Here is a 144,179-nt window from a genome sequence, read left to right as displayed (position 1 = left end):
CCCAAGGTTGCTCGTGGTCATTAGGAGGGGGTTTTTAACTACAAAAGGTAGTGTCCAACTTATTTATGAAAGCATTGTGTGTATGTAAATCTCTCATGGAAGGTGTATCCAACCAGAGCGGAGTTCGCTACAGAAATCTAAAATTATAAAGATAACCACCAAACAGCGTGAGATTGATGAGCCGAAGCGCAAGTTGGAGAACACGAGGATCAAGTTCCTCATTGATATCAAGGTATCAATTTTACTTTAGCAAATACTTTACTTACTGAAATGTGATCTGAATGACACACAATCCTCATCACATGACAGAAGCCAGAAGTCTGCAGGCATCATATAGTAAAGCTGAACTCCAAGCAATGTATGTATAAACTAGTTTCATATTCAGTTAAAATACAATTTAAAAAACACAGCTTTTTCTAATCTTTTATTTTATAATCTGGTACTCCCCTTTACAACACTCAGAGGGAGGATCTACATTTTAAGACAATTGGGGCTCTGTTGCTTTGTACAGTGCTGTCAGTCTAGAATTGTGAACATACTTGCAGGAGAGCAATAAGCAAAAGAATGACCTCATGCATGCTGCTTCTCCACCATCCACTCGGTGGGGCCGTCCGCGATAAGGCTATATTACTTAATTACAGTGGAGGATAGAGACCAGGCTTTTATACCCAAACCAATGTAAAAAAAGCTAATAACCAATACCCTAATAAATCATCAAAAAAACCTTTTGTGTGCCCCCCCTAATACTTACCTGAGCCCCATCTCGATCCAGCGATGTGCACGAGTGCCTCGGCTGCCTGGGACTCTCCCTCTTGATCGGCTGAGACACAGCAGCGGGGTCATTGGCTCTCGCTGCTGTCAAAGTCAGTAAGCCATGAGGAGAGGGGGCGGGGCCAGGCTGCGGCTCCATGTCTGAATGGACACACAAAGCAGCTGTTCAGCTCGGGTGCCCCCCATAGCAAGCTGCTTGCTCTGGGAGCAGTAGGGAGGGCCCAGGAGCGCTGGCGGGGGGCCCAAAAAGAGGAGGATATGGGCTTCTCTGTGCAAAACCACTGCACAGAGCAGGTAAGTATAACATATTTGTTATTTTTAAACAAAAAAAAAAAAGCTGAGGCTTTAAAGTGATTGTTATAAAAAAAAACAAAAAAAAACCAAAGCTTTACAAACATGTCATACTTCCCTCCACTGTGCAGTTCGTTTTGCACTGAGTGTCCCCGATCTTTCCCGCGAATGGCCGTCATTGTACGTCGGCTCTTTTAAGAGGCATAGCAGGCGCGCGCATGCCCGCTGCATGATCGCAGGCGTCGAGAACGGGGATGTGTGTGTGAACACACAAATCCCCATTCTGTCAGGAGAGGTAGTAAGTAGGAGCAGCGATCTGGCTCCTCCTGTAGTAAATGACATCCCATACGCAGTTAGAATCACCTAGCAGGGAACACATTTAACCCCTTGATCACCCCCTAGTGTTAACCCCTTCCCTGCCAGTGTCATTTACACAGTAATCAGTGCATTTTGATAGCTCTGATCGCTGTATAAATGTCAATGGTCCCAAAAATGTGTCAAAAGTCTGTCCGCCACAATCCCGATAAAAATCGCCGATCACCGCCATTACTAGTAAAAAATGAATAAAAATGCCATAAATCTATTCCCTATTTTGTGGATGCTATAACTTTTGCGCAAACCAATCAATATAAGCTTATTGTGATTTTTTTTTTTTTTTTACAAAAAATATAGAAGAATATATACCGGCCTAAACTGGGGAAGAAATTTGTTTTCTTTATATTTTTAGGGGGGATATTTATCATAGCTAAAAGTAAAAAATATTGCTTTTATTTTTCAAAATTGTCGGTCTTTTTTTGTTTATAGTGCAAAAAAAATAAAAACCACAGAGGTGATCAAATACCACCAAAAGAAAGCTCTATTTGTGGGAAAAAAAGGATGTCAATTTTGTTTGGGTACAGCGTCGTGCGACCGCGCAATTATCAGTTAAAGCGACTCAGTGCCGCATCGCAAAAGATGGCCTGGTCATTAAGAGGGCAAATCCTTCCGGTCCTTAAAGTGGTTGTAAACCCACATTTGTAAGTTTTACCTATAGGTAAGCATATAATAAGGCTTACCTATAGGTGGTGGATATACCTCCTAAACGTGCGCCGTTTAAGAGATATTTCCTGTAAACTGCGCCGATGATATAATCGGCGCATGCGCTGTGAAGAAACAGACCTCCGTGCGGTTTCTTCACTTGTATGTGCTGTGACTGACGACTCCCACGCGTATACGCGGGAGTGACGTTACATGGTTCCGACTAGTCACAGAGCCGGACTCTGCGGCCCCGGAAGGAAGAGGACAGGAGATAGATGCGGCCACCAGCGGGGACACCACAGGTTTAGTTTGCAGGTAAGTGACACATAATGGGCTAGTATGCGATGCATACTAGCCCATTATGCTTTTACTTTGCAGGGTTTTCAGGTGACCTAAGAGGAAGTAAAACCCATCAGGGTTTACTTCCTCTTTAAGTAGTTAATGACAAAAATGCTGTGAAAATCAATTGTTTTCATTATTTTATATATTTAATTGAATACATTGGTGTTTTGATTGGATGCACTTTTTCTATAGGTTATTGGTATGAATTATTCGTTTTTAAAAAAATTATTTTTTGGGTAGCCCCGTATGTTGCATATAAAGTTTTTTTATATCATTCAGCTATTTATACAGCAACCTGGGTTGAGGGGGGGGGTTAGGGTGATGTTTGTATTTGCTATCTGACAAAAGAGCCTGAATCACAAGATGCAAATCTGAATTTACTTGTGTATTATTTTGCTTTAAGACATAAATCCCAGTTTCCTTAGTTAAAGTAAAACTATAGGCAAAAACTTTTTCTCATTTTGGATAAAGCAAGGTAAAGGTATGACCCCTGACAGATTTTTTTATTCAACATCCCATTGCAGAGATTTCCCTTCACTTCCCGTCTCATAGCCAAACAGGAAGTGGGCGGAAATCCCTGCAAATTAAGGGAATCCCTTGGGGGGACCCCCAGGTCATCAGAACTAGTGTCCCCATTGGAAGATTTCCCCTCTATTACTTTTCTGAGGACAGCCCAAAATTTAGGATTTTCTTTTACTTTCACTTTCAAACAGGACAAATAGGGTGGGTGATTCTCCCTAAAGTCAACACAGACAGCAATAAAAATTAAATAAAATCCACCTCCACTCTATCCAAAAACTAAAAAAAAAGGTTTTGTCTTTAGTTATACTTTAAGTGATCATTAGTTAGGTTCATGTCACACCGTTGATCCTGCTGTTGGTGAGAACTCTTGTATGTGTCACTTTCTTGCTGCTTGAAGGAGTGGGATGTGTCCTGGATGGCAAGTCCTAGTTGAGAATATTTCCTCCCATTTCCTGTTCTGGAGACGCAACAGGATGTGAACTGCCAGCGTGAGGGGCAATCCCATTTTTGACAGACGTCATCGCCACCGATGTAACAATTAGAGTCACCCACTACTCTTAACAAAAAAAAAAAAACAAAAAAAAAAAAAATATGCTTTTCTTTTTCTGTTTTAGACAAATAAACGAGCATCTTTGGATCTGGATGTGCTAAAAGCTGAATTAGCCCAGATGAAAGCCCAGTCTGGAATAACCAGCCCACCATTGTACTCTATGTGATGTCCCATCCATACAGAGTACATGGACAGTGATAAAGAGATGTACTCTTCTGCTTACTGTACACTTTATTTTCAGTTTTTGAATCAATGCCCTGGAACCAAAACTGACTGTCTATGCAGAAACCTGTTTTTATGTGGACTTGCTTTATATATAGGATAGTTTTTTTTCTTTTGTTTAAATAAAAAATAATTTACAGAAAACAGATATCGTCAATGTGTGAAAAGAACATCTGATAACTCTATAACTTATTCTCACATCATGATGCAAAAATTAATGAGAAATTAGAGGAAGATGAGGGCAGGAGGCGGAGCCTAGCAGAGCAGACATGCATTGTTAGAGCTCCACACTGCTGAGGAGAGAAGAGAAGGACAAAGCGGAGCCTGCAGGCTCAAAAGGTATCCATTTGAACATTTTTGCCCCAGGGAACAAACTGTGAAAGTTTGGGCAGGAAATATGGTACTGGGAGGAAACCGTGGCAGAAATAAAAATCACCTCACAAAGAGCTCACAGGCACTCACTGCAGCTGAAGCAGCTCCAGTCACCTCACAAGATACAGCATCAGGGCGCTCTCACAGACAGAAAATGTCACAGCAAGACTCTCCATTTGAGTCAGATACAGAACAAATCCTCTCACAAACTTCTCCACAAGCCTCCTCAGTATCCCCAGTAATATTATTACAATTTGAAAAGATGCTTCATAAGGCTTTAAAACAAACCTCAGACCAAATAACAAAAAACCTAACCAAAGAAATAAGAGAGCTGGGAAACCGCACCGCAGCCTTAGAAATAAAAATGGATGAAATTAAAATTACAACCCAAGAAAATATAACAGAATTGGAACAATTAAAAAAAGAGAATTTAATACTTCAAACTAAGCTTGAAGATTACGAAAATAGAGCCAGACGTTCAAACTTGCGCATAAGGGGAATACCTGAAACTGTGACAGACCTGCAATCTACTATTACTGCTCTATTACAAGAACTAAAGCCAGATATCCCTATTGAACGTTTAGAACTGGACAGAGTACACAGAGCCCTCACAGCCAAAAAGAAAGATGGACCCCCACGTGATATAATCACAAAATTTCATTATTACAGAACGAAAGAACAAATACTAATTGCTGCAAGAGAAAAAAAAGGAACTTAATTTTCAAGGACACAATTATCAAATTTTTGCTGACCTATCCCAACTTACTATTACTAAAAGACGATCCATGAAACCCCAACTAATGGAACTGCAACGCCACAACATTATGTATCAATGGGGCTTCCCCTTTTCAGTCAGATTTAACTACCAAGGTACAATTTACAGAAGCAGATCAGCAGATGAACTACAACAAACCCTTTTAAAATTAAATCTGACAGAACCCACAAGCAACAACACTCCCACACGCAGAAGAATGGCGTCATCTTCACCTTCAGGCAGCACCCAGAAAATTTCAGAACAAAATGGGAATCATCATTCTCACAAAAGAGGCCGTTATGCCACATCATCCATGGACCAAGAAGATTCAATGGACTGACATCCTAATTCCCGATATCTCTTCATTTATTATACTAAGAGATGGTTCTCTATAAAAAAACCTATATTTATAACTGAATGTAACTGCATTCTGATAGTCACACACTGTGTGGGATCATGTTACATTCCAGTTATATTTCTTATTACTTCTGATTCATATAGCCTTAGAATATATAAGTGAAATAAGGAAATTCTTGTTCAGTTATATATTATCAGGTAATAACAATAGATTTATTACTTTTTAGGACAAATATGTTCAATAATCCAGAAGTAATGGAAGCTTTTTCTTTCTTTTCTTAAAACAAATATATTATTACCTAACTAGTTCCTAGAATTATGTTCTTGTTTATTCTAATCTGAAGCAATACAACCTCAATTTTATGAGTTAACATATCTAAACAGTTACATATGAATAAAATATGTAATTGTTTACTCTAAAAGGGTTAAAATCCCAAAAGAATTCAAACTATCTTCATCAATACCAAAGTTATTAACAGTACCTTTCTAACTGAATTATTTAGCCTAGGGCAAGACTAACCATATACAACCACCCTGGAATAAATAATTTCAACAAAAACTATATTCTGCACTCCAATTAATGAAACATCATTTTGATGTCTTTTGACATAGCACTTCTCTCCTGTAAGCGGAAGATCCGTGTACCCCCATTAGCCCTCCTCATTCTCCCAACCATATTATGTGGGAGTGTGATGAAGGCACTTATTCCCCTGAGAGAGATATTTATTCTCTTTCACGGGTAAATTGTGATTACTTGCAAAAAATAATTTATACAATGTATCATCTAATCTCATATGTTTTTTGTTTACTCTTTACTCCAGAATTCACTGGTTTCTTTTCTATCTATTCATCTCCTCAGTCCACACAGGTTGATCTGCGCAGTCAGCTCTGCATAACAAAAAGTAAGTCAAAACTATTTGATCTATTGCCATGGCACCACTGAATATACTTTCCCTGAATGTTCAGGGAATAAATGTCCCTCAAAAAAGGACCAAAGCCTTCCGTACTTTCCATAACAAGAAGGCTCACATAGTATGCCTCCAAGAAACACACTTCACCAAAGATTCTACTCCAAAATATATTTCTCCTTTTTATCAACAAATTTACACGGCTTCTGCCTGTACCAAGCAAAGGGGAACTCTAATTGCATTTCATCGATCCACACCATTCACCTTATCATCAGAAATTAAAGACCCAGAAGGTAGATACCTGATACTCATGGGTTATATAATGGATACAGCAATCACGGTGATTTCCTACTACGCTCCTAACAAACAACCTACACCATTCCTCTCACATATATTACAAGTGATTAATACACACAAAATAGGAACAGTGATAATGTGTGGGGATTCGAACCAGGTCCTCCTCCCATTTCTAGATAAATCACCTTTTACACCATCCAAAATAACCTCTAGATTACCTTTTTCTCAACTTCTTTCCAAATACAATCTGGTAGATTCATGGAGAGAAAGTAACCCAATGAAAAAGAAATTCACTTATTTCTCACACCCTCATCAAACCTTCACCAGAATAGATCATATTTTTCTAACAATAGGAATGATACCAGAAATTATTGCATCAGATATAATTCCGATTCCGTGGTCTGACCATAATGCAGTATACACTACTATAGCCTCAGCCATACCAAAAGCGCATGACCCAACGTGGTACTTACCGGACATAATGCTCAAACACCCACTACATCAGATGGCCATTGAACAAGCTTTAAAGGAATACATATCAATTAATAATACAACAGACATCTCCCCAATAACACTGTGGGAAGCTCATAAGCCTGTCTTGCGTGGTACGTTTAATGCAGCCTACATATCATTTCAAGATAATCCACTTCAGAGTACAAAATCTCATCTGGAAAAATCTAGATTGGAATACGATCTATTTCTCACTGAGTCAGTTGATAAATCCCTCAAACGCTCCAAACACAATTTCTACATGAATACAAACAAACCAGGTACATATTTGGCTCGGGCATTAAATTCAACTAACAAATCTTTCAAACCAATACGTTTGAAATTATCAAAAAATGTTTACACTTGTAATCCAGTTAAAATAGTCCATAAATTTCACTCACATCTCGCAACTTTATACAAGACAAACAATGAATTTAATCCTACAGAAGCTGAATCCTTCTTCTCAAAAATAACCTTACCTGAGTTATCTCAGAATCAAAAAAGCAGTTTGGATGAGCCTATAACTATAGATGAAGTTGCTAACGCCATAAAAGACCTAAAACTTAACAAAAGACCAGGCCCAGACGGCTACTCGGCTTTATACTATAAAACATTCTCAGAAATACTCTCTCCCATTCTCACTGAAACTTTTAACAAACTTCTAGATGGACATTCTTTTCGGCAAGAAACACTAATGGCAATTGTTTGTATGATCCCAAAACCCCTTTCTGATGATACTTCCTGTGTGAATTATCGGCCTCTCTGTTAAACCTCGATATTAAATTATTAGCAAAAATAATAGCAAAACGCCTCAATAGCATTATAGGAAAATTAATACATAGAGATCAAGTAGGCTTCATGCCAAATAGACAGGCAGGCGATAATATACGCAGGGCAGTGTTATTGGCACATATTGCTAAAAAACGGAAAATCCCTTTATGTTTTCTATCTCTCGATATTAAGAGGGCATTTGACACAGTATCCTGGCAATATATGCAATATTCATTACAAAAATGGGGTTTTGGACCCCACTTTTTAACATGGATTAAAGCATTATATAATAAACCCAAAGCCTATATAAAATATGCTGGATACAAATCTGAAGCCTTTAATATCGAAAGAGGTACCCGACAGGGTTGCCCATTATCTCCCTTATTATTTGCCCTTATACTCGAACCCATGGCCCAATACATCAGAACAAACCAAACTATAACTGGCATTGAAGTAGGAGGTATTACACACAAATTATGTATATTTGCAGACGATATATTACTTTTTCTATCATCACCACAGGTCTCTGGTCCTAACTTAATACCAGCTCTTGATGGATTTGCAGCCCTATCCGGCCTTATGATTAATCCTAAGAAATGCCTAGTGCTTAATATTTCACTCACAAACATGGAATTGATCCCGGCTAGGGCTGCACTCCCATTCACATGGGCAGAAAAATCAATCCCATATCTTGGAATTCATTTAACAGCATCTCATTCTGACTTATTCTCAACCAATTATCCTCCTGTATTAAGACAGATCACAAATCTAATAAAACAATGGTCGCAACTTCCTTTATCCTGGATAGGGAAGATTAATGCAATCAAAATGACTATTCTACCCAAATTGCTTTATCTATTCAGAGTCCTCCCTATTCCAATTCCTTCCTATTTTTTGAGAATAGTACAAAAAAGAGCAACTTCGTTTATATGGGGCTCTTCTAAACCACGTATACCTATACACACACTACATCTTCCCAAAAATAAAGGAGGCCTGGGATACCCTAATTTTACTAACTACTACAGAGCAGCACATTTGGCCAGTCTGTCCAAATACCATGCAAAACAGGAAATCCCATTATGGGTATTTATAGAGGCTTCAGAAAATGACCCTCTATTAATATCAAATTTATTATGGCTTGATCCTAAAGACCGCTTTAAAATTCATAATCCCATAACTAAACACTTCTTATCTCTCTGGGATAAACTAAAAACCAAATATCAGTTACAATCTCCACACAATCCTCTCCTTTCTTTTATCAGAAATCCGGCCTTTTATCCGGCATGGATCTACCCAAATTCTTTTAAAGCTTGGACAACATCAGGCATTCAGACACTAAATGACTTCATAGCATCTAAATCATTCCTTTCATTCCCATCGCTTAGAGAAAAATATGATCTACCAAACTCTGAGATATTTAGATATCTCCAAATCAAAAATTTCTATACACCATTCCTAAAGGGGGATACACCATTATCCCAATTATCCCAATTATCCATTTTTGAATCAATCTGTACAAAAGATCCATTTGCTAAAGGTACAATTTCATCACTTTATAATCAATTATATGGAGTAGCAAATCTTAATAGACCCTCTTACGTTCAGAGGTGGGAGGAGGACCTGGGACGAACTTTAGAAGACACGGACTGGTCTAATATATGGCTCACATCTAAGTCATCTTCACCCAACATCTTGGCACTGGAGACAAATTATAAAGTCCTAACTCGCTGGTACCTTGTACCCGCTAGAGTGGCAAAATATTCACCTAATACCTCAACTCTTTGTTTTCGAGGATGCCCAGAAATAGGCACATATTTACACATATGGTGGACGTGCCCAGTAATCCAAACCTTCTGGAAGGAAGTCTTCGTGATTGCATTTAAAATATTTAAAATAATAATACAACCAGATCCATATTTAACTTTACTTAATCTAAAACCGGAATGGTTAACACTCTCTCAATTCAAACTTATGATCCAACTAATAACGGCTGCAAAACAAACAGTGGCCAAGGCATGGAAATCTCCTACATTGGTACTAGCAGAAACAATTCACAGAATGAATAATACAATGTCCCATGCTAAGATGGTAGCCATCGATCAAAATCAAATTCCAAAATTTGAAAAACTTTGGCATCCTTGGATAAAACAACAGTTCCTGTCAAATTTCAATGACTCTGTCCTGTTGCCATGGTAACAGATTAAATGACTTACAGAGACACCCATTCTAAGGCTTCAAAGAGAACTAAAAAGAATAATAAACTGACGAGCGGGACAACCTTGTGGACCATACCTCTACCTTTCAACCCTTTTTCTTCTTTCTCTTTCCTTTTCTCCACCTTACGATTAAAGCTCATTATCAGAATTTATTTGACCTATATACACTCTACTTGTAAACAATATGTATAATAGGTATAAATCATTTAAATACCTACAAAAGTAACTAAGGAAATGATACATATCTTTAATTTAGGTTTACGTGAACCCAATGTTTAATATTTGAAATTTCATGATATTTACCTATATAAACCCTACTGTAAAACAATGAGCTTACTTTATAGATCCTTGTAAACTTACTTTATGTATCTTTATAACATTGTATACTCAATAAACTTCTTTTGACAAAGAAATTAGAGGAAGATATGATTGAGACAAATTGTCCAAACTGTGGTAACACTCATCTTTCTAGGAAAGCATTTTTGGCTTTGCATGTACAGTTAGTTCCATATCTATTTGGACACAGGCACAATTTTCATACTTTTGGCTCTGTATGCCACCCGAATAAAATTAAAATTTGAAGGGCGGACTTTCAGCTTTAATTCAAGGGGTTTAGCATAAATATCAAGTACAAATTTTAGGAACTGCAACCATTTTTATACTCAGCCCCCCCATTTTCAGGGGCTCAAATGTAATTGGAAAAATCAATATAATCATAAATAAAATGTTAATTTTTAATATTTTGTTGAGAATCCTTTACTGGCAATGACTGCCTGAAGTCTGGAACCCATGGACATTACCAAAGGTTGGGTTTCCTCCTTTCTGATGCTTAGCCAGGCTCTAACTGCAACTGTCTTCAGTTGTTCTTTGTGGATCTTTCTGTCTTTATTTTTGCCTTCAGCAAGTGAAATGCTCAATTGGGTTGAGATCAGGTGATTGACTCGGCCATTGCAGAATATTATACTTCTTTTCCTTCAAAAGCTCCTGGGTTGCTTTTGCAGTGTGTTTTGGATCAATCGTTGTCCATCTGTACTTTGAAGCGCCGTCCAATCACCTTTGCTGCATTTGGCTGAATCCGGGCTAACAGTATATCTCTTCAGAATTCATACGGCTGCTTCTGTCACATCATCAATAAACACCAATGACCCAGTGCCACTGGAAGCCACGCATGTCCATGCCATCACACTGCCTCCATCATGTTTTACAGATGACGTTGTGTGCTTTGGATCATGAGCTGTTCCAAGCCTTCTCCACACTTTTTTCTTCCCATAATTCTGGTACAGATTAATCTTAGTTTCACCCATCCAAAGAATGCTTTTCTAGAACTGGTCTGGATTTTTTAGATGTTTTTTGGTCTAATCTGGCGTTTCTATTCTTCGGGCTTATGAATTGTTAGCTCCTTGTGGTGAACCCTCTGTATTTGCTCTAGTTGAAGTCTTCTCTTGATTGTAGACTTTGACAATGATACGCCCACCTCCTGGAGAGTGTCCTTCACTTGTCTGGATGTTGTGAATGGGTTTTTCTTTAATATAGAGAGGATCCTGCAATCATCCACCACTGTTGTCTTCTGAGGATGTCCAGGTGTTTTTAAGTTGCTGAGCTCACCAATGCGTTTTTTTTTCCTCAGAACGTACCAAACTGTTTATGTGGCCACTCCTAATGTTGCTGCTGTCTCTCTGATGGATTTGTTTAATTTTTGAAGTCTTACAATGGCCTGTTTTACTTGCATGAACAGCTTCTTTGAACGCATGATGTAGGTTCATAGCAATAGATTTCAAATGCAAATACCACACTTAAAGTCAACTCCAGACCTTTTACCTGCTTAATTGATGAAGAAATAATGAAGGAGTAGCCCACACCTGGCCATCAACCAGCTTTTGATTCAATTGTCCAATTACTTTTGGTCCTTTGAAAAAGGGGGGATGGCTATTCTTAAGAACTGTAATTCCTAAACTCTTCTTTCGATTTGGATGTGCATACCCTCAAATAAAACCTGAGAGTGCACTTTCAGTCCATATCCATATAACTATAGCTTGAATATGTTTTGGTAAATACCTGAAAAAATCTAAAATTAAACTAGTGTCCAACTAACTGCATTTTCATTATGATAGTTAGGACTAAGGCCTTGTTGCACACAGGTCATTTGGCCCATGTGCGTCAAATTTTAGATTCTCAACTTCTTGGTGTACTTTAGATAAGTACACAGTTTGAGTTAGTACACAGTTTACATAAAAGTCATTTTCGATGCACCTTCTACATATTACATGCTTGCTGCTCTGTCTACTTATATTTTATACATAGACTATAGATACCCTCTGGTGGCTACCTGGAATATAAGTCAAAACAGTACATGTGTGGGAGTGGTATTGATAATTTATTTAAAACCATTGGAGGGTATCTTCCCTAAAATTAATAACTTGAAGAGAAAGAAAATGTAGCGGGACTATGATTACCCCTCCAATGGTCAAATATATACATAGCCAAAATGATAAAAAGCTTACATATCTTTATTCCATCCATTTTAAAAATGTTGTAATAAAAAAACCCATATGAGGTGGTATCAAAGAATTTAGAGACTAGCTTGGTTTACAAGAAAGTACTTTATCTACATTTAAACACCATCAAAAAAAGTCCCCTTGCACAGCAATACAGCGCTCCCTACGTTCCTGCCATTTCTGGAATGTGTCCTGGAAGTCTTCTTATCGAAGCGTGTCAAGCACCTTCTGCTTTCCGCGCTGTATCTCCGCAATGCTGTCAAAACAGTGATCTTTGAGCTGGACCTTCAACTCATTGCAGCATCGCCGTAAACTTACCGAATCGTGTTAAACATCTCTGTGGCAGAGTTGCCCAGTTTCACACAGAATTTCACGTTTGCTCTTTGTTCTAACTTGCGGTCCATGATGAAATATCAGAAGTGGTAGCGCAAGTGGTCAGAATAGCACCAGTTGCACAGCTCCAGATGTACACAGGATGATGTCTTTTGGCACACTGACTTATGAAGGGTGGTGCAACACATGATACAAATGCTATAACTTGAGTTGCAGTTCAGTGAGTAAAATAAGGAATTTGATCCCCTACCAACCAACAATAATTCCGGCTTCCACAGACTGTGGAGTACAGACAGTATTTGCTCATGTGGTACACAGATTATTCCTGTCAGTTTAGGAAAATGCTCCTAATGACAACTCGTTATGTGTATAAAAACTCCACAGAATCTTTTTCTTCCATTCAAACTCATCATCATGGGCAAGACCAAAGAGTTGTCAAAGGATGTCAGGGACAAGATTGTAGACCTGCCCAAGGCTGGAATGGGCTACAAGACCATCAGCAAGAAGCTTGGTGAGAAAGACAACTGTTGGATCGATTATTCGCAAATAGAAGAAATACAAAATAACAATCGCCCTCGGTCTGGAGCTCCATGCAAGATTTTGCCTCGTGGAGTAAGGATAATCATGAGAAAAGTGAGGGATCAGACCAAAACTACACGGGAGGAGCTTGTGAATGATCTCAAGGCAGTTGGGACCACAGTCACCAAACAAACCATTGGTAAAACAATACGCCACCATGGATTGAAATCCTGTAGCGCCAGCAAAGTCCCCCTCCTCAAGAAGGCACATGTACAGGCCTGTCAGAAGTTTGCCAATGAACATCTAAAGGATTCAGAGAAGGACTGGGAGAAAATACTGTGGTCAGAGGAGACCAAAATTGAGCTCTTTGGCATTAACTCTATTTGCCGTGTTTGAGGGAAGCACAATGCTAACTATGACCCTAGAAACACCATCCTTAAAGTCAAGCACGGAGGTGGAAACATTATGCTTTGAGGTTGCTTCTCTGTTAAAGGTACAGGCCAACTTTGCTACATTGGGGGACCAATGGACAGGGCCATGTATGGTAAAATCTTGGATGAGAACCTTCTTCCCTCAGCCAGAACACTGAAGATGGGTTGTGGATGGGTCTTCCAGCATGGCAATGACTCAACACATACCGCCAAGGCAACAAAGGAGTCGCTCAAGAAGCACATTAAGGTCATGGAATGGCTTAGCCAGTCTCCAGATCTTAATCCTATAGAAAATATATGGAGGGAGCTGAAACTTCGAGTTGCCAAGTGACAGCCAAGAAACCCTAAGGATTTAGAGAAGATCTGTAAAGAAGAGTGGACCAAAATCCCTCCTGAGATGTGTGCAAATCTGGTAACCAACTACAAGAAACTTCTTACCTCTGTGCTTGCCAACAATCGTTTCTCCACCAAGTACCAAGTCATGTTTTGCTTTAGGATCAAATACTAATTTTACTCACTGAATTGCAATTTATAACATTTGTTTTATTATTATTATACAGGATTTATATAGCGCCAACAGTTTACGCAGCGCTTTACAACATTAGTGAGGACAGTACACGTACAATACAATTCAATTGGGAAAGTTTTATGCGTTTTTTCTGGATTTCGTGCTTGATATTCTGTCTCAATCATTTAAAATGCACCTACGACAAAATTTATAGGCTCTTCATTTCTTTGTTAGTGGCAAACTTACAAAATTTGCAGAGGATTAAATAATTATTTTCCCCACTGTATACGCGTTTGTAAGCACATAAATTAAGTCTAAACAAAGGGGGAAAATAAGTTATTATGTACGCATATGGGTCTTTACTTGTTTACAACGCATCTATACGAAAGTATTTTACTAATTGTTATGCAGGAACATTTCTCCTAGAAAACACATTTATAATAATATCAGTAAAATGTTTACGCCCATGTGAATGAAGCCTAAATTCACCAAATCATGGAATTTTAGGGCACCCTGGAGGTGCAGGTGCAGCATCCAGCCCTGCTGCCAGCAACCTGCCCAAATCTATGACAAGCTAAAATACGTGGCACCTAGACACTGTACTGAGCAGTATTCGCGGCCAGAAACGTATGCCCAGAAATCTGGAATTCTGTGCTCTGCACACGTCCCAGAACCCACAGGGTCCCAAACACAAGTACTGATCTGAATAGCATCCAACAGCTTACCATTCCTTAGATAAAATGACTGCATTTGTTTTCTTGTTTTAAGGCTGTTTTTATCCTTATTTTAACTTGGTGATACTGCCAGAAACACACTTGCTGTCCTGGGGTGACAACACTGCTGCTGGCTGCTCTCCCTGTTTGGACTACCAACACCTCCCCTTCTCCTCACCTCCAGTACATAGGAGTTATGTAGTTTACAAATGATCACTTGGACAGCTAATAATATTTTAGAATTCAGTTTGGTATACAGAATATTGCAAGCAAAATGTATTTCTATTAGGATCATTGGCTATTTTTGTATTTTTGGAAAATGTTCTTACCCTGGAAAAAAATAAATAAATAAAAATAATAATAAAGCCATCGGTCTAAGGTCTGGAAAGCTACAATATGGATTACATTTTTTCTTCTTGGGCTTAGATATACTTTTATTGCATCACAGAGGACATATTGTCCCCATTTACCATCTTCCTACAGTTCAATTGAAAAATGTTGACACCTTTTGTCAGTGCAGATATGCAGTCCAGTGCATTTTTATTCTGCATCAAAAACGCATGGTCAGGGTATAACATGGATTCCAATAGTTCTGGTTCACACCAATGCAGAGCATTCCAGTGTAGTCAACATATGTAGAACATGTTGCATTTTTTCTGTATGGAATGTGGGAAGACGCGCCAGAATGCATGTCTTCAATTGAGATGAAGAAAAAAAAAAAAAAAAAAACATGCACGGGAACACATCAAAAATGCATCCAGAATGCAGACACTATGGTGTGAACCAGCCCTGAAAAGTATTCATTTTTAGTCTACTAGTTACTAGAAATAACCAGCTGAAAGATAAAAATAAACCTTATAAAATATTATTTTATTAAAAAAAATTATAGTCAGTGATGTAAACAGTTAATTACTCATTAGCCACCCCCTTTCCTTGTTCTTTTTTTCAGCCCAACTTTGGAAAATCTGAAAGTTCTCCCTTGCAGTGAGGCTGAGACTGCGCAGCAAGGGTTAACGGCTCATTTATTATAGAAAGTAAAAGCACTTTAACTTAGCTGATTCACACTTGGGAGATTAGGAATTGTGGGCAGTGGGAAATCAGCGCAATTCTGCCCAGGATTCCGAACCGTGGCAAAACGCGCAGTGTGTGTCATTCACCCTGAATGGTATTTCCAAAGGCAGTGCGATTTTGCCGTGATTGTTGAACAGCAAAACGCGTGTGTAAAAACTCACCTGGCTCATGGCCAAAATTTGGTCCCCGAGCTTCTGTGGCAAAGCAGTTGCGTATATAGCTGCCCTACGCAGAAACACGCGTGAATCACATTTTTAAAATCACGAGTGGGAACCCGCATTCCTGTTACACAATTTGCTAATGGGGCCTAAGGGAGAATTTCTACGTTTTCCAGAGTTGGGCTTTAAATCACAATAATTTTACACCATTTCGTTTAATTTCCACATTAGCTAATCAAGATGAAGATAATCAGGTTGTGCTTAAAGTATATGTAAACCCTCAACTTATAGAAAAACCCATTCAGTTGAATATATATATATATATATATATATATATATATATATATATATATATATACACACACACACACACACACACACACACACATATATATATATATATATATATATATATATATATATATATATATATATATATATATATATATATACATACATACACACACACACACACACACACACACACATAGAAGCCCATTTATAGGGGCGAAACATGTTAGGAAGTCCATCTTATATTGCTGTTTCACTGATACTATATTGAACTGTACCTACCACAAGTATTTTTTAGTCTCTGTTTTTATTGGATGATTTTCTACTCTACTTTTTTCAAATAAATTAATTTTTTTACATAATTGACAATTTGCTTTAACTGCACCTTTAAAATCCCAATTTCTCCTTACCTATTACCTCTATTTATGGGATGTGGTGCTAATTTAAACTATGGGTATTCGTGTTCAATAATACATCGGATTAAATTCATTATTTTCCTCAAAATTCTACATAGAATACCACATAATGACAACGTGAAAGAAGTTTGTTTGAAAGAGAAGTATTCACAGCCTTTGCCATGACACTCAAAATTGAGCTCAGGTGCATCCTGTTTCCACTGATCATCCTTGAAATGTTTCTACAACTTGATTGGACATCAATTCAGTTGATTGGACATGATTTGGAAAAGCACACAGCTGTCTATATAAAAAGTTCCCACAGTTAACAGTGCATGTCAGAACACAAACCAAGCCATGAAGTCCAAGGAATTGTCTGTAGACCCCCGAGACAGGATTGTATGGAGGCACAGATCTGGGGAAGGGTACAGAAAAATTTCTGAAGCATTGAAGATTCCAATGAGCACAGTGAATCCATGATCTGTAAATAGAAGAAGTTTGGAACCACCAGGACTCGTCCTAGAGTGGGCCGCCACGCCAAACTGAGCTATTGGGGGAGAGGGGCCTTAGTCAGGGAGGCAACCAAGAACCCGATGCTCACACTGACAGGGCTCCAGCATTTCTCTGTGGAGAGAGGAGAACCTTCCAGAAGAACAACCATCTCTGCAGCACTCCAACAATCAGGCCTGTATGGTAGAATTTCCAGACGGAAGCCACTCCTCAGTAAAAAGGACACGACAGCCCGTCTGGAGTGTGCCAAAAGGCACCTGAGGGACTCTCAGACCATGAGAAACAAACTTCTCTGGTCTGATGAAACAAAGATTGAACTATTTGGCCTGAATGGCAAGCATCATGTCTGGAGGAAATTGGGCACCACTCATCACCTGGCCAATACCATCCCTACAGTGAAGCATGGTGGTGGCAACATCATGCTGTGGGGATGTTTTTCAGCGGCAGAAACTGGGAAACAAGTCAGGATCAAGGGAAAGATGAATGCAGCAATGTATGTACAGATATATCCTTGATGACGAGCTCCAGAGCGCTCTGGACCTCAGACTGGGCGAGGGTTCATCTTCCAACAGGACAACAACCCTAAGCACACAGCCAAGATAACACAGGTATGGCTATGGGACAACTCTGTGAAAGTCCTTGAGTGGCCCAGCCAGAGCCCAGACCTGAACCAGTTTGAACATCTCTGGAGAGATCTGAAAATGGCTGTGCACCGACATTCCCCATCCAATCGGATAGAGCTTGAGAGGTCCTGCAAAGAGGAATGGGAGAAACTGCCCAAAAATGTGTGTGCCAAGCTTGCAGCATCATACTCAAAAAGACTTGAGGCTGTAATTGGTGCCAAAGGTGCTTCAACAAAGTACTGAGCAAAGGCTGTGAATACTTATGTGCATGTGATTTTTTTATTTGCAAAGATTTCAAACAAACTTCTTTTACATTGTCATTTTGGGGTATTGTTTGTAGAATTTTGAGGAAAATAATTTAATCTATTTTGGTATAAGGCTGCAACATAACAAAATGTGGAAAACGTGAAGCACTGTGAATACTTTCCGGATGCACTGTACACACACACACACACATCTTTTTTCCCAATTTTTATAAGTGATTATATACTCTCAGTCCCAGCTGCATAAGGAGCTAAGAGAGCTGGGGGAGGAGAAACAGCATCACACTGCTCTTCCCAGTGAATGGCTGTGCAGACAGGCTTGTCAGCACATGTCTGATCATTGGAGGAGAGCAGGTGGAGTTCTCAGCACAGCCAGAAAACTGACTCACGCTGTGCTCCCATGCCTAGTGTGGTCAGTTTTTGCTAGGAAAGCAGAGAGACTGGAAAGAATACCAGAGATTTTACACAAAAGGAAGCGAAACAAAGAACAGGATACTTTTCATACAAGTACATGGTACAGCAGGCACATATCAGGAATATGAAATGTTGGGTTTACATATTCTTTAAGAAACATCTACGATAGAAAACCTAGCAGCAAATCATTCATGTTCCTGGGATACAGGTGACGGGTCATCAGAAGCAGTTATGGTGTTAACGCTTTCCACATTGCCTTGGTTTGTTCCTGGGCTACCGGATCATCAGAATAATCCAGGAGATCTCCGTGCCACATCCCAATCCCTCGGAGACCGAGCTTCTTGACGTAGGTTGCCTTCAGTGTTATACTTTCCGGATCATCATACCACACCTGATGGATTTTCCCCTCTGTGTCCTGGTAAATATTTATATATTTTATATATTGTCTTAGTGATCGTCTTGGAAAGCACTAAAAGCAAAATACAGTAAAACAGACAGACATACAAACCTTGTAATTAAATAAAGCAGCCTTCTGCACATCGTCCCATAACCGACCTGTCAGAGAACTGTTCACCTGATTCATAATTTTCATGTAGGCTACTTGGTTGCCTACTGCTGCATCGCTGTATGGAGCCCACTGGAACAGACATTTTCCCAATTCACACTGGTTACCCTTAGAGAAATGCAAAACGTTAGTCCATTAGGAAGTAGACAAATTTTTTTTCGTATTGCAGTTGATGAGAGATCACATGCACCATTACTTTACAAGTTCTCTACAACTTCCAACAGTTTCAGATTGACAGTTGGCTTTGGGAGTGTACATGTAAGATTGAGTACTGTAGTTCAGAGGGCAATCATTGATTTTGTGAAGATAGATTAAAAAGCGCAATTCTCTGAAAAAAAAAAAAAAAAAAATGGCCCAAAGTTCCCAGCTTTAGTAAGAGCAACTCCAAGGTACTTTAAATGTACCCTGTGACAGAGAGAGGCTCTGTCCCTATAAGTTTATAGGAAAAGGTGACCCAGGATCTCATTAAGGGTTAATGCAAGATTCAGAACTAGCATCTCTCCAGATTCTGTAGTTCTGATTCAGAACATTCAATCCTGCGTCCAGGTTTTTCTAGAGGCCTGCAACCTGGCTCACTACACAGGTGTGCAGAGTCATTATATAGTCAGGTCTGAGAATTGCTCAAGGCTCTCATTTTTGGAGACAGCTTCCAGTTTGGAGACCGCTCCCAGTGTGGGAGATGGAAGATCTCACCCGGGGTCAGGGGGCTCCAGCCAGAAGCCACAAGACAGAGGTCTCACTGAGGGGTCAGAGGGCCCAGCCAGAAGCCACGGGACAGAGGTCTCTACGAGGGGTCAGAGGACCCAGCCACAAGCCAGCAGGTCTCCGGGATTTAAGTCAGTTCCTATCAGGGGTGTCAGGAGAACCCCAATCCTTGGCCAGAGGTGGGCCATGCAGCAGGGCACTAGAGAGCCAAGTGTTCTGAGTGAGAGCTGAATGACAGTCAAAGGTAAGAGGAGCAGCCGTGCTGCCAACACGTAAGCCAAGTGGCTTGGTATTTTCGTTAATTCATGTTATGTGGAAGAAACCTCTGCGTGGGCAACTGATGTATAAGTGAACTTTCCTTCAGTCAATAAAAGTGGGCTGCCACACCCTAAAACTGCAGTTTGGACTGGCGCAGCTCATTTTAAACGCACCTGCTACTTGAGTTTAATTCCTCAATCTCACAACCCATACAGTGAATTCCCCCTGCACTGCAGGGTGTGGTATTGGGGTGATTATATTATACTCATATGGTTGGTGTGGTTTCCAATGAGTTACGCCAGTCCAAACAGTATTTGAGGGCGTGGCAGCCACTTTTATTAAGCATCTCCCTCCCGCCGTATAGACAAATGACGGCGGGGTGCTCTCTTGTTCTGGGATATATGACGTCGCCCAGCCCAGTCTCACTGCGATCTCAGGCACGCTGTGTCCCTGGGACACGGCACGGCCCGATCTCGGTAAAGACCCAATGACGCGGCTCTTTACCTATGTGATCAGCTGTGTTCAATCACAGGAAATGACAGTTATCGGCTCTCCTCACTTCAGTGTGAGGAAAGGAGAGGCGATCAGCGGCATCTCCTCACAGGGGAGATATGTACAGATAATCAGGGCACTGATCATCAGTGCAGCCCCAACAGTGCCCAGCAGTGAAGCCAGTCAGTGCTGCCTTTCAGTGCCGCCTATCACTGCCGTCCATCAGTGCCTCCTATCAGTGCTGCATATTGGTGCAGGAGAAAGATTACTTATTTACAAAATTTTCTGACAAACTTTTTTTGGTTATTTTTCATTTTTATTTTTTTTTAGCAAAAAATAAAAAACCCAGCAGTGATTAAATTCAACCAATTTGTGTGAAAAAAAATGATAAAAATGTCACTTGGGTACAGTGTTGTATGTCCGCGCAATCGTCATTCATAGTGTGACAGCGCTGAAAGCTGAAAATTGGTCTGAGCAGGAACGGGGTGAAGATGTCCAGTATTGAAGTGGTTAAAGAAATCAGAAAGTTCACATAAACATCAGATGCCCACACAGGGGTTCTTCCACGTCAACTGAAACTGCAGAGCCACCTCGTCAGGGGCACCGCTGCTCCTTACCAGTCCCTCACTTCGCTTGCTTAGCCTTTAGACTCAGAGCTCTGCTGCGCGACCTACTCCTGACCTCTGGATAGGGGTTCACCTGACACCGCGATAGAAGCCCCCTTGACTACTAGAATGAGACCTCCCATTTCCTGGCTGGGGCACCTCAGACCCCCTAGGTGAGACCTTCTGTCTTCAACATGGGAGCCGTCTCCAAACTGGGAGCCTTGAGTATATAAAAGACCCTGCACACCGGTGACCCGCCAGAATCGGTGACCCGTCAGAATCGGTGAGCCGTCAGATAAGGTAATGGAAGTGACGTTCCGTCAGCTGCGCATGTGTACACCCGCTACCAGGTTGCCAAATCTGATGGAACACCTGCACTCAGAAGAAGACAGCGGACATCTTACTACACCCAGCTGTGTCTTTAATTTAACAGTCATTTTAGCAATAAAGAGCGTATAAAAATAAATATAGTATATTGACATGTGTGATGCCGTTTGCATGTTTAATTTTTAAAAGGCTAAAGGTTTATGGTTGAATAGATTTTTATTAACAGGTTGCAAAAGATTACAAAGATAAATCCATCTAAGTGAATGCAATAAAATATCCATGAAAACAGACAGGTAAATACGATGCACTGAAATGATTCACATAAAAGTTATTCTTCCCTGAGTGGGTAGCTGCATCAGTATAGGCTCAATTTTAACTACTTCCCACAAACTGCCGTCGTTGTACGTCAGTACTTTGACATAGCTGCCAAAACCCTGGTATTTTCTTCAATGGCGGGCAGTCCGCTTTCAGATAAAAGTGGTCTCGGTCGCGGACTCCCCGCGAGATCACTCTTATCGGCAGCGGTAGAGGTGCCCCCCACGCTCCAGTCGGGAAAGATGGCCCCCACTCGGCTCCATAACATTAGATAATGGAAGCAACGTCAAACATCACTTCCGTCCATTGCATTTAAGGCCCCTTTCACACTGGGGCGGAAGGTGCGTCGGCGGTATTTTTAGCGGTGCTTTACCGTCGTTTTAGCGGTGGTATTCGTCCGCTAGCGGGGGGTGTTTTATCCCCTGCTAGCGAACGAGAAAGGGCTCAAAACCACCACAAAGCACCTCTGTAGAGGCGCTTTGCTGGCAGTATAGCCGCGGTGCCCCATTGATTTCAATGGGCAGGAGCGCTATACATACCGCTCCAAAAATGCTGCTAGCAGGACTTTTTTTCCTGTCCTGCTAGCGCACCGCTCCACCGCTCGGGGCTTTCACATTGGAGACAAAGCACTTTCAGGGTGCTTTGCAGGCGCTATTTTTAGCACTGTAGTGCTAGCAAAGTGCCCCAGTGTGTAAGGGGTCTAACTATAAATATGAGATCTGAGGTCTTTTTGACCCCAGATCTCACATTAAAGAGGTCCTGTCATGCATTTTTCTCTATTACAAGGGATGTTTACATTCCTTGTAATAGGACTAAAAGTGACCCAAAAATAATTTTTTTTAAAAAGGACAGTGTAAAAAAAAAAAAAAAAAAAAAAAAAAAAAAGTTTAAAGCACCCCGTCCCGCCGAGCTTGCGTGCAGAAGCGAACGCATACCCGAGTCGCGCCTGCATATGAAAACAGTGATGTATCCCCGCGACCATTAGAGTGAGAGCAATAATTCTAGCAAAAGACCTCCTCTGTAACTCAAATTTGGTGACCTGTAATAAAAATTTTAAATGTCGCCTACGGAGATTTTTAAGGGTCAACATTTGTTGCCGATCCACGAGCGGGCGCAATTTTGAAGCATAACATGTTGGGTATCAATTTACTCGGCGTAACATTATCTTTCACAATATAAAAAAAAAAATTGGACTAACTTTACTGTGGTCTTATTTTTTAATTCAAATAAGTGTATTTTTTTCCCAAAAAAATTGCGCTTGTAAGACCGCCGCGCAAATACGGTGTGACAAAGTATTGCAACGACCGCCATTTTATTCTCTAGGGTGTCTGAAAAAAATATATATAATGTTTGGGGGTTCTAAGTAATTTTCTAGCAAAAAAAAAAAAAAAAAAAAGATTTTAACCTGTTATCAACAAGTTTGAAAAAAAAAGGCCTAGGTGCTTAAGTGGTTAAAGATTGAGGGAACCCAAACAAGTTATTACAGGCCTTGTGGAACAATAACAATAGGAGGATCCCCCAAAAAAGGGCTAAGCCTCGGTTCACACCAGAGGCGGCACGACTTGCAGGTCGCCTCACCGAGGCGACCTGCACACGACTGCCCAGGCGACTTGCAAAACGACTTCTGTATAGAAGTCTATGCAAGTCGCCCCCGAAGTCGTACAGGAACCTTTTTTCTAAGTCGGAGCGACTTGCGTCGCTCCCCTTAGAACGGTTCCATTGTACAGAACGGGACGCTACTTGTCAGGCGACTAGGTCGCCTGACAAGTCGTCCCTGTGTGAACTGAGCCTAAAGGTTCAGCGCTGATCAGTGCATAAATGTAAATCGCTCTAAGGCAGGTTTTCTTACAGTGCTGCTCCAAAAAGCCTCTATCCCAGGTGGAGGGTGTGAGGCCTGTATGCAAACAGATACTTAGAAAAAAAGAAGGCTGGACGGCCGCACTCCTATGTAATTTCTTTTTTTAAGTGCCGGATACAAAAGGTGAACTACAGGTATTGGCTTACATGTTTCACACCAAGGTCGGGTGCTTACTCATAGCTCAAAAAACTGGTGTCTATATATACACACACAAGTACCTAGATAATTACATGAGGTGAAGGTTATCAATTGACACCCTAATTAGCAATCAATTGATTAACCACTTGCCGACTGCTGCACACCGATACACATCGGCACAATGGCAGCGGTGGGCAAATGCGCATACCTGTACATCCACTTTAATTAGCGGGGCTAGTGGGCGCACGCACCCACTGCATACACGTGACCGTGCTCGCGGGACCCGCAGACTCGATGTCCGCCGGTGTCCCGCTATCGTGTCACGGAGCCGCAGAACGGAGAGATGCCTATATAAACAAGGCATTTCCCCGTTCTGCCTAGTGACATGACAGGGATCTACTGCTCTCTGTCAGTCATCAGGAGCAGTGATCGCTGTCATGTAAGTGGAAGCCCCCCACCCCACCCCACAGTTAGAATCACTCCCTAGGACAAATTTAACCCCTTGATTGCCCCCCAGTGTTAACCCCTTCCCTGCCAATGTCATTTACACAGTAACCAGTGCATTTTTATAGCACTGATCGCTGTATAAATGACAATGGTCCCAAAAGTGTCCGATGTGTCCGCCATAATGTCACAATCCCGATAATAAAAAAATAAATAAATAAATCGCAGATTGCCACCATTACTAATAAAAAAAATAAAAATGGCATAAAACTATCCCCTATTTTGTAGACGCTATAACGTTTGCGCAAACCAATTCATACGCAAATTGCTTTTTATTAATTTTTTTTTACCAAAAATATGTAGAAAAATACATATCGGCCTAAACCGAGGAGAAAATTTTTTTTTTTTTAATATATATATTTTTGGGGATATTTATTATAGCAAAAAAGTAAAAAATATTGCTTATTTTTCAAAAATGTTGCTCTTTTTTTGTTTATAGCGCAAAAAATAAAACGCAGAGGTGATCAAATACCACCAAAAGAAAGCTCTATTTGTGGGAAAAAAGGACGTCAATTATGTTTGGGTGCAATGTCGCACGGCCGCGCAATTGTCAGGTAAAGCGACGCAGTGCCAAATCGCATAAAGTGCTCTGGTCAGGAAGGGGGTAAAAATCTTCCGGGGCTGAAGCAGTTAAATAAGTGTCAGAAAAACATGTCAACTGAAACTTCTCCCCATTACCATATAAATGAGTAAATAAACCTAAAATGTGTGCATTTGCTGTGCCCTGTTGTGAACATCCATAATAAATGTTGTAAAAACAAAAAAATAGTGGAACAAAAACATATATGTGCTAGACGGACAAAAAATCCTTCTAAAAATATAGGTGTATTTAGCACATTTAATATTAATGAAATTGATGAAATAAAGTTTAATTATCAAATGAATTTTATCATTTAAAAGGAATTTTATCATTTAGATTGCACATTTTTATTGCTAAAACCTCACAACTTTCTCTAAGTATAATCTTTTTATACTGTGATTTTTACAACTTCTAAAACGGTTTTTGGATTATAAAGTGGGCCATAAGGCCTGTACACACGATCGGACTTTTTGACAACAAACATGCAAATTAGCTGTTTTGGGGCAACATCCGAAGAACTTTTTCGGCTTTCATCGGACTTTTGTTGGCTGTGCGAACGGACAAACTTTCCGACAACAAAAGTCCGATGGAGCAAAGTCCGATCGTGTGTACACAAAGCTATCGGACTTTTGTACAAAACTAAACTACAGCACCTGCCCGCGAGAATGTTTCCAGCGCGATCCCATCGCGCTGGTTCTCGGCAACAGGGTACTGTACATCTCGCGCTGGCTGCAATAGGAAAAACATATTTTCCTATTGCAGCGAGCACGAGAGGGAATTCCCCTCTGGGATCATACCAGGCCCTTCGGTCTGGTATGGATTTTAAGGGGAACCCCCTACGCCAAAAAAAACAGCGTGGGGGTCCCCCCAAAATCCATACCAGACCCTTATCCGAGCAAGAAGCCCGGCCGGTCAGGAAAGGGGGTGGGGACGAGCGAGCGCCCCCCCCCCTCCTGAGCCGTACCAGGCTGCATGCCCTCAACATGGGGGGGTGGGCGCTTTGGGGCAGGGGGGCGCCCTGCGCCCCCCCCCACCCCAAAGCACCTCGTCTCTATGTTGATGAGGACAAGGGCCTCTTCCCGACAACCCTGGCCGTTGGTTGTCGGGGTCTGCGGGCGGAGGGCTTATCGGAATCCGGGAGCCCCCTTTAATAAGGGGGCCCCCAGATCCCGGCCCCCCACCCCCTTTCCTGACTGACCGGGCTGCGTGCTCGCATAAGGGTCTGGTATGGAATTTGGGGAGGACCCCCACGCCGTTGTTTCAGCGTAGGGGGTTCCCCTTAAAATCCATACCAGACCTAAGGGCCTGCTATGCTCCTGGAGGGGAACCCATGCCGGTTTTTTATTTAAAATTTGGCGTGGAGTTCCCCCTCATGATTCATACCAAACACCTGTCAGCAATGCTTGTCGCTCATCAAGAAAGGAAAAAAAACAACACATTTTTTCTTTCCCGATGAGCGAGCCAGCTCTGCGCTGGCTCCCGCGACGGGGCTCGCAGGTGTCAAATCTCGCCGATACAGAAGTTGACCAAAGGGTGGCAGTAAAGCGCTGAAACGACGTGATTTGGTGAAAGTTGGATGAAAAAGTCCTGCTGTGTGTATGCTTAATTAGTTTAAGGCCAACGCCCTTTGTACAAAAATCCACGGGAAAGTTTGTAAAAAGTCCTATCGTGTGTGTGTGAGGCGATACAAAAATTAGATGACTGCTGTATGGTGACAATACCATACATACAGAGACATAAAGTATCAGGAAAAAGGATATTGTCCTCTCACCTAAACAGGTGCCTGAATCAAAGAATCGTCCCTTTCCAAAAGAAAAGCACCCACTATATAGGACTCTTACATTGTTATATTGTTCCATAAAACATTATTTCCCAACTACAGAGAGTTATTTTACATTTATAAAAGTATCAAAATATGTTGAATGGTTAATAACAAAGAAATGATCGTTATTTTGGGATGGCTAATTAAGACTGAATTTTATTTTATTATATTGATTTAATTGATTCTATTCTGCCCCATCCACTCCATCGATCGATGTGTATTATTATTATTAAATCTGCATATACTGGTGACTGGATCTAGCCTTTATAGTCTCAACATAGTGCCACTCATACAGGATGGTATGCTGTTCAACCACTCCCTGTATGTAGACACAGGCGAAAAGTTAACCGGGTCAAAAAAAATCGTTCGACCTAGTATTAGATTATATTCCATTTTGCTTTTATTTCATTCTAATCCACTCCACCTTGTTCTACTTCATATCATCTCATTATTATCTCATTACTAACCCTTACCAATCCACCCCCACCATAAATTGCACTTTAATTCTCATTTACATTTATTGCCAACATTATTTTTGTATAGTATAGTGCGGTGGAATGGTAATGGTCTATGGAATGGAATAAAACGAATCAAAACACAGCAAAATACAAAAACACCAAACAGAAAAACAATCCATGTCCACATCTAATTATACCGTGGACATGGATTGTGCTGCAATCTAGTTTAACATGGAGGGGATACGGGGAGGGAAAAAGTCTAAAGGAAATGGTTTCACCCAATCAAAATTCCCCCACTTATTTCACACAAAGCTTCTTTATTCATAGAAGTGGGTTACATCCCACTCATGGTTAAGACCAAGGGGTTTTCTAGTTTTAAGGTTGAAGATCCAGAATACTTCTTTTTTTACATAAGATTCTGAATTTGTCCCCACCTCTTTTTGGCACAGTAACTTTTTCTACTCCTTGTATGCACAAACTTGCCACATCTTTATTGTGATGTTCGTTCCAGTGTTTGGCCATATTTGTAGCATGTTTCTTTTGTATATTGTATAAATAATCATATAACCGATCTCTTAACCTGCAAGTTGTGCGATCAACATACTGGAGCGAGCATAATTCACATGTATATGTACACTAAATATCTGGTATTGCAGTTAATGGACGATTTTATCTTGGTATCTTTGTGGGTAGTCATCGAATGAATCAAATCACCCCTCTTAATATGCAAACAGCATGGACAGCTATTTGCTCCACAGTGGAATGAGCCCTTAAATTGCAACCAATGTGGAGGATGGTGTGTACTTGTGTGGAAACTTGGAGACAGAATTTGACCTAAAGTAGGGACCCTACAAGAAACTGTTTTGATGCCATTTGATAACATTTGCGCATAAATGGGATCGTTGAAAAGTATGGGTAAATACTTCTTAATGGTAGATTCAACTTTCCTGAACTCATTGCTATACAGTGTTGAAAACACCGGGACACCACTTGCAATTGATTTCTTTTTCCTGTCTAAAGTGGTTGTTCCATCGCTTAACAAAGCATCTCTTTTAGTATTATTAGCTGTTAATGGCTCTAATGGCGCTGAGCAGTGCAGGGTGTAGCAACATGGCCTACGCTACCTTCCTACTGCTTGTGTCCAGCTTCTATAAAAATTTTACATCAAATCACCATCACAGTTGTCAATATACTATCTTTATTTATATACACTCAGTTTATTGCTAAAATTACTCTTAAATTCAAGACATAGCTGGGTGTACAAAGATGTCCTCTGCCGCCTTCTTCTGACTACAGTGTTCTGTCAGATTTGGCAACCTGGTAGCGGCTGTACGCATGCACAGGTGACCAAACGTCACTTCCGTTACCAAATCTGACGGATCGCCGATTCCGACGGCACATCGGTATGAAGTAAAACCCAGAGAACTGAACGTTCCCTCCCCCCCAAGACACTTTGGAACCTTCAAGCTCTAGACCCCAATCCAAGTTTACAAAATACAGCCAAAAACACAGCTTCCTCTGCGCAGAAGGGATAGTCTGGAACCTTGTAATAAGGGGTTATTTACTAAAATCGGAGAATGCAAAATCTGGTGCAGCTGTGCATGGTAGCCAATCAGCTTATTCAATTAAGCTTTGACAAAAAAACCTGGAAGCGGATTGGTTTCTATGCACAGCTGGACCAGATTTTGCACTCTCTAGTTTTAGAAAAATCGAGTTCTAAGCCTTAATGCAAATCCTGTGTCATTTTCTGCTACATTTTCACAGTGGCTGGGCCTCACACTGTCACAATGGCTTAAATGTAGGGTTGCGCCAATACTGGTTCTTTAAATCGGCAAGTACTGATACTTTCGGTCAAGTACTCGCTGATACAGAATACCGATACTTTGCGGTGCAATTTGTGTCAATACAAAATAAATGAGCGCAAATCGCACTGCAAAGAATCGCATGCAGTTTAGAACAGGAATGCGGTGCGATTCCTGTCCAAATTGCTTGCGATTTCTCCCACTGCATGTGTGTGTGTATGGAAAGGGACAAACGCCATCTAGTGGGCAGTTTATTAAAAATGTTAGAACTCACAGTACATATCTGGTCAAATGCAAAATCTGCATACATGTCCTGGTCCTGCCCATGATAGAAAATCACAACCGCTGGAAGTGCTCACAGGGCTGGAGGAGAAGTTCCGGCACCCCGTGGGTATAGGGTGGGTGGAAGTGATGTCAGCTTGGGGACGGACCACCTATTCATCTCCTCCAGCCCTGTGAGCACCTCCAGCAGCCGTGGTTTTCTATCATTGGCGGGACCGGGACACCTATGCAGATTTTGTATTTGACCAGATATGTATTAATGTGAGTTCCAACATTTTTAATAAACTGCCCACTAGATGCAGTGGGGGAAATCGCATGCGATTAGGACAGAAATCGTACCACATTCTTGTTCAAAGCGCATGCGATTTGCGCCCATTCATTTTTATTGATGCAATTCGCATCTCAAAGTATCGGTATCGGGAGCATATTCACGAGTACAAATACTCATAAAAGTGCTCGGTATCGCAGCATCCCTAGTTAAATGTTCCTTTAGCTAGGGTGTGCATGGGGTGTGTGTGTGCGCGCGCACGTGTGTGTGTGTTTATGCACTTACCTAATTCATCACTCTCCAGGCAGTGCTCTGGAATGTGGGTGGGTCCTTAAATGTCCCCCCCCCCCCCCCCCAATACAATGCAGGACCTGCATTGTACATGATGACATCAGAGAGCTCTGAAAAGCCAGGCAGTGAAGTGGGGCAGCTTCAGAAGACTGGTGGCATGAAAAGGGGGAAGCATGCAGGAGTGAGGAATAAGGTAAGTATTTGTACTTATTCCTTTCACCCGCACCTCTGGCCACATACAGTACTGCATACACCAGCGCCCCCGCACCTCTGGCCACATACAGTACTGCATACACCAGCGCCCCTGCACCTCTGGCCACATACAGTACTGCATACACCAGCGCCTCTGGCCACATACAGTACTGCATACACCAGCGCCCCTGCACCTCTGGCCACATACAGTACTGCATACACCAGCGCCCCTGCACCTCTGGCCACATACAGTACTGCATACACCAGCGCCTCTGGCCACATACAGTACTGCATACAGCAGCGCCCCTGCACCTCTGGCCACATACAGTACTGCATACACCTGCACCTCTGGCCACATACAGTACTGCATACACCAGCAGTGGTTGTGAAATGAATCTGAGTTTCCATGATTTCTTATGGGGAAACCCGTTTTGATATACAAGTGCTTTAGATTACAAGCATGTTTCTGGAACGAATTATGCTCGTAATCCAAGGTTTTACTGTGTGTGTGTCTGTGTGAGATTATATATATATATATATATATATATATGCGAATGTGTGTTTGAGCTTTGGGGTGCACACCTTAATGTAATAAGCTGCATCTAAGTGGACTTTAACTGTGCTAAGGAAAGCACCTAAACAGAAAGCAAAGATTGCAAATATATTGTTTAACTACAGCCGATCACATTCGCACACAGACATACAATAAAAACATACCTCTGTTAAATTGGAACAGACATAATCATAACCATACCACGGGACGCCCATTACAAGCTTCTTAGGGTCAATTCCCATCTTAATGAATTGCTGGTAACCTGAAAAAAAAGTAATTTTTAACAAATGTGTCATTACATCTATACTGCAAATCTGGCCCTTCCAAAAGACTGTCTAACAAGAGCTTGATTTCCAAAACAGAAGCCTTCAGGCACCCAAAACGTCCAGGATAACTATGTTAGTGCCTCGCAAAGGTCATTTTGCAGATACCGACTTTATAAAAAGCTGGTATTTCTGGAGGACTAAATAAGTCTGGAGTTCCATTATTCTTGTCAATTGGCCATCTAAAGACAGCTGCACTATCAGACATTTTATTGTGTCATAAAGCAACATAACACTGCAGCAAGACACTATGTGCTTCACGTTACACCCCTTAATTATTAAAGCAGTTGTTGCACAGTTACATAGTGGGCGAAGTTGAAAAAAGACACAAGTCCATCAAGTCCAACCTATGTGTGTGATTATAGGTCAGTATTACATTGTATATCACTGTATGTGGCGGTTGTTCAGGTGCTTATCAAATAGTTTTTTTAAACTATCGATGCTCCCCGCTGAGACCACCACCTGTGGAAGGGAATTTGACATCCTTGCCGCTCTTCCTGCCCAAGCCAATTTTCAGCTTTCAGTGCTGACGCTGTTTAAATGAAAATTGTGCGGTCATGCTACACTGTACTCAAACAAAATTTTCATTGTTTTGTTCTCACAAATAGAGCTTTCTTTTGGTGCTATTTGATCACCTCTGGGGTTTTTATTATTTGCTAAACAAATAAAAAAAGACCAAAAATTTTGAAAAAAAAAAATGTTTTTTCTTTGTTTCTGTTATAAAATGTTGTAAATAAGTACATTTTCTTGGTAAATTTTGTAAATAAGTAAATTTTCTCCTTCACTGGTGGGCACTGATGAGGCTGCACTAACTGGCACGGATAAGGTGGCACTGGTGAGCACAGATGAGGTGGCACTGATATGCGACACTGATGGGCACTGTCTTGCAGCACTGATAGGCGGTACTGATAGGTACTTATGGGTGGCACTGATAGATGGCACTGATTGGCATTGCTACTTTTGAGGCACTGGCAGGTATTGCTGGTGGGCACTGATTGGCATTATGTGTGGGCACACATTGCCACCAGAGATTCGCTCTTTTAAACTTATTACCCAATGGGATGCACTGGCTAATGGCTTTTTTAATATGCTCTTAAAAAGGCAGTCAGCGGCTCATTGCGAGGGGAATATCTCCTAAACCGTACAGGTTTAGGAGATTATTTTTTTTACCTACAGGTAAGCATTATTATAGGCTTGCCTGAGGTAAAAGTTTAAAAAATAAGTATACAACCGCTTTAAGCTGGCCATACAACTTAAAGCGGAGGTTCACACAAAAACTGAACCTCCGCTTTTCGGAACCCTCCCCCCCTCTGGTGTCACATTTGGCACCTTTCAGGGGGGTGCAGATACCTGTCTAAGACAGGTATTTGCACCCACTTCCGGGCATAGACTCCCATGAGAGTCTATGCCTCTTCCTGTCCTGCCGCGCTGTCTGCTGAGACACACACGGGTCCCAGAGACAGCACGGACCATTCAGATTGCGCTGCGCGACTTGCGCATGCGCAGTAGGGAACCAGGAAGTGAAGCCGCAAGGCTTCATTTCCTGATTCCCATAAGGAAGATGGCAGCGGCAGCATCCGAGGACTGAGGGACGCTTCGGACTCGGGTGCCGACATCGCTGGACCCTGTGACAGGTAAGTGTCCATATTTTAAAAGTCAGCAGCTGCAGTATTTATAGCTGCTGACTTTTAAAAAAAAATCTTTTCGCGGGACTTCCTCTTTAGGTTGTAAAGGCTGAATGTTTTTTTTTTACCTTCATGCATTCTATGCATAAAGGTAAAAAACCTTCAGTGTGCTCTTCCCGCCACAGGCCCCCGCTAATACTCACCTGAGCCCCCTCTCGATCCAGCGATGTGCACAAGAGATTCAGCTGTCCCGGGACTCCCTCTCCTCATTGGCTGAGACAGCAGCGGACATCCATTGGCTCCCACTGCTGTCAATCACAGCCAGTGAACCAATGAGGAGAGAGCGAGGGGGCATCTTATGGGCGCATAGAGCAGCAGCTTGCAGCAGTGCCCCCCAGGGAAAGAAGCTTTCTCTAAGGGCACCGTTTAAGGGGGGAGGAGACGGTAGCGCCAGCGAGGGACCCGAAAAAAAAGAGGATTTTGGGCTGCTCTGTGCAAAACCACTGCACAGGGCAGAAAAGTATGACATGTTTATTTAACCACTTCAATACTGGTCACTTTCCCCCCTTCCTGCCCAAGCCAATTTTCAGCTTCCAGAGCTGTCACTTTTTAAATGACAATTGCGCAGTCCTGCTACACTGTACCCAAACAACATTTTTATAATTTTTTTTCCCCCACAAATAGAGCTTTCTTTTGGTGGCATTTGATCACTTCTGCAATTTTTATTTTTTGCTGAACAAATAAAAAAAGATCAAAAATTTTGAAAATAAAAAAAAGTTTTTGTTTCTGTTATAAGATTTTGTAAATAAGCAAGTTTTCTCCTTCACTGATAAGGCGACACCAATGAGATGGCACTGATGGGCACTGAAAGGCTGCACTGATGGGGACTTATGGGTGGCACCGATAGGTGACTCTGATGGGTATCACTGATGGCACTGGCATGCATTGCTGATGGGCACTGATTGGCATCTGCCTGGGCACTGATTGGCATAGCCCTGGTGATCCAGGGTGGCATATCTGGTGGGCATCCTTTGTGGGCATCCCTGGTTGTCCTGGGTGGGCATCTGCAGGGGGCAGCGCTGAAACAATTTAGCACAGACCCCCCCTGTCAGAAGAGCTGCCGATAGCCTCTCCACTACTCACGTCTGTCAGACGCGAGTGAGGAAAAGCCGATAAACGTCTCTTCGTGTTTACACTGTGATCAGCCGTGATTTGGACATAGCTGTTTACATGGTAAAGAGGCTCCATCAGAGGCTCTTTACTGAGATTGGTGTTGTGGTGTGTCAGACTGATACACCGCATCACCGATAACCGCGCTGCATGCCCCCCCCTGGGCGCGCAATAGCGACTTATCCTGCTGGACATCATATGACGCCCAGTCAGGATAACTGAACCACTGCCTGGCCGTCATTTTGCTATAGGCTGGGTGGGAAGTGGTTACAAAAAAAAAAAATAAATAAAACCCACAAGCTTTAACCTGCTTGCGTCCGCGCTATGGCCGAATGACGGCTACAGCGCAGACCTACATTGCCCGGATGCCTTTATATGACATCCTCCCCTTTGCATGCTGAGTCAATGAGACTCGGCTGATCACAGATAAAAATAAGGGGCCAATCCCTGCCCCTTACCACATGATCAGCTGTCAGCCAATGACAGCTGATCACGTGATATAAACAGAAGATCGGTAATCTGTTTTTTTTTTCTCCTCTGCTGACAGTGTGAGGAGAAAAAAAGGCCAATCACCGGCTTCTGTGACATCAGTCCCAAAGAGGAAGAGCCACAGCCACCTCATCTGTGCCCACCAGTACCGCCTGCCAGTGCATATCAGTGCAACCTATCAATGCCCACAAGTGCCACCTACCATTGCCCACCAGTGGTGCCAATCAGTGCCACCTAGCAGTGCTACCTATCAGTGCCACCTACCAGTGCCCATCACTGCCACCCATAAGTTCCACCCAGTGCCCACCAATGCCACCTATCAGTGCCCACCAGTGCCGCCTCCTCAGTGCCGCCTTATTAGTGCCCATCAGTGCAGCCTCATCAGCGTACATCAATGAAGGAGAAAAATTACCTGTTTGCAAATTTTTATAACAAAATATAAAATGGTTTTGTTTTTTTCAAAATTTTCAGTCTTTGTTTTGTTTTTTTACAAACAAATAAAAAACCCAGCAGTGAATAAATACCTTCAAAAGAAAGCGCCATTTGTGTGGAAAATAAATGATAAAAATTTTGTTTGTGTACAGTGTTGTATGACCGCGCAATTGTCATTCAAAGTGTGACAGCACTGAAAGCTGAAAATTGGTCTGGGCAGGAAGGGGGTTTAAGTGCCCAGTAAGCAAGTGGTTAATATCACCTTAAATCTCTTGAAAAATCTTCAAATATATAGCTGACATTGACTAAGTGTGTGGGATTCCTGATGATGTGGCACACCCCTCCCTCTGTTGATATTAGACATTGAAAATAAGTTCCTCTGGGGCAGGGACTTAAGTCAAAGCTTCTACATGCTGTGTAAAGCACCGTGGAATATACAGGAAATAATAAAAAAAAACTATAACAAAAAAAAAAACATGTCATAACAAGATTCCACGCTCACCGGTTATGGTTTGGTTAAATGCTGCGTTGGCTCCAGCAATACATTTATTCCACATCGGAGGCGGCTCATCGTAGGACATTACAAACAAAAAGTCAGACAGCTCTGCTATGGCAGAATAGTTGTAGCAACGCATAGCCACACAATTGGGATTATACGCAACATCGAACGTCACCTGCAATTAGAGTAACAGATTGTAAAGTACATCTGAATTAACTCATGCTATACATTAAAGAAGTGGTGGTCAACTTTTTTGACCCGTCTTTACCAAAGGGCTGTGCACAAAATTGTGAATATTCATTAGCAGCAGACATGCAACAAAATATAGTCAAAGATTATGGTCATGATACAAGAGATGGTCAGAGCTTGTGGGAATACAGTGACTTGCAAAAGTATTTCACCCCCCTTGGCTTTTTACCTATTTTGTTACATTACAGCCTTTAGACCCCTTTCACACCGAGGGCGTTTTGCAGGCGCTATAGCGTTAAAAATAGCGCCTGCAATCCGCCCTCAAACAGCTGCTCCATTGTTTCCAGTGTGAAAACCCGAGGGCTTTCACACCGGAGCAGTGCGCTGGCAGGACGTCAGGAAAAGTCCCGCCAACAGCTTCTTTGGAGCGGTGAAGGAGCGTTGTGTTTACCGCTCCTCCACCGCTGCTCCCCATTGAAATCAATGGGGCAGCGATGGGATACCGCCGGAAAAACGCCGCTATTGTGGCGCACTGTGGGCGGTTTTAACCCTTTCTCGGCCGCTAGCGGGGGTAAAAGCGCCCCGCTAGCGGCCGAAATGCGCCGCAAATCCGACGGTAAAACGCCACTAAAAATAGGTGGCTCTGCAAAGGATTCACTTTAGGGGGGTGAATAGTTATGCACATTGTCTTTTTCTGCTATTTTTTCCTATTTGTTTGCTTCACAATAATAAAAAAAAAACATCTTCAAAGTTGTGGGCATGTTCTGTAAATATAATAATGCAAATCCTTAAACAATCCATGTTAATTTCAGGTTGTGAGGCAACAAAACACAAAAAATGCCAAGGGGGTGAATACTTTTGCAAGGCACTGTAACACAGGAGATGGTTAGAGACTGCAGGCAGAATACAAGATATAATTCAGTCGATGGTCAGATGGCAGGCATGGTACAGGAGATGTTTAGAGACATGGTACTAGAGATGATCAGGGCTGGTGGCATGATACTAGAGATGATCAGGGCTGGGGACATGGTACTAGAGATGATCAGGGCTGGGGACATGGTACTAGAGATGATCAGGGCTGGGGACATGGTACTAGAGATGATCAGGGCTGGGGACATGGTACTAGAGATGATCAGGGCTGGGGACATGGTACTAGAGATGATCAGGGCTGGGGACATGGTACTAGAGATGATCAGGGCTGGGGACATGGTACTAGAGATGATCAGGGCTGGGGACATGGTACTAGAGATGATCAGGGCTGGGGACATGGTACTAGAGATGATCAGGGCTGGGGACATGGTACTAGAGATGATCAGGGCTGGGGACATGGTACTAGAGATGATCAGGGCTGGGGACATGGTACTAGAGATGATCAGGGCTGGGGACATGGTACTAGAGATGATCAGGGCTGGGGACATGGTACTAGAGATGATCTGGGCTGGGGACATGGTACTAGAGATGATGAGGGCCGGGGACATAGTACTAGAGATGATGAGGGCCGGGGACATAGTACTAGAGATGATCAGGGCTGGGGACATGATATTAGAGATGATCAGGGCTGGGGACATGGTACTAGAGATGATCTGGGCTGGGGACATGGTACTAGAGATGATCAGGGCCAGGGACTTGGTACTAGAGATGATCAGGGCCGGGGACATGGTACTAGAGATGATCAGGGCTGGAGACATGGTACTAAAGATGATCAGGGCCGGGGACATGGTACTAGAGATGATCAGGACTGGAGACATGGTACTAGAGATGATCAGGGCTGGAGACATGGTACTAAAGATGATCAGGGCTGGAGACATGGTACTAAAGATGATCAGGGCTGGGGACATGATATTAGAGATGATCAGGGCTGGAGACATGGTACTAGAGATGATCTGGGCTGGGGACATGGTACTAGAGATGATCTGGGCTGGGGACATGGTACTAGAGATGATCAGGGCTGGGGACATGGTACTAGAGATGATCAGGGCTGGGGACATGGTACTAGAGATGATCAGGGCTGGAGACATGGTACTAGAGATGATCAGGGCTGGAGACATGGTACTAGAGATGATCAGGGCTGGAGACATGGTACTAGAGATGATCAGGGCTGGAGACATGGTACTAGAGATGATCAGGGCTGGGCATATGCTGCAGGAGATGGTCAGAGATTGTTACAGGAGTTGTTGGAGACTGTGGCTGAATGCTTAGGGGAAACATTCATAGACTTGAGACATATTACATGAAGACAATTGCTGCTATAAAGGGTGGCATGTGGCCCCTGGGCAGGGCATTAAAGCCTAGCTCCCACCCAATTTAAATTTTTTGGACAAAGAGTGGAAGGGATTGAAGCTTGGCCAGGTCTTTATAGTGGCTCCTACTAAGGGGGTTTCTCCTAACTTCCTCTTGGTAAAAGGAATGATGGGTGATCTCTCTGGTAGGTACACAAAACTGCATGCAAATACAGCCTGCCTAGGAAAACCCGCTCCTTCACACTGACACCTACTTGCCAAGGCATTTTGATCTCAGCACACTGCTTGCACCCCAGCCGAGGGCTCTTCAGAGTAGTACTGAGGCAGGGTGTTGTGATGTTTCCAGCAAGCTATGTACAGCACCCTGCTGGCCCCTCCCACCAGCCATGATCTGCCTACATTTCATAGACAAGCACGGAAACCCGGTGAGGAGTCGAAAATAAGATATGTAATGAAACTGAAAGGTTTGCTAATGTAATTAGCAAATTGATCGAAGGGTGGGGGTGGGGGGGGGGGAGCCAAGGATGGCAAAATAGGATTGGATTCAACCACTTGCTGACCGCCTACCACAGGTCGGCTCTACTCTGCGAAACAACGTACCCGTATCCCATTTGTGCAAGAGACAGCGGGGGCAGGCGCGGGAGGGGGGAGGCAATCAGCAGGTCCGGGTCTAACCTTTTGTTCTGTTTGTATGGTCTTATAGCAGCACCATCTTTAACCACTTCAATACAGGGCACTTATACACCTTCCTGCCCAGACCAATTTTCAGCGCTGTCGCACTTTGAATGACAATTGCGCGGTCATGCTACACTGTACCCAGACTAAATTTTTATCATTTTGTGCCCACAAATAGAGCTTTCTTTTGGTGGTATTTGATCACCTCTGTGGTTTTTTATTTTCTGCTAAATAAATAAAGACCGAAAATTTTGAAAAAAATAAATGTTTTTTTTTTTTGTTTCAGTTACAAAACTTTGTAAATAAGTAAGTTTTCTCCTTCACTGATGGGGCCGCACTGACGGGCACTGATGGGCACCGATGAGGTGGCACCAATGAGGTGGCACTGATGGGCACTAATGATGGGCACTAATATGTGGCACTGATATGCAGCACAGATGGGCACGGATAGGCGGCACGGATGGGCACGGATAGGCGGCACGGATGGGCGGCACGGATGGGCACTGATAGGCGGCACGGATGGGCACTGATAGGCGGCACGGATGGGCACTGATAGGCGGCACGGATGGGCACTGATGTACTGTTATGTATGATACTGATGGATGCCAATCAGTGCCAAACAATGCCTGCCAATCAGTGATGCCCATTGTGGGCACTGATTGGCATCCATTGTGGGCACTGATTGGCATCCCTGGTGGTCTAGGGTGGCATACCTTGTGGTGACATCCCTGGTGGTCCTAGTGACGTCCCTGGTAGTCCAGTGTGGGCATCCTGGGGGGGGGGGATGCGCTGATAATCGATCAGCAGAGACCCCCCCCTGTCAGAGGAGCAGTGATCGGCTCTCCTCTACTTAAGTCTGACAGACGCGAGTGAGGAAGAGACGATCACCGGCTCTTCCTGTTTATTGTGATCAGCCGTGATTGGACACGGCTGATCATGTGGTAAAGAGTCTCTGTCAGACTCTTTACCGAGATCATAGTTGCGGTGTGTCAGACTGATACACCGCAACAACGATCGCCGCGATGCGCGCCCCCGGGGGAGCGCAGCGGCTTAATATCCTGAGGACGTCATATGACGCCCAGTCAGGATATTGAAACCACTTTGCCGCAGTCATTTTGCTATATGGCGGGCGGAAAGTGGTTAATGTGATGCATAGTTAGGATGTGCCCCCCCAAGTCTTTGTTTGTCTGTTATATGGGCCCTGACCAGACCCCTTGGGATGGAGCACCCCATCATCTCCCACCAGTAATTCTAATCAGTGTCCACCTGAGTTATAGGAGGAGTCCTTTTAGTTCTCCTATAAAGAGGAGTGCATTTCTCCCATGGTTGAGAAGTGGGATCTTTCATTCTATGGTTAGTGTAGGACCCACTGATAATGGGGTACCTTGATGCAGTAGTAGGCTTAAGCACTGTATGGCCATATGGTGTTACCAAATCCCCATATTTGCTTATTATGTTCAGGTGCTTTAAATAGCCTTGTAGGATTTTAAATGACATTTTTGTATGTGTGTGCTGTAATCTTTTGTTCTGTTTGTATGGTCTTATAGCAGCACCATCTTTAATGTGATGCACAGTTACGGTGTGCCCCTCCAAGTCTTTGTTTGTCAGCGGGTCCTGTGGAGGCAGAATGCTGATCTGCCTATGTAAACAAGGCAGATCGCCGTTCTGACAGGGGAGAACACAGAGATCTTGTGTTCCTGCTAAGCAGGAACATGGATCTCTGTGTTCCCCCAGTCAGAGCAACCCCCACATAGTTAGTAAGCACCCCCTAGGGACACAGTTAACCCTTTGATCGCTCCTGATGTTAACCCCTTCCCTGACAGTGTCATTAGTACAGTAACAGTGCATATTTTTAGCACTGATCACTGTAATTGGTTCCCAAAAAAATATGTCAAGTGTCAGATTTGTCCACCGCAATGTCGCAGTCCCGCAAAAAAAAAAAAAAAAAAAAAAAGCTGATCACCGCCATTGCTAGTAAAAAAAATTAAAAAGCCATAAAAATATCCCATAGCTTGCAGACATGATAACTTTTGCGCAAACCAATCAATATACGCTTAGTGGGATTTTTTCACCAACAATATGTAGCAGAATACATATTGGCCTAAATTGATGAAGAAATTTGATTTTTAACATTTTTTTTTTTGGATATGTTTTATAGAAGAATATAAAAAAAAATATCATTTTTTTGGGGTTTTTTTTCAAAATTGTCGCTCTTTTTTTATTTCTAGCGCAAGATATAAAAAACGCAGAGATGATCAAATACCACCAAAAGAAAGCTCTATTTGTGGGGAAGAAAAAAGGACAGACAAAACTATTTTATTTGGGTACAGCGTCGCAGGATGCAGTGCCGTATCGCAAAAAATGGCATTGAAGAATAAAAACCTTCCCAGGGGTTAAAGTATTTAAATAATATATGTTAACCCAACATTTCACTTCCTGATATGTGCCTGCTATACCATGTACTTGTATGAAAAAGTATCCTGTCCTCTTTTTTTTATTGCTTCCTTTCTGTGAAATACCTAGTGTTCCTGCCAGTCCCTCTGCTCCCCCCATTTCAAATTGGTCACACTAGGCATGATAGCACAGCATGGTCAGTTTTCTAGCTGTGCTGGGAACTCAGCCTGCTCTCCTCCAGTGATCAGACTCATAATGACCCCCCCCCCCACTCTCTGCATAGCCAATTACCAGTGTGCTGCTGTCCCCTCCCCCCCTCCCCCCAACTCTCTTAGCTTCTTATGCAGCTAAGAAAAACTTCAAAAATAGAAAAGTGGGCACAAGATACCTTATATCGTTGACCTTTTTCTTTTCTTATCTTCTTTCTCTCTTTCCTTTCTAATTTTTATTTTGGCCACAAAGTTTCTGTTGGACCCATTGTAATATTCACCTACAATCTTAGGATGACAAACTCATCCTCATTTGTTTACAAAAGCTTATTAGACTTCATGTACATTTAAGGGTACTTTTCTTTAACAGAGTTTGAAAACGTATATCTTATATAAAATACATCTGTTAGATTTCCATGTTACAGTATATTATTGCTTGCAAATGAAAAAAAAAAAAAAAAAAAAAAAAAAAAAAAAAAACACACAACAACAATCAATTAAATTATCCGAAAAAAATCTGAATAAAATCTTTGAAAAAGCAAAAAAGGTAATATATATTTTACCTCTTTTTTATTTTTTTGCTTTTTCAAAGATTTTATTCAGATTTCATATATATTAGTTTCAAACAGAAATGAAAGGCAATGCATTTGTGTATAATATATATATATATATATATATATATATACACACACACATAGCCTTTTATTTCTGTTTTACACTGAATGGGTTGTTTGACAAGGGAAGGTTCACATATACTTAAGAAAAACAGATTCCTTTTTACTGACTCAACCTGAATTTCTTGCCAGGTCACATCTTTCCAGCTACTTAAAAAAAAAAAAAAAAAAAAACTCTAAATGCAGAGAATTTGACCACAAGCTCCTCACTCCTATTGCAGTAACCCTTCCGGTGTTGTTACTGACATGTGAAAATTTCATGTTATGTATTTGAGTACATTTTTTACAGGTGCAGGCAACTTAAAAACGCACAGGAAACGCATCTGAATCAGCCTCTCTGTGGCGACGGCCGCACTCAGCCTCTCCATGGTCACGGATTTGTTCCATCTCTGTGTATCGCCTGAGGCCAGTCACTTCGCTGGGTATATGTGAAGGTTTACAACCACTTTAAGCCCCCCCCTGCCCTTGCTTCATAGTGCTCAGACATGACATTTGGCTGCTTAGGCACACAATGCATCATGGGGGGGGGGGGGGATTAGGTGCATGCCCCCCCTTATCCAGTAATGGGATATTTTATGGCACCCCAGCAGGTAATTGGGAAGCCATGAAATATCCTATTGTTGGATAAGGGGGAGCATGTAGCTCTTTCTCTCCATGATGCACTGGGTGCCTAAGATGACATCAGAATTCCATAAACCATACATGATTGTAGATAAGGGATATGCTTACCAGAATTCACAGTTCTTTCCAACAGGTTCGTTGGAGCGAGCGCAAGAACTTCAGATCCAGGTCTGTTTTTGTGGAACTGATCGGATGTGGGCGGTGATAAGTGGATGTACGTCCTGATTACATCTGCCCACCCATAGGGATTACATTGGTCCTTTTTTCTTCCATCATAAGGCCCCTTTCACACTGGGGCGGGAGGTGCGTCGGTGGTAAAGCGCCGCTATTATTAGCGTGCTTTACTGTTGTTTTAGCGGCGGTATGCAGCCTCTAGCGGGATGGTTTTACCCCCCCACTAGCGGCCGACAAAGGGTTAAAAACCACCGCAAAGTGCCTCTGCAGAGGCACTTTGCCAGCGGTATAGCCGCGCTGTCCCATTGATTTCAATGGGCAGGAGCGGTGAAGGAGCGCTGTATACACCACTCCCAAGATGCTGCTAGCAGGACTTTTTTTCCCGTCCTGCCAGCGCACCGCTCTAGTCTGAAAGCTCTTGGGGCTTTCACACTGGAGACACAGCAGCGGCTGTTTCGGGTCGGTTTGCAGGCGCTATTTTTAGGGAAATAGCGCCTGCAAACCGCCCCAGTGTGAAAGGGGTCTAAGATGGAGGAAAGATTGGTAAGGACACTGATAGCACATGTGTGACATCGGGATCTATCCTGATCCAACTCTGCAAGGGTTCAGTCCAGGATTCCCTGCTCAGACGAAATGGAAGGTGTCCATGTGACGGGACCCTAAGAGCCTGACAACTCATTCTGTGTAAGAAAAGGCTCTTGGGAGATGTAGCTTTGGGGGCATTTCTACAACAATAGGGAAGGAGTTCCCAGCAGCTGACCTTGCATGAAACTTACCATAGTTATGATGTCACAGTGAGTAATAAAAGCTGTTTCCCGCTACAGGAACAAGGTAAAAAAAAACAAATCGGAATAATCTAGAGGTAGAAAGATATGTAGGGGGGGTAAATTTTGTATTTTTCTAAAAAACTCCTTTAAACTCAGTGACTGGTGCTCTCTACACAAGCTGTAAGTAAAACCATCTTGGTCACCTGAGATCCTGGGATTTCTCTGTGGAAGGTCTCTGTGGTTTCATTCACCAGATCCGTTAGAGCGTAATACTCGGGTGTATGTGGAAGTACCGACTCTTCAATGTCTAAGTTGATCCCGTCCATATACTGAGTCTTGGCCAGTTTCACCTTCCCTGCAATCCAGGCAGATCTCTGCTTTGGGTCTACGACTTCCTTCACTGGTACATCACCTACAAATAGAGAGAATTAATGCAAAGAAGATTTAGGATCGCTCTTGGGAAGGTTACAGCATTAACAGGACAAGTTCAGTTTTTGTTTTTTAAACAAAAATACACTATATACAGGCAGGTGTCCCACTACAAAAGTATTGTGACACCTGCCTTTAGACGCATATGAACTTTAATGGCATCCCAGTCTTAGTCTATAGGGTTCAATATTGGACCACCCTCATCAGCTATAAGAGCTTCAACTCTTCTGGGAAGGTTGTCCACAAAGTTTAGGAGTGTGTCTATGGGACCATTCTTCCAGGAGCGCACTAATGTTGGACGAGAAGGCCACCGCTCCAATTCATCCCAAAGGTGTTCTATCTGGTTGAGGTCAGGAATCTGTGCAGGCCAGTCAAGTTCTTCCATCCCAAACTCGCTCATCCATGTCTTTATGGACCTTGCTTTGCGCACTGGTTGGAACAGGAAGGGGCCATCCCCAAACTGTTCCCACAAAGTTGGGAGCATGAAATTGTCCAAAATGTCTTGGTATGCTGAGACCTTAAGAGTTCCCTTCACTGGAACTAAGGGGCCAAGCCCAACTGCTAAAAAAAACAACCCCAAACCATAATCCCCACCTCCACCAAATAATTTGGACCAGTGCACAAAGCAAGACATGGATGAGCAAGTTTGGGGTGGAGGAACTTGAATGTCCTGACCTCAACCCAATAGAACACCTTTGTCATGGTGTTCCCTATATTTGCACACTAGGACAAATCCCTGCACACCAGCAGAAAAGTTTATTCTGCTTTAAACTTTTAAACGAGCAATAAAAGCCATTTAAACCAGGCTCTCACTGACCTCTATAGCTGTATGTACTCTGCAAAAAAAAAAAAAAAAAAAAATGAATAAAATGGGCAGACTCGATGGACTTCTGCCATCGATTTTCTATATGTTTCTTGCTCATTAGGGCCAATATTTGTGACATTTACAACAGCCCCTGGCTGGAAACGAATTACTAGGAAAGGTGAAGAGGGGTTGGGCAGGGGGAGGAAGGGACTGTTTTAGTGCAGTATAGTCCTGCACAACCGGCCTGAGCCCCAGTTCACACCGGTGCGATGCGGGAAACCCAGCGATTCCTGTGTGGTTCCCGCACACCGACATCTGCGAACCGCTGGGGATGTCAATGTTAAAGAGAAGTTCTACCCAAAAATGGAACTTCCGCTTTAAGGGAAGGTGACCCCCTGACGTGCCACATTTGGCATTTCATTTTTTTGGGGGGGGGGGCAGATACCCTGTTTTTAGGAGGTTCCCAGCTGCCACTTCCTCCCGGCGCACCGCGGCACTGGAAGAGAAATCACCTTTCCCCTCTCCCTCTCGGCAATCATCTGGGACACGTCACAGGTCCCATATGATTGCCCGGCTAGTCACGGTGTGCCACGTGGGCGCGCGGCTGTGAACCCACAGCTGGGTGCCCACAGTTACAATGCCGTCGCTGCAAAGAGCAGGGGGAGATAAGTGGGGCTTCGTTCCCCCACATCGCTGGACCCCGGGACATGTAAGTGTCCAAATATTAAAAGTTAGCAGCTGCAATATTTTTTTTTTTTTTTTTAAGCGGAACCGCTTTAAAGTTAAGGACACCCCCAAATCGATTCGCAGATCGCAGTGTAAACTATGAAATTGTGCAGAAATCAGATCACATGGGTGTTCACACTCATGCGATCCAATTCCAGTGTGGACCAAAAAAAAAAGGGTTCTGCGCCATTTTGGTGCGAATGCGATGCGGTTTCAGCCACACAGTCTGTATGGCTGGATTCACATTGCATGTGAGGTGCACAGCAATGTTTGTGATCACACCAGTATGAACCCAGCCTAAGCCCCGGTTCACACACGGGCGGCACGACTTGCAGGTCGCCTCAGCAAGGCGACCTGCAAACGACTTCCGCGGCGACTTGCAAAACGACTTCTGTATAGAAGTCTATGCAAGTCGCCCCCAAAGTAGTACAGGAACCTTTTTCTAAGTTGGAGCGACTTGCGTCGCTCCTATTAGAACGGTTCCATTGTACAGAACAAGAGGCGACTTGTCAGGCGGCTAGGTCGCCTGACAAGTCGCCCCTGTGTGAACCGGCTCTAAGGGATTTTGTATTCTTCTACTTTTGTATATATTTATTTTTCTCGTTGCCTTTTTTGTTGTTTTTGCAACTGTGCTGTAAACTTTTCTATTCTCTACAAAATTAATAAAAAACAAACTTTTCAAAACAAAAGTGTCTAATTCAGCCTGCCGGATGCTCGCAATATATTCATTTGTCCAGGAATGTTTTTTACCCTTTACAATACATTAGTGAACCAGGTTATGTGTCCTGTAAGAACGTTCGATGAGCCCATGTATTATCAAGTTGTTTTTAATGCCATTCTCACCCTCTAGCACGAATCTTGCTCCTTTGGAGTGTGCAAAGCACATCAGTTCGGGGTCATAAGGTGCAAATAAACCCACTGTGGTCACCTTAGACCAATCATAGTGCTTCCAGTTGTTGCCCTGTACATGGAAGACAAAGACCTAGAAAGAGGAACATAAAGAGGTCATCAGTGTTTTATCATATTTTGCTCATCCTGAAGAACCACCCCACAGAAGTACCCGCAGCTCATAGTGCAGGGACAGACATTTAGCAAAAACTTCCAGTCCAATGCCCGCTGAAAAGCAATCTGAATGCAGATCGCTCTTCAGAAGGCATTCCACTCCACCACAAGTGTGAAAGAGCTTTTAGGGTGTTTTTTTCTGCATCAAAAACGCATTGAGAGTAGGCTACATGGTTTTCAATGGCATAGTTCACACCAGTGCAGTAAAACGCACCAAAAATGCTTTAAAATACACATGTCCTTATGTAAGGTGAAGAAAAAAGGAGGGGGGGGGGGTAAAATGCACTGGAACACAAAAAAAAAAAAAAAAAACGCGTATGCAGAAAAGCATCTGGACTGTGTTTTTATGGTGTGAACCAGCCTTCTAAGCATGGAAAACAGCCCTCCTCATCATCTTCCTGACCAGCAATTGTCACAGAATGTATAGCTACAAACTCTGCATCTCCCAGATCAATCACCAATCAGATACCAGCTCTCCTCTCCTAACTCTGCACCCCACACAGCAAGAACCAATCAGAAGCCAGCCCTCATCTCCTAACTCGGCATTTCCCAGAGCAAGCGCTCAACCCTTAGGCTGGGCCCACACTGGAGAGCACAGCGGCTCACAGCAGGAGTCCGGTCCGTCTCCATTCAACGTATCAGGTCTGATATCTGCATCCCCCCCAAATCAATAACTAATCAGATGCCAGCACTCATCTCATACGTCTGCACCCCTCCCAGATCAATGACCGATCAGTTGCCAGATCTCATCGCCTAACTCTGCATCCTAACACAGCAAGAACCAATCAGATGTTAACACTCATCTCCTACTTCTGCAACCTTCCCAGATCAATGACCAACCAGATGCCAGCTCTCATCTTTTAACTCTGCACCCTGCTGATCAATAAGCAATCAGTTGCCAGCTCTAATCTCCTAATGCCCCGTACACACGATCGGACATTTCGACAATAAAATCCTAGGATTTTTTCTGACGGATGTTGGCTCAAACTTGTCTTGCATACACACGGTCGCACAAAGTTGTCAGAAAATCCGATTGTTCTGAGCGCGGTGACGTAAAACACGTACGTCAGGACTATAAACGGGGCAGTAGCCAATAGCTTTTGTCTCTTAATGTATTCTGAGCATGTGTGGCACTTTGTGCGTCGGATTTGTGTACACACGATCGGAATTACCGACAACAGATTTTGTTGTCGGAAAATTTTATATCCTGCTCTCAAACTTTGTGTGTCGGAAAATCCGATGGAAAATGTGTGATGGAGCCCACACACGGTCGGAATTTCCGACAACAAGGTCCTATCACACATTTTCCGTCGGAAAATCCGACCGTGTGTACGGGGCATTACTCTGCATGCTGCTGATCATTAACCAATCAGATGCTAGAATTATGCTGGTCATACACTATACGAAAAATCGGCCGAAAAAAAAACGTTCATATAGACACTTCGTTCGTTTTTCAGCAAGTTAATGGGCACAAATCCATAATCGTTTGTGACGTTTTTGTGGGGAAAAAAAAAAAAAACGAACGGCAAGTTTGGAAAATTTCTGCCGAACGTACGATAAATTCCAAGGTTAATGTGTTTCCCGTCCGAACTGTTTGCACTAGGTATATGTAAAAAAAAACGAACAAAAAATTATTTATATATGTTATAAAACCTTGGGAAAAACGGCGCTACCTAAAAACCTGTTTGCTAAGTTTATACAGGAAACACCAACAAAAGTGTTTTTTGTTTCTTTCTCGTATATCAAACTTATTTAACTTCTTGATGATGTATAAGGGGGAGGATTAGTTTTACTAGCTGGTGCAAGTGGATAGGGGACGTACTCACCGACTCCTGGAACCCCTGCAGGGGTATTGGGCCTGTAATGCTTTGAATGGACTTCACTGCTCCCTGTAGTTTGTCATGGGTGCCTCAGATGTATCCAGGTGAATAAGGATGCAGCGATACCCTCATGCATCAAAAATATAAAAAAAGAGGCTTCCATGGTGTGATAAAGTACCAAACGTTTTTATTTAAAAACCACTTCTAAAAACAAAACCAAAGAAATCCAAAAAGAAGTGTGTCCTCCCACCCAGTATGCCGCTGGGGTAGGATAACAAACAAATACCGGCAAAAGTACAAACAGAGTCACTGTATCCAATGCATGTACCGAGATGGGGGAAGTGACGGCAGAGAGCTGTACCTGCGTCCCACCCACTCGTCTGCAGGGAAGTGACGTAGTACGCGTAGTTCCATCGCCAAGGTTTTATAACATATACAATTGGCAGGGTATTCCTTGTGAGTGCTTTGCGTAAGGGAGGCAGCAACCTGTTCTTTTACCGTATAGACTTGTCCTAAAGTGCGGCTTCCTAGGAATATCAAAAAATTATTTATGTCCACTGAACAATTTATTGGTCATTACATGATGGAATGATCGTTTGCGGTCACGGTCGAACGTTCGTTTTTTGAAAATGCGTTCGGCCGATTTTTCGTATAGTGTATGGCCAGCATTAATCTAACTGCACACTCTTCCCCCAATCAATAACCAGATGCCAGCTCTCATCTTTTAACTCTGCATCCTGCTGATCAATAACCAATCAGTTGCCAGCTCTAATCACCTAACGCTGCATCCTGCTGATCAATAACCAGATGCTAGAATTATTCTAACTGCACCCCCCCCCCCCAATCAATAACCAATCAGATGCCAGCTCTCATCCTTTAAGTCTGCATCCTGCTGATCAATAACCAATCAGATGCTATAAATATTCTAACTGCACACTCCCCCCCCTCCAATCAATAACCAATCAGATGCCAGTTCTCATCTTTTAACTCTGCATGCTGCTGATCAATAACCAATAAGATGCCAGAATTCATCTAACTCTGCACACTCCCCCCAGATCAATAACCAATATCAGATCTCAGCACTCAACAACTTCTGCATCACTTCTGCATCTCTCCCAGATCAATAACCAATCAGATGTCAGCTCTCATCTCCGAACCCTGCCCCCTCTCCCAGATCAATAACCAATCAGATGTCAGCTCTCATCTCCGAACCCTGCACCCCCCACAGATCAATAACCAATCAGATGTCAGCTCTCATCTCCTAGGTTGCAGTGCAGGGATGAGAGCTCCTGTGTGATTGGCTCTGGGCTCGGTGATAGAAGGAGAAGCAGGAAGTTACAATGTAACAATGTACCTCGGAGTCCCGGGAGTGTTGAATGGGATCGCAGAGAGCCGGATCGGAGCAGGGACAGGCAGCCAGGCACACAGCAGCTCCGATCATCAGGATCATCAGACACACAGCACTCATCTCCCCCATCCTTCCCGCACACTGACCGCCCTGCCTGGGAGACACACCGGGGGGGGGGGCGGGGACTGACCAGCAGGGGGGCGGGGCCAGGTGAATGACAGGTGAGCTACTTCTCATTGTACAGAAAGGGAAATAATCAGCGAAGAATGCAGAACCCAATCAGAATACAGTCAGCTCACGAGGAAAGAGTTCCCATTGGAGGTGATGATATCTGTATACAGTCAGTGTACTATTACCAGACTTGTTATCCCTCCTCATCACTACAGAAGGTGATCTGTCTCAGAGGAGGTAGGTTGGTTCTGATCAACTCTCACCTAAAAAATGTCACTTACCTGTGCTGAGGCTCTAACCCTTTCACCGACAGAGACGTTTTTTTAAATTTTTTTTCTACACGCTTAAAAAATCTTTTTAAGCATGAGCCCCAAAACATGATATATTTTCTGAAAGAAGACACACCTAGAGAATAAAATAGTGGTAGTTCCAATTTTTTTATGTCACACAAAATTACCGCAAAGGTCTAGGAAATGTGAAATGTCTGTAAAAAATACACTAAAGTTTATTTTAGGGCACAAAAAAAAAAAAAAACGCAATGCATTACTCAATTTTTTGGTAAAATATAAAAGACGAGGTGGCACCGAGTAAATAGATACCCAACATGCCTAACCTTAAATTTGCGTGCACCGGTGAAATGCCAACAAACTTCAGTATTGTCTATGTTAAATTGGCGACGCTTTAAAAGCCCCCTACAGGTGATCAGTTTGGAGTTATGGAGGAGGCCTGGTGCTAGAAATATTGCTCTCAATCTGGCGTTGGTGTGGTGATATGTAAGATGAGTTTACCTTTGTACATGTGTGGGTGACGGGCCTCACAAATTGTATGTGCTTGGGTGTAACTTTAATTTTTTTAAATTTACCTTTTTTTTTCTTTTACTTAAGTTTTCTTTTTATCACATAGGAGACAAAAAGTCCCCTATGTGATGATTTCTTGGTGACAGATTCACTTTAATGAGACATCTGGGGTCTAAAAGGCTCACCCGTGCTCCAGTGAATCTAATGCAGTGCAGATCACTTAGTAATAGATTAATTCCCAGCCATACTGACCAGGAAAACTGACAGGGGGGGGGTTCCTGGAAGTGACGTTCTACACATAGCCTCGAGATCAGCAGGAAGAAGAGGAGGAGAGCATGTCCACTCAGCTCACTCCCCTCTACCCAGCAGCACCCGCTATGCTGGTCCCAGGCCCACAATACATGGAAGGGGCGTGTGCGGGGGTTGGTGGGGGTCAGCAGCGGCCCGTCCATAGGGGCGCAGAGGTGCCGCCCCCCTAATCTCTGTGCGCCCGACCCTTAATCTTCATGCAGGGCGCCAGACGCATAGAGTTCTTTTTTTTGTTTTGTAAAGCACGTGATTAGAGCCGGAGTCTCAAATTGGCTTCAAAAAGAGCACTGCACCCCGAGCCCACCCCCTTATGACAATAGCGAATCAACATTCACTACTGTCTTCCTGCTTCTCCTCCTGGTCAATGGGGGTAAAAAACAACTAATGTTTGTGGTCAGTCTGAAGAGGAATAATGGCTCAGTGTCAGTGGAAGGAGTAGGGCCCCATTGTTGTTATCAGTGTGTTTAAAAATGACCCATCAATGAGGTCAGTGGGGGGAATAGTGCCCCATCATTGGTGTCAGTGGGAGGAAAAGTGCCCCATCATTGGTGTCAGTGGGAGGAATAGTGCCCCATCATTGGTGTCAGTGGGAGGAATAGTGCCCCATCATTGGTGTCAGTGGGAGAATATCAGTGGGAGGAATAGTGCCCCATTATTGGTGTCAGTGGGAGGAATAGTGCCACATTATTGGTGTCAGTGGGAGGAATAGTGCCACATCATTGGTGCCAGTGGGAGGAATAGTGCCCCATCATTGGTATCAGTGGGAGGAATAGTGCCCCATCATTGGTGTCAGTGGGAGGAATAGTGCCCCATCATTGGTATCAGTGGGAGGACTAGTGCCCCATCATTGGTATCAGTGGGAGGAATAGTGCCCCATCATTGGTATCAGTGGGAGGAATAGTGCCCCATCATTGGTGTCAGTGGGAGGAAAAGTGCCCCATCATTGGTGTCAGTGGGAGGAGTAGTGCCCCATCATTGGTGTCAGTGGGAGAATATCAGTGGGAGGAATAGTGCCCCATTATTGGTGTCAGTGGGAGGAATAGTGCCACATTATTGGTGTCAGTGGGAGGAATAGTGCCACATCATTGGTGCCAGTGGGAGGAATAGTGCCCCATCATTGATATCAGTGGGAGGAATAGTGCCCCATCATTGGTGTCAGTGGGAGGAATAGTGCCCCATGATTGGTATCAGTGGGAGGACTAGTGCCCCATCATTGGTATCAGTGGGAGGAATAGTGCCACATCATTGGTGTCAGTGGGAGGAATAGTGCTCCATCACTGGTATCAGTGGGAGGAATAGTGCCCCATCATTGATATCAGTGGGAGGAATAGTGCCCCATCATTGGTGTCAGTGGGAGGAATAGTGCCCCATCATTGGTGTCAGTGGGAGGAATAGTGCCCCATCATTGGTGTCAGTGGGAGGAATAGTGCCCCATCATTTATATCAGTGAGAAGAATAGCACCCTTTCAATTGTGTCAGTGGGAGGACTACTGTCCTATTGTTTGTGTTTGAAAAATAGTGTCCTATCATTGGTGTCAGTGGGAGAAATAGATCCCATTGTTGTTGTCAGTAAGAAGAATAGTTCCCTATTAATTATGTCAGTAGGAGGAATTGTTGGTTTTGGTGTGAAGAACAATGCCCTCTCATTGGTGTCAGTGGGAGGAATAGTACCCTATTATTTGTGTCAGTCAGAGGAGTAGTGCCCTACTGTTGGTGTCAATAGGAGGAATAGTGCCACATTGTTGGTATCATTGTGAAGAACAATGCCCTCTCATTGGTGTCAGTAGGGGTAATAGTGTCCTATAAGTGGTGTCCATGGTAGGATAGTGTCTCATCTTTGGTTTTAGTAGGAGAGATAGGACCATATTTTTTGTGTGAGAAGAACAATGCCCTATCATTGGTGTCAGTGGGAGGTATAGTACCCTATTATTTGTGTCAGTAGGAGGAGTAGTGCCCTACTATTGGCGTCAATGGGAAGTATAGTGCCACATTGTTGGTATCAGTGTGAAGAACAATGCCCTCTCATTGGTGTCAGTAGGAGTAATAGTGCCCTATAAGTGGTGTCCATGGTAGGATAGTGTCTCATCTTTGGTGTGAGAAGAACAGTGCCCTGTCATTGGTGTCAGTGGGAGGAGTAGACCTCATTATTGTTGTCAGTGAGAATAGTACACCATTGTTGGTGTCAGTGGGAGGAATAGTACTCTATTATTTGTGTCAGTGGGAGGAGTAGTGCCCTACCATTGGTGTCAGTGGGAGGAATAATGCCACATTGTTGGCATCAATGTGAAGAACAATGCCCTCTCATTGGTGTCAGTAGGAGTAATAGTGCCCTATAAGTGGTGTCTATCTTTGGTTTTAGTAGGAGAGATAGTACCATATTATTTGTGTGAGAAGAACAGTGCCCTGTCATTGGTGTCAGTGAGCGGAATAGTACCCTTTCCATGGTGTCAGTGGGAGGAATAGTACCCTGTCATTGGTGTCAGTGGGAGGAATAGTACCCTGTCATTGGTGTCAGTGGGAGGAAGAGTACCCTGTCATTGGTGTCAGTGGGAGGAAGAGTACCCTGTCATTGGTGTCAGTGGGCGGAATAGTACCCTTTCCATGGTGTCAGTGGGAGGAATAGTACCCTGTCATTGGTGTCAGTGGGAGGAATAGTACCCTTTCCATGGTGTCAGTGGGAGGAATAGTGCCCTATTGTTGGTGTCCATGAGAGGAATAGTACTGCATCAGTGATGTCAGTGGGAGGTATCGTGCTACATTGTTGGCTCTAGTTTGATGAACTGTGCCCCATTGTTTTTGTCAGTTGAAGGAAATGTGGCCTATTGCTGGTGTCAGTAATAAGAAAAGTGCCCCATTAATAGTGTCAGTAGGAAGAATTATTCCCCATTGCTGGTGTCAGTGGGAGAAGTAGGGCCCAATCGTTGATGTCTTTGGGAGAAATAGTGCCCTATCAATGAAGTCAATGATAGGAATAGTGCCCCAAGGGCCGGTTAAAGGCAAGAAATGGCCACTTTGGCCTGTGGGAAAGAGTTGAACTACTGATCTAGTGCTTCCCCACGGTCTTTGCTTCTTTCACAATAGAACATACCAAACACTGCCTGCAGATCTTATCAAAAGGATTATTGGACAGAAAATTCTTGTTGTTTCCACAATCAGTGTTATCCACTGACACAGCAAGAACATTTATATATACCTCTGCAAATGTACCTTGTTTCTCTTTTACGTGCCTTTTAGTTGCTATTTAGGTTTGCACGACCTTAAAAGATATTTTAAAAAAATAACAGACATGTTTTGTGGATGCAAATATTTATTGACAATTTCAGGGGTTACAATGGAGAACTATACACTTGGTTTGAAAGTGCGATTGGGTTGATTGGGGCTGACATTACAGCTCATATTTGAGTTTTCTAAGTACATTTGTAGGTCGGCCAGTGACAACAGCCAGGAAATTAGGAGGCGCACTTCAGGTTTCCACAGGAGCAAGAAGTGTGAGCTTGTAAGGTCTCAGTGACGTCTTCAGGCAGGTCAGCCAGGATCTCATCTTCTTCCAGTTCTGCAAAAGAATCAGGGAACAAGTTATACAAAAAGAAAAACTTGCGTTTTCAGCAGTTCAAAAATGAGATAAAGTAGCACACTTTCACTAGGACTCTCATTGGCCAGATTAATAATAACATCTAATACTGAAGTCACAAATGCCATCTTGAAGAATGATATGCAGTGCCCAGGCCAAGCATAGTGTCCAGAAATCTCAGCTCCATACAGGTTTTTTTTCCTAGAGTTATATATTGAAACAGAAGGAGCCAAACTACTGATTTTTTTTATTGCCGATTGAATAATATTAAAAAGCCCTTCTGAACCTTTTTGCACTAGAGGAAACCCTAAAATAATTGTCAGGTCTTTGGGAACTCCTACTACGAACAATTCAACTGGATCAATGTGAGAAACACCCCTTACATTGGTGGTCAGTGTAAAGAATGCCCCCTCTCAGTGGTGGTCAGAATGCTACGCTTACATATAGCTGAAAAGAAAAAAAATTTTCATGCTACGGGCTTTGTCAAGTTGGCCCTGGATCTATGCAGGCACCATCCAATGGGAGGTCAACCAGCCACATTTCAGGGAACCCCCTAGCAACCCCTGGAGGAACCACAGAACACTGGTTGAGAATGGCTGATTTATTGTGTATGTATAGTCAAAATGTTTTTTTTTTTTTTTTTAGATTTGGATCGAGTAAGGAAAAGTTACACCCCCTTTCAGGTTTTACTGCTATTTAAATACATTTTGGGAGGATTCACTTTCCTATTTGTTTTGGCAAACAGGACAGAAAGAAATGGAGGGGAATCTTCCAATGAGGACACCCATAACAGTGACACCTATCTAAGAAGGAATTTCCCCTCACTTTGAAGAGATTTCCTGTATAGGATCATCGTTAGAAGAGACCAGAAGATCGAGACCCAGATAGAACCTTTGAGTTCATTCAGAGATTATAAAGATGGACACATATGCAGCAAAATTAGGCAACAATAGCAAACAGAGGCTACTTTTATAATTGGATATTGGTTAATTCCTAGTAAATTGTTGGGTTGGATAACGGTACAGCCCAAAAAAACTAGAAGCCCACTACTACAGGAACTTACCAGTGGACCGGCAGTGTAAGCCAACAGAGACAGGTATGGTGGAGGTTGCGGTACAGCCCTTAGCACATTGCAGAACTGGATAAGTAGAATAGCACTTGGATTCCTCATATTCCGGCTTTTTAGACTTCACCAAAGTTCGCTGAAGTTTGCAAGCTGCAAAAAAATAACACAAGCGGCATAAGTGTTCATGTCAACTAATAAATTATATCGGACTCTAATCTCGGATGGTATAATAGGTGTTTTATGGGCCGCGTGCATCAATTTGTAGCTCAGTGGTCTCCAAATTGTGGGCTGAATGTGTTCCTTTGCTAGTCCTTATCCAGGCCTCGGGGGAACTTTTCTATCATTGCTTCTCCATCATGTAGTGTTAGTAATCTTGTTGAAGTTGATATTAGATGGTAATCTTATGAGGTGGGAGATGAAATGCATGGTTCCACTGTGTGGGTCTGTAGTCTACTTACCTCCTGAGCAGGCTTCTTCCGTCAAGATCCAAGAATGGCCAAAGCTGTCGGCATCCTTTGCTGTAGATCCATCGGGCCTTCTGAATTCTTGCTTTGTCTCATCATCAAAACGACCACAGAGACCGCATACCTTGCCTCTCATAAAGTTAGTAGCTAGGACCTGTACATACAATGTCACATTATTATCTATATTAACCAAAACAAATGCTTACAGTATGTCTTTTCCTTTTATAATTAAAGATGAACTCCAGGCAGATATAAAATAAACAAATGAATGGAGCCCTGCAATCATTAATACAATGTCTGTTTTAAATGCAAGCAGTGGAAGTACCTGCATTTTACCTATTATCACCCCCTGCTGTGCCTTGTACAGCAGAGCTCAAACTGGGAGAGCGAGTAGCAGCACAGGGCTCCAATCAGTTTTGCTGTAGGGCTCAAGTGCTAACAGGAGGAGAGAGCAGGGTGACAGTGAGATGAGCTCATCAGTCTGTTGCTTTATCTTTTACCATCCAATCACAGGCTGGTGGGTAGGACAAGATCTGTAAGTGTTACCTAACTGTAGCAGAGAAAAATCAGGTATCCTGCTCTGACAGGCAGAACTGTGCCATGCGGCAGAGCTGTGTAATTCTCAGAATTGGATTGAAAAAAATTCAAATCCTTGGGCAGGTAAAACATCTTATATACAGTATATGTATTTTCTTTATGTATTTAACTATTTGCCTGGAGTACAGCAATATGCAGTAACTAAGCAGTAAACAATCATCAATCACTGCATTCTGTGCTACCGTTTACAATGAGCCTTAATAGAGGAAACTGCCTGTCGCTCATATTATCCAATCAAGTTACAGCAGCTACTTTTCAAATTCTGATCACATAACAGCATTTCACTGGTTCCTGTGTGCTACATGCATGTCTTCTGCTGCAGTTTTGTTTACTTATAATTACCTCGGTTGTCATTCCATCATGGGACACCTTCTGGATTCCGAAATCTGGTGCTGATAGCACAATCTTTCCGTCTTGTTCCTCCAATTTCACATCTGTAATTTAAGTATATTAAGTATATTAGTTCTGAAATGATAGTTAGCAATGAAAAAATTATCAGAAAAAGAAAAGTTTATTAAACTTATTGAAAATGTTCCAGAGTAGACAAATAGCCATAGGCAGTCATATTATATACCACAACATATAACATCCTAAAAATGGTCATATACAGAATTAAGTAAAGATCTAGAGCACAAATACAGATATTGGAGGGGTGCTAAAGCGGTGCAGTCATTAATGTTGACTTATAGTACAATACTGCGGTTAAAGAAACAGTGGCAGAAGAAGTTTGCTTATATTGCACTGCCTATGGAACTTCAGGTCTACGAAAGCAAGACCAGGGGTGTGCAACCAACCATCTCACACTTTCTCAAACGTATCTGGGCATCCACAATGTTGATAGATAAGTTACTCGTAGCCTAACCCTATCCTGAGGAGTCTTGGATTTCCAGCTCAGTAGGATTAACTTACAGGCCTGGGACAGCGCTTTAAATACAGTTAGTATGGGTTGACATCTCAGTATCATCCGATATACCTAATAGGCATTGTTTTGGTTCCATTTTAACTGCAGTCTGAAGGCTCTGTTAATGGTATCTACAACCTTGGTTCAATATCTGTGGAGCTTAGAGCAGCACCACAGCGCATGAATCAGGTTACCATGGTCTCTGCGGCATTTACTGCTAATTGCGTCTCGCACTAGGCCCAATTTATGGAGTTTAGTGGGGGTGTAATGGGTGCGTAATACTATATATAAATGAGAAAGTCTCTGGGAGATATTTAAACAGCTGGAACATACTAGAGCGGTTTCCCTTTGATCCTCTAACATAGAGCCTACATCTGCCTCCAACAGTTCCATTGCTTTACATGGTAAGCCCTCTAAATAGGAATTAAGAAGCACAGTGTAACAACGGAACATAAGCCTCTTTGTTGCATTGGTACATTGCATAAGATTAAAAAGAGGAGTGGGAGATAGATGCCAAGCAGTTGGGTGACCCTGGGCCTCTACCGCATGTTGAAGTTGTAAATAGTATAAGTACATATGATAAGGGAGTCCAACGCGAGTTTGCAACCACTGGAAAGGAACCAGATTGCCTCCATTAAAAATGTGCTTTAGAAGAGTTACCCCATATACCTGCAATTTTCATACATACTGGAGTTTAGATATCTCAGAATTTGTATCATTCCACCAGATGGGGCTATACTCGGTAAACCCAGTAACCTGCTGCATCTGTTTTTGCTCAGAGCATGTTTTATACATTAGCCTATATGTAAGAAATGTCTTCTTAGATTTGCTCAGGCGGTGTGATTTCCAGCCCTCTGGCAAAGTTTAGGACTTAGTATGGTGCAGGACAATAGACAGCTTAGGATCTGTGGGGCTACTGGGTTCTGGGACTGCCTCAACTAGGCCCACCTACCATGTGATGCAATTGCTCTGCTAAATAGTATAATCAAGGGTTCAGTAGTGCTACGCCTCCCCTATCTTTTGGACTTGTAGATGTTCTAGTTTGATCCCGAGAGAGACGTTTTTCCATAATAATGTCCTACAAATTGAATTCCTTAACTGAAATAACAGGTTTATTATGTAAAAAGTATAATAACTGGGGTCTAAAAATAATTTTGACCAGGTTGGTTCTACCAATCAAAGATATACTTAGCTTGTTCCAGAGTTTAACTTTGCCTGAAGTGGAAGGGCTGCTGGAGGCGCCATACTGGGGCTCTGAAGCAGCAGCTCCTTCCTTGTTCTTCCTCTTAAACATTGGGTCTGCACACAAGGGGACCAAAGCAGATGGAAGCCAGAGAAGCAGAGAGCTGCACATTGACAGCTGTCACAGGAGCAGTCACAGGATCAGTCACAGGATCACTTGCTGGAGCTCTGAGAAACACTTCTGTTCACATGCCCTGCTCGGCCACACCTCAATAAATATTTTTTTAATAACTAAATATTCCACATACATTGCAATCACTGCTGTGATGCAGTGTAGCTTTTGTCATATATCTATTATTTTGGCTTGCTTGTTTTCCTTAGGGCTTGGGTAGGCATTTAGAGGCAGTTCAAAGTACATGTACTTCAATATTCATTTCGGTTGAAGGCCTTCCCAATGCAGCCTATTGGTATAACTTTCAACACTGTGAAATCAGTGCTAACAGTTTTGCCTTACTCTAACCCCCCCCCCCTTCAACCCTCACTGTACCTATAAGTGGAACTGAGTTCAAAAAATGCAGTTTTGCTATGTTATAAGGAGTATTTAGTATTGTTAATTGTGCCCACGCACCCTGAAAAATCTACATTTTGTCTGGAATTCCTTCTGAAAATTAGCAGTGTAGTTCCTGGTATATGATTGTGCCTTGGCACTCTTGTGTCTCCAGCCTCAAAGTTGTATATCTAAAGTGTGAGATCTAAGGCACTGCTGCCTCTTATTGCTAGTCTCATTTGACTTAGAGAGAGATTTGGTGATATCTCTACTGTGCTGCTCACTATTCCTGGAGGCTCAGACACGAGAAAGCAAAGCAGTGCTCTACTAAGATGGCTGTCTATACACAGAGACACAGTGCAGAACAAGGCAGAGGAGAAAGATCGGCTGCAGGCAGACCTCAGGCAGCACTGGCGATTATTTCTGCACTTTCAGTTCTTCTTTAACATAGAGACTCACACTACCTTGCAACCCTAACATTCTATCTAATCCTAACACTAACCCTCCCTATAATCCTAACACAGAGCCTCATACTAACCATCCTGTAACCCTAACACTAACTTGTATCCCTGAGATCACATTATCCTTCCCTCTAAATTTAACACTGACCCTCCCTCAAGTCCTAAAACTAACTCTACCAGTAACCCCTAAGTCAAACCTTCCTTTAGTACTAACCCTCCCTGATATAAACTTTAATACTTCTGCATTCTCACGTAACCTGCATCAGCATCCTCTGGACTCAAGACTAGCCCCTTTGTGTTAAAAAGATACCAACACCAGAATCTATTGTTCTGATCTACAGGAACGCTAGACACTATGGAGCAGTGCCTTCCCCATGTAGACATGTGACACAGAATGGAAGCCAATGCAAACAGACCAGATATTGTCTGTCCATTTAGACCACTTGGTTGTCCACTTACAAGGTATAGGGGGCACTGCATTCCCTGATGGCACCAAATGGCCACACAAAATAGTCAGAAACATGCTGGAGGGGATAGTAGGAGACTCCAAACATGTCTATGGGTGTTGTTGAAGATTGAAAGCCTGCTGCAGAAGACAGCCAAAACAGGGCGTGTTATAGGAGATTTTTAGAGATCACTGTCATTACAGCTCATTTGCAAATTAATTCTCCCATTCCCACCACTGGGGTCTGCAAAGGGTAAGTACCATAGGGCCACATGTGGCTCCTTGGTTCACAAAGGGCTTAGATGATCATATACCTATGTTGTCAACAGTGTACATTGCCAGTTCGTTATTCCATAAAGATCAGTGAAGCCCACGGGCAGCTGTGTAGAACCCTACTTACCTTCACTTGGCTCGTAAGGCAGTTTGGAAATTTCAACTCCATTAACCAAGATTGTGGACTTTCCAGATTCTTTGCGTAGATCAATGGTACTAAATGGGGAGAGAGAAGGAAGCCATGAAATAAAGCATTAGTTTAGCAAGTGATCATGAAATATGTATGCTAAAGCTATAGCCCATCATCATGATATAACTGTAGTATTGACATAAAAATATAATGGTAATGGCTCTTAGTTGCCATCAGATTTTAGCATTTACCCTTCTAAATGTTAGTAATATAATGTTTATTTCTAACTAAAATCTTCCCATAAGATTATATGTGCCTTTAATGTAGACATCCAAAGTTCCTGAGACTACTGCTGGGCTTCACCATCTTGGATATGATGTTGGTAGCCCCAGCAGACTCAGAGCTCTCAGCCAAGTGGCTCGGCTCCATAGGATTTCCTTTGCTCCTCCTCTGGCAGCTGCATAAAAGGTTATGTAGACAGCTGAAGGGAGGAGCAGAGGAGCTGGGCCAACAGAGAGTAATTAGACACTTCCAGAAGATGAGAAGGCTATGACGTGCAAGGAGGGAGGCCGCTGTGCTGGCAATTGACTCTTATGCCCCGTACACACGGTCGGACTTTGTTCGGACATTCCGACAACAAAATCCATGGATTTTTTCCGACGGATGTTGGCTCAAACTTGTCTTGCATACACACGGTCACACAAAGTTGTCGGAAAATCCAATCGTTCTAAACGCGGTGACGTAAAACACGTACGTCGGGACTATAAACGGGGCAGTGGCCAATAGCTTTCATCTCTTTATTTATTCTGAGCATGTGTGGCACTTTGTCCGTCGGATTTGTGTACACACGATCGGAATTTCCGACAACGGATTTTGTTGTCGGAAAATTTTATCTCCTGCTCTCCAACTTTGTGTGTCGGAAAATCCGATGGAAAATGTCCGATGGAGCCCACACATGGTCGGAATTTCCGACAACACGTTCCGATCGGACATTTTCCATCGGAAAATCCGACCGTGTGTACGGGGCATTAGAGTAGTCAAGTTTTCTAGCAAATTCAAGGGCACAATGCAAGTGAATAATAATTTAACGAAAAAAAACTCAAAGAAAGCATTTCAAATACTTAATTTTCTGTGCCTTTACCAGCATTTTTAGTTGCAGACAGGGTATCTTTAAAGCTTAACTAAACCTTAAAAATGGATAGGAGATATTGCATGTATCTTCTGCTGAAAAAAGTCTCCTTTCTCCTGCGGCACATGCAGTGCAATGTACAATGCTGGTCCAAATCCAACATCTGTAAGATTTCAAAATTGGAGCCGGGTTCCGGGGACATGTAAGTTCAGTGTGCTTGCGCAGGAATTACATCCTCAGTGGCCACCAAATGACCAAAGAGGGAAGGCACTAGACTCGGTAAAAGCATAATAAAGGACAGACTGAGCGTTGTCAACGCTAGACACCATTTATCCTTACGGTGTTCCCAGTCATTTTAGATAACAATGATGTAGTAGATCACTGGTATACTTACAAATCACCAAGTTGAACAATAATGTCTCTGTGTTCATCCTCTTCATTGGCTTGCTTGGTCCTCACCAAGAATTTGAATTCGTCGGTGCAGTCCTGAGCAAGGACATGAGTGCAGCTTCCAGGCATTGTGTACAGGTAGTTAACATCATTGAAGGTTGTCACTGTGCTGTTGGTCATTAAGCAACGTCCTAGGGTTTGCCAAGAAAATACTAATGAGACATCATCACATACTTGTGTTGAATTATGGAGAGAAAATAAAATTGGCATGGCCGTCTACATCAGGCTTCAAGTAACACTGAAGGCCCTTTAAAATGTGATTGAGGCATGCTAAAGTGGCCTATCAATCAGTATGATCATCATTTAGGCATTCCTGAGGTGGTCTTGAGAGCATCTTATATAGTCGCTATCACCTTGCCCATGCAGGGCAAAATGATAATGTCATTGAAAAAGGGGGTCCCACCAACCCACCTACTGTATATGCACCTTGCTAGTGCACCCTAGCTTTTGCTGTCTCTGTCGCAGCTGGTGACAATACCTGGCACTTCCAGGTATGAGGGCCCGTTCACACCACAACGCGGTTTGGGAAAGGCGTTTTCCACACTGCGCTCAAAACGCAGTGCCTTTGCGATCTTCCTAGGATGGCAATATATTGATAAAATGCAGATTGCAAACACAGGGCATTTGTGGGCACCAAATGCACTAAAATCAAATGCGTTTTTCAAAAATATGCACTACTTTTACTGTATTCCGGTGCAATTTGCAGCCCATTCAGAGCTGGAGAGGGGGTGAGTGCAGCTGAGAAGCCAGCTGTTAATGAGGCAGTTGGGCAGATCCCGACAATATAGTCGAGATCCTTCCAAGAGCCTGGATTAGCTCTGTGATGTCAGCTGATAGCTATAAACTCCCGGGGTCACAGGAGAGCAAAAGTAAATGTATTATTGTGACCCACAGGAGACCAAAAAAAGCTTTGGCCATGCTTCTCCTTTAACATATGTTTTAATTGATACTGTCATAGATTTTGCTATATACATATAACATATACAGGGAGGGAAAAAAGTATTTGGCCCCCTGCTGATTTTGTATGTTTGCACACTAATAAGCAAATGAAAAGTCTATCATTTTAATAGTAGGTTTATTTTAACAGTGAGAGACAGAATAATAACAAAAAAAGATATCCAGAAAAACACATTTCAAAAAAGTTATAAATTGATTTGCATTTTAATGAGTGAAATAAGTATTTGATCCCCTATCAATCAGTAATGCCGCGTACACACGGTCGGACTTTTCGTCTACAAAAGTCCAACGGACGCTGACGGACTAAAGCTGGCTGGTAATCCGATCGTGTGTGGGCTTCTCCGGACTTTCAACGGACTTTTTTAGCCTCAAATCCGACGGACTTTAGATTTGAAACATGCTTCAAATCTTTACGTCGTAAGTACGACGGACCCCGAAATCCGCTCGTCTGTGTGCTAGTCCGACGGACAAAAACCCATGCTAGGGCAGCTATTGGCTACTGGCTATGAACTTCCTTATTTTAGTCCGGTGTACGTCATCACGTACGAATCCGTCGGACTTTTGTGTGGTCGTGTGTAGGCAAGTCCGTTCGTAAGAAAGTCTGCCGCAAGTCCGCCGAAGGTACGTCGGAAGTATGTCGGACAGGCTGTCGGACTTTTGTAGACGAAAAGTCCGACCGTGTGTACGCGGCATAAGATTTCTGGCTCCCAGGTGTCTTCTTTAGAGGTTAACGAGCTGAGATTTTAGGGGAGTGCTCCTAATCTCAGTTTACCTGTATAAAAGACACCTGTCCACAGAAGCAATCAATCATATTCCAATCTATCCACCATGGCCAAGACCAAAGAGCTGTCCAAGGATGTCAGGGAAAGGATTGTAGACCTACACAAGGCTGGAAGGGGCTACAAGACCATCGCCAAGCAGCTTGGTGAGAGGGTGACAACAGTTGGTGAGATTTTTCACAAATGGAAGAAACACAAAATAACTGTCAATCTCCCTCCATCTGGGGCTCCATGCGAGATCTCACCTCGTTGAGTTTCAATGATCATGGGAACGGTGAGGAATCAGCCCAGAACTACACTGGAGAATCTTGTCAATGGTCTCAAGGCAGCTGGGTCCATAGTCACCAAGAAAATAATTGGTAACACTACGCCATGAAGGACTGAAGGTCCCCTTGCTCAAGAAAGTGCAGGCCGTCTGAAGTTTGCTAATGAACATCTGAATGATTCAGCAGAGAACTGGGGGAAAGTGTTGTGGTCAGATGAGACCAAAATCAAGCTCTTTGGCGTCAACTCAACTCGCACAGTTTGGAGGAGTGCTGCCTATGACCCCAAAAACACCATCCCCATCGTCAAACGTGAAGGTGGAAACATTAAGCTTTGAGGGTGTTTTTCTGCTAAGGGGACAGGACAACTTCCCTGCATCAAAGGAACGATGGACAGGCCATGTACCGTCAAATCTTGGGTGAGAACCTCCTTCCCTCAGCTGGGGCATTAAAAAAGGGTCTTGGATGGGTATTCCAGCATGACAATGACTCAAAACACACGGCCAATGCAACAAAGTAGTGGCTCAAGAGGAAGCACATTAAGGTCCTGGAGTGGCCTAGCCAGTCTCCAGACCTTAATCCCATAGAAAACATGTGGAGGGAGCTGAAGGTCCGAGTTACCAAATGTCAGCCTCGAAACCTTAATGACTTGGAGAGGATCGTCAAAGAGGAGTGGAGCAAAATCCCTCCTGAGATGTGTGCAAACCTGGTGGCCAACTACAAGAAACGTCTGACCTCTGTGATTGCCAGCAAGTATTAAGTCATGTTTTGCGAAGGGGTCAAATACTTCTTTCACTCATTAAAATGCAAATCAATTTATAACTTTTATTTGAAATGTGTTTTTCCGGATATTTTTGTCGCTTTTTCTGCCTCTCATTGTTAAAATAAACTTACCATTAAAATTATAGACTGATCATTTCTTTGTCAGTGGGCAAACGTACAAAATCAGCAGGGGGATCAAATATTTTTTCTCTCACTGTATAATATAATTGGCATTATGGTACACTTTTTGCATAGGGCTAAGCCACATTTAAAATGTCATTGGAGTAAGAGTTCTAGGTAAAATTGATCACACAATGGACCTTTCCTTACCTTGAAGCTGATCTGCTATGGTGTTGTGAAGATCGGCAAAAATGTTAAAAGTTGGCACTTCGAAGTCAGCAATGTTCGCTTTCCAGGGGAAGGGAATGGGGATAGGCAGATTGACGGCTCGGTAGTACATAGTATACTGCATTATAAGGAATAGGAAACATTCATCAAAATTTCATGCAAATAGAAAAACAGCCTTTAGATCAGTCATCCTTTCAAATTCATTAAAATGTATTTTTTAAATACCGCTGATATAATCTCCTAAAATTTTACTTAAAAGCGGAACTAAACTGTATCTGAGCACCATAAACTGAAAAAAATATTTATTTGTTTTTAATATTCAAAGCAAACTCCCATCCATCCATGTCTCCATGCTTTGTTTTGACACCCTCCCCCAGCATTTCCAGCCATGGCCATCTTTAGTAAGGCCAGATTATTCATGTACTGTAGCATTTACTTCCTGTAATCCGTCTGCGCTTAGCTCAGGCATGAAGGCAGGAGGGTGTGCTTTAGCTGAGAAAGCCCCTCCTCCAGATGAAGGAAGAAATACCCATGAAGTCTCCTGGGATATATGACATAATTTGGCCTAGACCACAAAGCAACTGAAGAAATGTGAAAAAAAAAGTTTAAAACAAATGAATAGGAGGTACCTACCTATCTATTTACTAAGGCAAGCAGCATAAGGATTAAAAACAGTTTATGTTGAGTTTAGTTCCGCTTTAACAGTTTATCATTCCTTGGCTATCAGAACCAAGGCTAGCCAATCACACAGTTGTTATCCTAACTGGGAACTGGAGGCAGAGGTGTTACAGGAGGGTAAGAGCAGAGGAAAGTGCACACTTGCGTGCTACTACTATTCATTCATAGAAAGTATGGTGTGTTTTCAATTAGAACACATATTGAGTCAAAAGTGTATGTCCAGAAAAGACATATTTTCTTAGTGTTGGATAGAGGTGGGAAGGATTAGAGCCCCCCTCCCTGCTAGGTTTTTATTGTTAACCTGGGATCCTTCAGAGAGATTCACCCTTACTTCCTGTCCAGCTGACCACACATTACAGACAGGAAGTAAGGAGAGCTCTTAAAAAGCAATATAAACATTAAAAAAACGCTTTTCTTTGTGAAGGTTGAGGAAGGCCTAAAACCTCTGTTTCTGTCTGGGTTGCTGGTGCAGATTTTCCCTCACTTCCTGTCTAAGGAAACCGTTGTCAGCAGGACAGGAAGTGAGGGTCAATCTCTCACCATTGTGAGCAGGACAGGAAGTGAGGGTAGAGTTGCCACCTCATCCCTTTAAACCCGAACACAAATGAATTACACAGATTCTGTGGATAATTTAATGCAGATAAGGCACCAAGTGAGTTTAATTACCACCTTAATCAGCCACAGAACCTGTGTAATTGATATGTGTTCAGTTTTAAAGGGATGAGGTGACAACCCTAAGTGAGGGTCAATCTCTCACCATTGTCAGCAGGACAAGAAGTGAAGGTCAATCTCTCACCCTTGTTAGTGGGACAGGAAGTAAGGGTCAATCTCTCATCCTTGTTAGCAGAACAGGAAGTGAGGGTCAATCTCTCATCCTTGTTAGCAGGACAGGAAGTGAGGGTCAATCTCTCACCATTGATAGCAGGAGAGGAAGTGAGGCTCAATCTCTCATCCTTGTTAACAGAACAGGAAGTGAGGGTCAGTCTCTCACCGTTGTTAGCAGGACAGGAAGTGAGGGTCAATCTCTCACTGTTAGTAGGACAGGAAGTGAGGGTCAATCTCTCACCGTTGTCAGCAGGACAGGAAGTGAGGATAAAATCTCTCACCCTTGTTAGCAGGACAGATAGTGAGGGTCAATCTCTCACCATTGTTAGCAGGGCAGGAAGTGAGGGCCAATCTCTCACAGTTGTTAGCAGGACAGAAAGTAAGGGTCAATCTCTCACCGTTGTTAGCAGGACAGGAAGTGAGGGTCAATATCTCACCGTTGTTAGCAGGACAGGAAGTGAGGGTCAATCTCTAACCTTTGTTAGTAGGACAGATAGTGAGGGTCAATCTCTCGTCATTGTTAGCAGGACAGGAAGTGAGGGTCAATCTCTCGTCATTGTTAGCAGGACAGGAAGTGAGGGTCAATCTCTCGTCATTGTTAGCAGGACAGGAAGTGAGGGTCAATCTCTAACCTTTGTTAGTAGGACAGATAGTGAGGGTCAATCTCTCGTCATTGTTAGCAGGACAGGAAGTGAGGGTCAATCTCTCGTCATTGTTAGCAGGACAGGAAGTGAGGGTCAATCTCTCATCATTGTTAGCAGGACAGGAAGTGAGGGTCAATCTCTCGTCATTGCTAGCAGAACAGGAAGTGAGGGTCAATCTCTCGTCATTGCTAGCAGAACAGGAAGTGAAGGTCAATCTCTCACCGTTGTTAGTAGGACAGGAAGTGAGGGTCAATCTCTCGTCATTGTTAGCAGGACAGGAAGTGAGGGTTAATCTTTCGTCATTGTTAGCAGGACAGGAAGTGAGGGTCAATCTCTAACCGTTGTTAGCAGGACAGGAAATGAGGTTCAATCTCTCTATCATAGAAAACCCAACTAGAAACATATGCTTTTGTCCACATACACTTTTGGGGTCTATTTATAAAACATCTGGTGCAGGAATGTCAGAAGCATTCGTGCAAGTTAGTGCAAGAATGATAGGTCCTGTATAAGAGATTAATGCCTGTATTGTCAGCTCCACCAAGTTGCTGAAATGCTATATAGCAGTGGTCTGGCCTTTGAGGCACTATTCCACCGACCGACACCAATGATGGGGCACCATTCCCCCTATTGACACCATCAATGGGGCTCTATTCTTCCACTGATACCAAGGATGGGGCACTATTTCTCCCATTAAAACCAACGATGGGGCACTATTCCTACCACTGACACCAAACGATGAGGCACTGTTCCTCCCACACACACCAACGATGTGGCACTACTCCCCCCCCCCACTGACACCAAAGATGGGGCGCTACTCCTTCCACTGACACCAAAAACGGGCCACTAGTCTACCGTTGATACCAACAATGGGGCAATATTTCTTTCATTGAAACCAATGATGGGGCACTGATGTTGGGACAGTTTCTACTCTCAATGGCCACAGACCAGCCCCACTAAAGCCTGAGGGGCAATAAACTGGCCCTTTGCTTAGAAAGTTTGGAGACCCCTGCTATATCGTTTTCTCAATGTGGTATTTCATTTGGGCCACTAGATGGAGCTGGCATTAATCTCAAAAAAAAAAAAAAAAAGGGGGCAGCATTTCCTTCAACTTGTATTAATGCTTATGGCATTAGTGCAACAAATGTTTCAGAAATAGACCCTTTAAGTAAAACAAATATATATGTTTCTTGCTACACATACAATAGATTTCCCTTAAAGGAGACTGTTAGTGTCACACATAGCAGCCAGGTTGCCGTACATTCGATAAGCTATGGCCACTATTATTACATTACATCTCAAATGCCTTATCCAAAAGACTAGAGCAATAGAAACAGGTGAATGAAAGCGTCTCTTACCTCTGGCAGCTTTATCACAACATTTGCAAGTCTGGGTCGAATGAAAGAGACGACCATGGTCGCTTGTCTTGATGGGTTCCTCTGAAGTATTGTATTGAATCCTAGCATGTAGGCACTTCCAGGTATAAGCTCTAAGGCTCTGAAACAGCAGAGTTTATTTTATATATTATATACAGTATTGTCTATTATTGCATTATATTATACATAAACTAGAGTTATTTAAGCTGAACCCCAGGCAGATGATATAAAAAAAAAAAAAACACACAAAATAAAGCTGCTATTCATTCATTTAAAGCATTACATGTATTTTTTTTTTCAATTTTTATGCAATTAGTGTAAGTATCTGAATTTGACTTGGTATCAGCGCTGTGCATATCCCCTGTACAGCAACTGGTAGAGGTGGGGGCAGTACTGGGAGCCAATAAGGTGTGCTGTATTCAATTGTGTAACAAAGAAGCTGTTAGGAGGACAGAGCAGAGGGATGACCCTATCAGTCAGCCGCTGCTCTTTCATTGTCTAGTCAGCAGGATGGGAGTGGAGAGAGGACACCACTATATTCATTATCCATACATGATGTCATCCAACTCACTATTCTGGATAAGGTAGTATTAACCTACACTGACCTCGCTTACTGCACATTGGTTGTAAGTCTGCAACTCAGAAAGTACCGATGAAACAGCTGGCAAATAGTCTTTTGAGAAGGAGATCAACAATGAAACCTCATATGTTCATGTAAAGATAGGTTTCCTTTAAAGTGGCTGTAAACCCAACCCTTATATATAACAAGTGAAGTGACTGGCTTTATGTGATACATAGTGATTAAACAAATCCTCCTACAGAAGTTGTATCTGTTTATCTCCATTCTTCTCTTCTTTACAGCTGTTCAAGGTGCATAGTTTATACAGCTTATCTGAGCTTTCAGAAAGCAGGAGGCGAGCAGCTGAAATTACACTCTGCACAACTCAGTGAAGGGAGCTCTGAGAGCTGATTGGAGGGAAGGGACACCCCCTTTATACACAGCACACAGGAACAGAGCTGAGGCTGATCATCACAGGCTTCCCTGTCACCTTTTTACCTCTTGGTGTCAGGGAAACTTGTCAGAAGTGACTCAGGCTGATAGCAGAGGAATGAGGCAGCAGACAGAAAATGACACTTAGTGCTCTGGATTGAGACAAGTACACACTATAGAGTAGTGGTCTCCAAACTGCAGCCCGGGGGGCCAGATGCGGCCCTTTGCTTGCCTTTACCTGGCCCTTGGGGCACTATTCCTCCCACTGACATTAACAATGGGACATCATTCCTGCCACTGACACCAACAGTGGGGCACTATTTGATGGGGCACTAGTCCTCCCTTTGACAGCAATGATGGGGCACTATTCCTCCCACTGACACCAACAATGGAGGACTATTCCTTCCAATGATGGGGGACTTTTCCACCCACTGAACTCAACAATGGAGGACTATTCCACCCATTAACACCAATGATGGGGCACTATTCCTCCCACTGATACCAATGAAGGGGGACTATTCCTCCCACTTACATCCAGGATGGGGGACTATTTCGCCCGCTGGAAGCAACGATGGGACGCTAGATCAATGGGGCATTGTTACTGGTGCCAGGAGTCTGGCACCACTGCCCACAGTCTGGCCCCTTTAAAGTCTGAAGGATAGTAAGCTGGCCCTTTGTTTAGAAAGTTTGGAGACCACTGCTACAGAAGGATATGCTTTGTTCATATTTCATGTCTGAGGTGTACAACCACTTTAAGATGATCCCTGTAGTGTAGTGATAATGTAATATCAATGACATTTTGTTCGGATTTTAGCCAAAAATAGTATGTAACTAAATCTTACATTTTTCCGATGAAGCTCATTCTGGATGGGATTCTAGGCCAGGCAATCTTCGCCATAAATGCAGGCTGCAAGCCAAGCAATCCAAGCTGAGCGGAGGCAACAACTTTGTATTGCTTACAGTTCACACCCCATTTCATTGAAGCCTAGACCACAAAGAGATAAGCAGAATTCAGTTTTTTTTTGCATCATTATTTTAAGGCACAATGTACTTTATGGTCTGCAAAAGACATAAATGAGCCAACATAGGCCTTTCAACATATTGCCAACATAGGTGTTCAGTAGGTTCACCATGTGGAACAAGCTTCAGGTAAAGTTAATTTGAAGTCACAGAATGGATGTTCCTGTACATTAAGCCTGGGTTCACACTAGGTGAGGTTGGAATTTACAGCAAATTTGCTGCGGATTTGATTCTGGTGCAGTCAAAAAAAGGGTCCTGCACCAGTTTGGTGCGAATGCGGTGCGATTTGAGCCATACAAATCCATGGCTCAAATCGCACCCCAGAGACACTGCATGTAATTTGTACAGGAAACAGTGTGAATCTGGGCTTAGACAGACTTTGTACTAACGACCTCCATTTTCATCGTCTTAAAGAAGAATTCAAGGTATGGCTTTTTTTTTCTATACATAGCTACAGTATTCCAGTTCAGATCAATGTAACTATGTATATACCATACCTGTGGGATCCTTCCAGATGCTGGAAATCACTGTAGTAGACACGTAGGTGCGCACAGCCTATTGCATTAGGGTGTACACCCCAAAGCTCAAACACACGTGTATATATATACTGACGGTGTCAGTAGAGCAGTGGACGGTGTCATTAGGGCAGAGATTGGTGTCAGTAGGGTAGTGGACGGTGTCTGTAGTTTTAATTTTTATTACTTTATTTTTTACAATTGTATTTTTTAAATTATTTAAAAAAAAATTTGATGAGCTTTGGTGAAATATCAGGGGTCTAAACAGGGGGAATCTGGGCCACACAGGATGATTCTGGTGTGCCCAGGCACTCCCTGTATGCACACCTATGAGTAGAACCACTGCTCCAGTAATCTCCACTAGTTTCCGGGTCCTGTGCTAAGCCGCTGCCCTGCTGCTTTCTGAACACAGGTCGGCCGTTCGGTACAGGTGCCATTTAGAGAATGCATTGCATTTTCCCAATCGATGCGCATCATTTTCTGATTGGACAAGGTGGAGAGCGTGACTTTACCGCCCTGCCTCTCCATTTTGATCAATCAGAAAATGCTTTGCATTAATTGAGGAAAGAAAATCATTCTCTACATGGCTCCCTTGCCGAGCAGCTGACCTCCTGACCAAGTAGTCTCAGTAACTGGCGCTCAGTAATGCCCTGTACACACGGGCGGACTTTTCGACAACAAAGGTCCGACAGTCTTTCCGACGGACTTTCCACGGACTTCCGACGGACTTTCGAAAGGAACGGACTTGCCTATACACGATCACACCAAAGTCCGACGGATTCATACGTGATGACGTACGACCGGACTCAAATAAGGAAGTTCATAGCCAGTAGCCAATAGTTGCCCTAGTGTTGGTTTTCGTCCGTCGGACTAGCATACAGAGGAATGGATTTTTCAATAGGAACTGGGTGCGGCGGAGTTCCGACGTAAAGATTTGAAACATGTTCCAAATCTAAAGTCCGTCAGATTTTCGACAGAAACAGTCTGCTGAAGGTCCCATGAAGCCCACACACGGTCTGATTGCCCTCCGGATTCAGTCCGTCGGACCAGTCCGGTCGAAAAGTCCGCTCGTGTGTACAGGGCATAAGAGACCTCGTCGGACACACCCCTTCTCTGTGTCAAACACAAGTCTGAGTGAGGACGCTTGTGATATGATGAGGGGCGTGGCTGCTACTCAGTTATGCCAGTAAAGAGCCCTGGAGCAGGAACAGGGGTAGCATTTTCACTGCAAATCACATTATTTCAGACAAGCCTTGTGGGCAGGGCAAAACACGTCAGAGGGCGTGGCAAGAGAGGAGCCTAGACTGAGGCCACAGTTTGAAAGCAGCACATGGGTTGACAGGAGTATGCCATCTTTTAAACTTGATACTATACAGTGGGCTTGGATGAGAACTACAGATGCCGACTTCTGGATGCAGTGGATCACCAGAGCTGTAGCTTTGGCGCTTGGAGCAGCATGCTATGCTTGTCTAACAGGGTTTTACTTCAGTCTAAATCTGTTTGGCACCTTTCACACGGGCTGTCTGATCAGGTCCGCCTGTCAGTTTTTCAGACCGACCTGATCGGACCCCACATTGTCCTCTATGTCCTGCATTGTCCTCTATGGTTAGCAGGCATGTTAATCACCAAGCCACCATGCTACTGGTATAAAGAGGACCAGAATATTCGACACTCATGTATCATGATGTGCACAATTTGGCTGAAACCTGTCATGAGCTTATTAAGGCCAACATGCTTAGTAAGGCCAATGTTAAGCTGTTATGATCCATAAAGTTAAAAATAATTCTAGTAAAATTAGATCTTTACCTCGGCTTTACGCCAGCTTTTAATGCCTGCCTTCATACAAACTCTCCACTGGCTTTCTTTATTGATGTCCACAATGAAGACCTGGACCTGGGGCTTGAATGAGTTATAGTTACTGTACACAATGATTTGGTAACCTTGCTTGGTGTTGTCAGCTCTGATTGCCTGAGCGGTGATAACCCAGCTGGGAGTCTTATTTTTATTTATTTTGGTCTGAAAAAAGAAAACAAGGCTTAATATTAGGTACATATTTCATGGGCTAATTCAAAATGTCATGCTCCATTCACACTTGCGTGACTCCAAAGTCACATGATTTCCCGTGCGACTTTGATATGACTATGTACTCTCTGTACCTAAGCTGCATCAAAGTAGTGCGGGTGCGGGCACCTTTTCAAAATCTCAACAGGTGCCATTGAAAAGTATGGGCTGTGACTTGTCATGTTCAAAGTCACATGACAAGTCGCACAACTGTGAATGGGGCCTTAGTTTGTAGATCTCCCCAAGTAGATATCTAACACACACCTCCCAAGAAGGACACTTTAGTTCAAAGTTTGTAGACAAAGAACACGCTGCTGACACTCCCCCCCGTTATGCCTAATTCAAAGAATAAGTTGGCAAAAACGATTGGTTAAACCAACAGATGTATTTTTTTCACCACTACTTTTCCTCTACATTGGCTTTAAAAAAAAAAAAAAAACAGATGCAATTATTTAAAGGTTGGAGGAAAGGTTTGGGGTTTTGAGGTTTTACTAAAACTGGTGCAGTTGTGCATAGTAACCAATCAGCTTCTAACTTCAGCTTGTTCAATTAAACTTTGACAATAAAACCTGGAAGCTGATTGGTTCCGATGCACAGCTGTACCAGATTCTGTGTGCACCAGTTTTAGTAATTCCCCACCAAAACATCAAAAATATGTTAGGCAGTGAGTACCTGCACCCTTTATAATGATTCCACATCCCTGAGGTCAATACAAGCACATTAAATAATGGATAGGCTTTTACCCGCACCAACACACTATAACAACCATATAAAGTAAGAGAAATTTCTTGTATATCATGATTAAAAATAGATACAAAAATGAAAAACATAGCGGTCCTTCAAGACAGTACATCACATACAAGTAAGTCACATATATGGATACGTGAATACCCCAAAGAACCACATAAGTGGAATTCTGAAAATGCACCCCAACGTGTTTCAACATTTTATTGTTTTCTTCAGGAGGTATTGCAAAAAGGGTAGATTCTACAAAAAAAACATATTAACAAAATAATATGGGGTATGTAGATACACCATTGTAAAACAAAGTACAGAAAAATAGGGGTGTTATATATTATGTTTAGGATATGTGAGTGGTTATATCCTATTTATTGGTTATATTTTTCTCTTATTGGCAACTTGTCCCTTGAACTCTCCTCGCTCTCTTGTGCGGTGTTCCCTGGGTTTCTGGGTTGCTCCACATGTGGTTTGGCTTCTGTTATCAACATAGTAAGTTTGTTGTTGTTTTTTGTAGAATCTACCCTTTTTGCAGTACCCCCTGAAGAAGACAATAAAACGTTGAAATGCGTTGGGGTGCATTTTCAGACTTCCATTTATGTGGTTCTTTAGGGTATACACGTATACATATAGGTGACTTGCTTGTATGTGATCTACTATCATGAGGGGCCTCTATAGTTCTAATTTTTGTATCTGTTTTTAATCATGATGTACAATAAACTTCTCTTACTTTATATGGTTGCTATAGTCTCTTGGTTCCAGTAACATCCCATCCATTATTTCTTGTACCTTTAGCAAATCCCCCCCCAAAGCATACTATAACATTTTTGGTGGCAGTATGGTGTGGCATATTTTATGGAGAGGTCTATCAGACCATAAAAAAGAGTGGCAACTAAAGAGGAAAGAGGCATTTGGTTCCAAAATAGGGACAGTTCCTTCAAATGAGGGACTCCAACATGCCGTGTGTGGCAAGGCCTGTCTGAGGCCAAAAAGAAAAAGGGAAAAAAACATGCCGAGACTGATATTTGTGGCCACCCGTGACCAAAGGAGTATTTAATAAAGCAGAAGAAGGACACAGGACAACACTAACCATTCAGCTGAGTGGTACGGCTGCCATATTGATAGTTCTGTCCTAGTCAGAAGTAATAGATTGGTCTACTCACATGTTTTCCGGAAGATTGACTACTGCTGCTGCTGCTACTGCTGCTGCTGCTGCTGCTGCTGCTGCTGCTTCTTTTGACTTTGGACTGAGCTGAGTGGACTTGGCCAGATGCTGTCTTCACACTCTAATTTGGAGATGTTGCACCATTAGGAGACATCATAACATTATAAAGACAACGTAACATTAGAAGCTATTGTGTGGTACAAAAACATTTCAGTATTGTTGCTGACCAACCGGCCAACTATGAACATTCCATGATTGCTCATGTATTAATATATACATTTATTTATTTTAGATCCTCATCCAATTGTATTCAGCAGATGTTGAGGCAGACCATGCTAGGTCACTTGGTGAAGGAGAATGCTAATTGGGAGGTCAAATGCACATATTCGCTGGCACACCACGGATCGTCAATTATGTCCAAATATGTGCATTTGATCTGTGAAGTTTCCAGTTCCAGTTGGTTGTTGCTATAGCACCTGTTACTCCCAAAGCCTTATCCAGGAAAGTGTGTGATGGGAATATGGATACTACTGCTAATTAGGAGGGTCTGTGTAATCTTATCCTCACGATCAATGCTTTTGCGGTATATAGAAGCAGTGCATGTCCCCGGGTATCTATTTGGACATGGACTATACTTTCTGGTCTTTCACCAAAGATGAAATTTCTAATTCAAAAACATTACTGAGGCTACCTATAATTTAATCTCAAGCTCCCTACAGGCTCTAATGCCCCGTAAAAAAGCAGCACCGCTTTTGCCGCAGATATGCCTAAAGGCTTCCTGGTGAACAGGAGTAAAAAGTCCCCACCAGTGACCTACTGAGTGCAAGATGAGGACAGAACGCAGGCTGACCACCTCCTTCATGGGTGGTGTATGCCAGTTCCATGCCCAACTGGAAGCTCTCCTCTCCTGGCCAGCCTCGACAGAGCCACCCCGGCTTCCCCCTACAGCCCCTGGCCACCCCCTGCTAGCCAGTTTGGGAACCTGAACTCAGTCCAGGTGATGTCTAGCCTGACCGGCCCGGTAAGCAGAAAGTACCTGGAGCGGAGCTTCAGCCTGGGATCAGTGTTAAGTTTGTCCACTAAAATATTTTCGTTGACTGAATTAACACTATTTTAGTCTACTAAAATGTGACTAAAACGAAAATAATTCAGATGACTAAAATACAACTAAAACTAAAATGTCATTTTAGTCAAAGGACTATGACTAAAACTAAATCGAAAATTAATATCAAAATTAACACTACTCTGCTGGCCATTTCTAAACCGGCAACACAATTTCATCCAGAGCCTATAATAATAGCTCAATAAAGTATAAACAGGTATTGCATTATTGCACTACCGCATATGGATAAGTAGGGAGGATCTTCTAAGCTACTGAAAGAGAAAAAATTAAGAAAAAGGCTTGTGAGGTGGAAAATTCTGCATGGTTCTGTATTAAATGGCATTCGAGCTTGTGGATTTACCTACAGTAATCTTTAGTCCAAAAACACACATGCTCCACAAAAATACTATTCATGCTTCTAAACAACATTGCAGAATGGTTATCTTTTAGATATTAGTTTAGATATTCGTTTCATACTCTTTCTTAAGCAATTGTTTGTTTTTTTTATTAGGACCTAGTTGCTTGCTCCAATGAATGACAGAGTGACCAGAGGAGCCCCACACAAGACCAATAATTGGGCCTCTTATTCCACTTCTATCCAAGTGAAAGTATTTATTCACTGTGCCTTGGTTAACAACTAGGACAATGTAAGCCTTGTTTATTTGTCTGTGATAGTGGGAGGAGGTCGTACCATCCATCTCACCCATAGATGGGCCACTAAGTTCCAAAGGGCCCTTGTCTGCACAAATCGTATGTCCTACTCTGGGTGGCTCCACACCCAACCCTCCAACTTTCTCAACCCAGCTTTGTGATTGATCATTGCAGAATACAACATTCAGATTGGGGTCATTTATATCTGTGGGTGGAAGAAAGCTGACTCAAACTAACCTAGCTCTGTAAGGCAAGAATGCTAACCAGTCTGCTACCCTTCGTAGATTATCACCAATGGAATATAATGAAATAGAAAAAATGAGCCCTTACCATAAGACTAGGTCTTCTAAAATGCAGCTGATAAAGTTCCACCTTGGAAAAAAATATATGTTATTAATATATAATTAAAAGCATTTTCTTTTGGATAGAGTGGAGAGGGATCAGAACACCTGTCAGGTTTTTATTGCTGTCTGTACCACTGTTAGGGAGATTCACTCTCTCTATTCTGTTTATCGTTATGGATAGAGGGGAAACCTTTCAACAGTGACACTAGTTCTGGTGACCCTGATGGCAACCAGGGATTCCTTCACTTTGGAGGAAGTTCCTCTCATTTCCTGTCTTGGCTATGGGACAGGAAGTGAAAGGAAATCCCCTCAATGTGATACAGATGGTTAAAAAAATATGTAACTATGTAACGCTCCCTTAATCTATTTAAAATGAAAAAAAAAAAAAAAAAAGTTTTAGCTTTAACTTGGAAGCTGAGGTTTAGGCATTGCAATTTTTACATAGTCCAGCTTGCAGCTTGAAACCAGTGTAAGTGATATACCTGTGGAAGCTAGAAACTATTGTAGTGTTCACTGTTGTTACAATGATTGTCGCTAGCTTCTGAGTCCAGTGTTAAGCAGCTGCCCTGCTGCTTACTGAACACAAGAGGCTGCACAAGCCCCATTCAGAGAAATCTTTGCATCCACCTAATGAATGTAAAGCGTTCTCTGATTGGACGAGGTGGAGATAGTGCCTTCACTGCTCCCCTTCTCCACTTCAAGGTGGAAAAGGGGAGCAGATGCAAAGTGCTCTCTGAATGCACCCATGCTGAGAAAACCACAAGGCAGCAGGACAGCCACTAGGCAATGGACCTTGTAGCTAGTGGAGATTATTGCAGTAGCAGTGCCTACTACAGATATTTTCAGCCTCCCTGGGGATTCCACAGATATGGCACATACATAAATATATTGCATCAAAAAAAAGAAAAAAGAGGGCGCACCAGCCGTGCGCTATCCATTTATTTAAAAGATAAAAGTGAATAATTATACTCACAAATAAAACAATGTAAAGCTCATCACATGTTTCAGGAGAAGTGCCACCAGAACCATTGTTCGTGTCCCCAGATGGGCTATGATGGCATCACAAACAAATCTGTAGATGCCTATGCGTTTCGAGGGTATGCCTTTTTCCTCTATAGCTACATTGGTCCCAAGCTGGACCACTGTAGATATGTAAAAATTTCAATACCTAAACTTCAGCTTCAATTGAAATATTTGCCAAAAATGTGGCAGTCATATGGGGTATAATTTAATTTAAAATCATTGTTACTATTTATTAGTATTATCATAAAATATGTTTATGCACATTCAGCCCCCAGCTACATCACCTTATCTGCAGATATCACCCAACTCGTCCTCTCCGCTCCTCCCAGGACCTCCTGTTCTCTAGCTCCCTTGTTACCTCCTCTCATGCTCGCCTTCAGGACTTCTGCAGAGCCTCTCCCATCCTCTGGATCTCTCTTCCCCAGTATATCCGGTCAGCCCCTACCCTGTCCACCCTTATTCAGGGAAGCCTACCCGACCCCCACCTAAGAACTGTACCCGTGTCACCTCCATCAGATCATCCCTCTCAGCTATTACCTTTTGTACTACCTCCCTCTCCCTTTAGCTTGAAAGCTCCTTGAGAAGGGCCCTCCTATTCCTTCTGTATTTTGAAGTGTATTGTAATTTTATTGTCCCGTCCCCCCCCCACATAGTAAAGCTTTGCGTAAACTGTTGACGCAATATAAGGCTGGGCTCACACATGCTGCGGCCGCAGCTCACAGCAGGGGGTCTGGTGCATCCCTGTTCAACGATTCAAGTGCAAATCAGGTCCGAATTTTTGCCTGAATTCGCACCTGAATTGGAACCAAAGACGCACAGGACCCTTTCCAAATGCGGACCATGGCCGTCCCAGGCCTGTGTGAACCGGCTCCATTAACAGTCGGTCACACTCTCCTGTCATGCAATTTGAATGCGGGTTCGCATATATGTGAACCTGGCCCTGTATAATAATAATAAAAATAATAATAATTTAGGAATTTGGCATAAAGTTTTTGTTCATTCATCCAGTCACTAATTCAGTAATAACCAAGAAAATGAAGCTGTGTCCAGCAATTTTACAGGATAAATTGAAGGTGTTTGAAAAGGTATGGGATCCATGGATCAAATACTTGACTAATGATCCCAAGACTATCTCTGGCTAGGTTCCCTCCTGATTGACGTGGACCCGAGCGCGGAGTCCTTTCCATCTCCCCCCCCCTTTTCTCTCTTTGTTTTCATCCCTTCTTTGTTATTTTTGGTCCTTATTCTTTTTTTTTTTTTCGCTTCTTTGTTAGATTTTGTTTTTAAGGGACTTGGACTGCGTGATTCTGCATTTTTGGGGGATGGAGCATCCTCCCCTATTTGATTGATGGGATGTACCCCATTAAATTGCTGAACCCCATTAAATTGCGTTGTTAACATAATGTAGAAAGACATACAGAGACTTCTAGGTTTTACAGTCCGTTTTACAGTCTGTTTTACAGTCTGTTTTACAGTCTGTTTTGAAACTAGCAGATAAGACTGTGGTTAATAGAGCATCATTATTACAGATTGTGGTTAGGCCCCTTTCACACCGGGGCGGTTTGCAGGCACTATTGCACTAAAAATAGCGCCTGCAAACCGACCCGAAACAGCCGCTGCTGTGCGCTAGCAGGATGGGAAAAAAGTCCCGCTAGCAGCATCTTCGGATCGGTGAAGGAGCAGTGTATACACCGCTCCTTCACCGCTCCTGCCCATTGAAATCAATGGGACAGTGCGGCTATACTGCCGGCAAAGCGCCTCTGCAGAGGTGCTTTGCGTTGGTTTTTAACCCTTTCTCGGCCGCTAGCGGGGGGGGAAACCCCCCCGCTAGCAGCCGAATACTGACTTTAAAGCGCCGCTAACAATAGCGGCGCTTTACCGCCGCCCCCGCCCCAGTGTGAAAGGGACCTTATATACCCCTGAAATATAAGAGGCTAGTTGTCTCAGGGAGCATGGCCTATTGCCATGCAGATTGTTGTAATAGGTCCTTGGCATTGAACTCATGCAATTATAAAGTATGACTTTCTATTTTTATACAGTATGCAATTCAAATTGTGGAAGTTACGTATTATTCAAAATCAATGCTGGAATCTCTTTTTATTTTTGTTCTGTGAAAATCTTTAATAACAGATATTGAAACAGAAAATGAAGCTGTGTCTTGGCAATGCTAAACAAAGCAACAGGTTCACTTTAATGACAGCCAATGAAAGTACATACTTATCTTCTATTTGCTCCAATACAGCTTGTCTCAGTAAGAAGAAGAAACCTTGTGTTATGTTCAGGAAACTCTAGGTAGGGCTTAAAGTGGACATTGAAGTAATAACCAAGGCCGTTTATAATGTCTGGGCCTCCATTCCCTGTAAAAATTGCTGCTATAGTATGTCCAAAAATGAACCTGTAAATAACAATAGTTAGATTTTATACTTACCTAATCACCTAGGTGAACACTCCTTCCGACATGATCTTGGGGAATGTAGAGCCCCCAAAGTCTGGCAAGAAGGCATTCTTGCTAATGGATCAGAGTGTCTCCTTATGACATTTGGCCTGGCCTGCATTCCCTAAGAATCTTCCTATAAGATAGTGATGTCACAGCCAGCATTGTGGATTATGGTTATTATAAAAGGTATCCCTATAATCTACCATTTTCCCTACAGATGCATTTATGGACATAGTATAGCTAGTAGTTTTTACTAGCTACGGCGGCCTGGGACTGTTGTATGTGAAGCTGACAGGGGACCCTAACTTTGGGAGTGATTTGGAGTGGCAGTTGGACGACATCATGGATTTCAGAGAAGGGCTACTCGGAAGTGCACTGGGCACTGGAAGATATAGATTTTGTGGCCGTTCAGGAATAGGAGCTGGAGATCGCCTACAGACGGCTGCTAGACTCTGCTCAGCACCAGGGCTGGGCTCCCTTTGCCTGGGACTATCAGGAAATACCAGTTGACAACTCTGAAATCCTGGCTGAAGCATCAGCAATGTGGCAGAGTAACAGTGTGCTTTGCCAACCTGCCCCCGCAGCTATGGACGCGGAGGTCTTATGGCGGATGCAGCATGTGCTGACTGACCTTGATGATCCTGTTTCTGCATGGGATGATCTTGGATGGAGGAATGTGCCTGTCCAGCAGCATGCTAGAGAATTGGCAGTGGAAAATCTGGAGATTGCCATCCCCAAAGCTGAAGTGCTGACAAAAGGGCAGTGCTCTGCTAACCTCTGCCCAGCACCGATAGCATCTTCTGGGTTCCACGGACAGGAGATGGTGAACCTCTATCCCCAGACACCAGTTGCAGAGACAGGGGATTTGATAGACTTTTCTGCTGAGGAAGGACAACCTGATGAGCCTCCAGCAGAAGAGCTGGTATCAGTGCCAAACTTCACTGTGCTCTGCCCAGCACCAACAGCAGTATCTGTGGAATTGCAAAGAACTTCCCCAGCTGAAGTGCTGGTCACCAGACAGAGGGTCCAAGACCTCTGCCCCACACCTGTGGCAGTTCCGGAGGCTCAGGGTGAGAAGGTGGCGATCACTTCCCAGAAGCAGATACAGGGGGAGAAGGGAGGGGAGGTGTTCGTTGTCCCTCCCCAACAGTCGGCCAGGGTGGAGAAAGCGGTCTTTCCTCCTCCGCAAAGATCCGTGAACATGGGAGACAGTACCATAGACATGTCGTCCCAGCAGCCAGATGAGGGAGTGGAAAAGCAAGCAGCCAGCTCACCTCCCCAATGGCAGCTACATAGCTTGGGAGTGGAGGAATCCAGCCTCCTGCCCCAACTGTTAGCTGAAGCGGATGATGTGGAGTCCCCAGCAGAAGTGCTGGAAACAGGGCAGAGTGCTACCAAAGGTGTGGCCCAGCACCAGCAACAACTGTGGAGTTCCAGGGAGATGGGGCAGTCGGCTCATCTCTCCAGCCACAGATTACAGAATGTATGGACTTAATGGACTGTTCATCAGAGGATGTTATAGATTATGCATCACCTGCTCAAGTACTGGCAGCAGGTGATGGGCAGTGGCAGTTTTGGAGGCCTGAGGTGAGAAGGTGATGGTTCCTCTTTCCCAGTGGATTTCAGAGATGCAGGGAGGAGAAGCAGCCATTTCCCCTCCCCAACAAGGGTTTGTGCACCTGGGAGACAATACCAGTGAAAGGGAGTTCCAATAGCAGACAGCGCCCCAGAATGATGACACCAGCCCAGCTGAAGTGCTGGCAACTGGACAGAGGGTCCAAGACCTCTGCCCCACACCTGCGGCAGTTCTGGAGGCCCAGGGTGAGGAAGTGGCGGTCACTCCCGAGTAGCAGATCAGGACCCAAGGAGAGAATGCAATCAGCACCTCACAACTGCAGCTTGATCTGGTGTTGGTGGATGGGCCTGCTGTCTCCACTAGCATAAACCCAGCAGAAGTGCTGGCAAGCGGGCAGAGTGCTACCAACCTCTGCCCAGCACCGGCAACAACTACAGAGTTCCAGGGAGCCGGGGCAGTCGGCCTCCCTCCCCAACAGTTAGCCGGAGCAGATGGTGTGGGGTTTCCAGCAGAAGGGTTGGCAACAGGGCAGAGTACTGCTGGCCTCTGCACTCAACTAATAGAGGACGGATTTCCTGTAAAGGTGGATGGGACTTCAGTCTTCACCTGTATACCCCAGGGATGCTGGGCAGTCAGCCCAGATGCCCAACAGCATGACGGACTGAGCCCAGCCACCCTGTCTTCTCTCCTGCGGCTAAATGGACCCCAGGGGGAAGGACCAGTCTGCACTTCCCCCCAGCAGCGGGTATGTTCTATGAGAGAGGCAGAGGTTGGCTGGGTGAGTAATGCTCTGTTTGGAACAATTTGTTTGGGGTACTGTATGGGTACAGGCATTAGAGGACTGAAACTATGGACTAACTTCCGAGTCAACCCGTCTGGGGTCTCCTCCTGTGTTAGTCTTCTGCTGAAAGGGGAGAGATGTGACGGGAGGACCCGTGGAACCCAGAATCCCTTGGAAAGATTAGGAAACCCATGTTTCAGCTCCCCATGCACCTCTTATGTCTAAGTCACCCTGTGCTATCCTGGCACAGGGTGGCACAGGGTGACTGAGAAAATATATCCTGGATTACTTAAAATGGGACAGTAATATTTATCCACAATATCCCCCAGGATATATGTAAAGACTATTCTTGGTTTGTATGATTCTGAACTCAACATGTTAGTTGAGAGAGCTGATCACATTGGCCTCTGTACAATGTAGGAGACAGGCCGATTCCTACTGGAGCTCCTGCTATTGTGAGAAGGTTTCCTGTGTTTATACTTATGATAATGTATAATCTACTGTGTGAAGCTCGGTGACAACAAGTCTGACCTGTAGTGAAATCCTGAATAATCATAACAATGCTCAGGAGGGCACGGAGTCATCGGCTGCTTTAAGGAATTAGTTCATTAGCTCATGTTAATTCTGTTTCTGGTTACAGGTGTATTGTTAGAGTAATATGAGCAGGAGGGGGGACCTCCTCTTCTACTGTATATAAGATTTGTATTTTGGTTCTAATAAACAGTCCATGTTCAGCAACTAAACAAGTATCGTCTTGTTTTGTGCTTGTGAGCGGTTGGAATATGTGATATCTATATTCAGACTGGGAGGAAGTGGTATATAACGAAAGCCCTCAAGCGGAGTGTGGGACGTTTTGTTACACAGCCAATTTCTACGCACCAATGCTGTCACGTGGGAGGAAGGATAATGAGTTCCATGCTTGCCCATACCAAGTTTCTTTGCTCCTAGTGGCTAAACAAAGTGGGGGAGAGCAAAGGAAAGGTGCTATTGGGGGAACAGGCATTAATAGATAGAAAAAGTCACAGATTGTATAAAATACACAATGCTAATATTACCTGTTCACTGCTATCACTGCCACGGTCTCTACGAACGGCATAACGGCCGGTGCATTTGGATTGTTGCTTCCTTTTTGAGTTCTTGTTTTGCTGTTGAGAGTGGTGCTGCTTATTTTGCTGTTGATGGGAGTGCCTTCTGTGGTCTTTGCTTTGGCTGGAGCTGCTGCTACTGCTTTGGCTAGAGCTGCAGCTATTGCTGCTGCTGCTGCTGCTGCTGCTGCTACTGCTGCTATGCTTGCCATGTCTATGTACTTTATGTACTTTTTGTCCATTTTGTTCTTTTTTTCCTTTTCGTACTTTATATTTACTGTCACTGCTACTGCTACTGCTACTGCTACTGCCACTGACGCTGCTGCTGCTGCTGCTGTGTCTGCTGGAATAGCTACTGCTGCTGCTGCTGTAGCCGTTTCTGCTGTAACGGCGCTTGGTGATGGTATTGTTTCTGTTGCCACTGCTACTGCTACTGCTGCCACTGCTGCTGCTGTGGCTACTTCTGCTTTGCCCTTGTTTTTGTTGTTTTTGTTGTTTTTCGTAGTGCTGCTTTTGCTTATTGAATTTCCTTTTGCCCTTGTTTTGCTTGGAATTCCGAATGCTGCTTGAGGAAGAAGAGGAGCTGCTGCCGCACTGTTTCTTTCCCTTCCTTCCGTCAGTGTCCTTTCTTCCATCTCCTTTACATGACATGCTTATATTTGTTGCCTGGAATGTGATAACACATACACATAGTGATTACCAAAGTATCCCAGATTTCTAATAGCTCCTAACAGCACCAGATCAGGGTGCCTGTGCAGCAAGGTAATGGGGGAGAAACACATTTAACCTGAAAGCCCAGCGATCAATATGTTATTATTCTGGTGACCAAGTGTGTGTGTGTGGCACTGTTCAGAGGCCCTATGTTTAAGGCTACATTGTCACCTGAGCGTTTCAAAGTCGCACGTTTTTACTGCGTTTTTGCAGTGGTTTTTACAGCGATTTTGCTGTGATTTTGTTTAGATCACCAATGTAAAAGACAGAAAAAATGCCTGTAATCTGCCCCAAAGAAGCTCATGTTCTTTTTTGAACTTAGGGCGTTTTTCAGGCGTTTTGCTTTAAGTGACAAAATGCTCAGATGTGAACAGGTGCCATTGAAATGAATGGGGTTTTGCTTGTTGGACATTTTTCTGGTGTTTTTTTGGCCGCTTTACGAGCGTTTTGTGAACTTAAAAATGCTCAGGTGTGAACGCATATATATTCAAAAAAGACAGGGACAAGGGTCCCAGAAGGTATTCTTCAGAAAGGATACAGAAAGTGTAAAGGACTAATTTTACTTTATTAATTGTACAAAAACAAATAAATACTTGCAAAAATACTTGTCTAAAATAATGAAAAAATTCCCAAATCCCTCCTCCAGACACATTTAATTAAAATTAAGACAAGAAGGTCTTAATGGAACACCGGTGTCCATAGCAAATCCAGCCATACACATCAGTCACCCATCCCACACACACGGTTCAATCTGATTATTGTATATTCACCGCAGATTGGCCTGGTAACTCAATAGAGACAAAAGTTACTGTGATATAGATTAGATTAGCCAGCGGAGAGTTTGTGTGTTCCGCTCAGCAAGTAACTTTCACTCAAAACTTGTAAAGCAGCAATGCATATGGATTTCAAAATCGCACAGATTGAAAAGCGCAGGTCATTGGTTGCTATGTAGGTATAGATCACAATTGATTGATCAAGGATAACATCGATCAAAGGATGTTTAGCAGGTAACTTCCACTCAGACTTGTAAAGCAACAATGCATATGGTTTTCAAAATCGCACAGTTTGAAAAGCGCAGGTCATTGGTTGCTATGTAGATATAGATCACAATTAATTAGTCAGGAATAACATCGATTAAACATCGATTAAAGGATGTTCAACAAATAACTTCCACTCAAACTTGTAAAGAAGCAATGCATATGGATTTCAAAATCGCACAGATTAAAAGCGCAGGTCATTGGTTGCTATGTGAGTATAGCAGTTTCAATCTGTGCGATTTTGAATTGCATTGCTGCTTTACAAGTTTTGAGTGAAAGTTACATGCTGAGCGGAACACACGAACTCCCCATACATAATCACCGCTGGCTAATCTCATCTATATCACAGTGACTTTTGTCTCTATTGAGTTACCAGGCCAATCTGCGGTGAATATACAATAATCAGATTGAACCGTGTGTGTGAGATGGGTGACTGATGTGTATGGCTGGATTTGCTATGGACACCGGTGTTCCATTAAGACCTTCTTGTCTTAATTTTAATTAAATGTGTCTGGAGGAGGGATTTGGGAAGTTTTTCATTATTTTAGACAAGTATTTTTGCAAGTATTTATTTGTTTTTGTACAATTAATAAAGTTAAATTCGTCCTTTACACTTTCTGTATCCTTTCTGAAGAATACCTTCTGGGACCCTTGTCCCTATCTTTTTTGAATATATATGCTTTTGTATTCAGAGGATCGCCACCCGGTGGCCCTTGGCCCACACACAGGGTATGGTTCTTTTTTAAGTACATACTAACAGGTCTAGTGTTCGATGACGTGGGTCACTACCCACCCCACCGAGACCTGCCCTCTAGGACTTTCCTCTAGATGAGCTTGGTCTCCATTTTTTTGTTTTTCATATCAGGTGTGAACGCAGCCTAAATGTCGTATTAATCAGGAAAATATAGTTTCAATGTCGCATTTTTCCGGGACCCCGAGTTTCAGTGTGGCATTATACTGGGTGCTGGAATTTCACTGTGGCAATGTTCAGGGTGCTCAGCAATCAGTGTGGCATTATTTAGGGCACTTAGCTTTTTATAGTATATTGGGTACTTACATTATAGAGGCATTATACAGGGTGCTCAAGTTCCAGTGTGGACCTATTATGCATGGTCACTTTTTTGGGGGGGCCTCAAGTCTCAATGTGACTTCACTCTTGGAGCTCAAGTTTCAATTTATCTGGGTCCCAGATATCAAGCATCTGTGCTGCAAGTTTGAAAATGACTAAGCTATTGCTAGACTTGCCAGGCTTCACAAGTTTGATGCAAAATTACAAGTCTGCATTGCATGACTCCAGATCAACTTTCTTTGAAAACATTCTGCAAGTCTGCTGTAAGTTCTGGTTCAGTTATTTTGTGCAATAGTCATCCCACCACAGGGGGTCACTGTGGTTGAATTTTCATGCTGTAGACTTGCAGAGCTCTTGCTGTAGACTCACCACTGCAACTTTGCTCTTGCTTGAGACTTGCTACACAAATTTGCTACAAATCGGAAAAGTGTCAACTAGAACTTCTGCATCAAGTGCTCTGCAAGTGTACAATAATCAGTGAAAAAATGCAGCAAGTTAACAGACTTACAATTCAACACTGCCACAATCTTGAGGCAAGTTATCCTTGCTATCTGAGGTGTAGGTGTGTCTCAAGCTCACTGTCCGCAGGGGAAGAGTACTCACCGAAGACTGGTCGATGCAGCAATGTATATTAACGTGGTAATGTTGAGAGAGAACAACAAACTCTGCAGACATGGCCACCCCGGATCAAAACACTTACAAGGAACTAGGCAAGGAGCAAATATGCCCACTGTAGACGCCTGACAGCATTCATCAGAGGAGGCGGTTGAATGGTAGACTGGCAACGGCCCCTGAGTAAGGAAAGGCTACTGCTCGAGATAGAGTGACAGTCCTCCACAGGAAGCTGAGCTTATACTAATCCAGTTGTAACTAACCAGCAGGGGATCTGTTCCTGACCTACCCACTACACAGAATGTGTGCCAACCTGAAGGGGACAGTGCTATTTATAAGCACTGCCCACATCAAAGAAGGCTACCAGATCAGTCAGAGCAGCAGCGTCCAATTAGACAGCTGCTCCCCTGATGACACCTAATGAGGCCTCAGAGGAACCTGGTTTCCCTTTTGACATTCACCCTCCCTGCATGGCAACCACTTAACAGCGCCACCCTTGCAGGGAGGTTAAACTACACCTGCCTACATGGGGCCCCAAGTTTCAATGTGGAATTGTAATGGATAACCATGTTTCTGGGTAGGATTGTTTGGGGTGCCCAAATTTCAATCTAGCATTATACTGTGTACTCAGGTTTCAGTGTGGCATTGTTCTGAATACCCAAATGTCGTAATATATTGGCTGTAATAACTGTTACTCTGGGGCCCATATGCTATTTCCTAGGGCTCAAAAGTTGTATTGCAAAATTTATCCGGTATCATATAGCTGTCAAATTTTAAAGACGCTCAATGTGTGTCTACCATCAAGGTTACTTTCTTTAAACAGCTCTCAGTTTTTCCTACAAAATAAGCAACGCATTAGAGTCAAAAGTAACCAGTACTTTTCTGTTTGCTATGTTGTTCATCCCTCTATTAACTGTCATTGCTAAACAGGCCTACAGAACAAGCACTGGCAGTTTTGCAGTAGAAGGTTAGGCCCTGTTTCAAATGTGTCCAATAACAGAGAAGTTAATTTGTGATATTGGTGCTGGGGGCATGGGGCCCTCTGCCATCCACATGAGAAGCTTGCTATGAGGCCATGATAACAGCCAAAATAGTATAAACTGCCATAATCAGGTATTAAAAAGGATTAGCACCCCCATGTAATCACATGGAGGGTTCCCCACCTATCACAGCCTACATTTGAATTACCTTACTAAATAAACCCAGTAGTCTTACCTTATCTTGATCAATGCCAAGGATGGTCTTCAGCTTTGACAGGGCTGCTGATTCTTCGATGTGTTCTCCCTTTTCCTCCTGCACATCAACCAGGGCTAATATCTTAGAGGCAGCTTTGGGTCCAGCAGCGATCTCCAGTACCACTCTCTCAACGTCTGCTTCCTTGTCACCTTTGACTTAAATCAATCACGATTTTAGATACTCAAACTCAAACCACTTAAGGGTCAAGATATAAATTTCTCTATGAAAGGTAGCTTACAAAGACATAATTAGGGCCATATGAGAACAGGACTGCACAAGTGCTTTGTGAAGCACCTCCAGGAGCAAGCATTTGCAGTTGTATCGGCTATAGTAATGTTGGCTGTGTAGATATTAGTAATATAATAAATACTAATGCGTAAATATTATATACCACACCAATATACAGTTGGTGCTTCCACTTGTAGCTTGTTCCCATACATATAAAAAGCTTACATCAAATAGTGATATGAAAAATATTCATAAATCACAAGTTTACACCTTCTTAACCAAAATGTATTCAAATTAAACCAACGTGTACTTGATATAACACCATCACATATAAAATAGCCTGTAGGTTTTCCTAAAATATATCACGCTCACATAGTATAATCACAACATGGCATCAAGTAGTAACCTCCGGCTCATGACAAGTATAGTCCCTCCTCACTTACGCTTTCCTGCTCCTACGTCACCCGGTTCAGCTCTAATATGTTGCGCCACATACTATGTGGTTTCATCAGAGGATCTTCTGGTTATTTTAATCACTACACTATGGTCCAACGCATTGCGCCATGTATCACATGGCTTCATCAGAGGAGCTTCTGTTTTTTCAGTTACTACACTATGGTGGTCTCCATATGGATTTGAGTATCCATAGTGTCCAGTCCATCATTACCAAATTTTAAAAGAGAAAGTACTCTACTGTGGATAGAAAACGGCAAAAGTGCTTGGAGATGGCCTCAGTGATTCTTATGTTCCCCTGAGGTTGGGGAAGGCGCTATTTGACCTATATTAATTTATAGGTTCAAGTATTAAGGTGAGGACACATCTTGAGCACCAGAGGTGTATCACCAGTATATGAATTTGGTTGCAACACCAGGATTTTGCGCACACATTTCTCGCTGAAAGTTTTGAATATTGAGGGTGATGCACTGAATCCTGTCTATGAATTTCTTTTCACTAATTGTGATACAATTTTATTAGTGTTGATTTATTTATATGTGATTGTGTTACATCAAGTGCACGTTGGTTTTATTTAAGCAAATTCTGTTTAAAAAGGTAAAGACTTGTGATTTATTAATATTTTACATAACAGCAGCCCTACACTGATGTTGTAAGTTTTTGTATAGACATTAGTTCCACCAAAAACATTAAGGCATGGCTAAACCCAAGAGCAAAAATTGGGCAGATTGTAGCTTGCCAATCCTTATATGTGGCTGTGTTTTTTTTTTCTTTTTCACCTAATGATTCTGCTATAGAGAAGAGGAGAGGGGGGGAAAGGGCCAGTTTTATATTATTAGTCCGCTCTTCTCAAGACCTCCTGCTCTCAAGCTCTCTCATCTCCTTCTCCCATGCTCGTCTCCAGGATTTCTCCAGAGCCTCTCCCATCCTCTGGAACTCGCTACCTCAACCTATCCGGCTCTCCCCCACTCTTGCTACCTTCAGGCGATCCCTGAAATCTCATCTCTTCAGGAAAGCCTATCACGTCTTCAACTAATCTCCTACCACTTCCAACAGCTCATTCCCCACAGTTACAACCTTTTGTACCACCTGCCCCACCCTATTAGATTGTAAGCTCTTCTGAGCAGGGCCCTCTTAATCCTCTTGTATTTTATTGTATTATAACTGTATTGTCTCCCTTTTTATATTGTAAAGCGCTGTTGGTGCTATATAAATCCTGTATAATAATAATAATATTACCCTTGGTTTTCTGGAATGAATGAGATATTGGATACCCAACTCTGGGTCCCTTCCCTTTGCCCTGAGAGGGGTCCCTGTCTTGTGGAGTGCTGCCGAATGGGAGCCCAGGTACAATTACAGTGACCCTTAAAAAAAATCCAAATCTAGCCCTGTTTGTTCTTGTGTTTGGCCTATCACAGACAGTAACACTTTTGAAGGTTTACCTGGTGTCATGGAAAGCTTGGCATCGTGTTCACCTACGAGCTGATACAGGAAGGTGTTTCTGCGGTTGCCAGCACTGACAGATTTTTGTTGGAAGCAGACGTTAATAGGAAGTTTGGGAATTTTAATGCATGGGCGGAGGAATTTTACATCTGCATTTTGTTGTAGCGCGGCTCTTCCAGGATAAGCATTTTTGTTAGCTCCAAATTCAGCAGATTCCTCCTGGGAAGCAAAAAAGAAAAAATGAGAGAGAGAGGTTTATTAAATAAAACAATACAACAGGAAATTATGAAATGCAATAGCCAATAGGATCTAGATTTTTGTTCTTTTTAGTAATTTCAGCTGACTTAAAATGTATGTTACCCTAACATTTCATATTACTCATATATGGTTGTTGTATCATGTAGCTGTGTTAAAAAGTATCCTGTTCTCTTTGCATTGCTTCCTTTGTGTGAAATACCTGGTGATAATGCCAGTCCTGTTTTCCATTTCAAACTGACGACACTAGGCATAGAAGCACATCCATCCCAGCATGATCAGTTTTCTAGCAGTGCTGGGAGTACAGCCTGCCTGTAATGACCAAGACTTGTACTGACATGCCCTACTGCACAGCTCTTCACTGGGAAGATTAGTGTACTGCTGTTTATCTACCTCCTGCTGATACAACCCCCTGCAGTCTTCACCCCCATCTCTCCACACCTTTTATGGAGCTGAGGTTATGTGATCACTTATAAAAAAAAAAGGAAAAAAGAGATTTATAATGTTTATGTATATACTAAATTGGGTTGTTTTTCAAGGTAAGGGTTCACATATACTTTAAAGTAGAACTATAGGCAAAACACTTTTTTTTTTCATTTTGGATAGAGTGAAGCCCCATACACACTATTAGATTTTCTGCTGATTTTTGTCTTCAGATTTACCAAAACCATGTAGCGCAAGGGCCTGCCTGATTGCATACACAATGAAACTCTTAAGGTTTGACCTCATATTATATGGTTTTGGTAAATCTGAAGACAAAAATCAGCAGAAAATCTGATAGTGTATATGGGGCTTAAGGGAGGGTTATAACCCCTGTAAGATTTATTTTTATTCACCATCTGTGTCCTGTTGTGGAGCTTTCCCTTCACTTCCTGCTCAATAGCCAAACAGGAAGTTTGAAGAAATCCCTGCAAATTAAGGGAATTCCTTGGGGACCCCCAGGTCACCAGAACCAGTGTACCTATTGGAAGATTCCCCCCCCCCCTATTATTTTTCCGGGGACAACCCAGAATTTGGGATTTTCTTTTACTTTCACTTTCAATGATAATGGTAAAGAGGACAAATAGAGAGGGTGAATCTCCTTAACGGGGACAGCAATAAAAACTGACAATGGCTCTAATCCCTCTCCACAATACGTTAGCTTTGCAGATCACATTAGCCCTTTGCACTATGAAGTCTAGTACTATTGACCAACGGGTCCATTTAAACATACCAAATGATTCAATGTCTGATAGATAAACTGTCTGTGTTACCCCTTGAAATCAGATTTTCCAGTTTTTATCTTGTAATCTTCCCTAGAACTTAGGTTGACTCCAAAGGCTTCAACAAAAGATACTGAAAAAAGCTGGCTGTACACTCTGATCTTATATAAACTTAAACCCATAGGCCTTTGTGAGTTTTCCCCTTGCTTCCTGTTTCAGTGATCATGGTGACAAGTAGTAAAGAAAATGCTCCTTGGTGGGAACACAAAAAAGCATTACAGAAGTCTTCCCTACTCTAACTAAAACAAGGTAAAACTTTTGTATAAAATTCCACATTATAATTACAAGAGGTTCATCTTCTCCAGGGGACTTCTCGAACTTTCTCCTCTGTCTTCTGGGTCGGACTTCATGAGGTACGATTGGAGATTCTTTGGCATTCTCCAGCTCTAAAATATTTCTGGATATAGCAACTGCGCGTACACTGTATGGGAGCAAAATGGCACAGTTAATACCATGTTAAAGTGTAACATGTTTACAGTGTAAAATTTCTTTGTGTGTGTGTGTGTTTATATTAAGCTGGCTTCAGACAGAAGACAACACTTGGACATGCAGGCATTAAATCATCCCCTACCCTCTGCATTTCACTTACTGAGCTCTACTGCCAGCTCGATAAACTTGTAAAGTAGGATTGTCCAGTGTAGTTGCCTGATTTGGCCACAAGATGTCACCATAATTAGCTGTCAGAGTAGGCTCAGGGACCCCTTGTAGTTAGTTGGCAGTGTAGTCTCCTAGATAGCCACTAGAGGCCCTTAGAGTAGGGTTTTAATCTCTGCCAGACCTGTCTATGCCAGTGTGGTGTATCTTGGGAAGTATGGTTTGAATATAAGTAGTTCTAGTGGGACATTATAGGAAGAGTCTGAAGGAGCAAGCTACAGCAAGGATGTCAGGCCCTATCTATTGAGCTTCTCCTTACAGGGGAAACAGGGCAGGAAAGGTGCAGGACTGTTGAGATTACTCCCCTATGCATGGAATGCAGAATGCTGGCAAAACCCACCTAAATGGTATGGGCGCTTCTTCTCTGTATTGTTTGCATCCTTATGGAATGTGCTGTCACCCTTGGGGTAACTGAAAGGGTGTCAATATATAATTAGCTGCGAGTAGAAGAGAAAGTCCGGACAGCCGCACACCAAGAAAATATAAACCAACGAAATTTCTTTATTGTAAAATCAGGATCAAATCATATACAAGACACCATGGATAGAATGTACAGGCAATCAGCTAACGCGTTTCACGCTCTTGCGGAGCTAAGAGCGTGAAACGCGTTAGCTGATTGCCTGTACATTCTATCCATGGTGTCTTGTATATGATTTGATCCTGATTTTACAATAAAGAAATTTCGTTGGATTATATTTTCCTGGTGTGCGGCTGTCCGGACTTTCTCTTCTACTCACAGCATGGACTAGCATTAGCCAGCACCTGGGGCTCCTTATCTCTGGAGAGCAACATCCATTTTATACCTAGGTTGGATCCATACTGGTGCTGCGTTTGATTAACAGTTAGGCTCCATGCACACTAACGTTTTTTTTTTTAAGCTCCTAGAAGCTGTTATTAGCATTTTTTCCTGCTCCTAGAAGCTAAATAGTGTTATCCTATGTGTCCATGCACGCTACTTTAGGCTATTAGCGTTTTTTGAGCTTCAGCGTCTAAGAGCAGAAAAAAAAAAATCGTTTTTGTAGAGTTTTTCCAGCAGAAACGCTCCTAAACTCTCCTAAACGCTGCTTAAGGGTCCTAAACTCTAATAATAGCGTTTTTTGAGCTTTTTTCCCCTTTTACTGCAAAAACGCTAATAAAACACTAACACTCCTAAATCGCTGCTAAAACGCTATTACAAAAAGCTATTACTAGCGTTTTTTATCCAGCATTTTTTCCAACTTTTTTTAGCTTAAAAAAAAAATGCTAGTGTGCATACACAAGGCTTTCATTGTTTGGACTCGGACAGTGCTGGGAGAGGCCCTAAGGCCTGAAGCAATGCATGGAAGGCATACTAGGAGTGTGCTGGTTAGGCCAGTCCAGGGTGTTCTCATTTATTAGCAGGCTCCAGTGGGTACCCTGGGTAAGATGCTGTGGTAGGTCTAAGGCAGTGGTCTCCAAACTGCGGCCGGAGGGCCAGATGTGGCCCTTTGCTTGCCTTTATGCGGCCCTTGAGGCACTTTTCCTGCCACTGATACAAGGCACTATTCCCCTCACTGACACCAACAGTAGAGCACTATTCCTCCAACTCACACCAACAATGGGGCACTATTCCACCAACTGGCACCAACAATGGGGTACTATTCCACCAACTGGCACCAACAATAGGGCACTATTCCTCCCACTGACACCAACAAAGGGGCACTATTTCTCCCGCTGACAATGCGGAACTATTCCTCCCACTTACACCAACAATGAAGCACTATTCTTCCCATTGACACCAACAATGGGGCACCATTCCTCCCACTGACACCAGTGATAGGGCACTATTCCTCCCACGGATGTCAATTTTGAGGCACTATTCCTTACCCTGATACCTACAATGGGGCACTATTCCTCCCACTGATATCAATGATGTAACAATGTTCTCCCAGGGCATTTTCTACTCACACTTGCCACAGTCCGGCCCCCTAAAAATCTAAAGGACAGTGAATTGGCCCTTTGTTTGAAAAGTTTGGAGACCCCTGGTCTAGGGGTGCAAACAGATCTATGTCCCAAGAAGTGGCAGTGGAAGATTATATAATGGCTCAGGCGAACACTTTAGTGCAGCACCTCTTGAGAAACTTAAGATTCTCTAGAGCAGCATTTTTCAACCTTTTCAACACATTGGAACCCTTGAAATAACTTTCCAGTATCCGGGAATCCCTGCTAAAAATGATTATATTTACAACTCATGTCACTGGGAAGAATGCTCCTTACACTTGTGATCATTGGGAAGAATTTCCCCTTACAGATAGCTAAAAAGATCAGTGGTGTCAGTAGGAACTTATCTGAGTGGTAGAAATTGCACATTGCTCAAGGAACCCTTAACAACCTCTGGAGGAACCCTGGTTGAGAAACGCTGCTCTAGAGCTACAGATATGGACAGCAGAGGGCGCATCTGAGCATAGTGGCTATTAAAAACATTTATTCAAGTAGAAAATTGGCAACTTACATGATACACCTAGCGATAACTGGCGTGTAAGTGTAAACACACATGTCAGCCTCTGGGGTCTCATGGTAGGATATGCTTCCTCAAAGGAATTCCAACATCTGGGCTTGTAGTAATATGTAGTAACATGGATGCGTGAGCCTCACACTGGTCCTATAGTCTCTCAGCTCCTCGGGAAACGGGAAGGCCTGGTTGGGTTCCACAGCAGCTAGGATCCTGTAGATGTCAGCGGAAGCCAAGGGCCACAAAGTGTAGCAGTACAGCAAAGGAAGACACGCTTTAGTATTGGCAACTCTCTGATATAAATGAATAAGAGCTTTGTGGTAACAAGAATGAGTCAGACTGATAGACATGTCTGAGGCTGACTGATCCACGTTACCACAAGGCACCTATTTATTTATATTGGTGAGTTGCCATTACTAAAGTGTGCCTTCCTTTACTACACTGCCCTTGGCTTCCACTGATATCTTCAGGAACCTTGCTGCTGTGGAACCCAACCTGGCCTTCCTGTTTCTGGAGGAGCTGAGAGCCTGAAGGACCTGCGTGAGACTGACGCATCCATGTTACCACCAGCCTGGATGCTGGAATTCCTTTGAGGAAATGCTGGAAGACTCACCCCCAGAGGCTGACATGTGTCTGTGTTTATACTTACACGCCAGTTATCGCCACGTCTATCATGTAAGTTGCCAATTGTCTACTTAAGGAAATGTTTTTAATAAACTCTACACTCAGATGCGCCCTCTGCTGTCCATAGCTTTGTAAATGAAGCCTACCACCTGTTATTGTTATAATGCAGGGGTCTCAAACTGGCGGCCCTCCAGCTGTTGCGAAACTACAAATCCCATCATGCCTCTGCCCGTGGGAGTCATGTTTGTAACTGTTAGCCTTGCAATGACTCATGGGACTTGTAGTTTCGCAGCAGCTGGAGGGCCGCCAGTTTGAGACCCCTGTTATAATGTGATAATCTATAAAATCGGCACAAAAATGAATGATAATGACAGTACACACATAAATGAAATACATGGTGCACACATTACCTTCCATGTATGATGTCCTTCTCCTGCTTGCCCACTTCACTTTCAATCCTGAGACTTTCCTCTTGACCATCAAACTTGGTATTAAGCTTAGCTTGGACGGTTGCCCTGAGCTTTCCATGAAGTTCGACCGCAGACTGAAGTATGGGTATGTTGACTCCCATTGATGCAACAGTATGAGCTGCAAAACTGCAGATAAAGAGAGAACACATGGTCAGATCTCGGGGCATAAACAATGGATAGAAACCATTTTTAAGGTTGAAGACTAATTGTTTTACAGGATTTATATAACAGTTTGTGCAGCGCTTTACAACATGAGGGCAGACAGTACAGTTACAATACAATTCAATACAGGAGGAATCAGAGGGCACTGCTCATTAGAGTTTACAATCAGGGGTGTAACTAGAAATAGCAGGGCCCCATAGCAAAATGTTGTATGGGGCCCCCCTGCAAACATCCCCCCCCCCCACAGCTGCCCTAGTGTCAATGCAGCGTGACCTGTGCCACATACAGCGTGACCTGTGCCCAATGCAGCGTGACCTGTGCCCAATACAGCATGACCTGTGCCCCATACAGCGTGACCTGTGCCCAATGCAGCGTGACCTGTGCCCATACAACCCCACTTATGCAGAGGAAGAGGCAAGCCACCCGGATCAGCAGAGAGCGGGATTGCCCGCTGTAATAGCTTTCATTTGATTTTCCTGTCTTCCCGGGGCTCATCGTCACATAGCCCCACCTCTTGGCCCGACGCCTTTGATGACATCACATGTCCTGCATTGGATTGGCGTTCTGTCTATCAAAGGCACCGGGCCAAAAGGTGGAGCTATGTGACGTGAGCCCCGGGAACACTGGAAGTTCTAATGAAAGCTATTACATCGGGCAATTCAGCTCTCTGCTGATACGGACAGCTCGCCTCTTCCTTTCCTCTCTCTTCCCCTGGCTGGGAGACTGTGCCGGCGGTGCTCTTATCCTCACTGGGCCCCACTCGGCTGCGGGCCCCATAGTGCCCGCATGGGTCGCTATGGTGGTAGTTACGCCCCTGCTTACAATCTAAAGGGGTGAAAGCCCGAGGGCTTTCACACTGGAGTGGTGCGCTGGCAGGGCGTCAGAAAAAGTCCTGCCAGCAGCTTCTTTGGAGCGGTGAAGGAGCGGTGAACTCACCGCCCCTCCACCGCTCCTACACCGCTGCTCCCCGTTGAAATCAATGGGGCAGCGCTGCGATACCACCAGCAAAACGTCACTCCAGCTGCGTTTTTGCGGGCGGATTCAACCCCTTTTTGGCCAAATAGTACCACTAAAACGACAGTAAAGTGGCGCTAAAAATAGCGCCGCTGAAGCCCGGGGCGGCTCTGTGTGAAAGGGCTCTTAAAGAGCCCTCATCCCTGATGCAAGCAGTGGGAGGAGTTATGCAAATATCAGAATGCCTCGATCAATGGGTGTTCCTAGGCAGGCTGTATTTTCATGCAGAACCCCCCCCCCCACACACACACACACACACTTTTGGTAAAGCCCACATGTGATGATGAACATTCATGATTGAAAGAGCTGAAATCCAATGAATGAAAGGGGCGGGCCAGGACAGTCAGGAAAGGAAATGTGTATGATCTGCCAAGCATGCCTCATACAACTGCATTGCAATATCTTTGCACCCAGCTCCCGCTATGAATACAACCGCCTTGGTAAAATGTTCTTGCCTAGCTAATGAAGGGAGAGCTGCTTACTGGTGGAGTTGGAGGGGAGGGAGTAGCTATCAGGTAGGGTTTTGCGTCTTGCTTGATCACTTTGTCCTCCAAGAAAAATCTTAAAGTGTTACTAAGCATAGGGCCCTGCATTCACTATATCTGGTGTCCCACAGTACACAGAACATGGAAATGCAATTATTTTTGTAAATATAAGCTGCTAAATAACTTTTCTCATCAGCAGTATATAGCAGTCTTGTGACTTCTATCAGTGTCTGGTGAAAGCTTGTAGCAGGAGTTTTCATTCTCCTCTGACTGTCCTATCAGGCTGCAGAACCCCTGACCACACACCAAACTGAGCATGTGCAGAGTGACTGCAAAGGCTCTGTCTTATCACCAGGAGATGGTTTGGGGACAGTGGAAGAAGGGGAGGATCAGAGAGGACAGGATCAAACAGCCTTTTTACACAATGTGGAGGATTAACCCCTTAGGTTCCACAGCGAGTATAACAAGCATGTTTTACTACATATACAGACTGATTTTACTGTTGTGGGTTTAGTAACACTTTAATCCTACAAATATTTGGTGGAGGGGACTATCATGACGTTACGTTTGCAAGCCATGGCTGCCTGTGTATGTCTGACTTATTCACACAGGGCATCCCTCTTCTTACCTAATCAACTGTGTATAATCTGATCTCTCCTGATATTTAGCTGCATTTCACAACAGTAGCCGTTTTGTCTGAGCTTTGCCGGAAAGCGACTGTTTTTGCTTAGGGCCCATAGGCTGCTTACTGTAGATGGTAAATATACAAAGCTTCACAGGCAGAATTTTATGGTATTATAGACTTGGAGATGCTCACCCGGTACCAACTTGATCATGGATCTGGATAGAAGACTGTAGCAGCTGAGCAATACTTGCCTCCCCTGTCGGGGGCGGGTTGGTCTTCATTTCAACTGGAAAATGTAAGATTTTTTAGTTTATTATTTATAATTAAAATTAAAAAAAAAAAAAAAAAAAGAAAAAATAGTAGATATTTACAAACAAAACCACCACAAAATAAAGAAAAAAAATATCCATTTAAAGGAAACCCCTAATTCTATGAATTTACAGTGAATTTCAAGAATAAAAGTACTCAGTCTTTGGTTCTATCAGCTTTCTTCATGCTTGGTTGACGCTGAGACTCCCATTTTTTTAAGGCTTAAATGATTCTTTCAGACTCTTAGTTCTTCCTTTTGTCTGAACTTTAAATGCTGTGCAAAGACTTGCCCAACCCAACACCATCAGACATGGTGGTAAGATGGAAAGTAAAATATAGTAGATAGTAGTAATAAATGTACAGTACGTATTGTACCCCATGCACGATTCATAAGTTCTGCCACTAGATGGCATGCTGTGAAACTGGATAACTTGTACATTTTTTTACATACAGGTATATCCTTTTTATTGCTATATTCGCTACTTTTATTTGGTTTTTTAGTTTGTAGCACAATACAGGTTCTAATACAAATGTTGTGATAACTATTGCCATTGTAAAAATGTTTTTTAATATATATATATATATATATATATATATATATATATATATATATATACATAAGTGAATATGTTTAAATGAAGAAGGGGTTATGGATAATAATTGAATTAATTAATGTTTCTGTGTAAGGGTGTAGTGGCTTGTCATTCTTTTAGAATGCTCTCTGCCTAGCACAAAACATGTCAGAATTGAATTAGTTCCTACTGGCTTTTTTAATAAAGGATTTTGCATCTCGGTGCGTGATATTCCTGTTGCTGGTACACCTGAACATAGTGTAACACTGTTTAAAATATCCACAGAGGTTGTTCAGTAAATATGCATATGAAATAGGCCAAGTAAGCCCCAGTGTCCCTCTAACTGGGTCTTTATGCACAGCAGGAAGGAAGGGCTGGCCAGCCACATGAGCACTGTGATTGGCTGTCACAGTTATCACAAGATCAAGAACCAATCCCGCTGGCTTAGTACTGGAGACCAGAGGTTGTCTTTGACAGCTCATTTGCTGTGCTGGGAGCATGCAGTAAGAGCGATCTCTGCACAGAAATCTTGGCCACCCATGGGCTCATGTGTGGGCATTAAAGCCCAACCTCTTTGCTGCCGTACATAAGCATTATGCAGGTGGCAAGAAGTTAAGGGGGAAAGCTGTAAAAACTGGAATCCATGGTATGTTTGTAATAGCGTTTTGCAGAGACAGAATTTTATGTTAAGATAAATTTACAACCCAACTCATTTATATTGACTCCGATGAGAACAATGCAATGGTTATGTGCAACGTGACTTTTTCCAGCAATAAATATAATAAATCTTACTGTTAGCAACAGCATTGCCTACAATGGCAGAGTGTAAAGCCATCTCTAGAGGAAGACCAATGGAGGTTGCTTCAATGTGTCTGGCCTCTGTTATCAGGATTGGGCTAACCCACTGTCCAACAATTCCTTTTAGGATCTTCTTAATGATCTTATTTATTATGGGCGTTCGGGAAGAAGGTTCAGTCACAGCCTGGAAAAAAAAAAACAACTCAGATGCAGTCATTATCTATGCAAAAGTATTCAATGCAAAGATCAGAGAACCATAAAGAGTAGCGATCATATGCATCATACTGCAGAAAGCCATATCTGCCAATCAGTTTTCACTTTGCTCAGTTCTGATCATTAAAAAATCATTTCTGCTATAGGTGATCATTTTCTGCACTGACCATCACATTACCGAATGACCTCTTCTTACCTTGACGACATTTTGGATGGTTTCTTTGGTGGCATCACCATATTGGACCTCTTGACCAAAAACCCTAACAAAACTAGAGGCTAGAGATACCGAAGAAGGAAGAGATTTAAATCCAGTCAGCTGCAAAAAAAAAAAAAAATAATACATAGTCATATATTTATATAATGAAGTCCGCAGAACCAAAACTTACCTGAACCTAACATATGCTGTGTAATAGAGGAGGCTATTTTAAAGACTGAGCTAATGTTAACAAAAGCAAAGGATTTAGTAATTTGGCTTAGCAGGGTGCACAGATGTCTCACAGCACTGGGCTCCAGAGTTCAACGTTTTTCAGGATTTTTTCTAAATGGAGTTTGAAAGATTTTTGTTTGCGTTGTCTCCTTCTAGATATTCCGCCCCTCCCCCCCCTCCATAAGCTAAAACACGGATTGGTTTCCATCTATAATTAGTCCAAGGCTGTTTGTCAGTGAGGACGCATGTGGCCCTAGAGGTAATGGAGGATCTCACCAGCATTGAGTACACTTATAGACACAGCCTTATGTTTGTGTCTACAGACAGTGAGCAGCATTTTTAGAAACTACTGAAACCAGGGTTCTCATATGGGAACAATGCAAGTTTTTTTCTGTGGCAGCCTTTCAGGGGGTCCCAGTATCCCATAAACACAAGACTGTCCCTCTAACCTCTAACCAAAAACATTGTGATTCATTGACTGCCATCTCTTGTCTAGGGAAAATTCACTGGAGCAATAATTGCTGGTATTTTCTTATTAGTAATTTCTCCCTAGAGCTTGTAAAGCATTCTAAATGAGAATTGTATTTTTTATTTGCCATTTTTTTTTTCTATGTCATGCAGAAGAGATAAACTCTGCAGCCATCCAAATTTCCAATAGGCTAAACAAGCTCTATGTCTGGTTCGGGCGTACTGGACCAGTGGGCCCACACCATCTTAAACTTGCTGATGGAGAAACCCATGTCATGTTCCTCCCACCCCACCACCAAAGAACGTGCCCGTTTTTAATAAATAGAATAGGTCACGAAATCATGTGGTCGATGTCAAAATCTCTCAGATTACGTGGCATCTATGGTCTACAAACATGGTGCTTATAGTTTGCAAAGTCCTCAGTCCCATGTGAATGACAACCATGTGCTTCCACTGTCCTACATTAACGAAAACCTTGAGGTAAAAATAAAGGGAATACAGTGAAAAGTTCTAGGCTCAGTCTTCAAAATGGCTGCCACTACTGTGAGTCAGCAAGTTCAGTTTAGAGCGTGAAAAGTTTTGGAACACTCACAGCTTTCACAATCTTGATAATGTTTTTCCTTAGGGAATATTCATTGTAAGGAATGTTTTGCTTTCTCATAATGTCCTGAAGTCCTTCAGCCCTCACGCCAAACTGCAAAATATATTCATAATTATAATAAGAGTAAAATAGGTAGGAAATTGGTGTAATGATTTAATATTATTCGTCCTCTTTACCTCAACAATATCTGAAGCAGCTCCAGCTATGTAACCTCTAACTTTAACAATCAAAGCAACAGGAAGGGCGGTCAAAGGGCTGTTGAGGATGATGGCGTTGACGGAGGCACCAGACATCAGAGGATCTATAGAGATAAAAAGAATACAGTGTTCCAGGAAACAATGATTAAAGTTGTCAGCTGGCAGAGTTGTCCAGTAAAGTTATGTTTTCCGCTCCCCCCCATTTTCCTAAACCTGCAATCCCCAAACAATGAAAAAGCATTGACTATGGGTTACTAATTTTGATATTTGAAGTATAACTAAATGCAAAACTTTTTTTTTTTTTAGTTTTGGACAGAGTGGAGAGAGTTTAGAACACTTGTCAGGTTTTTATTGCTGTCTGTTGCCCCCCGTTAGCAAGATACACCATCTCATTTTGTCCTGTTTACCATTATCACCAGGAGTGAAAATGACAGAAATTCCCAAATTTTGGGTTGTCATCAGAAAAGGAATAGAAGTGAAATCTTCCAATGGGGACACTAGTTATGGTGGCAACTGGGGATTCCCTTGCTTTGGAGGGTTTTCCTCTAACTTCTTATTTTGGCAGTGGGACAAGTAAATGGAAATCTCCCCAGTGGGACACAGATGTAAAAAAAAAAAAAAAATGATAGTGGTTTTAACCCTCCCCTACTCTATCCAAAATGGAAAACAACTTTTGCCTTTGGGAACGCACTGTGCCTAGTGCAAAATGTGTCAGAATAGAACTTCTTGTTAGTTCAACTTTTACCTCTAGTTCTACTTTAATTTAATTTTTTATTACCAATTTATTGGTTGAACTGGATGGACTGGTGTCTTTTTTCAACCAGACTAACTATGTAACTATTACTTGTTTTTTCTCTAATGTTGAACTTAAGGCAAAACTTTTCTGGTCTGGTGGTGAAAGTGTTCAACAATCTGCAACACTACACATTTTTCTCTTGCTGTGACTGTCTCTTTCTGTGCATTATATTTAAAAATACCATTATGTATGATCAGATATTTAGTTATATACCAGTTTTATTTTACTAGCATGTTAAGGTAACTATTCATATAAAACTAAATAGATGACATATGTGGAAAATAGTTGCAGAAGTCTTTCCATATCCATTGCAACTTGGACACTTTTCTACTGCAGTAAGAAAGAGACAAGACTCCTCATTGGTTCTTGTGGATTCCCTGTATGTAGAACGCGGTAAATGCTTACAGTTGAATGTGTCGAGACGGATGACTTTGCTGTAGCGCCAGCTCAGTTTGTCCAATTCTGGATTCAGGAGCTTAATTGCAAGACGGCAGGCTGCGCTCCTAATTGGAAATACAGAATATTAGCTTACTAAGTAAAAAACCATGGGAGTGTGTCAAAAAACTTTTCCTGTACCTTTTATTTCCCGGCTAATGTTTTTATTTCCTCTAATCACTTCCCTGAAAGTCTTTTTTCTTTCTTTTTTTTATTTTTATAGAACACCTGTAACACTTAGGGGTCTATTCACCCAATATTTTCACATTTATGTAATTGGATTCAGTTGGAATAAAACACCTAAATCCTGGGTGAACATTGTGTGAACCCTGGGTGAAAACATTTATAAATAGATTCCTATAGGCTCTTTCACACTGGCGGCCTTGGGTGGTAAAACAATGGCTAAGCCGTTGTTTCACCACCGGTCTGAAGGAGCCCTCATAAATAGATCCCATATTGTTACAGATAATGCTGTGTTAGAGAGTCTAGTGAAAGCAGCGCACTCAACAGGGAGAGGCCAATTTGATCGAAGGATCGACTCACAGGTGCCCAGGCTCAGTGCGTCCATCCACACCAGTATAGGATATGCAAAAAGATGGAGCCGGCAAAACTGTAATCCGTATGCATATTTATTGACTACATAAGACTGAAAATAAAACAAAGAAACTGATGCTGCATCTAAGGCTCTCGCCAAAACGCGTCAGCTTCTTTGTTTTATTTTCATTCTTATGTAGTCAATAAATACGCATACAGATTACCGCGTTGCCGGCTCCATCTTTTTGCAAATGTGTTGAAAGAGGAAGGAAGGAGAGGTAGATATTACTGAAGACCTTTCAAGAAGAAGGTTCTAGGTTACTCAAATCTTCTAAAGACAAAGGTTCTAGCTTATAAAAAATGATCATTTTCTTGAGTTGTTCTATGCTAATTTGACATGTACACTATATTACCAAAAATATTGGGACACCAGCCTTTACACGCACATTAACTTTATTGGCATCCCAGTCTTAGTCCGTAGGGTTCAATATTGAGTTGGTCCACCCTTTGCAGCTATAACCGCTTCAACTCTTCTGGGTAGGCCATCCACAAGGTTTAGGAGTGTGTCTATGGGAATGTTTGACCATTCTTCCAGAAGCGCATTTGTGAGGTAAGGCACTGATGGATGAGATGGCCTAGGCCTAGGCCTGTGCTCTAATTCATCCCAAAGGTGTTCTATCCGGTTAAGGTCAGGACTCCGTGAAGGCCAGTCAAGTACCTCCACCCCAAACTCGCTCATCCATGTCTTTATGGACCTTGCTTTGTGTACTGGTCCAAATCATTTGGTGGAGGGGGGATTATGGTGTGGGGTTGTTTTTCAGGTGTTGGATTTGGCCCCTTAGTTCCAGTGAAGTGAATTCTTAAGGCGTCAGCATACTAAGACATTTTGGACAATTTTATGCTCCCAACTTTGTGGGAACAGTTTGGAGATGGCCCCTTCCTGGTCTATCATTCCTGCGCACCAGTGCACAAAGCAAGGTCCATAAAGACATGGGTGAGCGAGTTTGGGGTGAAAGAACTTGACTGGCCTGTATATATATATATAAATATTACATAAATGTGTCAGGGCTGGGCTCAGCCCTTCCGTCTCTGAGCTGGCTGCTTAGCTGTCGGCTAATTGCCAGCTCCCATCACTCCACAGTTTCTCAGCTATTGATGATATCCTGCTCGTCAGTCCTGCCTACTTAAGCCATCCAGTCCAGAGGAGCTCTGCCTTCGCCTTGGTCAACATCACAGAAGAAACCATCTCCTGCGATCCTGTTCAAGACTCGCTTTGCTGATATCCCTTCTGGCTCCAGATCCTGCTTGCTGTTCCAGTACATTGATCCCTGACTTCTGGCTTGGCTGACTATCCGTTCTGGTTACTGAAATTTGGCTATGTTTTGACTATGTTTGTTCTTTTTACTTTTATTATCAAACAAGTGTGATTTAACTGTACTTCTGTCTCTGCCTGATTTCATGGTTTCTGACAAAATGTCAATTGTTTTACCTAACTGCTAACTATACTATATTATATGCTATATTGCAGCCTTTGAAGGAGAAGCAGCATCCAAATGTTCTCTGTAAGCAATAGAGTCCTGAATTTCCCCTAGTGCTGCCCTTCCCTTTCTCAATCTGAATGTTTCTGTACAGTAGAATACAGAGGCTCCAATACTGTTCCATGCACAAAACTTTTGCCCAATGCGACAAGTTTAGGAACTTCATGGATCATGCAAGTGTAAAGCTGGCTACACAAAGTAGCAGAATCGATGCAGTTCCATCCTTCGTTGTCGACAAATACTGTAACATTCTTCAAATATATGGTGCACATTAATGTATGCAATTCATCTTCACTTACAATTCATGATCCTCTGGCACGGTACTCTTGGACAGGACCTTCATGTGAGAGTATACAAAGCTGGACAGCTGTAGATTATTTAAGCTTGCTCTCTGTATGAAAAGAGCCAGCATTACCACAGTGGCGGTTGAGGGTCTGCTCTCCAACAGGGCTGCTGCAGCTGTCATCTTTACTTCATTGTGAACATATGGGTCAACTATCACTTGCAACCAAATTTCTTGAACCTTTAAAATGACATAATATAAAAATAAAAAAATTGTGACTGGCATCTTGGGGGATACAGTTTATATTTCTAAAACAGTCGTAGGCTAAGCATTCTCTTTTGCTGGGAAAACCTAAGAACTGGCCTTTCATGCGGCACATGACGATTAATAAGCCCTAATATCAATTCCAATTCTAATTTTCTTTCATATATATATATATATATATATATATATATACATATATATATATATATATATATATATATATATATATATACTTGTGCATGGCAACAACTGTATTTGTCCATTATGGATGCATTGGAGTTGTAATAGGGCATGTTCACTTTGGAAAGTGTATATTCACTTAGCTTAGTGGATGGGGTGAGCCTGTATCCACTTCAATCATTCAATTGTATGCAGGAAAAAAATGGTTGTTTTCTTTACATTTCCGTTGCACAAATAGGTATTCAAAGTGTACACAACTTCACATGTTTTAACAAGCTCCTGTTTCCTGGTTCTCTGTTACCCACTGCAGACAGGATCCAGAGATTACCTCACAGGGCCACTGGAAGTGTACTTCCTATAATCTGTGCATTGTAACTTTTTTTTCTGTTTCTACTTCCAACACAAACCCTGTTTAAACATTCAGGGCAAATTAGAATCTGATTGGTCGCTGTGAAAAACTCCCTAGTTCTCAGACCAACAGATTTCTGATCAAGGAGAGTATGGGAGGCTGATGCTCTACAGCAGGGGTCTCCAAACTTTCTAAACAAAGGGCCAGTTTACCGTCCTTTAGACTTGTTTGGGTGAGTGATAGGAACAGTGCCCCATCATTGGTATAAGAGGGGGGATTTTGCCCCGTTGTTGGTATTATGGGAAGGAATAGTTCCCCATCATTGGTGTCAGTGGGAGGAAAATTCCCCCCTCATTGGTATTAGTGGGAGGAATAGTGCCCCCTCATTGGTATAATGGGGAGGAATAGTGCCCCCTCATTGGTATCAGTGGCAGGAATAGTGCCCCATCATTGGTATCAGTGGGAGGAATAGTGCCCCATTGTTGTCAGTGGGAGGAATAGTGTCCTATTGTTCATATCAGTGACATGAATTATGCCCTACTGTAAGTGCCATTGGGAGAAATAGTGCCCCAAAGGCCAGATAAAGGCAAGTAAAGGGCCTCACCTGGCCCCCAAGCCGCAGTTTGGAGACATGTGCTCTACAGCAAATCAGAATTAAGGTGTTACTAAACCCACAACAGTAAAATCAGTCTGTATATGCAGCATAGCATGCTTGTTATACTCACTGTGCAACCTAAGGAGTTAATCCTCTGCATTGTGTAAAAAGGCTGTTTTATCCTGTATGGACAGATCCTCCCCCTCCTGCACTGTTTATCTGGGGAAGGCCAGCTAACACAGGCAGGGTAGCCGACCTGCACATGCTCAGTTGTGTCTTTTATTGTTCTGGAGAGAACATTTACTTGTTCTCAGAGCTGGCCAGGTCACATGATATTGACATCACACATGTGGGCGTGTATACAGGCTGCAGTGGAAATCTTCTCCTTCCTGAACTCTCAGTACTGTTGAAACTGTGCAGTTTATCATGTAACCACCGTGGTATTATAGTGGCAGTATTTTAATGTAAAAAGAAGATTTATATGCTGTGGGCACTGTGGGGGGGGGGGGCGATTAACTATTTTCATATTACTGGGTTTAGTAACACTTTAAGTGCACCTTTAAAAATATATATTAATATAGTTGTTGAGTTTGTTATGTACAACATCTACTTAACAGGGCAGAGACTCTTTATACCTGGGTTATTTATGGCCCCTGTATATTCTGGTTGTAACTGAATTCTATAATAAGTTCACTTTCTTAAAGAAACACTTACTTTTTTGGGGTCCCTCTTGGCAACGTTCCTGAGTGCCATCACAGCATCCATTTGGACCCTGACAAGATATTGGGAAGCACTGGGGAAAAAGGTTGGCAGGAATTTTTGGATAGGCTTAATGCTTGCAGTCTGACCCGCGTTGCCCATAGCCTTCAATGCTATTACAATGTCTTCAGTGTGTCCCACGTTGGCGGCTTCAGCTGCAAGGTTGTGGAGGGGCTGTAATAGGAATCAGAGCATACAGTGAACATTGGAAGAATATTTCTTTATTCAAATGTCAGAGTATAATACATTGGCTGAGTCTGTGATGGTTGAAGATGCACCGGGGTAGATTTACTAAAACTGGTGCACTCAGAATCTGGTGCAGCTGTGCATGGTAGCCAATCAGCTTCTAAATTCATCTCATTCAATTAAGCTTTGGCAAGAAAACCGGAACACTGATTGGTTTCTATGCAGAGTTGCACCAGATTTTGCACTCTCCAGTTTTAGTAAATAAACCCCACTGTGAATAATAAAGGTAGGTCAAATCAATTCAAGCTGTCACTAGTACAGGAATAGAAGGGAATTTTTCCAATTTGGAGAGATTTTCTCTTACTTCCTGTTAAGTCCACAGGACATGAAGTAAAGGAAAATCTCCCCAATAGGACGCTGATGGGGAAAACAAAATCAAGAAACTGACAAGCTTTTAACCATTCCGTACTGCATTAAAAAAAAAGCTTGGGATTTAGGAGGGGGAGCTGCTGATTTATTCTCTGGAGCGCATCGGGTGAAAAGTTATTACAATGTATTGCTGGTACCAGGCGAGTTTGACCCTGATAATCTGGGGTCCATCAGATTCGGTAAGAGGCCATCTGGCTCCTTTAAAGTGTATATCTACCTTCCAGATTTGAAGCATCTGATCAATCTTGCAGAGTGTGAGGGGCGGCATCAAAACTTTTTGTCTCATCACCCCGCTATTTTGTTTCAGTTTGGACACTTTTGATATATCAATATAAATATTTGTGTGGATATTTAACTCTTGAGTTTTCACTTGGGATGTTTTACACTTTATAACTATATTTCATTTATTTCACTTATTAGTGATTAATTTACTCACCTTAATTTATTCATTTATTAATGTGTTGCACGTTCTTCAATATGGTATACACACTATGTTGTAAAAGTTTTTGCACAATCTCCTTTGTAATTATATATACAGTGGAACCTCGGATTGCGAGTAACGTGGTTAATGAGCGTTTCGCAATACGAGCACTGTATTTTTAAAAATCGTAACTCGGTTTGCGAGTGTTGTCTCGCAAGACGAGCACGATTCAGGCCAAAGCGGTGTGCAGTAAGGCTTTTGGCCTGAGGTGGGGGGGCGCCAGACCCGAGCAGAGCGGAACGTCACCGATCCCAGCCGATCTGCGCCATTCGGAAATGCAGGGAAAGGCCAGAGGACACTTTGGCTGACCTCGGCAAAACTCGGGTAGGAAGTCTTTCCGAGGTTTGCCGAGGTCCACCGAAGTGTCCTCGGGCCTTTTCTGCCGTTTCCGAGGCTCTCTGGCGCCCCCCCCACCTCTGGCCGCATGCGGTATTGCATCCCATTAAAGTCAATGTGGAGCAAATTATTTTCGTTTCCATTGACTTCAAGGGGAAAACTCGCTTTGATATGCAAGTACTTTGGATTATGAGCATACTCCTGGAACGGAATATGCTCGTAATCCGAGGTTCCACTGTAAATATATATGTCTAAATTAAGTATTTGATTTTGCCAGGAGATAGCAGCATTCAGATCTTTTTAAGTTTTAATTGTTTATCACATTTTTTCACTTACTTAATTCAGTTATTCTCTACATTGGTGGTTGGGTAAGAATAATTAAAATATACATTTAAAAATATTTGATCAAATATTTGATACAAACAGCGAATGCCATTTCCAGAGACAATGCGACAAAACTGTAACTAAGAGATACAATCACACAGAACAATACCACTAATAATAGTAAGTAAGTGCCACTCACCTGCAGATATGAATCAGGGCAAGTCATAATAACATTGCAGTGTTTGTTCACCATGGTAGCATACGACAAGTAGGCGGTCTTGCGTAGAATTGGCGAGTTTTGTACATGGGGATCTTTCAACAGAGCCTGGTGGAGGAATTTACGTTAATTCATATATCAGTTAGGCAAATAGGGAACAATGCAATGAGAAAGGCATAGGACTCACAGATGCAAGTTGGATGGTGTGCTGATTGGCTCTTGTGTATAGCATGGTAAGAGAGATGGCCATGGCTGCATCCTGGTTATTTAGGTTGCCGATGTTCTTCTGGAGCAGATTAATAGCTTCACTTGTTCCTATCAGAGGAGTGGCTTTTATCAACCATTGCCTGTGAAGTAAAAACATGGCATTGATTATTATTTATGCAACGTATGGCTCTGCTTTTCTGCCCCCACTCCCCTCCTGATTTTTAAAGAGTCAATTTTTTATCTCAACAGTTGTTAGGAGTGAATAGCAAGAGTCACTGAGAGTCCCTTTTAGTGTTCAATTAACAAATCTCTACAGTCTATAAAAGAACAATAATATAACATTTTTAAAAGGACTTATAGCATAACTAAAGCTAAAACTTTTTTTCAATTTGGATAGAGTAAGGGAAGTTTGCAACCACCGTCAGATTTTTTTTTCCTTGTGTGTCTTATTAGAAATATTTCCCTTCACTTCCTGTCTTTAAGACTTAAAGTACAACTAAAGGCAAGACTTTTTTTTTTTTTAGTTTTGGATAGAGTGGAGATATATTAAACACCTGTTAATTTTTATCGCTGGCTGTGCCCCCATTAGGGAGATTCACTCTCTCTATTTGTCCTGTTTACCATTATCGTTGAATGTAAAAGTAAAAGAAAATCCTAAATTTTGGGTGGCCCCAGAAAAGTAATAGAGGGGAAATCTTCCAATGGGGACACTAGTTCTAGTGAAATGAGGAAAAGATGAACCACACTCCGCTGATTACTCTTAAAATATGTTGTATTTATTGTCAAGCCACAGTGACCAAACGCAAATGAGAACAGTTGTTCTAGTGACCTGGGGGTCCCCAAGGAATTCCCTTAAAGTGATACTAAAGTCTAATTTTTTTTCGTTTCAAAATAACAAACTTTATTCTTACCTGCTCTGTGTAATGGTTTTGCATCCAGATTCTCCTCTTTTCGGGTCCCTCGCTGGTGCTCCTGGCCCCTCCCTCCTTTTGAGTGGCCTCACAGCAAACAGCTTGCTATGGGGGCACCCGAGCCAAGACACAGCTCCATGTATCTATTCGGACACAGAGCCACAGCCCCACCTGGCCCCCTCCCTCTTCTTGTTGGCCACTGACTGATTGACAGCAGTGGGAGCCAATGGCGCTTCACTGCTGTCTCAGCCAATAAGGGGGGAGAGTCCTGGACAGCCGAGTCTCTCATGCAAGGTAGGGATTAGAGGGGCTGAGGGGGGTTGCTGAACACTGAAGGCTTTTTATCTTAATACATAGAATACATTAGGATAAAAAACCTTCTGCCTTTAAAACCACTTTAATTAGCAGGGATTTTATGTCACTTCCTGTTTGGCTATGGGGCAGGAAGTGAAGGGAAATCTCCACAATGGGAGACAGATGGCACAAAAAACTGATAGGGGTTATATCCTCCCTTGCTCCATCCAAAATGAAAAAAAAAAGTTTTGCCTATAGTTCTACTTTAACAGGAAGTGGGAGTACAGTATATTGTTTCTATGTAAGAAAATACCTTATTAGATAATTGGCATGACAAGGAGTGTCCCCATTATAAAATGTTTCCTCTATTACTGTTCTGGTGGCAACTCAAAATTCTGATGTACTCTCACTTTTGTTGCTGTGCCATTTATGATCAGGGTAATTAGAGAGAGTTAATCTCCCTAATGAGGACAGCAAGAAAAACCTACAAGTGGTTATATCGCCTTACCACTCTAATGCCCTGTACACACGATAGGAAAATGTGTGATAGGACCTTGTTGTCGGAAATTCTGACCGTGTGTGGGCTCCATCACACATTTTCCATAGGAATTTTTGACACACAAAGTTTGAGAGCAGGCTATAAAATTTTCCGACAACAAAATCCGTTGTCGCAAATTCCGATCGTGTGTACACAAATCCGACGCACAAAGTGCCACGCATGCTCAGAATAAATTAAGAGACGAAAGCTATTGGCTACTGCCCCGTTTATAGTCCCGGTGTACGTGTTTTACACCACCGCATTCAGAACGATCGGATTTTCTGACAACTTTGTGTGACCGCGTGTATGCAAGACAAGTTTGAGCCAACATCCGTCAGAAAAAATTCATGGATTTTGTTGTCGGAATGTTCGATCAATGTCCGACCGTGTGTACAGGGCTTAAGTCTAAAACCTAGAAAAAAGTTATTTTGACTTGTTAAAATGTAAAGCTAAACTAAAGACTTCAAATGAAATATTGCTGGCAGGTAGACTTTAATTGCAGAAGACACTCTGTTTGTTTCTTCTGCAATGAAAACTCTTCTATCTGGCAGAAATGTTTCTTCTTAATGTACACTGAGCTTTCCATGTGAATGCTATGGGTGACAGGATAAATGAACTCCTGTGCAGGAGTTACATCATCCTGGGCTGGCCAATTCGGATGGCCAGTAACGCCAAACCCTGAAGAAGATTGGGCAAAGATGATAGCCCATAGCAAATGAGCAATGAGGGAGACCACAGCTATTACATCCCTGGAAGGGGGTGGGGGGGTGTTCTGGCAGGTAAGTCTGCTATAATGTGCAAATATTTGCACATCATGGCAAAAAGCCCGGAGGGCCTGCAATGGAATTTAGTTCCTCTTTAAGGGGAAAACTGAAATAACTAAAAAAAGGCACCTACAGAATATACACTATGCTTTCTCTTTAAACACAAATAACGCCTGCTCATTTGCTCATGCCTTTCACTTAAAGCAGTGGTCTCCAAACTGCAGCCCGAGGCTCAGATGTGGCCCTTTGCTTGCCATGATCCAGCCCATAGGGCATTATTTCCCCCACTGATACAAGGCACTCTTCCTCTCACTGACACCAATGATGGGACACCATTTCCTCTACTGACACCAATTATGGGGCACTATGCCCCCCTCCCCCTGACACCATCGAAGGGTCACTATGCCTCCCACTAATACCAATAATAGGACATTGATTACTTCCTCTGACACCAGACATTTTCTACTCCCACTGGCCACATTCCGGCCCTCCTAAAGTCTGAAGGACAGTAAATTAGCCCTTTGTTTAGAAAGATTGGAGAACCCTGACTTAAAGGATCCTTGAACTTTTGGAGTGACTGCAATCCACTGGACCCATTCTTGAGAAATAAAGTAAATATAATTTAGCAACAAACACTAATATCTGTCCATCACAAATGATAAACTGAGGAAATCAAGTAACTGTAGGCCACGTACTTGTACACGGGTCTTTCCGAGTACTTCTTCCAAAGGGCTATAATAGTTTGAGAGCTTGTGTCACGCAGGAGTTGGATTAGTTTCAGGAATTGCATTGGAGCATTTTCCTGCATTTCTTGCTGGTTATTCTGGACCAAGCTTTGCAGGATCTCTTCAATCTGGAATAAAAATGGAAAGGGGAGGGGTGGTAAAAAAAGAACATTAACATCATAGTCCCAAGAGCAAGGATGTTTCCTAACCAATAGGAACCTTTTATCAAACTAGGGTTAATTACAGGAAAATGGGGGAGGAGGCAGCCATGACATGTCCTCATGCAGAAATACATTTTACTTGCTGACAAGGAAGAAGGAACTTCCTTATTGGTTCAGACACTTAGGCAATAGATGAAGTCTTCATGTGTTCCAGCTTTGGGTAGAATGGGAAACATTCAAAGCTTGGCCAAATCTTTACTGTGGTCTTTGTCTATGTTTGGGAGATTCACTCTCATATTTTATCCTGGTGACCACTGTAGGCAGGATCTCAGATATTTTAGAGTAGTCATCAGCAGAGAAGTAGAAGAGAAATTTCCCATTCTTGAAAGCTTATCAAGGAAATTTCTTAAATGTAAATCATTTGAAAATAATTTTTTATGGAAATACATATACCGTATTTTTAGGTATAATGATTTAATTTTTTAAACTCTATTTCATTAAATGATTTAAGTGGGTAATCTTGCTTTCTTTTTGAGATATGGTGCTTGTGACAGTATGCATAGGAAGTGAGCTTTCTAATGTAGGAAAAATAATGCAAGGTTATTTCTCAGTCAAAGAGGTTGATTTCCCTACAGGCAAATATGCTGTTCATCCAATCGTGTGAAAGAAAAAATATAGTTTTTTTCGTGCACTTTCTTATTCTTAGCAAAGTGAATTTTCACCACCCCCTCAACCCCAATGTGTATCTAACTGATCATGTGTTTCTACAGATTCATAAAAAAAAATCAGCAAACCTTAATGCTTTCTAAAAACACTTTGGAACATTAGAAACGGTTGCTATTACATACTTTTACCAATTTTCTTCTGCCCAACAAAAACTTTTTCTGTAGGTTGGCAACTTGCACTTTAGTGTATGTAAATATATTCCATATAAGGGATAGACTGAATCTACCTGTTGCATGAATATTCTGTACTAAATTCACCAAATCAAAAATTGTCATTTTGTGAATCTAGTATAAAAATGGCATTGTTTGTTGTACAGTCCCTCTATGTCCTAATATACGTTAATAAACAAGTTTGTGTTCCTGGGTGTTGACTTTCATTTTTTTATTTCATTTTTTATGAGAGCCATACATTGCTCCTCCCTAACTTTGTTAATTTTTCCTATATACAGTATTTTTTCTCACCTGTGCTTCAACATTCTTTTGCTTCACCAGGAGAATAGGCATTTGTAAGACTTCAAGGCCAAGGCGCAATCTTATTCCACCACGGTTGATAAGTGGTACTTTGGTTTCCCCAATGCTGCTGGAATGGATTTCTTTCAAGGAGAGAAGTTGTCTGCAAGAGAACAGGCATTTATATAAATTGTTCAAAATCTTATATAAAAAAGAAGACAATATACAAAAGATCTCATATGAAAACATGCATTCTCTCTGTAGTAACCAATAAGATGGGAATTGTTGGCAGCTAGAATCCTACCGACTGCTACATCAGCAACATTTTCCATTCAGACCACTTTCTATAGGTGAAACCAAAGCAACATATAGATCATTCAATACAACTAGGGAAAACACGTGGTCCTAGAAAATATAAAATAGACTATGTTTAGGCTAAAAATGTTTAGGCTAAAAATATTTTCTAAACTTTTTGGTCTTGGTTTTGAAAAGGATGGATAAAGGCTAGAACATTTGTTTTTCATTGTCAACTGTGTCTCCATTGAATAGATTTCTCATCACTATTTGTGAAGCTGTGCCTAGATTATGCACACTAAAGTATATACATTTTTGGAACAAGCAGTAAAAGCACTTTAAAACACACCTCCATTCACATCTGTAGCTATAGGCATTGTGGAGAAATTCTTTAATCTTTAAAGGGGTTGTAAAGGTAAAAATTTTTTCACCTTAATGCATTATATGCATTAAGGTGAAAAAACTTTTGACAATACCGCCTCCCCCAGCCCCCCCGTTTTACTTACCTGACACCTTGAAACTCAGCCGCTCGCTCCCGTCATCTCTATTGCAGCTCAGCCTGGTCGCTGATTGGCTACAGTGGATGGATTGAAAGCAGCGCAGCCATTGGCTCACGCTGCTGTCAAACACATCCAATGATGTGGCGCGCCGGGGGGCGGGGCCGAGTGATACAGTGAGCGGCTATAGCCGCCGGCTGTATCACAGGAGCGCGCCCGCAATAACTAACCACCATGCGAGGGAGCTCGCATTAAGGTGGTTAGTTCTTGCGGGGAGGAGCTGAAACAGCCGCCGAGGGACCCCAGAAGAGCAGGTTCGGGGCCACTCTGTGCAGAACGAGCTGCACAGTGAAGGATAATTAGGACATGTTTGTTATTTAAAAAAAAAGAAAAAAATTACCTTTACAACCCCTTTAAGTTTGTAATAGAGGCACTGAAATCCTATTTTTTTCTTGCTACTTTGAAATGCACCATAATTTTAGCAGCCCACCAGCCCTCTTAGAGACACACAACAATTGATTCTAATCTGTTGGAACGTTAGAGTTTTAAGCTGGATACACACTATACAATTTTCTGTAGATTTTTTCCTTCAGATTTACCAAAACCATATAATATGAGGTCAGACCTTAAGAGTTTCAATTTCTATGAAATCAGGCAGGCCCTTGCACTACATGGTTTTGGTAAATCTAAAGGAAATCAGACAACAAAAGTTGTATAGTGTGTATGGAGTCTTAGTTGTCATATTTGACAATTTTTGAGAGTCAGTTTGTTCACATTAAAAGTAGCTATAGAAGTCAGTGATGGCTTGTTTTAAAGCTGTTTTAATGCTTTTTGAGGATATGCAAAAACATGAATGTCAATTGCTTGTCCACAGGTATTCTTTAATGTAGACACAGGCAGCAACACAAATGTTTTCTGACAATACTAGAAAGAAGAATGTTTTTAGGAGTTTATAGAGATTTTCTTTACTTCCTATCTTGGTGACACAAAAGAAATCTCCAAACGGAGGGCACAGACAGCAAAAATTATTATATTATTAGGGGATAGAATGGAAACTCAGCCATGAATATCTGACAGATGCTCAAGATTTCTCCATCCTGACATAAATAATTGTAAATGAATAGCTTCTTTATATGGATATTCTTTTATTTAGGAATAATGCCCATTTAAAGGTTTATTACTTTTGGGCTAATAACAAACAGGGTGAATATTGATCATTAGCTGATTTCTGTAAAAGCAGAACATAACTCTGCTACGTGGGCAGAGCTCAGCTTAAGCTTTGGAAATCTAAAGAAGACCTCCTTTAAAGCACAAATTGAGGCAAAAATAACAAGATAAAAACGAATAGCCCATTAAGATGAAAAAAATAACAAAAACAGTTTTTGGCTGTAATTTTCAGCTTTAATCCAGGGATTTCCCCTGTAGTACTTTTTTCTACTGCTACATGCCTTCAGTTTGATAGCCAGCATTATCCAGTGCACTTCCTCTGAGCCCAGGTGATCCTGAGCCCTGGATTATGTATTCATGATTACAGAGCTGCATTAGTTTGTGTCTTTTATATCTGCCTAGAGTTCAACTATAACTTAATTAAAATAAAACCTTTATAGCATAAGTATGTGGTAGACTGATACTCCTTCTGCAAAACTGTAAATACTCTACCTGACTTCAGTTAATGCAGATCCATAAAGTTCAAAAAATGGGGCAAACTGGGTTTGTTCCCTGGCACGGATTTCATCAATGGTTGCATCATTATCCTTGAATACGAGTTTATAGGTGAACGTCTGCAGTCTGCGCAAGTGTCTGGATTTCTGAAGAGAGAAAAGCAAAAGGGAAAGACCAGTGAATATTAAGTTTTATCCTTACCTCCTCCAAAACCTGATAGGACCGACCAGAGAGACAAAAACTTTCCCACAATTTACTATAACCCAGGCTGATTGGCCAAAAAAGAACAGGTGGGGGAGGTATTATAACTGAGATATTAAATATATGGCAGGTATGACTGGGACATTCAATTGACCCCAATGTCAGCTTCCCTCAGACATCCCTTTAGCTAAAGATTTATCCAGTTCCTTGAGACATAAAACATATAAAGTAAGACATATTACTTTTACATTTGTTTTACTTGCACTAAACTGTGAAATGGCAAAAAAGCCCTGTTTTGCTAACATGAGCTAAAGTTCATCATACCTGCTGACATGCTCTGCAGGGCTCCGCGAACGGCATTCCAATTCTGTGTACTAACCGATCCTCACATCTGTCAAGATCTCTGGATTTAATAATGATGGCAGCGTTTGGTTTATTCTCAACCTGACGGACCACATACCTGGTCAGGCACTTTCCAACAATGGATTCCTAAAAGAGTAGGAAATAGTGTTGTCAGATGTTAACTTTCTTTCATCAACTGACTTTGTAAATTATAATTTGTTTGTGTTCTGCATCCCTGTCCTGTTTTCTCTATTTTATTATGCTAAAAGGAGGTTGCTGTTGTCACAGGGCAAGGCGGGAATCTTAACTCTTGATACATCTTGCATTTCGGCATGAAGTTAGAATAACCATCAAGCATGGCAGACTAGAGAAGACACCCTACCCAACAGTCATAAAAAAGCTATTGTCTACTCTGTATATTTATTTACGATGTTTTCCAATCTGTTAACAAAACTTCTTAGGTATATATAGAGTCTGGTGGGCTGTAGGTAGCCCCTGAACTCTTTATTTTGTGGACACTCAAATGGCAAGATGTTCCTACCATAATTCCTAATGCTTTACCTGTCCATCTGGAAGTTTTGGATGCTTCCACTGTGTTTTATGTGTTCCAGCTCCTCCTGTTACATTGTCTATACCAGCCTGTCTCAACTCTTTTAATATGGTGGAACCATTGAAAGAACTTTCAGGTTTCAGGGAACCCCTTCTAATAATTATTATATCTACAACTCACGAGACATTCGTTTGAACAGTAGGTTGTAGATATAAGAATAAATAAAACAATAAGGAATGGGCTGTTCTATATGACAAAATATTTTTTTTTTAAAATAATAATGGCAAGAAAAAATGCAGTGAAAATTAGTGGTCGATGGAAAATTAGCCCCTTACACTAGTCGTCAGCATAAGTGAAAAGAATGCTCTTTACAATGATGATCAGTGGAAAGAATTTTCCTTACATTGGTGATCAGTGGGAAGAAGGTCCCAAAACTGGTGATCATTAGAAAGAATACACTATTAAATTAATTGGCAACATTGGTAGCTTACAATATTTTCATTGATAAAAGATCCTCTAGCAACCTATGAAAAAAAAACAAATGTCCCATTGACCCCTGTTTGAAAAAGGGTGCTCTATAGTATAAAATAGATACAAATCTAAAAGTGTGGGAACCTCTCAATACAGCCACAGCAGGGGTGTAGACTTAGGAAATCAATATTTCAACAAGAGCTCCCCCCCCCCCATTCTCCCAAGAGATCTAATGAATGTCAGGTGGTAAAACTATAAAACCATCCAACAAAAACTGAAACATCATTCTTGGGTGGACTGACCTTTAGATGTTTCCATTATATACTTTCATATCATCCGTCACAACTTTTCTAAAATGTACCAAAACCTTCAAAGTTGCCAAGCAAGAACTATACCTTTCCACACTACTTTTACATCTTTTGATATATTTATGAAGAATATGTAACATTATTTGCTTTAGCGTCATTTGGTTTTGCCCCATAACTACAGTAATCATTGATAAAAGTTTCCGTACTAACCTCTTCCAAGTCATAAACACTCTCTGATCTCCTGATTTCAAGGTTCAACATATTGAGGATGCCTCTAATGAGGTTGAGCGCAACAGTTGACACCTGTTCTCCAGCAAAGATGTTTCCAACTATACCATGGGCGTATTCAAACTTGAAAGGACTCTTGAACTCCTTTGCAATGGTTTCGGTCAGTGTGGAGGATCGGGTGAAAGGCTGTCTGGGCCATATTCCATGATATTCCTTCACGTCAACGTTATAAGCCTGGTGAAGAAAAAGCAAAAAGAAGTTAGAAATAATGTTTTTTCAGGTATTAACCAGTGTAGGACAGCAAAAAGTCCTTGTACTAGTCATAGCTGTATATGATTACCAATTCCATTAAAGGACTGCAGTTGTATTCACACTGTCTTAGCTATTCTTATTGTTAGCACATGGACTAAATGGTTCCTTGTGCTACTTTTTCATCTCACACTCCAGTCCTGCTGCACAGGGACTGCAAGAGACTGATATCAGGTCAAATTCAGGTACTAACACTGTTGCATTTAAAGTGATACTAAAGTCTCGTTTTATATATTATACTTACCTGCTCTGTGTAGTGGTTTTGCACTGAGCAGCCCGATCCTCCTCTTCTCAGGTCCGTCTTCAGTGCTCCTGACCCCTCCCTCCCATTGAGTGCCCCCACAGCAAGCAGCTTGCTATGGGGGCACCCGAGCTGAGCTGCAGCTTCCTGTGTCCATTTAGACGTCCCGACCCGCTCTTTCTCCTTATTGGCTCACTGACTTTGAAAGCAGCGGGAGCCAATGGCACTTCACTGCTTTCTCAGCCAATCAGGAGGGATTGGCTGCATTAGTTTGTGTCTTTTATATCTGCATAGAGCAAAGGTTTCTCATTTGCACTGACACTTCAAGAATCTGAATCGTGTGAAAGAAGTAAAACAGGTAGAAATGTTGAAAAAGCTGATTATTTCTTAGATTGTTTCTGCTGGAAACACAATTTCCATTATCTCCTTACCTTGCCTAAAAGAAGTTACACTTGGTCATGGCCAGGAGGTAGGACAGGGAGGAAAATCTTTTAACTCAATTCTTTTTTCCCCATCATCATACGTTTAAATAAGGGATCAGAAAACAAAAATGTGCTCTGGACTCCATTTATACCTCAGCAAGGAACATATTTTGACCAATGCTACCGATCCGAATCCATAAGTTTATCTTCAGACCAGCTCTGGTAAATCCATTTTCTGGAAGACCATTTAGAAGAACTCCTTCATAGACGTAAAGATAGGTCTTGGAGGGATTTAAGACTTGTGCTGCAAACAATATAGAAATATTAATTAGATAGTTATAAGTTTACAGTAATGAGAAAATATTTTTCATTGACACCTTAAAGGGATTTCCAAGCAAAGTTATGCTTTCACAGCTGATAGCTCCCCGTTCATATCTTGTCTCCCCATGCAGAAAAAGATGCAATTTTACAGTCAACCTACAGTGCAAGACTATACATTGCAACTCAGCTATTGATATATGCTGTATGAAAATTGTACAAAGACTGGGCAGGGGATAGTGGATGATTTCCCCTCTGGGCTGATAATAGTAAGATATGGTGGGCTAGTGGCCCTCAGTGGAGATACTTTACAATTTTGAATCAATATCAATCAGATTGGGATCTGCAGTCAGCAACATATGCTATGTATTTAGACCTGCAATCTCAGGTGCCTTCCTTTCCTGTTGACACCTGTATCCCCCTATGTCCTGTATGAGCATCACAGGGACAGGAAATAAAGGAAAATATACACTATTCCGGACAGGAAGTAATAGGACCTTTCCCCAGTAGGCATAGTGAAAAATAAACAGGGTTCTAACCCTTCCCCGACACGATCCAAAAATAAGTAAAATGTTTTGCATCGATTTTTTTAAGCCAAACTGTGGGCTTTCAATGCATGCTGGGAATTATGGTAACACAACACGTAGAGGACCATAGTGGATCTATAATTTAAAAGCGTTCAGGAAGATTATTCTTGTTTCACTTATCAACTAGCCATGTTCTTCCTTTCATTATCTCATATCACAGAAGGAAAAGGGCAATCCTATGGTGCATTAGAGAAACAAATAACAAATGTTTCTTTACACACAAAAAATAAGCCTGGGAACAGATAAATTAGATCTTTAGCCATAGGCCAGGTACATAGCTGTTCCAGTTTGTTTTTTTAGGTACAAGTGGCACTACTTATTATTATTACTTAATGCACGTACCTTTTTGTGACTCACTACCTGTAGTAAAGAGACATAAATATAATAACGTTAGTACTTTAAAAAACATTATCCATATAATAATGCTTTAAATGTGGCTACGCATCACATTAAATTTAACAAAAAAGGCAACAAATAGGAATTCAATACATTTGTAAGTATTCTAAATTATAATGAAAAAATATTTAATTTAAATAAAAATAAAAAACTGCTAAATAAAATGATATGTGACACAATAAAACAATAATTATAAGTAAATGCTAAATAAAAAGATCTCTAATTGTAAAGAAAATAATAATATTGTTAAAGTAATAATAAAAATGTTATAATATGGCAAGGCTACTCACTCGCTAGTGCGAGCAGTAGTGCTAGGATGATTCCCCTCATGATGATGGTGAATATCTGACTGAGGACTGCCCACAGTATTTATAGTGGCATTTTCCTGAATACGTCATTTTGGAAACTGCCATCACTAGTAAATTATTAATCTGCAACCAACCTTTCCAAATTGTTTTTTTTTTGCAAAACAGCTATTTTGTTTATAGAAAGAAAATCAAAACTTTAAAATGCAATATGTCTAACACATCCCTTGGGCCATTTAACATATTACATGGAATTTATAAATTCCATTTTTATTTTAAATATATCTTGTACAATTGACCTAATTGTAATTTAGTAAGAATGGTAAATAATTGGGTAGGTCAGGATAACTTTGTTTGTGGTCACAATGACAGAATAGACCAGATCTAATCTTGCTGATAAGAAATGTGAATGATTCAGCCAAAACAAATTGAATACAAAGACAGACTGACTAAATGATTTATTTAACTCTGTTGCATAATCTATAATTATTAATATAACCAATAATTCTGGCTTGCATTTTTCTCATACCATGAGAATGGGAATTTTATTATTATCTTACTTGTACAAATTGATCTAGTCAATTATTATATCATAAAACTATGTATTATTGTTAAATTGCATTCAAGAAAATTGTTAAAAGCATAAAAAAGTCAACTCGGTTGCGGAGTGCGAAAAGATCCTTCCTTCTGATATTACATATTGTCAATATTCAACTATCAGCATTCTGTAAGAGTCACATAGGTTTTCCAAACTGTTGTAGTTTATTAGTGCTGTTTAGTGCTTTAGTGATTAGTGCTGTTTGAAATTTCTGCTGCTTTTCATAGCATAGGGGTTGATTTACTAAAACTGGAGTGCAAAATCTGGTGCAGCTGTGCATTGGCAGCCAATCAGTTTCTAACTTCAGATTGTTCAATTAGGCTTTGAGGAAAAAAAAAAACCTAGAAGCTGGTTTCTATGCAGAGCTGCACCAGATTTACACTCTCCAGTTTTAGTAAATCAACCCCAAAGTCAACTTCTTCAGCAGAAGTTAACATTATGTCAGGACTTGGGTATCATCCAAGTGGAGATCTCCTTCGTTGCACCAGCAACCAAGAAAAGCCCCTCTCAGATATTAAAAGAAATCACCCAGTGTCATCCAGAACCAATTTGGTAATACCCATCAAAAAGCCTTGAAACAAGAGGACAAACAGACCCTTGGAATGTGTTTTCATGCATGCTACTGTTCTTATTATTATAAATAATAATAATGATAATAATTAATAAATATCTATTTATAAAAGTTGAAAAAAAACATGAAAAATTGCTTACAAAACAAAAATCCAACATTTACAAAGTGAGCCAATTTAAGATTTCCCCTGCAAATATTTGATTAAAAAAAGGCTAAAATAACAAGTGCAAGCTAAAATCCTTTTTTTTGCAGAACTTGTTTTTGATGGATAAAGAAAATCACATCACCTACTGCCCAGAATATAACTAGTGCCCCATAAACACGATCAGAAATTCTGCCAGCATAAGTCGGATGTGAGCTTTTGGTCAGAAATTCCGACCGTGTGTATGCTCCATTGGACTTTTGCTGGCAGAATTCCAGCCAGCAAAAGACTGAGAGCAGGTTCTCTATTTTTCAGTTGGAAAAATTTCCTATCCGGAAATGCGTTGATCTGTATGCAATTCGGACGCGCTAAAAATCACACGTGAGTAATAAGGAGAGCCGGCAAAACTGTAATCCTTGAAGTGTCGTTTATTGGTACATCAGAGTGACAATAAAACAATAAATCTGATGCGTTTCGGCAATAGCCTTAGTTGTAGCTTAAAAATCACACATGCTCGGAAACAATTCGACGCATGCTCGGAAGCATTGAACTTCATTTTCTCGGCTCGTCGTAGTGTTGTACGTCACCGCGTTCTTGATGGTCGAAAGTTCAGAGAACTTTTGTGTGACCGTGTGTATGCAAGGCAAGCTTGAGCGGAATTCCGTCGGAAAAAACATCCAAGTTTTTTCTGACGGAAATTCTGATCGTGTGTATGGGGCATTACTCCTCTTAACCAAAAGAGCCCTGTAAGATTTATATAATTTGTTTTAGCCATCTCTAAAATTATCAAATCGACTCAGCTCTATAAAACTGAGCTAGTGCCCCATATGTGACAATGTTACGATCCAGAAATTACCCACAATTTTGTTTCTTTTTTTTTTTTTTTTTTACAAATTTTTCATATGTTTCTGTAAAATTGTTTGACCCTCTCTCTTTCAGGCTGATTTACATAAGAGAAAAAAGCAAATATCTACTATTCAGCGCTGTGAAAAACTATTACCTGTACACCCTGCAATTAATATTAAAACAATCAATATTAATATATAATATGTAAACATATACCAAAAAGGGATCCAGTGCTTATAAATGTGCACGCATACTATTGAAAGTCCATTCAAATAAAAACGTATTTTCCCAAAAAAGTGCTCTTAGTGCTGTGTCTTCATTCCAAACAAGTGCTCAATCCGTGCCTTGTGACACACACCCATCCAAAGGTTAACTCACCAAATTACCATGCCTTTCTATTACAGATTGGCATTTAAAGCAAATAAATTGTCTTGGTGATCATCTGCCAACTTAGAATAGGCTCTCAATACCTTCAGTAACTGCACACAGATGGTATATACCTGAAAGAAAAAATACAGACCAATAATGTAACTGTGTTAAATCATATAGCATTATTTAAAAAAAAAATCACACTACTCACAAAAAACATAAGCTTGTATCGCATTAGCATAACCGCTGTGTCTCAATCCCCGCACTGCATCTAAATCCAGCAAGCAGCCACTCTATACCACCCTCACAGCCAGAGATCCCAGAATGCCAGTCTGTCCATGCTCACGTTTGGACACGCCCCTACGCGTTTCATCTATAAAGGAACTTTCTCAATAGATTTTCTTTTGATTATAGATTCCTTTTGGGTAGCCTTGAGGCCCTCATGCAGTGTGCCAAGGGACTGCCGGGTGACCATTTCCCAGTTTAATTGGATGCGATCCAGAAGGACTTCTGCATATTTATAGTGCAAGTGTATATCATAAATCGCCTCTTTATAATTTCCTCGTTTATCACATAGGGTGAACCAGTCCATAAATTACCTTATTACGGTTTTCATGACACAAGGTGATGTTTGTAAGCTTTCACTGAAGATGTTTTTTATGTTTCGTCAATACAGTTCCTAGATTGTAAGCTCTAACGAGCAGGGCCCTCTGATTCCTCCTGTATTGAATTGTATTGTAACTGTACTGTCTGCCCCCATGTTGTAAAGCGCTGCGCAAACTGTTGGCGCTATATAAATCCTGTATTATAATAATAATAATAATAATAATAATAGTGTTTGCTGCTGGTAGCCAACTATTCTCTCTGAAGAAGCCACAATAGGCGAAACATCAGAGTTGTTGTCTGGAGATAATTATGATAAAAAGGAATGCCTGTATTGTTTGACATGTTTTTAATTTTTGTAAGTGGATTTTATGTACTCTTAAATTGAATGGATTTTTAACATATTTTGATTGGTAATTGGAGGTGATGATACCTCGGTGTATGTTCAACAGCAATTGTTGAAAATATATGACTTTCTCATAAGGAGCACTTTTTGAGATATTACGTTTTTATTTGAATTTACTTTTATCAATTGAACGGTTAGATATTTACAAATTATGAGAACTTTTGCAATCTTTATTGTTGCACATTTATAAGCACTGGAGCAGGTTTGTAATTTTTTTGGTAAATGTTTTATTGTACATCAATATTGATTGTTTTAATATATATTGCAAGGTGTACAGGTGATAGTTTTTCACAGCACTGCATAGTAGATATTTCTACTTGTAATAATATCTTATGCCGCGTACACACGGTCGGACTTTTCGTCTACAAAAGTCCAACGGACGCCGACGGACTAAAGCTGGCTGGTAATCCGATCGTGTGTGGGCTTCTCCGGACTTTCAGCAGACTTTTTCAGCCTCAAATCCGACGGACTTTAGATTTGAAACATGCTTCAAATCTTTACGTCGTAACTACGACGGACCCCGAAATCCACTCGTCTGTGTGCTAGTCCGACGGACAAAAACCCATGCTAGGGCAGCTATTGGCTACTGGCTATGAACTTCCTTATTTTAGTCCGGTGTACGTCATCACGTACGAATCCGTCGGACTTTTGTGTGGTCGTGTGTAGGCAAGTCCGTTCGTTAGAAAGTCTGCTGCAAGTCCGCCGAAAGTCCGCCGGAAGTCCGCCGGAAGTCTGTCGGACAGGCTGTCGGACTTTTGTAGACGAAAAGTCCGACCGTGTGTACGCGGCATTAGGGGTTTTGTATTGAAGCAGCAGCAATATTAGTATGTTATTTATTATTTATTGGTTTAATAGCACTTTCAGAGAGCGGAGAAGGGGCAATTTTAATTTCAATTTGATTTACTAAAGAAGCTGAAAATCTTTACTGAAAAAAATATAGGAAATATTTGCATTTGCTTTTCATGTGATTGGAAGAACTTATTTGGTAAACCAGCTTCTTTTCTTCTCTTTTGCTCTCTCTCTTTTGCTACATGATTTCCATGCTGTAAGATCATCATACATATCTAAAAAAATATTTCATTAAGCCGTGTGCACGTCTCACCCTAAGTAAAAGAACAATAAAAAAAGATTGTTTATTAAAAAATATATATTACATCTTTAATAAAATTAATTTATTAAAAATGTGATTCTTAGCCTAGCCTTGTGATCCTGTGCTCACTTCAAACATCCAATCAAATCAAAGAGATTTAAAAATAATAGGAATGACCAAATTACAAAAATATTACTATTTGACTATTTGAAGGGAGTTAAGGTATAATGGAATAATGTAAACATTGCTTGTTCAATCATTTACCACTTTAGTTTTATGTCTCTTTATAAATAACTCATGTTTCATAATTAAGATGATGTACACTACTTATTTGAATATTTGTCAATGTTATATTAATTATGCAGCCCACAATGCTGGGAATATACCTCACATAATTAGCTGGGCCTTTTCTATATATAACTCAGGGGTTTTATTTAAGGCTGGATAGGTAAAAACAGGTAACAATAATTATAATAATATATTGTTTGTTTTATAAATAACAACAATGATAATAATAATAATTATATATTATAACAACATAGCAGTTGTTACATCTATGCTAATAATAATAATAATAATAATAATAATAAGAAGAAGAAGAAGAAGAAGAAGAAGAGTAATAAACAACATCCTTATTGTCCAAAAAATATCCATACACATCCACTACTTATGGACCCTGTAATCAATTTTTCAGGAAATAATTTTTTACTGTGTTTTTCTGTCTCCTTGTAATGTCTCCCATGAGCTCCTGAACCTCTTTTTTCCCTTCCCCTCACTTCCCATAGTCCCATAATCTCAGGAGTGAGCAAAAGAGGATGTTCATAGGCCTGCACATGGGGTGCCAGGTGTGCCTGGGCACACCCTAATCACCCCATGCAACGCAAATTCCCCTGGCTACCCAAGCCCACCCCCGCAACGCTGCCAGCTTGCCTCCGTCTCTGTCAGTGGTCTTTTTCACCAATGCACCCCAACGGGGCTCTTAAAAAATTCTAAAAAAAATAATATTGTAAAAAATAAAAATTAAATTGTAAAAAATATGAATAAAAAAAAAAAAAAATACTGACACCATCCACAGCTCTTCTGATACGTCCACTGCTCTACAGACTGACACCATCCTCTGTCTTACTGACACCGTCCACTGCCCTACTGACACCGTCCACTGCCTTATATGTCCACTACTCCACCGACACCATTCATATTTTAATGCATTTTAAAATGTTTGTTTACACTTATTTATATGAGTGCATGTGTCTGTGTGTGTGTGTATATATATATATATATATATATATATATATATATATATATATATATACACACGCATGTGTGTTTGAGCTTTGGGGTGCACACCCTAATGCAATAGGCTGCGCACACCTATGGCACCTAGGGCTATGTTCCTCCACACAGTGGGACCATGGAGAATGAACATAGCCACCCATTAAATGAAAGTCATATCACAGTAACAATTTTTTTTTTTCATTTGGAGGAGGATGACTGCGGAATATTTTTTTGAATAAGTAGTATATACTTAACCAGAGTTAAAGTCATATTAATCAGAAAAATATGGGTGATAAAAATTCAACAATTGTAGTATGGTAAATATCCAGAAGATGGCAGCAAAACTCTTTTTTCCAAACATTACAAGACAGCATTTAACTGGTTCCTACTCTTATGGCTCAATTATTTTACTGTTATTTTCCCAGTTTTACTTTTCTGTGGTTTTTTTTGCTGTAAATTAATTTTTCTGTAGCTAATCATAGCTATGGTTGACATAGTCTAGTTACACTATAGAGGCTTTCTGTCTGTTACTTAAAAGATCTGAATTTTACTGCTGTCATTTGCCATTTTTTAATGAAATAAAAACTCGACAAAGCAGATGTAGTTTGCATGCATTGTTTTCAACCATCCCCAGACTGGAAGATTTGCATTGTGAGACACTACAAATCAGGTAGCACAGCCTGCATATGTAATAAACAAATATGGTTACCTCAAAGTATAAAATCTAGCTTTGCTCCTAAGACTTTCATTGGGATGTATTAATTTTTGCAACATGGTCTTGAATGAATTCGTTAGGAAAAATACTTTTTTGTTTGTGCAAATTAATCTTGGTTGCAATCAAAGGTTCGCATTTGTGGGAGTATTTTGTAGTATAGTGTCCCATAGAAAATGTTGAAAGTAAAGGTTTTCTGACAAATTTGTTGGGGTGTAGTCATTTATGCTGAACATTGCATATGTGTGTGTGTGTGTGTGTGTGTGTGTATATATATATATATATATATATATATATATATATATATATATATACAGTATCTCACAAAAGTGAGTACACCCCTCACATTTATGTAAATATTTTATTATATATTTTCATGTGACAACACTGAAGAAATGACACTTTGCTACAATGTAAAGTAGTGAGTGTACAGCTTGTATAACAGTGTAAATTTGCTGTCCCCTTAAAGTAACTCAACACACAGCCATTAATGTCTAAACCGCTGGCAACAAAAGTGAGTACACCCCTAAGTGAAAATGTCCAAATTGGGCCTAATTAGCCATTCTCCCTCCCCGGTGTCATGTGACTGGTTAGTGTTACAAGGTCTCAGGTGTGAATGGGGAGCCGGTATGTTAAATTTGGTGTTATCGCTCTCACTCTCTCATACTGGTCACTGGAAGTTCAACATGGCACCTCATGGCGAAGAACTCTCTGAGGATCTGAAAAAAAGAATTGTTGTTCTACATAAAGATGGCCTAGGCTATATGAAGATTGCCAAGACCCTGAAACTGAGCTGCAGCACGGTGGCCAAGACCATACGTTGGTTTAACAGGACAGGTTCTACTCAGAACAGGCCTCGCCATGGTCCAACAAGGAAGTTGAGTGCACGTGCTCAGCATCATATCCAGAGGTTGACTTTGGGAAATAGATGTATGAGTGCTGCCAGCATTGCTGCAAAGGTTTAAGCAGTGGGGGGTCAGCCTGTCAGTGCTCAGACCATACGCCGTACACTGCATCAAATTAGTCTGCATGGCTGTCGTTCCAGAAGGAAGCCTCTTCTAAAGATGATGCACAAGAAAGCCCGCAAACAGTTTGCTGAAGACAAGCAGACTAAGGACATGGATTACTGGAACCATGTCCTGTGGTGTGATGAGACCAAGATAAACTTATTTGGTTCAGATGGTGTCAATCGTGTGTGGCAGAGACCAGGTGAGGAGTACAAAGACAAGTGTGTCTTGCCTACAGTCAACCATGGTGGTGGGAGTGTCATGGTCTGGGGTTGCATAAGTGTTGCCAGCAGTGGGGAGCTACAGTTCATTGAGGGAACCATGAATGCCAACATGTACTATGATATACGGAAGCAGAGCATGATCCCCTCCCTTTGGAGACTGGACCGCAGGGCAGTATTCCAACATGATAAAGACCACAAACACACCTCCAAGACGACCCCTGCTTTGCTAAAGAAGCTGAAGGTAAAAGTTATGGACTTGCCAAGCATGTCTCCAGACCTAAACCCTATTGAACATCTGTGGGGCATCCTCAAACAGAAGGTGGAGGAGCGTAAGGTCTCTAACATCTACCAGCTCCGTGATGTCGTCATGGAGGAGTGAAAGAGGACTCCAGTGGCAACCTGTGAAGCTCTGGTGAACTCCATGCCCAAGAGGGTTAAGGCAGTGCTGGAAAATAATGGTGGCCACACAAAATATTGACACTTTTTGGGCCCAATTTGGACATTATCATTTAGGGGTGTACTCACTTTTGTTGCCAGCAGTTTAGACATTATTGGCTTTGTGTTGAGTTATTTTGAGGGGACAGCAAATTTACACTGTTATACAAGCTGTACACTCACTACTTTACATTGTAGCAAAGTGTCATTTCTTCAGTGTTGTCACATGAAAAGATAGAAGAAAAGATTTACACAAATGTGAGGGGTGTACTCACTTTTGTGAGATACTGTATATATAGATATATATAAATATATATCGATATATATCTATATATATATCGATCCATATAGATATATATCTATATATATATATTATATATGTAAACATATTATAATGTGGATATATGGTTATATCCACATTATACCTAAGAGAAGCAACTTTGATCTCACCAGTGGATCAACCCCCGAGGGGGACAAGCATGTTATGACCTTACTGTTTACTCAGTGGTCATGATCTGCAGGTGAGCAGCCAGTTCTCTGCTTGGTGAAGGAACTTGGAGGTTTTTATTATGTGAAAACACCAGTCACATGACTCAATCAGAGGACTATTATATTTATTGATTCACTAAACTGTAATCTATATACAGTGCCTTGAAAAAGTGTTCATACCCCTTGACATTTTCCACATTTTCTCATGTTACAAAAACCCCAATGTATTTTATTGGGATTTTATGTGATAGACCAACACAAAGTGTCACATAATTGTGAAGTGGAAGGAAAATGATAAATGGTTTTCAAAAGGTTTTACAAATAAATATCTGAAAAGTGTGGCGTACATTTGTATTTACTCTGATACCCCTAGCTAAAATCTAGTGGAACCAAATGCCTTCAGACGTCACCTAATTAGTAAATAGAGTCCACCTGTGTGTAATTTAAACTCAGTATAAATACAAGCTGTTCTGTGAAGCCCTCAGAGCACTATATATATATATATATATATATGTTTATTGAACTTTGTCCATTATATTTGATTTATGATCACAATTTCTTTGTGTGTTTGATGTTTTGAGGGGTTGCGCTGCACTATATATTGTTTATGTTATTTTCTCACTTCCTGTCTGGTGAAACTATTGTCAGCAGGACAGGAAGTGAGGGCAAATCTCTTTAATGGACCCAAAGGGTTTGATTTACTGAAACCGGACAGTGCGGAATCTGGTGCAGCTGTGCATGGTAGCCAATCAGCTTCTAACTTCAACTTGTTCAATTAAGCATTGACAAAAAAAAACTGGTAGCTGATTGGCTACTATGCACAGCTGCACCAGATTTTGCACTCTCTAGTTTTAGTAAATCTCCCCCATAGAGTGCAATAAAAAGGAATTCTAATCCCGTCCCCAGCCAATTACACACAATTTAGATTAACAGACAACGCTCTCTTGTATGATGCCTATGGGGGCCATAAGATGCCTACAATGTTGTTTTTTTAAGAACATTCCAGTGAAAAATATGACCTGGTCCCTCTGAACGGCAATGTCCATGACATTTCTTAAAATTTTACCAAGTTCCTAAAATCAGACTGATATTGACATGCTGCCCTGCCAGGTATGTACACAATTCCTGTTTATCTTTCATGATTATGACATGACTGGAGGACATTGCGACCCTGGGATCTGATGCCATCAGTTTTGGCTGAGGATGGAAAAAATAAAAGTAGTGAAAAGACTCCACAGTCAGCCGCCAGTGGGCAGTGTTAATAAGAAAGGTAGGCTCTTTTTTTAGCAGTTTTGTTTTGCATATTTTATTTTTTATGTAATTTTAGATAAAAACCTCAATATTTAAACATTTATTTATTTTTTTTTTTTTTACTAGTGTTAGTTATTTATTTTTAATTGCTTCACTGTAAAAATATACCATTTATTACAAAGGCCCATTTAAAATGCCACTAAAATGATGTTATTTGCAAATGAAAAAAGGCACTTTCTTCCAGTTTTGCACATTTTATGGAACACAAAAAATTAATAAACAAAATCAATGAAAAAAGTATAAATATTTATATAAAGCCTGGGGACTTTAAAGGTGTCAGGATTGTGAAAGTTTTTTCGAAATTCATTCCCAATTGAACATATTGGTTAAAAAATAGAAATTTTATTACAACAATTAAAAAAAGCCATAAAGAGGCTATAACAATTACTCATAAATTTAATAAAATACAGTAACAATGTCTAATATGGATACCACTTTGTTCTCAACATGTTTCGCTCATTGGAGCTTCTTCAGGAGATATGGTATATGGCATCAATTAAACTAAAATTACATAAGAGAAAAAGAAAAACAAATCAATATAGTAAAATTTCATCATAAGCCTAATACGACATTATAAACTAACAGTTAATCATCGGGATACTTCCATGTTAGAGTAAATAGAATATAAACATAAACAATAAAAATACAAAATACAAAATACATAAGTGATGCATTAGACAATATATTTAATTTGTTATAAACATAAATTAATTATGTTTAATATAAGTGCTGAGTTGCTACTCAAAAAAAAAAAAATAACATGAAAAATAAATAAATAAATAAATAAATAAATAAATAAATATAAAACCTTGCCAAAAATTACAACCCCATAAACTTACACAGGAGCTGAAAGTCACAACTATTGGAAACACTTAGATTCGTGAACTGCCTTCTCCTACTGGATAGCTGCCCCCAAGGAGAGCTTGCAGAGACAATACATATGCGTACCAAATTATTGATGTCCTTTTCTGTGAGAGTAATAAAATTTCTATTTTTTAACCAATATGTTCAATTGGGAATAAATTTCGAAAAAACTTTCACAATCCTGACACCTTTAAAGTCCCAAGGTTTTATGCCTTAAAGTCCATTTCTCCTCCTTAAATTAATATTTGGGATGTGGTGTCATAAATTTTGGGATTCCTTTGTTTCATTCTTAGTAAAATATTCATAGTAAAAAAAAAAAAAAAAAATCAGCAGAAAAGCAATAGCTACTGGGAGAAAGGGAAGAAAATAGTTAATGATTGCTGATTAACTAAGTTTTAATAAACTGGTTAAATAGGAATACATTTTACTTGTGTGTGTTGTACAGTGGATATAAAAAGGTCTCCATGAAAATGTCAGGTTTCTGTGATGTAAAAAACTGAGACAAAGATGAACCATTTCAGAACTTTAATGTGACCTATAAACCGTACAACTCAGTTGAACAACAAACTGAAATCTTTTATGTGGAGGGAAGTAAAAATAAAAAACTAAAATAACATGTTTGCATAAGTGTGCACACCTCTACACTAATACTTTGTTGAAGAACCTTTTTATTTTATTGCAGCACTCAGTCTTGATGGGTATATCAGCCTATCAGCATGGCATATCTTGACTTGGCAACATTTGCCCACTATTCTTTTCGCAAAAAAACTCCAAATCTGTCAGATTGCGAGGGGTATCTCCTGTGCACAGCCCTCTTCAGATCACCCCACAGATTTTCAATTGGATTCAGGTCCGGGCTCTGGCTGGGCCATTCCAATACTTTCATCTTCTTCTGGAGAAGCCATTCCTTTGTTGATTTGGATGTATGCTTTGGGTCGTTGTCATGCCGAAAGATTAAGTTCCTCTTCGTGTTCAGCTTTCTAGCAGAAGCCTGAAGGTTTTATGCCAATATTGACTCGTATTTGGAACTGTTCATAATTCCTTCTACCTTGACTAAGGCCCCTGTTCTAGCTGAAGAAAAACAGCCCCAAAGCATGATGCTGTCACCACCATGCTTCACTGTGGGTATGGTGTTCTTTTAGCGATGTGCAGTGTTGTTTTTGTGCCAAACATATCTTTTGGAATTATGGCCAAAAAGTTAAACCTTGGTTTCATCAGACCATAACACATTTTCCCAATGCTTTTGGGAGACTTCAGATGTGTTTTTGCAAAATTTAGCCGGGCTTGGATGTTTATTTTCATAAGAAAAGGCTTCCGTCTTGCCACTCTACCCCATAGCCCAGACATATGAAGAATACGGGAGATTGTTGTTACATGTACTACACACCTAGTACTTGCCAGATATTCCTGCAGCTCCTTTAATGTTGCTGTAGGCCCCTTGGCAGCCTCCCTGACCAGTTTTCTTCTCGTCTTTTCATCAATTTTGGAGGGATGTCCAGTTCTTGGTAATGTCACTGTTGTGCCATATTTTCTTCACTTGATGATGACGTCTTCACTGTGTTCCATGGTACATCTAATGCCTTGGAAATTCGTTTGTACCCTTCTCCTGACTGATACCTTCTAAAAACAATGAGATCCCTCTGATGCTTTAGAAGTTCTCTGCAGACCATGGCTTTTGCTGTAGGATGCGACTAAGAAAATGTCGGAAAAGACCTACTAGAACAGCTGAACTTTATTTGCGGTTAATCTTTTTTTTCTTACTGTTATGGTTTCTTCAAAGCCCAACTCTATCTATGGACAAGATGACGTTGAAAAAAATTTTTTTTTCCTCCGTGCCCATTTACTCATTGTCACTTCCAACACTAGATGCTGGATCCTTTCTACTTTTCGCTTTAAACCTTTGAAAATGTGTTTCTTTTGTATTTACATGTACTTTACTGTTTTGCTCTCCAGCGTGGGATCCTTTTCATTTTTTTGCTAAAGCCTGTATCTTGGTATTGTTTTTCTCAATAGAAACTAATAGAAACTATTGTACCCAAATATTTTTTTTTATTTTTTTTTGTTATTTTGACCGGATCTATTTTTTTAACAAGCTTACTGTAAAAATATACAATTTATTCTATAATTTGACCCATTTATAATTATGTTTCTAGTACAGTTATTTGTAAATGAAAAAGCCACATTTTTATTTTGCAACACTAAAAAAATGACCCAACAAAATTAATGAAGAAAAAAAAAAAGGATAAATATTAATGGGAAAAAAATGGAGATAAAAAAATCAACAGGAAAATAATAGCTAATGGGGGAAAGGAAGGAAGGGTTTAATAAGGGCTGATTAACTGAGAGTTGCCAAAGATGTTAAATAGAAATATATTTAATTTAAATTGTTTTAATCATTTTTTCCCTGTTTTAGTTTATTTATTTTTTTACTTTTAAGGTTTCTTTAAAGCCCAACTCCAGGAAAAGTAAAAATGCTCCCTTGCTCCACGCATAGCAAGTGTTAAATGCTTTTTTACGTCTATGGAATGGGAAAAGCAGTGTTACTTCCCAGGTAGACAGTAATCCCCCAAGCTCCAGCAGGGAAATGTTCCTCTACATCATCATGTCGAATGCATTGCTAAGGGTTCTGTATCCATCATCATGAGATCGAGGACATTAAATCGCCAGAGCATAGGGAATAGGAATGAGCTGAACAACCCCCTGCTTCAGCACCAGAACATGCAAACGGACAAAAAACTTGCGCAAACATGCGAACACCGTTAAAGTTTATGGGACATGAACCTGAAAAATCAAAAGTATTAATTTTAAGGGCTTATATGCAAGTTATTGCCGTGAAAAGTGTTTGGGGACCTGGGGACTGCCCCTGGAGACATGGGTCAATGCAAAAAATGTTTTTTAAACTAAAGTTTTTTCAAGAGCAGTAATTTTAATAATGCTTAAAGCAGAGTTCCACCCAAAAATGGAACTTCTGCTATCCGGATTCTTCACCCCCTCCGGTTACACATTTCGCACCTTTCAGGGGGGGAGCAGATACCTGTCTAATACAGATATTCACTCCCACTTCCGGCAAAAAATCGCCGCAGTATCCACAGCGATCTATGCCATGTCCGGCCCCTCCTCCATCCCCCCCGCTGTCTTCTGGGAGACACACAGGTTCCAGAAGACAGCAGGGACCACTCAGAATGCGCAGCGCAACTCGCGCATGCGCAGTAGGTAACCAGGCTGTGAAGCCACAAGGCTTCACTTCCTGATTTCCTTACTAGCAATGCCGGCGACTCCGCCAAGGGACGGGTCGGGACATTGTGGGTGCCCTGGACAGGTAAGTGTCCTTATTTTAAAAGTCAGCAGCTGCAGTATTTGTAGCTGCTGACTTTTAATTTTTTTTTAGGCGGAACTCCGCTTTAAAGTGAAACAATAAAAATGAAATATTCCTTTAAATATTGTGCCTGGGGGGGGGTCCCCTTAGTCTGCCCGTAAAGTGGCGCATCTGTCTCATGTGTTTTACTGTGCCACAGCAAAATTACATTTCTAAAGTAAAAAAATCAATTTAAAATTGCTCGCGGCTGTATTGCCGAATCCCGGCAATATAGATTAAAAAATCGAGAAAAAAATTGCCGTGGGTTTCCCCGCTCCAGTCCATACCAGGCCCTTTGGGTTTGATATGGATTTTAAGGGGCGAAATGGCGTGGGGTCCCCCCAAAAATCCATACCAGACCCTTATCCAAGCAAGCACCCCCCCCTCCTGAACCATACCATGCCGCTTGCACTCAACATGGGGAGGATGCTTTGGGGTCCCCCCAAAACACCTTGACCCCATGTTGATGGGAACAAGGGCCTCGTCCCCACAACCCTGGCCATTGGTTGTGGGGGTCTGCGGGCAGGGGTTTATCGGAATCTGGAAGCCCCCTCCAACTTTTGGAACTGTTTCCTACCCTGGTAAAGGTAACACATGCAGTGGATCTACTACTCGCCCTCTCGGGCCTCTGGGTGATGGTCCAAACACTTTACTTTGCACTGGTGTATCCCCTATACATGATACTTCAATCACCACTAGAGGTCAAGATGGGGATTTTCCCCGTCACGACCAAAGACACCACACTTAACCAAACAGACACACAATTAGGAAAATTTTGATGACATTAATACATTTAATGTCATCAATTTTTCTGATGTTTTTGAACATGCCTGTTTAGGCCCAAAAAAGGGCAAATAATGCAAAACATAAATGTTATACACCAAGATGTTGGTTTGTTTTAAAACCTTAAAACGCACATGTGAATGCGCTTGGAGTAAATTGTTTTTTACTTAACAATGCGTGGCTTATTATTTCAAAGCTCAGTACCAGTGTATTTGTTAAGTTGCAGTTACAGTGACAAAGTGTTCTAAAATGTGGCCAACTCCTGCAATTTTTAGTCCTCACAAAAATTAGAGTTGAAAAGCCGTAATCTTTTTGAACTTCATGCATTAGATCCATTAAGAACAAAAACATTGTGTGTGTGTAGCAGACCCACAGCACATCATAATAGTTAACTGATGAAGAGATTGTCACTTCATGTAGTAAATAAGGTACATTTGCACTATTGTAGCAAGTGGCCAAAATAAAGGCCATTTGTGAACATATTATACAGAGAAGAAACACAGACAACAGTAGTTCAAATGAAATATGAGTTTATGATCAAATAAAAATATTATTCAGAATCAACTGCAATTTTCTGCCAAGACACTGCCCCTCTACCCACAAAATAATCAAGGTATTTTTGACGTATATCTCTGGCATTTTGGGAGGGTAATCCAGCACGGCCAGTTTCTAGAGCCATCATCACGCCCACAGATGGCCGAGCTGTAGCCTCTTCAGCTGGGCTTGCCAATGCAGTGTCCGCATCAGTTAGCACTGAGGCAAGGTAGCTGCTAGAATTCCTCCGTAAAAAATTATGGAGTATACAGCAGCACAATACCACATGGTTGATTTTGTATAGTGCCAGGTTAATTGGTGTTAAAAACAGCCTGAACCAGCTGGAGAGGATGCCAAAAGCGTTTTCAACCACCCTTCTGGCACGAGAGAGCCTGTAATTAAATATTCTCTGCTGTGGGGTGAGGTTCCTCATAGGAAACGGCTTCATAAGATGTTCCCCCAGAGCAAATTGAGGCCCTCAACATTCTCCTCAGCAGGTGGCAAGTTTAAGGTGCCATTCTGGAGCCGTTTGTAGAACTCTGTCTGCATAATGACTCCTCCATCAGAGTTGCGACCTTTCTTCCTAACATCAAGAAACAAGAACTCATATGCGGCAGACACTACAGCTAGCAGGACTATGCTGCAAAAGCCCTTATAATTGAAATAATATGAGCCAGAGTTGGGTGGTGGGACAATCCGGACATGTTTTCCATCAATAGCACCACCACAGTTGGGAAAATCCCACTGATGATGGAACTGTGCTGCAACATTCTGCCATTGCTGTGGGTTGGAAGGAAACTGTGGATTAAAAAAAAGGAAAAATAAATTACTACTTCTGCACATAACATTGCAAGCAGATTTGACACAAACATGCTTGGACAACATAAGTATAAAACTTAAATGAGTGTTTAAAGACAAGAGTGTGAGGTCAACTCATCTGATTCATCTCCTCCTGTTGTGACCTATTAGCAAAATTTTAGGGGGGGGGGGGGGGGATGGGTAGATGTTTTGACAGGGAACCCTCTCCACTTCCATGAGAGCTGTTTGCATAAATAATCTGGGATACTTTAGCCAGCCCCTTCTTACTTTTCACACTATTGGCAGCCCAGTGAACAGATAAGAAGTGTTGAAATATGGATCCACACTGTCCAAATTGCAGCACATTTTGACATTCAGAAAATACCTATCAATATAATAGGAGACAAAAACTGTCTACGTTACAATTTGTAGGTAATCAGGCAGGCCCTTGCAGTACATGGTTGGGTGAATTTATACAGAAATGTAAACACAAAAGAGGGATAGTGTGTATGGCAGGGGTCTCAAACTCAAATTACCTGAGGGCCACAGGACAAATTTTCACATCCAATGGGGGCCGCATGCAAACTGTCCTTTTCCCCAGCATTGGTGTCACCGGACGCACTATTAACCCCCAGCACTGGTGTCAGCAGACGCAATATTAACCCCCAGCACTGGTTTCAGCAGACGCAATATTAACCCCCAGCATTGGTGTCAGTGGACGCAATATGAACGCTCGGCACTGATATCAGCAGACACAATATGAACGCTCGGCACTGATATCAGCGGATGCACTATTAACCCCCAGCACTGGTGTCAGCGGACGCACTATTAACCTCCAGTATTGATGTCAGCAGACGCAATATTAACCCCTAGCATTGGTGTCAGCGGACGCAATATTAACCCCCAGCATTGGTGTCAGCAGACGCACTATTAACCCCCAGCATTGGTGTCAGCGGACGCACTATTAACCCCCAGCACTGGTGTCAGCGGACGCAATATTAATCCCCAGCACTGGTGTCAGCGGACGCAATATTAATCCCCAGCATTACCCCCTACACTCCGCAAATACCCCCCCCCACACACTCTACTTCACAAATATCCCTCCACACACTCCACAAATATCCCCTCTTCACAAGTTTCAACCCCAGTTACGTAACTAAGAACTTTGCTCAGCCTCAGTGTGATGGCTCACTTACCTCTCCTCCTGGCAGTCAGCTGGTGGCCTGATCTTCTGCCTCCCGAGTCCTCTCCTCCTGTCAGGTCCTGGCTTCATCACAGGCCTAGTGGCAGGGCACCCTGAGAATACCACAATCTTCCGCCCTGAGGTGGCAGCAGGACCCTGGATCCGGGGCCAGTGTTCTGTCGAGAAGTGCCCGCTACCGAATAGTGCCCGGGACGAACTGCGCATGCGCCGTACGTAATAGCACAACAGCTGATTTTACAATCAGCTGTTGTGTCGGTGAGACGGCGCCTGTGCACAATAGCCGACTGAAGACATTTTTCAGTCAGATTGTGCCTTGGGCTGCCGAGGAGTTTTCATGTAGGTGAGGGGCGGAATTTAACATACAGGGCGCAGATGTTTTCAATGATGGCCAGTGCTGCAAAGATGGGGCAGAATTTTTAACGATGCCCAAACAAATCTGCTAAAGAAATCTTTATCTGCTATTCTTCCTGGAGGGCCTATTTAGCTAGCTAAACGTTTAAAATTCTGCCCCCATTTTTGCAGCAGTGGCCATCCTTGAAAACATCCGCCCCCTTCATGTTAGATCAGCACTGGCAATCAAAGAAAACATCCGCCCCCCTTAATGTTAAATTCCACCCCTCACCTACATGAACGTGCCTCGGCACAATCTGACTGAAAAATGTCTTCAGTCGGTTATTGTGCGCAGGCACCGTCTCGCCGACACAACAGCTGATCGTAAAATCAGCTGTAGTGGTATTACATACGGCGCATTCGCAGTTCGTCCAGGTGTTCTGTCGAGAAATGCCCCCCATTGGATAGTGCCCGGGCTGAAGGGCGCATGCGTAACGCATGCGCCGTACGTAACATCACAACAGCTGATTTTACCATCAGCTGTTGTGACGGCGAGGTGGCGCAGGTGCACAATAGCTGACAGAATTTTTCTTTCTGTCACATTGTGCCCCACGCTCCCCCGGCGAGTTCATATCCATGATGGGCGGATTTCTACACGTTGTGGGCATTTTTGAGCACTTGGGGCGGAATTACATGTCCAGTGCTGCAAAACAAAACTTTGTGATGGGCGGATTTCTACATTTCTTGTGGGCGGATTTATGGGCACTTTGGGGCGGAATTAGATGGCCAGTGCTGCAAAAAAAATAAAACTTTCTGATGGGCAGATTTTTACATTTTTTTGTGGGCGGATTTATGGGTACTTTGGGGCGGAATATCACAAAGTTTGTTTTTTTTGCAACACTGGCCATCCAATTCCGCCCCAAAGTGCCCATAAATCCACCCACAAGAAATGTAGAAATCCGCCCATCACAAAGTTTTATTTTTTTGCAGCACTGGACGTGTAATTCCGCCCCCAAGTGCCCATAAATCCGCCCACAACATGTAGGAATCCACCCATCATGCACATAAACTTTCCACGGGAGCGCGTGGCACAATCTGTCAAAAAAAATTCTGTTGTCTATTGTGCGCCTGCGCCGTCTCGCCGTCACAACAGCTGATGGTAAAATCAGCTGTTGTGATGTTATGTACGGCGCATGCATTGTGCATGCGACCTTCAGCCCAGGCACTATTCAATGGAGACATTTATCGACAGAACAGGTGGGCGGGGCGATGGGTGGATCCTCCCTCCGCTCTGCTCTCCTGTGTTGTGAGCTGGGCTGCAGCAGGATGTGGGGGAGAGGAGACAGAGAGCAAAAACTCCTAGCCGCTGCCACCCGCCCAGGATTGGCCCTGCCTGTGGGCCATTTGTAACCGGTCCGCGGGCCGCTACTTTGAGAACCCTGGTGTATGGGTTTGTCAAAGTCAGCAGATAGAGTATTGGTATCTATTGACTTTGCATCTTTGGGGGGGGAGGGTTCCAAATGAGTTTTTTCCCCAAAAAAATGGTCTCTTGCACTCTGCCTGAATTCGAGGACAACAATAACATTTTTACACATTTTAGGGGTTGTCCAGGGTAAGCCCCAAAATTTAGCTGACAAAAAACACTGTGAAGTTACTAGGCTAGGTGTGTATGGGCCCAGGATAGCATGCTGGGGAGGTTAGTTATGGAAATATGCATGTAGGCCAACAAAGGAGCAGGAAAAGCTTGCAGTATAGAGGACATTCACAGCATATTACAATATTGAAAATGATGTAATCAACAAATTAAGACAATACATTAGCAAACATTAATACATAGAATGTGATCTTAAAGGGAAAAACTTATCCGAATACAGTCCTTCTGCAGTACTTGAATAATGGCCGAGCAGGTGTCTGGAATAATGAGTCTCAGAGCCTGGGGGGAGATCCCAGTGGTAAACTTGAGGTCCTGGAGAATTCTCCCCATCGCCAAGCACTGCAAGGTGACAATGAGCTTTTGCTCTGGAGTGATGGCAAGCCTCATGCATGTGTCCTGCTTCTTAATATAGGGGGTCAACAATGCCAAAAGTTGGTGAAAGCAGGGGTCCGTCATCCGGAGATAATTCCGAAAATCATCCGGATTATTATCCTGAAGCTCCAGCAGCAAAGGCATATAACATAATTGGTCACAATTAAGCAACCAATTTTTGGTCCAAGAACTCCTCCTCCTGTTCCTGGACTCGACTTGGGTCAAAGCAATAACTCCAAGGCCAATAATAGCACGTTCTCTCCTCCAATTCCGCAACATGGCTGGTTGACGAACGGCCGTTCAGAAACAAACTGAAAAGCAAGAACTGAAAACCACGAATCAACACTCACCAAACTTCTACTAACATGAAATTAGCAGAAGGAGCCCAAAGGGTGGCGCATGACAACTGAACTTCCTCTTTATAGGCTCGTAGTACATCTAGTACGTCACTATGTTCGTGTTTGTTGGCCGACAATTGTGTAACGTTTGTATGCAAGACAAGTTCATGGCACATGTCCTTCGGACAAAAGTCTGACGCTTTTTTGGTCAACAATCTGATCGTGTGTACGAGGCTTTAGTGAACGTAACGAATACAAATTTATCCGAAGTTACAAATTATCTGAAATAACGAATGCCGTATCTAAACGAATGGAACGTAACAAGTGAATAATAATAAATAACAATATTAATTATAAAAACTTTTTATTTTTATTATTATTTATTTGTTCCGTTCCATCTGCTTAGATGTAGCATTCGTTATTTCGCATAATTCATAACTTCAGATAAATTCGTATTTGTTACATTCACTAACAGCCAAATTTGAAAGGAAATTCCAATACCTATAATTTAATAATTATTTATTGTTAGTTAGTTATTATTTAGAATTTTCAGATTTTCGTTCTTTTGAATTTTTATGTATTTTCTTTCTTATTATCAGATTTTCGAATTTCCGAATTTTCAGATTTTCGAAATTTTGGATTTTCTAAATCCTAATTTCCAAAAATTCAGAAATTCGAAATTAGAAAATTAGAAACTTTGAAAATTCGGATTTCGTATATTCTAAAAATTCAGAAATGCAAAAAAATTCTAACTTTCGAATTTCCAAATTTTCGAATATACGAAAAAATATATGGAAATTCATAAATTCAAAAATTAAAAAATCCGCATTTTCAAATTTTCGGATTTCCGAATTCCGAATTCTCTAATTTTATAATTTCCGAATCTTCGAATATCCAAAAAAACCAAAAAACTAATTAAAACGAAAAAAAATAATTTTTCAGCAGTGCACATGTCTACTAAAGTGGGCCATGTTTACCCACTCAGGGATGCATATGTGTTCCATGCATCCCCATGCAGGCAGTTTCATTGATGTCAATTGGGATGCAGACGCTGTGTGGAGATGTGGGTGTATGGCCCTGAATGCACACTGCATCCGGAGCTGTGCACCAATTCACATCAATGAAGCTGCCTGTATAGATATGCCCGGAACATCTGTGCATCCATATGTGGTTAAACACGACCCACCGCTGGAATACGCTTCAGTGAACAAGGCCCAAGTTACAGTACATGGCCAGAAACTAAAATTTGTTATACAATTTGTCATTATAACATACAAAGTCACGAATTACACATAGCAAGTAACTTGTAGCATATTGGATATATCCATGGTTGTCATGTATAAAAGTTATTTTCAGAGAAACATAGTTACATAGTTACATAGTAGGTGAGGTCGAAAAAAGACACCATCAAGTCCATCAAGTCCAATCTATGTGTGTGATTATATGTCAGTATTACATTGTATATTCCTGTATGTTGTGGTCGTTCAGGTGCTTATCTAATAGTTTTTTTAAACTATCGATGCCCCCCCCGCTGAGACCACCGCCTGTGGAGGGGAATTCCACATCCTTGCCGCTCTTACAGTAAAGAACCCTCTACGTAGTTTAAGGTTAAACCTCTTTTCATCTAATTTCAATGAGTGGCCACAAGTCTTGTTGAACTCCCTTCCATGAAAACGTTTTATCCCTATTGTGGAGTCACCAGTATGCTATTTTTGCAGATTGAAATCATATCCCCTCTCAAGCGTCTATTCTCCAGAGAGAATAAGTTCAGTGCTCGCAACCTTTCTTCATAACTAATATCCTCCAGACCCTTTATTAGCTTTGTTGCCCTTCTTTATACTCGCTCCTTTTCCAGTACATCCTTCCTGAGGACTGGTGCCCAGAACTGGACAGCATACTCTAGGTGCAGCCGGACCCAGGGCTGGACTGGGAATAAAATCCAGCCCTGGAAAAAAATCCATA

The 144,179-nt window shown here is 41.9% G+C and overlaps 2 protein-coding genes across 2 annotated transcripts; both read right to left on the bottom strand.

Moving 5' to 3' along the window:
* Nucleotides 1–15,729: 15,729 nt before the first annotated feature.
* Nucleotides 15,730–49,485, bottom strand: LOC141103728 (di-N-acetylchitobiase-like). Its single transcript, XM_073593636.1, has 7 exons — nt 49,296–49,485; nt 45,903–46,041; nt 43,303–43,511; nt 35,160–35,331; nt 30,783–30,880; nt 19,112–19,276; nt 15,730–19,018 (listed from the first exon to the last, which is right to left on the bottom strand). Exons 1-7 carry the CDS (start codon nt 49,416–49,418, stop codon nt 18,833–18,835), a joined length of 1,092 nt encoding a protein of 363 aa, XP_073449737.1. The 5' UTR covers nt 49,419–49,485; the 3' UTR covers nt 15,730–18,832.
* Nucleotides 49,486–53,855: 4,370 nt separating this feature from the next.
* Nucleotides 53,856–122,027, bottom strand: LOC141103727 (vitellogenin-A2-like). The gene is made up of 35 exons (XM_073593635.1): nt 121,893–122,027; nt 121,549–121,566; nt 120,454–120,605; nt 119,312–119,563; nt 117,755–117,919; nt 117,227–117,375; nt 114,789–114,939; nt 113,411–113,568; nt 110,189–110,348; nt 109,984–110,109; nt 107,984–108,202; nt 105,898–106,121; nt 103,497–103,594; nt 102,275–102,399; nt 102,090–102,191; nt 100,799–100,918; nt 100,384–100,573; nt 98,903–98,996; nt 96,365–96,550; nt 92,492–92,627; nt 90,689–90,908; nt 88,545–88,720; nt 83,871–84,566; nt 76,985–77,026; nt 74,900–75,022; nt 72,744–72,953; nt 70,245–70,387; nt 68,394–68,532; nt 64,874–65,009; nt 61,727–61,913; nt 60,201–60,289; nt 56,607–56,698; nt 55,662–55,821; nt 55,201–55,353; nt 53,856–54,119 (listed from the first exon to the last, which is right to left on the bottom strand). The coding sequence occupies exons 1-35, from the start codon at nt 121,930–121,932 to the stop codon at nt 54,016–54,018; spliced, it is 5,535 nt and encodes a 1,844-aa protein (XP_073449736.1). The 5' UTR covers nt 121,933–122,027; the 3' UTR covers nt 53,856–54,015.
* Between the last annotated feature and the right edge of the window lie 22,152 nt (nt 122,028–144,179).

The sequence above is a fragment of the Aquarana catesbeiana genome, linkage group LG07, assembly GCF_042186555.1.
Source record: "Aquarana catesbeiana isolate 2022-GZ linkage group LG07, ASM4218655v1, whole genome shotgun sequence".
NCBI classification, from domain to species: domain Eukaryota; kingdom Metazoa; phylum Chordata; class Amphibia; order Anura; family Ranidae; genus Aquarana; species Aquarana catesbeiana.
Note: the sequence above shows the minus strand (reverse complement) of the source record. Positions and strands in the feature narration are given on the sequence as shown.

What these genes read in the sequence shown, in the direction of transcription:
- LOC141103728 (XM_073593636.1), bottom strand. Translation starts at nt 49,418, where the DNA reads ATGGGGGAGATGAGTGCTGTGTGTCTGATGATCCTGATGATCGGAGCT. An exon ending in AGCAAGATTCGTGCTAGAGG is followed by an intron (nt 43,512 to 45,902) that starts GTGAGAATGGCA and finishes CTCTATTTGTAG; the next exon opens with GTGATGTACCAGTGAAGGAA. An exon ending in ATTTAACCAAACCATAACCG is followed by an intron (nt 30,881 to 35,159) that starts GTGAGCGTGGAA and finishes CTTTTTTTTCAG; the next exon opens with GTTACCAGCAATTCATTAAG.
- LOC141103727 (XM_073593635.1), bottom strand. Translation starts at nt 121,932, where the DNA reads ATGAGGGGAATCATCCTAGCACTACTGCTCGCACTAGCGA. An exon ending in CCATCCAAAATGTCGTCAAG is followed by an intron (nt 100,574 to 100,798) that starts GTAAGAAGAGGT and finishes TTTTTTTTCCAG; the next exon opens with GCTGTGACTGAACCTTCTTC. An exon ending in GCAGTGATAGCAGTGAACAG is followed by an intron (nt 77,027 to 83,870) that starts GTAATATTAGCA and finishes TTTTTTTCCAAG; the next exon opens with GTGGAACTTTATCAGCTGCA.